Genomic DNA, 113,073 nt, shown 5'->3' on the forward strand with positions numbered 1-113,073 from the left:
AAAAGAGTGGCTGTTTTGTATGCCTATACACCGGGATTGGACGACAAATAAAGAGGCCTGACAGGGGTTAATAAAACATAACCAGAAATAATGCATTGATAAAAATTCATTAAATTGACAGAAAAGTCCTATTACCAGCCTGGCCGTGGTCGCTGTCTTCAGGACGTCCCCAATATCGAATGATCAGCATGTCCATCGCCCACCTGACCGTACAGTTGTGGGAGCGACATAGACTTTAATGGTAGTCACTGGCCCATTTCACCATGTTCTAGTTTTGTCAATGACCTTTATAGTTCAGTAAAAAATGCATGGTATAACATAGTAAAGGATTCGTATTTGGATTATAAAATCTAGTAATTTAAGTGGAAAACATATGTTACCATTGAAGAACCCAAGGGAGTGATCTAATATGACGATGCAACAACAGTTGTCATGAAAGCCATGGGAAAGCCAGACTTGACAAAGTCACCGGCTATCGACGAAAGAATAGGTTTTTCAATTTCATTTTCAAGAAAAATGTAGTCAATGCATAGTCTACCATCATAATAGCCACCAGTGAGATCTTCGCCGTTTTGTCCGACATCACCGGGGCGGAATCAGACCAATGGGAATGGGATTGTCATTGGTGAGCAAACGACCGGAGCGCTGCACATAATAGAAAAAGCAACGATTTCGTAATAACTTCCGCGTAATTTGTATTTTTGTATTCAGCGGTGTCACGGATGAATTCGATGGGACTGTCGATGTAGCCGCACCAGCGGATATTGTTACCCTCGCCTGAAGAGTAGTGTCATTACTACCAATATTCAAATCTGTTTGCCGAAATAAATACAGGAGCTGCGGTTGAGCCAGCCCGGGACATGCGTGAAGTTGCCGCCGTGTACCACCGGAACCGGGTAGTCGGTGCTGCACGGACATTTTACGAAGTCAAAATTCACGTGCTAACCTGAAGGCAAAAAAACTCTAGTACCATCGATAGTATGAAGGAAACACTACCATTGGAGCAGACGTTAATACCGTTGAAGACAACGCACTAACAATGGTGGGTGATGGATTCGCGGCCGAATAAAGCGACATTGAGAACCGTCCGAGTTGAATATGGTTCCCGCATTTTGGGCTCCGTTACCGTTCATAGTGGTGAGCTAAACTGACCAGATATGTTATTAGTAGTGCTCATCTGGGCGTTCCACCGCCGAAAGAACATCATACAATACCAGTGCGCAAGTGACACTGTGCACGAATGAAGAGACTGATAAGAAAACGCAACCTGTAAGCCCGGAAATGGTGGCAGAAAGGTTATGTCAATGTTCGGCCAGTTACAGAGATCGGCACTGGAATGATTAGGGTAACAGTCAAGCCACCTGGCCACGCTTGCTGAGACAGAAGCAACAGTGGAACACTGATCCAGGTGCCCTTGTCGTGACGGATGCCACACCGTAGTTAGTGCCGCAGTTGATGGTGGGACAGTGTTTACGGTAGTAAGAGAAGCTAAACACGCAGTGAAAAATGATATTGTTGTTTGTTTCAAATTAAATACAGCACGTCCAAAACCACTGTCTCGACGTATTGCTGAAAAATGACATTAATAAAATGACATATTGAAGAGGGACGAACGTGGTTTTGTAGTCACTGTAACAGTGGTAGATGAGACAGTAGTTATAGGGGCAGCAGTCAAGGTGCTGCAGTGTTCGAGTACAATTACAGGTAGTTTGATGGAGGTTTGATTTAGCAGATGATGGTTTTGGATGACGCGCCATTCAAAAGTACAAGTGTATATCAATAAATGAACTACGCAACAGTTATTATTGAACTATAAGGCATCCGAATGTTCCCTCGGTTTAAGGTTAGTTCAGAAGCTATTCTTGTTTGATGGACAGAAACGATTGGGCCTAAGTTCTACGATTTCTTTGTTTTCTCACCTGTGACCGAGCAAACGTTTACACCATTGAACAAAACGCTGGTTATTGCTGGGAATGCATTACTAGAAGGACACCATACGTTGAAACCGTTTGTAGTGAAAACGGTTCCCTGCGTTTGCCAGGCACCATTGAACCAACTCATGTTGTTCAAACGGAATGTTTTTTTATCGGTAGTGGTCGGAAACAGCATTCCACACCTACGGTATGTAACAAAACTGTGACCACGATATAATAGGAAAGGTACACTCTCGCGCTATCCCAGTCTCTTGGAAGAAACGGCGGGTGTTCGGTAAAGGAGTCCCAGATTCCACGCCAGGTTCGCTAGTGGTAGGAGGCCCCTCGCCTCTCGGGGGTATAGTAAATATTGGGGGTTTTCATTCGTTATCTATAAAATTACCAATCAATGTATCCAGAAATTGATTTCATTTAAGCTTAATTTAATTCCCTATCCTATAAATACCTAATTCATCTAGATTAAGCAATTATTTATATGTTAAATTTATGATTGAAATTCACAATTTTTAAATTTGCGCCTTTCGCAACATTGCCAATTTCATTATAATAAACACGTTTGTCTTCTCTCTAGTGCAGCAGCTTTTACACCTTTGTTACACCTTTGCTACAATGTCTATATTTAATAAATATTGACGAATTCTATTTATAATGAATTCTGCACTAGAAGACAAACGTGTTTAATAAATGAAATTGGCAATCTTGTACAACCAAGTGTGCCAATTTCAATCTTAAATTGAACATATAAATAGTTGCCTAATCTAGATGAGTAAGTATTGACAGATAGGAAAAATAGCTTAAATAATCAATTTCTGGACGCTTGATTGGTAATTATAGATAACGAAGAAAAAATTTTACTATGCCCCGAGAACTAATACCTGGCGAAATCTGGGACCTTACTGAACACCCGCTTGGGGTTAGCCGAGTGTACCTTTCTATATATCGTGCTGGATATAAAATAATCACGAAATAATGCATGCAATTATCTATCGTTTTCAACAACAAGAAAGATACAGTGAAAACTTCCAAGCAGATTCAAAATACTAGCTCATTTTTAAACTATTGTACCATGATGTTTTTCTCTTAAACATCAAAGATGCATATAGACCTACCTCTAATGTCGAAGATTGCTGCTGTGAATGTCACGTCGATTGACCAGCTGCTAACGGTGGTCGTAATTGGAATGATCAAAGTTGCTGTGTAACCGCCAGGCCAACTCTGTACCCGAAGTCAATAAATCTCTTACAAAGTTTTTATGAAAAAAGGCTTCCTTTACCACAAACTTTAATTGCGTTTTGTCGGAAAGTACGTATCGGACAATGCCCTTTGTAATCTAACCCTTGCTCTCGCTCTTGTCTTTAAATCCTCACCTTGCTATGAGCAGTACCTCATCATGACATCGCACTCCGACAATACACGGTACAAGCCTGTAGCTTGAATAGCAGAAATAAATAATTAAAATACCGTGGAAACCGACCGCATTGTCGCAGAGTCCTCCTGCCAATACCAAGCAAAAGAAGAGTTAAGGAAATGAATGAATCGCATAAAAGTATGGTGTGGATAATCGAACTATTTACTTCCTATCTGTTAACATGGTATGGATTTGGCACGTTTACCCGATATTTAGTACTACTAAAATGTATATTTAACTCAAAGAATTTCTGGAATTTACGACTCTTTTCTTGGTCCTTGGTTTAGAGCTTTCAAACGATTGATTTTATTAAATGTTTTGTAGACGCAACAGCATTTTCGGGTATGCTATTAGTAATATGTACACATAGTTACGTACAGTTACGTATTAAGGTCTACACAGACATGGTAAATACAGTTCATGTCACGGGCTATTCCAGTTACTTAATAGTTACTATAGCTTAGCAAAGCATTTCTTTTTGCAAACACCTGATGGGATGACAAGATGGTGATCAAAGCCTAAAATGAATAATTTCATCTCTGAGCGAAATAAACAAACTGTCTTGCTGGTCACGAAATTAACACAGCTAAAGGCTTACCGAGAATCCACTTATATACAGGTAATGCATACAATGTTTCCAACAACATCTGTGATTATGCGATTGAACAATTTCCAACTAAGGCTCTCATTGGTTTACACTGGGGTCATAACTGTCGTTGCACATATGTTTATGAGTCACAGAGAAGTTCCGGTTAGCTTATTTGTCAACGTAAGGCAACCGTATATAACCGGTTGCATATAGATAGTGGCCTGACAAATTCAGTGTTGCGTCAAATGTGAGGTTATTCACTTCACTCGCCCAAAGCTGCGCTTCAGGTGTCCAGCCACTCTATTGCACAGAACTGGTCCTACATGGTCTATTGACCTAATCCAATGACAAGCGCCCAGCTATTTAATCCAACTTGTGGATTGACGCATATATAGTTTCCAAATTTCTATCACCTGTTTTTCACTATATGATATTTTAATGTCAAAATATACGCCCTTCTGATGACCCCTTATGCTATAAATATACACATTAATAAAAAGCCTTTGATATTACTGGAATTAGCAATTGTGCCCAACAATTTCATTTGGATTTTACTCGGACAAATTTCTAGTCTATCGATGATACGCTGTAAAACTCACTGATTTTTAAACCATATCCAGTGGCAAAACATGTCATTCATGTCTCCCTGAAATTAAGTCATACTCTAAACAAAATGGACAAATAAAATGGAAATGCAAGCAATGAAAATAACTAAGCTTTGCAGTGATGTAATTTGGACAGCAGATTCAATACAAGAGCCATTACATGTTTTAATAAGCATCCATCCTATCCGACCAATTTAATGGTTTTAGAAACAGGATTTCATATAAAAGGCTATGCACTTAAAACTTCTTCAATTACAATTCATTGCTGGAATGATCACGATCAAATGCATTTTGAGAAACTCTTCGGCTTAGTCGGTATTCCATTTATCAATTGCTAATTCTTCTTGAACAACACCATCAGCATCTAGTAGTTTGATAATTGGATCAGCTCCACGAACATACTTGATAGTTAAATTAGGGAACCCACGCCTTGTCACCTTTTATGAATGCTACATTGTAAAACACCAAGGTTAGTAGCCTGTTTGGTTTTAAAAAATAATAATAATAATAATAATACCTGGACTTGTGGGTATGAGCCCAATATCACCCACAAACTTCTAAAATAGCTTTTGGATACAGTGTTGAAGAATCATTTCTGCCTTCCAATAAACAACATTCACGGCACTAGCTTCTACAATTTTAAAGTTGTTTAAATGAGGCAAAATCAAATCAATTGTAAGAAAATCATTTGACTTACACTAGGACTTCAAGTCATGTTCAGTAAGACAAAAACATGAAGAACTTACAGCAAATTTGCTTTGTTGAATCCAAGAGATCTACATTCACTGGCTGAATATTCACAGGACACAATAACAATCTACAGAACATAAATAAACATGATACATCAAAGAAATTACGAGTGGCATAAAAAATATGTATATTACCAGAGCCGATGGGACTGTCAACGCAAAACCACAGGTTCCGCCATGATCGGAATCGTGACCACTCGATTGTTTGTTACTAAAGTTTTGTCTGCCACATGGCCCACAAGCTTAATTCCGTCTATGAGGCTCTAGCGCAACGATGGATACTTTCTGGCTAACAGCTAGACGCATCTAGCGGTCATGTTTAAAATTAATTTTCCTAATTCTGGTCACTTTATCGCTAAAGCAATATTCAATATTTAAATATGAAGATTGACTCAGTTTCATAAGTTCTTAATAGTGTTATGGTGAGCATGCAACTACGCTTTAGATTCCAGCCTGGCCGCTTGTAAAGGAAAGTAGAAAAGGTCCATATTCATGCAGTGCGTTAAGCACGAGAGTACTTAAATAAATAAATAAATCTAAATAAAAAAACCTTACCAACACATTATCTTTGGCAACATTTTTACAAATTCCTGAAGCACTACATCCAAATTCAATAAGCGCATGCGCGATTATCCCTTGAACAGATACAACTTTTGCAACCTCTATACTACACGAGCAATGACTCCGACTTAATCGCTTGCCAATTTTCTTGGCATGTTTATCGAATCGAACATTTTCGGAGGAGCTTCATCTTCTTCCTTGAGCTTCGTAATCCCGTCTAGCCATAGGAGTGTTGCGCCACTCTGGATCGTCATCCGAATTGTATTCATCAATTTCCTCAACATCGTCGACATCCACAGGGACGGGACTCGGCTTGCGTTGGGTGGTTTTAGGCTTTTTGGGTTTTGAGGAAAAGTGGGGCCCTGCAGAACGATTTGTTGAATAACGACGAGAACAAATGAAATAGAAGGATCTGTGGCTACCTCATTTCCAGTAATGGAGGTTTTTGCTGCTTTAACGTTTCGATTTCATTCAATGCCGAATGCAGTTACTCTTGCAAAGTACTGCAACGCTCTAATTTCTCTTGCTGAATCCTCAAACGTTTCCATTATATCTTTTCACTTATCTATATTCAAATTGAATAAGATGAACGTTTCGGCTAGCTAAAATGCTATTAGCACCATTTAACCTTATGATCTGCAGATTTCTTCAGTCAACTGGTGGTAGTTGTTTGATGAGAGCCAACATCCTCTCCTCGTAGTCGCGGATTATTTTACTTATTTCGGATTGATGTTTTTGTTTCATTTGCATTCATTCTATAATAAAATATTAAAAAATTTACCAGATTTTATCGAATACGCGAAAAAAGTTTACCTCCAGATTAAAGTTAGAAATTTCATGCAATGCTTCGTCTTGTTGTCGTTGAAGATCATCAAGTTCGCTCCTTAAGTCTTCTACCTCTGAACTCAGCGTGAAGTTTTCCACGCGTGCAGCCACGGATTCTTCAGGCAAAATTTTCAAGGCAACCTTCAAAATTTATTTTTAAAATAGATCAAAGATTTTCTTTAAATTTGGAAAAAAGATTATACTTTAGCTTCAATCATAGTCTGCAAATAATCCAGCCGAGTTTTCGCCTTGTTTTCCAAATCCGCTGCTGCAATTTTCTGGTTTAGTTCGTTAATTTGTTGACTAAACGTAATTCTATATCTGCTGCAACATTCGTGATTTCACTCTTCAGAGCGTGGAGGAAAGCGTCATTCTGGTCAAAGCTGGCGAGTTTAGCTTCCTAGACGTGTAGCTAAAGTTCGCCTCGACTCCTTCAAGGAATCGAGTGCCAATTCAGCTTCTTTGGTTTTGATAAGCAAATTGAGTTCGCCCAGCAACCAAGCTAAAATGGAACAAATGATTAATAATTTGAAGGAAAAAGCTGTTGAATGACCAATACTTTTGATTTGCTGGTCGTTTTCAGATGTAGTCGATGCGCCCGAAGATTTAAAGATTTGTTTGGTTTTGTTGAATGCAAACTAAGGGCTTCTTTAGCCGCTTGGTGACAGCCATGGCATCTTCCCTTTTACGCCAAAGAACATTCTGTTGTTTGGCATGCCTTCCATTTTTGGAGTTGGCCTTGGCGTTTACGGTCCTGATCCTTTAGACGAGCCACCTCACGGTTCTTTTGCTGGCGCCACGTCCGGAATTTCTCATTCTCTTCACGCATTTGCCGTACAAGCTTTACTTTTGTACCCGCATCGCTTGAATATCGTTGTTGAATTTTTCAACTGCTCTTCAGTTCTCTCTGCGGTTACGAATCAATGGATTATAACGAAGGTGGTTTAAAGAAAGTTTTATTTTACGTTTAAGTTTGATGATGTTAGCTTGTTCCTAGATCTTCTTTTTCAACTAGGTGATTTGCGGTTCGAGTTCCTGGAGCCGCTTCCTTCGCTGTTCGGATATTTTACACGTGTTAACATTTCCACTAACTTGTGCTAAGAGGCTAGCTAGTTCTTCCTTTTCTTGCTGCAAAGCAGCGATTTGATTTTCAGTTCACTCACTGTTGCATCATAATGAGCTTTAACTGTACTGTACGGCCCCTCTTGATCTTGGAGTCATTTTATTGACCATATGAACTTTTAGAGCCAATTGAGCATTAAGTTCCTTCAAATCGTTACTCAAAGCAGCTTGCCTGAGTGCCATGTCAGCTCCCAACTTTGACAGACGCCTGTAATGTGCAGTAAGGAAATGATCATTCAGCAATCATGTGTTCAGTTCAGAAAATCATACTTGGGAGATCCTGTCAATTCGGAATCACTGTCTTTGTTTTCTTTGTCGGATGCGATACAACTCTGCATGTCGTGGTTGACTTGTTCAATTTCACCCTTCCTTTGGACATCTTGGATTTCATCAATCTTAGACTTCAAATTCAACATTTGCTCTATTGCTTTCGGAACACTAGAATCGCCATTATCATTAAAAGTTTGGTTCATGGCTCCGAGCGTTCGGTCCAAGTTTACAGCTTGTATCTAGAAATAAAAAACCTATTATCTAACCTTAGGACAGCTGGCAGATTTGTTAGCGAAATACCTGTAACTCTTCCAGCCTCTGTTTCATTTGCATGTTGGCAGCGTCTGCCAGAAGTGCTTTCTCGCACATGTTTGTGTTTTTCTCCAACGCTAACTGAAAGAGCACGGGTGAGATGTATCTTCTCTTCTTCTGCAAATTTAAGTTGCTGACAAGTTGTTCAACTTCAGCAAAGCTTGTACTTCCATTACTATTTGCTGCCAAAAGCTGCTGGACTTGAGCCCGTAGTGCCATAGCTTCTACAATTGTCGGGTCTTGATTAACAATTGGTTTGTGTTTAATTTTTCTGGTGCGGTCGGCCTATCGCAGCGTGCTCAGTGTTTCCTCGTAGTTCGAGTCGGCTGGACTCACGCAGGCAATCATCAAAGTATGAGAATTACCGCCTAGGACAATGGGAGTATCGTTAAATTATCGTCATATTACTATTACTTTCTGAAATTGCCATATATCAGCTTTAAAAAAATTATAAATAAATAAAAATTAAGAGGGTGGAAATACCAAGAGAATCTTGAAGAAGCCGCGTATGTTTAGAATCTCTGTAAGGAATATGCCTAGGATTGCTTTCACATAGCGCACTAATGACATTTCCTAAAGATAGCAGTCCTTTATTAATGTTGACTCCTTCTGCGAATCTCTCCCCCAACTGCATGCGTTTTACTGGCTCTCTCAGATCCCGCGAGATCAACCAATGAAATTTTGAGGTTTTAACGATTGACGAACTGTCCTTGTTGATCTAGAAAAGTAAAGGAAATTCTTTTTATGTACTGTCATTTCTTGAAAGAGCATATGAAACAGACTTGATTTATGGTAAGAGTAAAAATAGCGTGCGATCTGACTGCTCTGGTGATTCATAGCAGTTGCTCCAGTGCGCCTGTTCAACGAACCATTTTCTGGGCACTTTAATGTTTCTTCCCATGTGGAAACTGGGGTTTCAGTTAGACCATTGATTTTGATTCCATTTTTGGGATCTTCTCTGATATCTACTTCTTCATTCCTAGACTTAGACAAAGGTCACATACTTTTACCATCTATAGAGCTAGGGAAAAGTAAAGGTTAGTTCTAAGAGAATCATATCCTAAGAAGATATGTAGAGTGTTTCTTAAGGTTTATTTTATGCCAATTCAAGTATTGATAGTTTTACGCAATCAATGATGAAATGAAAAAAATACAGAATTATAAACTGAGCGACAGCAGAAGGGATTCAATTACGATTTGCAGTAGAAATAGAATGTTGTTCCTTACCAAGTAGTAGAGAAAAATGTGTTAGCAAATTAAGAGACAATTATTCGTTAAGAGAGATTTCAAGTTCTTCTTTTAAAAGGTTTTTAGCCACTCGTCACCAAGCAAAGAAATCAGACTTTCAGCGCTCATAGGCATTTCATCTCTGTGTTGAGTTGAGGATGTTTCTGTACGATCGTGTTTGACAGAAACTTTGGTAAGTGTATTTAGTTCTTTCGGGAAATTTGATAATAGTATCGGCTCGTAGTTTTCTTCTGCTAAACTACTCCTAGTACTAGAAACCGACGGCGCTGGAGTTAAAGACATTTCGGCCAACTGTTTCCATAACTGCTGTTCACGCACTTGAACTCGATTGACCAAGTCAATGACTGTTTCATGAATTTGTATTTGATTTCGATTTTTGACGGTGGCTGTGGATGTCGGTGGACGTAAGCTGCATTCGTTTAAAATATGTGACTTTAAATCGGTGTTGTTGATGGTAACTTTTCTACTCAGCTGAGTCCTGTAATTCTTTCCAAGCCATTTGAGATCCTCTTCACTCAATCCTTTGTTATTTTGCAATTCTTGACTTTGAAGGTCAGAAGTTGTGATACAAAATTGCTATTTTCAGAAACATAGGGGTCAAGTTCGATATACTTTTCTTTTCCCGAAAATGAGAGGTCTTTGTGGCAAGATGAGTGACTTTTGGTTTAAGTATGGTTGATTTGGCTTTCACTTTGTTTTCTTCTTGATCTTGAGAGAGATTTGGCAGGACAGATATCACATCTTTTACATAATTTTTTTGAACATATTGTGGTTCCTAAATGATCATTCGCATGTACTGATTTTCCAACATATGATGGAGATCATATTTAGCTTCATTTATTGCTTTCTGGAGCCTGCTTGGAGTAATAAACTGTCAAACAAGTAGATGTAAAATATATTGCAAATTAAATAGATATAAATAATAAAATTTTTTTAAATACCTTCCATGAGTTTGAATTGCTTACAGGAAAATTGGACAACACTTCACACTGTATTGCTTTTGTTCTGGTTGTAGATAATGACATCTTGTTAGAATTCTGCATTTCTAGTCCAAGAAGAGACTCTCAGGGCCTCAGGTCAGCAGGGGAAGTTGATTGAAGATGTGTTCTATAAATATTCATCTAGTCAGATGAGTTCAGCAAACAAAACTGGCAGAACATGTTTCTTAAACATCACAATTCACAAAATATATTTTTACTTGTCCATCTATGATTTTTGGTCTTTCTCGTTTTTTTTTTTTTAGTTTTAAATTTTTAAATGTGCCTCCGAAGCAGGTTCTATGATTAATTGACAAACGTTTAATGATTGCAAGAAAAATTCGAGAAGAAACTGTTTTGTCATAACAAGGGTTCTATGACTCTGGTCATAATAACAACCTTTAAACAAGCCATAGCCCACTCAACACAGTCTTCATCTGTCACGAAACAGATCCGTTTAGATTGTCGGTCAAAAACGGATCCTCCAAGTGGTGGGGAACGGAATTGTTTCCGATCACTATGCGTACAGCTTATTCGATTTGTTTCCGTTCAACATAGTCTCCGTGGCGGGCGTTCCAATTTTGTTTGATTGTTTAGCTATGTTGTCATTATTTACGTTTATTGTTTTGTTTTTCTTTTGATTTGGTTTTAAAGTTAGTTGTATTTGTGTTTGTATTTTTAAAATCTATATATATGTTTAAAAAGAATAAACTTTTTTAATGAAAAAAATTGCTGTATTTCATTTTTTGAACCACGAAACAAATTTTACATTAGAACAGAAGTAAGAATATATTATTATTTGATAGGTAATATTAATGAATTTCTTACCATTTAACAATTTTATTTAGGATTAGTGAAATGCATAAAATTTTTACAGTGTTACTCAGTAAAAGCTTTAAATTTGCATTCAGTGTGTTGGCTGCGTTTTCCATCCACGTTGGGAAGTACACTTTTTTATGAAGAAGGTAATCTATTGTGGCATTGTAAAAAAAAACACAATTATCAAACAGGTAACTTATCTCACACAATTTTAATGTTATAGCCCTGACATCACTCTTTTATTTTCCCTTTTCCAGGTATCGGAATCCCACTAGGTTGACCAGGGCAACAACCAACAATTGAATAGTCAATTAAAAAGCAACCTTCTAAGCCTAGAATCAATAACTAAGAATAAACCATTAAAGCTAATTAGGTATTTTTCAATGTAAAAATGTAATTAAATAATCAAATAATCAAACAATTTGTTCGTGTCACTCTTCACTCATTGAATGCTTTATATGTTGTTTATGAATAAAACACTGCTGCTTACTATTTAAAACACATTGAGTTTTTATTTAAAATGTACTTGTGTTTACATGCTCTTGGTAATTTAAAACATTGGAATAATAATAATGAGAAGTTAGAATTCAAATTTGAATTACGCGTCATCAAAATGGCCGCCGCAATGGATGCCGGGAAGGGGCCAAGGGGTACATTTATTGGAATTTGTGGTTCTTAAACTATAAAAATCGAAGTAAAATATAACATCAAAACATGCTAGAGATAATAAAGAATCTTAATAATATATTTTCTGTTTATTTTGGTGTATATTAATAACCAAACAACGTACCCAAAAATGTCTGTTTGGCCCTCCCCCCCCCCTAAAATGTCATAAAATAAAATAATTAATTACGTTCTAAGTTTTCAGCGAATTTTCGTAAATTTTACGGCAATCGATAGGTATTTAAAAGCGCTATCTACTTGGTGAATTTCATCAAAAAATATAGAAAAGGAAAAAAATTCTAAATGAATCAATTTTTTTTGCGTTTTGTCGCTTGGGTCCAATACTGCGCTTGATCGATTAAATGAAAAAATTTGATTCATTTAGAATTTTTTTCCTTTTCGATATTTTTTGATGAAATTTACCAAGTAGATAGCGCTTTTAAATACATATCGATTGCCGTAAAACTTACGAAAATTCGCTGAAAACTTAGAACGTAATTAATTATTTTATTTTTGACATTTTAGGGAGGGAGGCCAAAACGAACATTTTTGGGTACGTTGTTTGATTACTAATATACACCAAAAATGAAACAGAAAATATATTATTAAGATTCTTTATTATCTCTAGCATGTTTTGATGTTATATTTTACTTCGATTTTTAGTTTAAGAACCACAAATTCCAATAAAATGTACTTTGGCCTTCCCGGCATCCATTGCGGCGGCCATTTTGATGACGCGCGTAATTCAAATTTGAATTCTAACTTCTCATTATTATTCCAATGTTTTAAATTACCAAGAATGCATGTAAACACAAGTACATTTTAAATAAAAACTCAATGTGTTTTAAATAGTAAGCAGCAAGTGTTTTATTCATGAACAACATAAAGCAAATTCAATGTGAAGAGTGACACGAAACAAGTGTTTGATTATTTGATGATTTAATTACATTTTTACATTGAAAAATACCTAATTGCTTTAATGGTTTATTCTTAGTTATTGATTCTAGGCTTAGAAGGAGCTTTTTAATTGACTATTCAATTGTTGTGTGCCCCGGCAACCTAGTGGATTCCGATACCTGAAAAGGAAAATAAAAGAGTGATGTCGAGGCTATAACAATAAAATTGTGTGAGATAAGTTACCTGTTTGATAATTGTGTTAATTGTTACAATGCCAATAGAATACCTTCTTAATAAAAAGTGTACTTCCCAACGTGGATGGAAAACGCAGCCAACACACTGAATGCAAATTTAAAGCTTTGGCTGAGTAACACTGTAAAAATTTATGCATTTCACTAATCCTAAATAAAATTCGTTAAATGGTAAGAAATTCATTAATATTACCTATCAAATAATAATATATTCTTACTTCTATTCTAATGTAAAATTTGTTTCGTGGTTCAAAAAATGAAATACAGCAATTTTTTCATTAAAAGTTTATTCTTTTAAACATATATATAGATTTTAAAAATACAAACACAAATACAACTAACTTTAAAACCAAATCAAAAAAAAAAACAAAACAATAAACGATAATGACAACATAGCTAAACAATCAAACAAAATGAACGCCGCCACGGAGACTATGTTGACCGGAAACAAATCGGAATAAGCATAGTGATCGAAACAATTCCGTTCCCCCACCACTTGGAGGATCCGTTTTTGACCGACAAGATTTTCCGTGGACAGATGAAGATTGTGTTGGCCCACTGGATGTAATAGTTAAAGCCTGGAGCTTCCCTATCTTGCCCGTTCAATCGTTTTGACGCACTCCCTACCTCCTTTTTCCAACTTGGAATGGACTTTAGCGCGTTCTACTGGTGACGAAGAACAACATTTTTTCAAAATATAAACATGCCGTTTTTACAAATACTTCGCTAAATATATAACAATTGTGTTTTACGTTTATTTTCAAATTTTTTCTTTGTTGTATGAATACAAATGCAATGTAATTATTTTTGAAATTTTCGTTTATTTAATGTAAATATTGTATAAAATGGTGCTAACACTGAAAAAAAGGCAATAATCAGATAGGGTCTGAACCTAATACCAATTCTCATTTAATGCACTTGTTAGACGCGTTAACCACTCAGCTATGCTATACCTGAAATATATGATATAACTAATAAGATAACTCTACTACTAATAAGAATCATAATTAGTCTTTTGGATTGAAAATTTTTTTATTCTTGATAATACAGGGCCTTTTCGTAATTTGACGTTTAGCAATTAATACAAATAATAATAATAAATAATTAACACAAGATAAAATTGATGCTTAATAATTTTTGTTTACTTATATCCTTGTTATTCAATTAAACAGGAGAAGACTTGCAATGAAAAAATATTCCAAACCCGTAACTTTTGTCTTCAATTTCAACACTTTCAAAAACAAAAAAAAGAACTCTAACATCAAAACGCTAAAACGACAACTAACTGTTTTGTTTGTTTTTGTTTTGTTAACGATTGTTCAATGAAGTTCCAAGAATCTTTGGTGGTGGTGCTAGTGTCCATTCGAGAATAAGCTCCTCCCATCGCCGGAGGGTGAGTCACTTTTACAGTTCTAGACTTCCAGGCTTGAACTATTACATCCAGTGGGCTATGGTATTACATATGTAACAGAGAGTTAAGCTGAGGAATTGAGCAAGGGTAAATGTGAATTGCCTCTCAGTCTGGCATTGCTTCATTATGTTATAATATGTCATTTATAAACTGTATGTAATTGTTATTTCGACCGCTAGAATGCGCGGGCATGCACTCAGCGCCGACATTATTCCGATTAAGCCACGCCCCCATTGTATCCCTATAAATTGCGCCCTCACTCATTTTCGCGCCAGTTGCCGCTGAAGAGTCGTAAGAGTAAGAGCTACGGTCGGTAGGCTCTCGGGTTTTTGCGACCAAGTGTCAAATAAACGAATTTGTATTGCCGCACACAAATACAAACTATTTGTGTGCGGCAATACAAATTCGTTAATTTATCGAGTATTTTGTGTCGTGCTTCACATCAATTATATTAAATGAGTTTTTAATAACGATCTGGGATAACCAGATAAGCTTGTTGGCATCTTTCTCTTTATCAAAGAAGAACTCAAAGTGTTAGGCGAATATACTAGAATTTTGTTTATATCTTTCCTTTTTGTTACGGCAGAATTAAGTCGGAGACAACCACAATTGTCTTGTGGGCGTTGTCGGGCGTCATGAATAACTCTAAATAAGTTTATAAACATAATTGTTAAAATTAACTATAAATATAACGAAATATATGCGAAAAATAGTTTTAAATCTAATGGCGCATGGAGAATGTCTGAAATAATGATACTTTTCCAAATAGCTGGAATTATTGGTCCAAATTTAGTTCTATCAGTGGTCTTGTGTCTACAGGAATACTGAAGTAGAGCCGAATGCATTTGAATCAAATCATTCGGCATTTCAAAAAAAGAAATGTTTACTAAAATCTTCGATTACTTGACTTCTCTTTTTCGCGGCAACGGTGCAGAAAGTGTCCCGAACGTTACTGAAAAATCATTCCCCGTCGCTCGAAAACCAACCGAGTCGAACCAGAAAGGCGCATTAACCATAGATAAAAGGGGCCTTAAATGTAGTGGCTTTGACTGGGATTATCCAAAGACTGTCTGGCAAACAGTTCTATCAATCCCCATGACTGAGGAAACTAACATTCCCATGACTGAGATGGGCAGTGACGAACCAAAAATTCACAGCTTGTCCCAGATCCGGAAGAAGTCTTAGACGACTGTGGTTCGGGAATAGAAAGATTCACTAGGATGATCAATTTTACATTGGGCGTGCTTGTCTTCTTTCTCCAGGTAAAAATTTAAACACATAAAATGTTTTTACTGTTTGTGGTTTCTAATTTCTTGCATTACTTTTAATACTATAGTTGTGGGCCTTACTTATTTCAACAATGAATGTGGATATAGACCCTACTGGCTTCTTAGTTGGCATCTACCTCGTTATGCTCGCAGCACTGGCGATATTCGAAAAGTAATTTTCGTATTTATTTTCGATTGCGTCTTCTTAATAAAATGAGTTTTTCCCCCTTGATTTTTTAGGGTCAGGAGTATTGATATTGCTCGCTGTTTGACTTTATTCGCGATCTTGGGGTGGCTTTGATTATTTTAAATTCTTGGAGTATCTACCGTTGCCGGTATGACTACTGTTCTACGATTGGTACTTCTCCAGAAACCTTGGATATATCGACTGCCGCAAGTTGCCGATGTTTCACTCAACGGCTCATTATTGATTCATTTATGGTTGCATGTGGTGTTGGGATCTTCATTTTTAACGGAGTTCTCCTGTACGTTCTTTCCTTCAAAACTACAACGAAATAGTTTTGAAATAGAATTTAATGCATGAATCATTTAGCAAAAACTGGTGACGAAAAAACAGGAACAAGAAAAGGCAGCAACGTAACATTGATTAAATTAAAAGAGGGCGCAATTTATAGGGATACAATGGGGGCGTGGCTTAATCGGAATAATGTCGGCGCTGAGTGCATGCCCGCGCATTCTAGCGGTCGAAATAACAATTACATACAGTTTATAAATGACATATTATAACATAATGAAGCAATGCCAGACTGAGAGGCAATTCACATTTACCCTTGCTCAATTCCTCAGCTTAACTCTCTGTTCCATATGTAATACCATAGCCCACTGGATGTAATAGTTCAAGCCTGAAGTCTAGAACTGTAAAAGTGACTCACCCCTCCGGCGATGGGAGGAGCTTATTCTCGAATGGACACTAGCACCACCACCAAAGATTCTTGGAACTGCAGCAACTTTTACACCTTTGTTAAAAATGGATATATTTAATAAATATTGACGAATTCTATTTATAATGAATTCTGCACTAGAGAGAAGACAAACGTGTTTAATATAATGAAATAGGCAATGTTGCGAAAGGCGCAAATTTCAAAAAAATTGTGAATTTCAATCATAAATTTAACATATAAATAATTGCCTAATCTAGATGAATTAGGTATTTAAGGATAGGAATTAAATTAAGCTTAAATGAAATCAATTTCTGGACACATTGATTGGTAATTTTATAGATAACGAACGAAAAACCCCAATTTTTACTATACCCCCGAGAGGCGAGGGGCCTCCTATACTAGCGAACCTGGCGGGAAATCTTGGGACCCTTTACAATTACATAACTTACATCACCCGCCGGTCTTGGGGATAGCCGAGAGTGTACCTTTCCTATTATATCGTGGTTGAATATTGCGCTAAGCCACAAAATAGAAAAAGTAAAAAACTAAACTCTTTTTAAGATTTTTGTTTTGCATTTTGTTGTTTAAATTGAACTGTAATCGATAGATCTTGTCAAGAGCTATCCAATTCTATAAGATTTTCTAAGTCTTAACCAATAATTAGGTTGCTTGCAAATAATTGGTTTAAGTTTAGCCTAATTTTGGGGGAAGGGAAAAAGTCAAAGACAACGAAATTTTGACATGCTCGTTTGGGCATTTGTCCTTATTTTTCAACTAAAAATTATTATTTTGAAATCAGCGTGATCCACTGCATCTAATGATGCATTATATTTAATATAATTTGATGTATTTATAATTTACATCTTAAAACAATAAACGTCTACATAGTTACGACTTCGAGCGCTAGATGGCTACGAGTTAAAAAAAAAGACGGACTTTTTTATCGTGGCGTAACTGGTTGCCGTAGGAGAGTTTTCCCTACGAAACAAATATAACCAAGTCTTTTAAGGGTTTTCAGTAAGATGACTCTTTTTTAAACTTAATCACACAAGTTATAATGTTCCACTGATTATGTTAAGGGTTTGGAAAAATATTTGCAAAGGTGATAAATGCAAAATTGTATTGATAAGCAAAAGCTTTAATAACAACACTTTTTCATAAGCAGAGTTCAGACAGTTATGTGTTGGAGGTTCTGCAAATGCTGAAACAGTACACATAAGCAATGGCGCTATCAATCTGTCGTCAAATCAAGATGTCAACAGTTCTTGCATTAAACTTTACCATCAAACTACAAATGGCGCTTTATTGTTGGAGCATGGAAACTTCACTGAACACCAGCATAGATCTGCAGAATCCAATTCTTATTACCAAATTAATCATAAATGGAATTTGTCCAAATCAATATTTCTTGAAATATGTGGCTTGGTAAGACCAAAAATTTTAAACAGGGTAATTTGTACAATCAATTCTTAATTATAAAAACACTTGCATTCTTCTAGAGTTCAGCTGTTGCTTTGGGCTGGAATCTCAGCCAACTGAGGCAGAAACATAGTCACCTTTATGATTTTTCATCAAATTTGGCAAAAGTCCTTACAGATATAGCCTTACCCCAGCTTCTTGGTGGAATCAGACTAACTATAAATGATGTATGCTCCAGCTCCAGTAGGGCATTTTCTAATGTGCTTTGTAACAGTGCTAAAACCCAGGATTCAAGCACCTATGTAAATACCACAACTGCCCTTGCATTATCTCTTACAGAAGAAATCAATCAGGTACAGTAGTGTAAATGTCTTTTCCTCACTTGCAAAAAATCTACATTAGAAACTTTTATTTTCCTCATTAGACCCTGGAGGAAATGGTTAAAAGTCTAGAAACTAGCAGTGCTCTAGGATTAGCAGATTGGCAAAATTCTGTGGGAGTTCAGCTTATAAATTCAGCCCAGAAGAAAGAACTCTCCGAATATGACTACCTCATCGATCGTCTCGAAAGTGATCGTTTTTCAGCCTATCAAGAGAAGCACTCAATTGCTTTACGGAATCAAGCAAACTTGGTAGTATCAAAGGCGCTTATAATTTGGGGCTCTGCTACGAACAAGGCATAGGCACAATAATTGATAAAGATAAAGTATGACAAGATGCGTTTGATGTATCATGATATTGGAATTTTACCTATTTTCCTTTTCTTAGGCTGTGGCACATTATGAGGAAGCTGCTAGAAAAAATCATCCTGCTGCGCAGTATAACTACGGTTATTGCTGTATCGACGTTATTTAAACGATGGAAAGTTCAAAAGAAAATGATATCACTAGAGCGTATGACCTTCTGCGTCAAGCTGCTCAACAAGGCCTAGAAGAAGCATCTGCTGCTCTTATTGCCATTTCCAGTGAACAAGAAACACAGAATGCAACAAACTATTCTACCACAACAAGAACTATTGTTGGAAGGAATACGTTGTGCAACGGAATGACATCATTTCGCAAGGCTTTGAGCGAACCACACAGTTTCACATCTTGTCACAGACATTTAAAAGACTCAGTTCACACAACTGAATTTGAATTTAAAAGGGACTCAATTTCTTTCTACCTTGGAGATTAGTTTTAGATTATTCTCCTTATCGATCTTATTGGCTCTGATTTCTTAAAAGTCAATACTTCATTTTCTTATCGACTATATTCCGGAAATCACGTAGGATTATACAGTAAGTAGATTGGTGAGAATGTACGAAAGCAGTCCAACTTCTTTAAGTAGTTTTGTTTGTATTGTAATTATATTGAAAAGATTGATAAAAGTGCGCTTAGTCAACAATGGGATTAATGACTAGAATAAAGTGTACTTGGAAAATGAAATCGTTGATTCCTATTTTCGGAAATACAAAAGGTGAATCTGAGGGATCACTCGCATGCCAGTTTACCGTCGAAGCTGCTCAGTGCAACAGCAAAGGGCTTGAACGGCGCACATAGGATAGCGAAAATCCATCGTGAACACGTCTTCTGCAACGCGCCCAAATTGCATGATGATGTAGTCGGCTGCCAATACCATACGACGATTAATATTAGCTTCGCTGAGTTGAATATGAATGTTATTAAATGCCATCATCGTCGTGAACCAACTGAAAATTCTTCACTGACGCCTGAGTGACTCGTCCATGGAAGTTGAGCACATATGACTGAGTATCATCGTTCCATACAGGGGTTTTATTGTGAAGCTGCAGAAGGTCGTCGCTCATCTTCCGTTTCCATCGGTCTGTCACAGAAAAAAAATTACGGCATTAAAAACATGAACAAACTATGGCGTTTCGGGCTCTGTGCATTTTCCAATCTCATAGGTAATTCTAAAGTATTCGATAAAGAACTGGCTGTAAGGGAATTTACCAATTATGCCTTCATGCTCCACCGACGAGCAAACATCAACACGCTGTTGCTCGATGGACATGGCTGGAATAATAATGGTCATTTTTCTTGGACCCTTAAATCCAAGTACATTGGTGCCCTAACAAAAATAACTAATAAAAATGGAAAATTACAATTTCAATTAAATGTCCCTTACATAGATAATTGCGGCGAGTTCTTGCCGACTGCTTAATTTGTGGCCATCATCGTAAAGGGTGAAATGGGTGCCGAAAACATTAGAACGCAGTTTCGCCACGAACGCTTCCCCTCCTCGAGAAAGATCCGTAGGGTCCGTTGAAATAATGTAATTGCTCGTTGCACTTTTTTTTCGTTTGCGCCCGGCAAGAAGAAAGATCTTTTTGCCATCCTCCCGCTCAAGGTGTAGGAAATATGTTGGATACAAGCCGCGATCCATCCCCCTTTCGATCACGCGTAATGCGGCATTTCATCTGAGATTCTTTCGGTGCAGCCTGAAAAACAAACTGGTCCAAATTCTCCTGTATATCGTTTAGTTGCGAAGATCCAGTTATTATGGCGGAACCCTGTCGGTAATTCAGACGATCCTATTACAAAAAGCGTGTTCTAAATTAGAAACCATACACACTGCAAAGAGAATATAAAATACACCATACGTGGGATGGAGAATTATTGCTTTCTATGGGTGTAGAAAGCGGGCGTGGTCTTTTTTTCTTTATGCACCTCCTTACGAAGGTAGGGTCTCGATTCTTGGTCCTCTTCCGTTTCAGTTTCCGGCTCTGAAATGTCTGCTGAAACAGGCGATAAACTGAAACTTCGAAATTGGCTAGCTCAACTTGTTGGAATCGATGGGTGGTACTGAAACTGTAAGTTCATCATCATAGTCTGATGACTGACCAACAACTGGTAGCACTTGAACAGATGTTGGCAAGCTTGAGTTGTGATCATCCCCTGAAAACCAAATGAGAACATTTGTATATATATTTTTTTAAATTCTGTGTTGTCAAAGCCAGAACCTGCACCTGATTTCCCAGATAATGCAGATCTACTGGACAGAGGCCTAGTTGTGATGCATGGACTAGGGAAGGTTGCTGGCAGCTTGGCCTTCTGTTTTTGTTCCATCAACTGCCGCTGGAAAATACACAGAATAGTATTAAATAATGAATAAGTGAAAAATTGCTGAACAGTTTACCTGCTGGTCCAATTTCTTCTGCCTCCATGTAGCACTGTTGGATGAAGAGGCATCCATTGTGTCAGGTTTTTCCATTTCTTCATTAATACAAATTCAGAATTTGTAATAAAACTTCACTTAAGTTTCTTTAGGAGGACCTCTTATCTGACATCCCTGGTGTTAGATGAAGAACTAACCCTCAGATAACTAATGTGTTGCCTGATTTTGAAGCTCAACTGAGTTCTGTTTTCCTTGGTGTTCCCTAGGTAACCTGGATTCAAAGAGAAGAGAGTATGGATACATTACATATGGCTGTAATGGCTTAAACAGTAATCACATGACTGATGGGCAGGATGCCAATAATGATATACAAAAATAACAAGAACACATGGGAGAGAACTGAAACCTATAATTTCTTTGCCTTTGGCAAACGGAAACGAATCGAATGTTATGCTTAAACAAAAGTATGACAGTCCCTGAGGTTTAACGAAATCGACCACAAGAGCTCGTCCTGCTGTATCAAATCTACCTGATTCTTATGGTTGGGTAACCAAATATTGTGATTGTAACCAACAGAACTTCAAGAACCCAGCCGTAGGCCTACACATACCAATTTGCTGAAAAACGAATAACGATGCTATATTGTGCTTCTGAAACTTAGGACAGGGTACAACAGACTGCTTCTGGACACGAACTGTTGACAGCAGTGCCAATCCAGTTGCCATGACAATGGCTTATAGACTGTTAATAATCAAAATTTCATCCCGAAAATGGTAAAAACGTGATTAGAAAACCAGATTCAAGAAAATGCACAACTATTCGTCTTTATTATTTCTCTTACAGCGCATCTGATAAAAAAACATAGCATTTGCATTCCTCGTGATGCATTTTCGTCAATTTGCAATTTGTTTCGTTGTTCTGTATCCATATTTGAACGATTTAACTATTGCAACAATCATTTTTCAACCGCTTTCTTTTCTCCATACCGCCTATGGGGTTTTCAGTTTTCTTCAGAGCTGAAGAAAAGTAAATGATTATCCTTCCATGCATTGTGAAAAACATGATTTTAAACAGAATGTGCACTTACTAACAAGACCGTTACCAATTTCTTTTGACGAATCAATTTCGCGGCATTCTTGTGTTACAGACACATTAAAAGTTAAAGCCGCAATACGCTGGAAAAATGTATCAACGTTCAATCCGCATTTAGATGAAACGCACTGCAAATTAGATTCAGGTTCTAGACATTAAATTGCAACTTAACATTTGATTTCTAAGTTACCCAATATTCGGCTTGTAGAGCACGGGCCATGCGTGTCGCTTGATCTTCGACATGTTTGTAGGCAGCTTCTGACTGCGATGTGTGGGAAAATGAAGCGTGATGATGTAGTAATAAACTTCCGGAACGACGAAAAAATCGATAAAATAAGTCTTACCAATAAATCTCTTTTGGTACCAACCAAAAACACGAGAGGTCGAACAGTATTAGCCTTCAACGCATCTTCCAACCAAGCAGGACAAGAGGACAATGAATAGAGATTCGTCAAATCAAACGCAACAACAACCGCTACAGTATATCACGCAAACAAAAGATTAGAAAAAATAATCTTTTTTCAATAATTATTAACTTATTACAGTTTACCATGAGCGCCACGATAATAAGACGAGGCAATGCACTTAAATCTCTCCTGCCCAGCGGTATCCCATCTGAAAGAAAAATGATATTAAAAACCACTTTTTTGTTTCCAGAATTAACGACAATCATACATTTGCAAATTGAAAGGCACTTGGAGAATATCGAATCTTTCAACTTCAAAATCGACACCTATGGTTGCCTTGTAATTCTGATCAAAGACGCTATGGCAAAATCTGTCAATAAGGAGAAAATTATTATGATGTCCAAGCAAGCTAAAACAGTAATGAATTGATGATACCGATTAACAAGGCAAGACTTGCCCACCGCAACGTTTCCCAGAATAATGACTTTCGATATTTTCAAACCCGCTGATATCAATCGATTGGAAATGCACGCTGACTTGACCTCCGGACGGAAGTCCGAACCTGCGTAAGGTGTACTCGATTTCAAGTAGGGCGGAGGAAGCTTGTTGATTTGGCGGTCATTGGGGGCTCTGTCCACCATCATCTTTTTGTTTTAGTTCGGTAGAGTTAGATAAACAAATAAAACTTTAGTGAAAATTGAAAATCGTAACGTAACTCATGTTTAGTTTTCTGAATAAATTGGTTTCGTCTTACTTTTAGAGTCGCCGAGCGAGATTGACGCATTCAAACTTGAGCAGGGTTCCGTGCAAAATAGTTGAGAAGAAGGTCTTCAACTTTGTTTACGGATTCAAAGAAAACACGTAAAGGTAGCCAGAGAGTGCAGTTAGTTCCGTAATAAAAATCGACAACTGTTGCGGGTGTAACGTTTTTCAAAAGGGCAATGTTGTGATAACTCTAAGCTCGGCGTTGCCTAGCAACAAAATTTCCGGTTAGGAGGGTGTACTGCTTACTCCAGTAAGGATGCAATGATGAAATAAAGGGGAAAGTAGAGGTGATTATCCTTGGGCAAAAACAAGGTCCCCCACCACCATTTTTCATCTGTCATCTTTTATTCAAACGCCTTGATATAAGGCGTGTCGCATTGATCAACCACCTGTTGTTTAAACCTGGGCTAAGCTTAACTGCTTGGCCTAAAAATGAGAGCCTTGATAAACTTTCCCTCTCTAAACGCCTTTAATCTTCCTATTCTAATGTTCGTAATATTATTCATGAACCAGTACATCTGAATAAATTAAATTTCCATGTCATCCAGATCTTTATAGGGCACCAGTCCGCGTCTAATGTGCTGTGTAGACCCACCGGCCTATTCGGAGAAGAAAATGTTAAACTTTTATCGTGACACCATTTGTAACGATATTCTGATGGTCGGACTCAATGACCCTTGTTTCTTTATTATTGGCAACGTGGCTTGCTTACAAATGTATACATTCCGTTTATCTTATGTCTAAAGAACTGAAAGTTAGCCTACCTTGTAGGTGTGTACCTCCTCACCTCCGACAAACTCCGTAAAAAGAATGAGAAAGTTCTGAGACTTAAGAACAAAAATCCATTTATTTCATCGAAAGGCACTTGATCGTGTTTTTCTGCACACCATCGTTATAACGAGAAAAAAAAAGCTTATTGCGCGGCAACAATTAAAATGCAAGGTAGACATAAACACTGGCCAGTTCTCGTCCGGATCAAACTCAACGTCAGATTTTGTTCTGGGCGAACGCTCTTCAACCGAATTTGATTGCACAAATTTGTTTTTCCTCCGTTATCGAACAGAACTATGGGTGATCTTGAAAATGTTGAATCTCACAGAGAAGGCCGCTAGATACGTCAATGTATATTTTTTTGTCCCAATATTCTTGATAAGTTTCATCAGTCCAGGCAAATCGACCGTATCGAATGGTCCACTCCAAAGTGTCAATGTGCTACCTTCAATCTAAAAAAGGAAATTAACTAAAATGGAAATAATGCCACGAGGTGATCCTTAAATGAAAATGAAAATCTTAGACTGACAAGAAGTTCGTTCGAATATTTGTACAATCATTATAACATGCGCCAGCGAAACAAAACAGAATGTTGGTTAATAAGAAAGTGGGAAAAAGACATTTATGCAGATCTCATTCAAATTAGAAACAGAAGGGAAGGCCATATGCTATCCTTAGCGTATCAGCCCTTTCATCTTTTGCTCATTTACTTCAGAATCACGTTTAGAGAAAGTTGGATTTGGCAGACATCCCAAGACTATGCGTGTTTGTTCTTATACTTTAGGCACAACATGTATACCTCCGCCGTGACTTATACGGAGGGCAGACATCGGCTGATCTATACCGATCTTCATTTGAAAGTTTTGGCCACCAGTGCTATACACACAGTGTTGACTAACATTGCCTGTTAATGAACTATAGTGATGTGGCTAAGACTGTTCTTACCTGTTCGAGTAACCACAAAATGCTACGCTGAGATTCCGGTGTAGTGGATAAACCAGCCCGAATCGGAAACGTAACTGGCTGCCGAATCTGAGCCGCTTTGAGGGCATCACGCAGTTGAATCATATGGTCCATTGTGTACGAACCTTCATTGATGATCTGCAACGGCCAAGAACTAATATCTGGGCCATACCTTTTACGTGAGAGAAAGCTTAGCGCGATTGGAAAATTGGATTTTGTTAGTTGATTTATGCAGAAAAGAGAACCTCGTTGTCCATCCAACGGATAGAACAGCATCAGGGAAGTATCTTTTTGTCAGATTCAGGAACCGTCTAGCATCTTTTGAAAATTGTATCGTTATTCGACTTAAAGTGATTCTCACGCTAACTAAAAACTGTTTTCCTGCAAAATATTCTCACTTCATTCAGTGCGCTTACCAAGTGGTTTTGTCGTGGCATTGACTGGTCCTTGAATAATGTCTCCGTTTATCCAAAGAGGCACACGAATCTGCACAAACCAAATTCACGCGCCGACGGAGGCATGTTTTACTTACGGGAAACTCCACCGGCTATTTGTTTACATAATTCATTTCAGCGTACCTTGTTAGCACGGGATTTTATTATCATAAGAGACACTTCGACTGCCTCCATTTCTTTAAAATCAAGTTTTATTCCTTTAGGTGATCTGCTACTCAGCGCAATGTCAAGAAATTCTTCCAAGCTCAAGTCCGAAGTTTTGAACGGTGGATGAGCCATTATAGGCAAAAATTTTCCTTCGCGGCCGGTTATCGTTCCCATGGAAACGTCCGCTTCAATCATCATGTCATTTCCTAACAAATAAAACATACACAAAATCCGTTGCATAAAATGCTTCTCCTAACTGAGGGGAATAATTCTATAACAAATAATCGCCTGTACTTTTCTATTTGTATCTGATTTTTATGTTCGCATGTTTTCAGAACTTGTAATGTAGAGCCACGCCACGAATGCGATTTTCAAAAAGAAAAGAAAAGAGCTAACACCAAAATAGGAAAAGCAACTTTAGCCATAGCTTTGACAGTTAGAAATTTTCTACGATAAGTTACCAGCTAAAAGAAAGCGCTCTTACCTTGTAGTGACTGGAAGAGCTGACCCCTACTGTTGACACCATGTCCCCACTTGACACGTGAAAGGTCGGACTGTATTTGCGGGAAAAACTTGGCGACAGACGGTATCGATATCGCATCATTTCCGTAAATGTAAGCGCTTTTGACTTGCGCGGAGAAAAGAACCATTGTCCAACCTATTGTGTTCAGCAACACTATAGAAGGAAGAAACACAAAAGTCACACTCAGACATTGACAACGAGACATTTTTGGATCGCAGATAGAAAGTGCGTGCTTAATGAATAGATCACTGTTAGAAAATGACGTTCCAGAGCTGATGTTGTTGCAACAACTCGGAATCGACTGAACACTTTCTATCTATTACGGTAGGTATTCAACAAAAATGTAGAAAAATAAAAAAAAGAAAGAAAACACTTTCCTTACTCTGGCGATTGAGCATGAGTAGAATCGGGTTTGCAGCTAGCTGATTGGTCAAATGAGAAAGAGAGAGTGAAAGCGGCTTTTTTTATGGCCAGGGGGCCATCCTTCAGCCCACAGCGAAATCAAGTTCGTGGTCACTTTATCGGTAGACACTGGCTTCCATATTACTTCAATAAGAATTCCAAACCCTAGGGCTACCATGACGAAGAAAGTTAATGCCACAACCTACCTAGAAGTGTAGAAAACCGCTATACAAGTCATTCTGTGTCTTTTAGGGTACATATAGAGAAGTTACGCAATTACGGGCTTATAATGTTATACAATAACGCATTATGAAGAGGAGGACGAATAGGTACAGTTTTGAGATGCAGTGTATATTTAAATTGTTCTTAGCATCAGAAGAACAGCACAGATATGTTATAATAAACACCCGTCAAATGCGTTGTGATCTTTCAGCACAAAGTCGCACAAAGTTGAAAATTCTGAATGAAATTTCAATATTCAAATAAATAACTTGTTTTATGGTACGTAGCTACTCCGTTTTTGAATTCATTTGGTATTTGATGAACCACAATTTATTGTCTAGTGTACGAATCCGCGTTCCATGGCAAGAAGGAAGTCATGCACGTCACGTACGTGATCAGCGCTAAAAAACCTGTACCAGCGGAAAATTTTCCAGTTCGTGCGATCGCTAATGTGTTGAGCAACCAAGACGATGCCGACCTGAATGTTCTGTAGCGGGAGATCTGACAACGCAAGCCTCTTTGAACATCAATGTACTGAACAAACAAAACGGCGGAGACAGAAACAATTTGTTATTATCGGAAAGCTTAATAGAAAGATGAAAACAAATGTATATAGCTTTGTTGATCTACTTACGACAAACTCTTTGCCAATCGCGTCTATGAAATCCAGTAGCGCAGGTACATCTACTTTGTCGCCAAAAGAACTCCAAATTGTGATCGTGCTTCCTGGTATCTATAGTAATTAAATAACAAAGAAGAAACACAAAAATGATAAAAAATTATCTTGTACAGTAGGTAGCCTAACTATTCTGGTAGGCTAAACAAAAAAATCTGAAATCAAACCCCTCTAGCAAACTAAATTCCTTCGCTGGAAGTGGAAGCATGCTGTAGTAAGATAAGAAGTCTGGAACAAGCGTTGGCATGCGTATGGGCTTTTACATAGAAAGTGGGGAGGGGGAACAAAGGAGAGGGAGGCTATGGTAATCTTACAATTGTACCTTGACCTCCGTTCCCACCGTAAAAATATGTTCGATGCCAGTGCTATACTAGCAATCATTGTTAGGTTAAGAATCAACACAAATCGTGTTTCTTGCCATGATGAAAATTTTAACTCGCCCATAAAAACTGCAATGTTCTATAAGAGCATATGATAAATTCCATTCATTCATACTTTGCTCCCTGGCTAGTAATCGACAATTAAGATTTACAGAATTAAAAATAAACCAAGAGTCTTACAACGAAGATGCGAACCCAAGTGTTTTTCAATCATTTCACTAAGCGTAACCCGCATGCATTTTGACACGCATGCATATTTCTCGAACAACCATTATGAAAATTACTTGATTAAGGAGCCATAACATATTTTTCCGAGATTCCAAAGTTGTCACTAGGGCAGCACGAACAGGAAAGGTTACAGGAGCGGTTACTTGAGCGGCTGTTAAGACATCTCTCATTTTGAGAACATGGTCGAACGTGTATGAACCAGCCTCTTTCCCCAATCTAAGTGTTTCAATTAAAACACATACAATATGCCTCTAGATTTTTACTACGGGTAAAAAAAAAGGTTAAATGCAACATACTTCGTAGTCCATCCAACGCTAATGACTGCGGTGGGAAAGTAGAATTTAGTGAGGCTCAAAAACATATCCGTATTTAAAGGTTCTGTCGTAGCGCCCACTGGTCCCTGAATGATGTCTGCATTCAGCCAAAGTGGAACGCGAATCTAATGTCAATCGTTAAGTAAAATTTACGTTGATATACATGGCAAACTGAATGAGTAACCGCTTACCCTATTTTCTCTACTTTTGATTATTTGGAGAGCTTGTTCAAGTACTTCGTTACTTTTGAAATCCAATTTAATTCCTTTATATTGGGATTCGTCAAGAACCATATCTAGAATCAATAAGCAATGGAATATGCGTTACGTAGAATCTGTTTTGTTTTCTATTCTAAAGAAAGAATTGTACAGTATATGATTTACCTAAAAAAGTTTCCAGAGTCAAATCACTGGCAGTTACTGGCGGATGTGCCATAATTGGTCTGTTTGAGGAAAGAGGATCGCCCTTAAACTTTCCAAGAGAAACGTCTGCTTCTATCATCATCACGCTACCTTGGGTAGACGAGCAAAACATTTTGCCATCCGTAAAGTACAATTCGCATGCAAGTGTTAGATTGATTTTTTGATTCACCAATGTTATATTAAGGAATAATATCGCTATTAACCAATCCCTGAATTAATCTATTTTCTGAACGTAAAGTAAAACTTTGATTTGAAGAAAAGGATTAATGATTTTTGTTTGTTTTTAATTATGGGGCACATTTAACATATATGTGGGGCCAGTCAAGCCATGATTGAGTTGATTTAACTTGTATTGTGAGCAAACTTGCGAGGTTGCTCCCTACCTAATAGGTTGGCGTTCCAAAAGCGATTGCAAGAACTCAGAACTTGAACGTTAATGCAAATCAGAAGCAAGTGCATGACAGATAAAAGATTGCCGTTCGGGTCACATACCTAAAACCAGGAGTGTTAAAACATTCTCAGAAAAATGGGGCCAAACGGTGTCACCACACGATCTTTGCCCCTTGCGCCAAAACAAAAGGGTGCTGTGCGCATCTTTTTAAAGAATTTGTTTTTTTCTCTCATCCTAATACAGAATGCGAGTCAGTTGACCTTATGGGAATAGCTATTTTTAAACCATACACGACAATAATGGAAGAGTCAAATTCAAGTTTTGATTACAAGATAAGGGATGCTTTTGTCAGTTCGAATATTTTTAGAAAACACGTATGACTGGACTGACGGGTTTCTACAATTTGTTAGGCACGTCTTGTAATTGTTAATTAACGATTTTTTGATTTCTTTTGAACCTTGAGATAAACGCCGCTTTCAGTGCAATTACAAAAATGCTTACCCCTTAAGGCCCGTTCGAGCTTCTTTCTCGTGTCTACTCCATGGGCCCAGGTCACTTGGGTTAGATCAGTTCCAATTTCCGGGTAAATATCTGCCACCGATGGAAAAGCTCGGTTAGCCACATGCACAGCTGGTTCCATTCTATCAACTGCCAAGTCACTAGCGTTTTCTGAATAGTAAAAACAAAAACAAAACAAAAAATAACGGTTTACTTTTTGCACACCTCCAAATGTGGGTTTAGTCCAAGCTGCAAGATGAATACTTGACATAGATTTAGATTTTTCCATTTTAACCATTACATTTGGAAATATTCTAATTAGCATATTTACAAATATTTTTTGCAGTGTCGATGAATAAAAGATTAATCAAGAAGTATTTGGCAGGTATTATAGGGCGCGTACTGCAGCCTAGATTTCTTAAGATACCAACCGTGTTTTTGAACTGAAAAGGCACTGGTTCGGAGGACAATCCAACATGTGATAAGCACTGTCATAACCAAACGATGTGACATTCTGATAAAGGATGAACACAGCCAAGAGTATGACAGTTGGATTTCACCGTAAGAACCTGTCAGATCGTCCCATTTTTTCCATTCACCCAATTTTGTGGGAATTATGAAACTTTTAGCACGAAAAGAACCAGATGCAAAATTCCTGTCAGAAAGATCGTTGAAACGCGACTGACAGAGTGAACATCACTTGATCAAATGATGGCCCTCCACTCCTTGTGACTGTAAGTCTACGTTTTAGTACGGGCCCTTAAAACAGATGGGAGGGAACCGAAAGGCCCATCCCACTTTCCATATGTTTTAAAAAGAAGAGGACTGTAAGTTTAACACTCTCAAGGAGGCAGGTAACTAAAAATATTGAAGCCAACGGGAACTTGACCTAGAAAAAGAAAAAGATTTCAATTCCGTCTAAAGGCATACTAAAGATTTCGTTTCTTCTTTTACAGAGACAAGGATGCGCACGTAGGTGGGGAAGGAGAGTTTACCTCGTTTCTAACAGGTCTGTTATCTGACAACAAAGTTCCAGAAAAAAAAACGAGGGAACTAGTTGTTAAAAGTATTGTTTCTGTTTCTCGCTGTCAGCGGTCAACAACATATCCCAACCTCAGACCAACAGCTGATTTTTTTTAAATAAAAAACAAACGGTAAGCTCTTGAAGCGCGTGCGCGTACATGGTAGCGGAATTCTCGTGTGTACTGTTATACAGTAAATATGATATAGACGTGAGTTACTAATTCAATGACTAATAGACAACATTGCCCTGCTGTAGACTTCCAATGTTCATGTTGATGGTGAAGGCATTCCATCGGAAATTCGTATTAAAACAATACAGCACAATGTTAGACAAATTTTCAGCATCGAGCAATAATCGGTGCATGGGCCACAATAATTTTATGCAGTAAACATGCTAATAAAAACGTCCATCAATTTGGAGTGCGTGTAGATTACTATGCAAAAACTTTCGTCATTAAACATAAGTCGACCATGTAATAACTGTTTCATGCACAAATCGATATGTGACGGCAGTTTCTGGTAAATTTCTTGTTTCCAAATCAACGTCTTAAAAAATATGTACCAATTTTATTCGTGGCCAATTGTATTAGACACAAGTGGAATCATTATTATGAAAATGCAAAGACCTAGCTTTTTTCGGCTAATATGCCGGATTCGAGATTGTTCTCCGCAGGAATTGCATTGGGCCCACAATAATTACACCATAAAGTCATTCCCAGAATGAAAACAGTCAACTTCGATGTGTTATAGCTCATTACTAGAACCACATCCCAAATAGTAACAAAATTTTGGCGGGGAAAACAAAATCGCCCTTAGAAAGAAAAAAAAAGAAAAAAATATTATTCCGTAGTTTCGTGGAAACACGATGGATATTAAACCACGTGCCACAGTAGATACAATGTTTCCTGATAAAAAGGAAGCATTTATATAAGAGCTAACAGAGGGGAAAATGCACTATAGTGTTGCCAACGCTTTATCATTTGCGAATTTTTGCCCTCTTAGCAGAAGCCATTTTGCTCTTCCTTTCTGCTTCTTCTTCTTCACGTATTAGGCGTTCCTGTTCCAGGTCTTCCAATATACCTGTACGAATAATGAAAGATGCATGAATTTAGAGATAAACGAAACTGAAATGCGAATTGTTTTGTTCTAAATTATGTAAAGGAAGTAATCGAATAAACTTACCGATTTTAGTACTGATGCACTCTTCTTTCATTTGCTGAGCAAAACTAGATTCCATGCATTCATCTTCATCGTCGCTCTCGATACGATACCTAATAAAGAAAACCTTTAATTCTGGTAAACACAAAAAGGCCTATTCAACCAAAACTATACCTATTCCTGTTATAACCAAAAATATCCTGTATGTGCTTCGAATAATCTTCAGTGTCGTCAGGGCCGTCGTCGATGAAATCGTCTAATTCAGAATCTTCTTCTTCATCACTTTCCATAGATCCTTAAAAAAACAAATAAAGAAACGTGTTGGTAAAATTGTCCAGGAGACTAAATAAGATCCATTTATACTTTTATAGGCACGCTCAACTGGGCGAATGTCTCTATACGGTGGAAAGGGACGACTTGGTCCAATCGGAGGCTTCGCCAGAGATTTTCCTTTTCCTTGCGGGATTCTTGACATCTGAGGTGGCGGTAAGGACTTAGGAGGTTGGTTCTTCATTTGGGGTGGACCTGGTTTATTTTGAGCTACTTTTGATGCTCCTGGGCGCTGGACACTGTCTGGTTTAACAGGCAAGCTCTTTTGATCATTGGGTTTTGCAACTGGTTTGTTCATCAAACCCATATTCGGTGCCGGTTTAAGGTTTTTGCCATTTAATAAACTCGGGGCTTTCATGGGTTCTTTAGATGGAACCGGTTTGGTTGCAGGCTTCTCTTTGCTTTTAACGGGTACCGAAGGAGCAGAACTTGCAGGCACTATAGGGGGTAATTTCCCTTCTTTCCGTAGTTGACGTTCTCGTTCCTCCTCTTTCCTTCTCATGAGATCTTCTTTTTCTTTCTTGGTCATTAATCGGTTAGATTCGGGTTCCTTTTTTTCAGGGAGATCTATTTTTTTTTCAGTCTTTATTGGTTCATGCTGCTTTGCTGCAGCTAGTTTCAAAATCTGGTCAAAACTCAGAGTTGCCTCTGGAGGAAGACCCTTTGGTCGCACCTTCTTCTGTACATCTCTATCATTATTACGGGATTTATTATCAATTTTCACTATGTTATCCTTTTCTTTCAAAATTATGGGTTTATGAGTGCGTTTTTTCCGTTGAGTTGAACCTTCCTGCTCTTCAATTTTGTCAAGAGCATTTTTTACCCTATCCTGATGTTAAAACCACAATGAACTTTGATGCAAAAACATGGTACATTGTTGCAAGGAAAATCATATTTTTCTTACCTTAGCATTGCTCAACTCTTTATGACTCCGTACTTTCTGTGAACTACCAATGGAAGTGTCAGTGCTACTGTACTTATCAATAAGCTTTTTATAAGCTGCAGATGCTTCATGAGATACATAGCCGTAATCATCTTCATCTGGTTGGACATCAAGACCTTTTAAACAATGAAGCATTTGTGGTTAGATTGCCACAAATTGGAAGTTTAGTTTATTTATGCTACCAGCAGCTGTAACAGCTGTATTTAGCGAATTCTTGGCTTCATCCAATACTGCCTTATTCCCACTCTTGGTTCTTTTTAGCATTGCTTGGACCCTTGCATTTGACTTGCGATCCTGAGCCCGCAAAGACAATAACATCTACAAGTAAACAAAAATTGTGGTTTAGTAAATTGTCCCATCTGTAATGGTTCATTTTCCTTGCTACCTCTTTCTTTTTTTTTCTTCCAATCGTTTTTGCTTTTCTTCTTGATCTTTACGATCTAAAAAAGCACGAATGGCTTGTGATTGAACTCCAGAGCGAGGAATTTTTTTCGAGGCCGATACCTGAGTACTATACCTTTTGACTTGAACCTATGATTGGAAAAACGTACGTATTTTATTTTAGTTTTTTATTTTATGACTACGAAAATCTACGTACTGCTTCCTTTGCCTGTTCTTCATTTTGTTTTGCAAGATCTAGCAAGTAACTGAAGTCCATTCCACTAAAGGCACGACTGCTTGACCCGAAATCAGATGACGTCTGCCTCTGACTGCCACAAAAGACGTGAAATCTGTGAAAGAACACCGAGTAACGAGAAAGCGGCAGTCAAAAAATTAATTTATCCGTAACAAATCTAAAATAATTTTATTAACAGAGCTACAAAATCTAAAAATGTAAATTTAAGAAGAAATTTCCCAAATATTACGAAAAACGAATCCTATTTTGAAAATCAGATAATAACGGCAATATTGTTTATACTATGTTTTGTTGCAACGCCGCTTAAGATAATTGTTTTCTTCTCTTTCCAACAAATCAATTTTCTTTAATAACTATTCTTTGGTGAAATTTAAGGATAATTTGATTTTACCAACGCTCGTTCAACATTTTTTCTGTCGAGCTTGAGGAAGTTCAGATAATTTGCTTCAAAAGTCTCATATTATGTGTTGAGTTTGACAGGTACTCAATATAGTCCCTTAGGCCATGTCAAAAAGAGTTCAAGGCCTAATAGTGGAAAATAATTTCACATTTATTATTTAAAGCTTTTGGATAAGACGACACTATGTCATATTATAAGTTTTCATGCTAGACATTGTTTAATTGGAAGGTTCTATTCAAATATATCTATATTTTTTCAGAATGGTGATTCAGAGTCTAAATAGCCGAGCAGCTTTTCGCTCACAGGGATCAGGTATGACTCCTAAAGAGCTTTCAGAAAATGATGATTTGGCTACTGGGCTTGTTTTGGATCCCTATCTTGGCTTCTCTACCCACAAAATGAATCTTCGGTATGGGCTGTTTCCACTTTGTGCCATTATAGAAATGTTTCTTTGGTTTTAACAAATTTTGAATTTTATAATAAAGTTATAGGCCACCCAAAGCCAACAGAGAAGAATTAAAGCAAGCTGTCATAGATTTCATTGAGCATCAAGATTATGAGAAAGCATATAAACAACTGACATCTAGTGATTATGTTTGGAATTTTCTAGCTAACAAGAACAAACAGCAGCAAATGAATGTCAAAGAACATGTACATATAACATAAATTTATGTCAGTTATAATGTGTATCTATATAAATTCATTGCACTAAAATTTCAGATTGTTCGTTATTTGGGGATGTTCCATGAATCAGCAGGCTTCACCATTCAAGCCTGCTTTAGGTATTCCATGGAGGGACAAAAAGGAGCCAAACTTTGCACCACCAAAAGTGGTAAATCTTAGTCTTTACTGTAGTCTTTAGATACAGGCTTAAGGTCAAAATAACATGATGACCGGATAATTGGAGATAAACTTTCACCACTTATTCTATTTTTCTGTACTGCTAGGTACAAAAATGAGCAGATTTCTTTGTTAGTTGGATGCATAGCTGAACTGAGTCCTGATGAAGAAACTCAGTTGTTGCACCCTGGAAAGAATGACTTCTCTGTAATGTATAGTTGCCGTAAAAACTGTGCACAGCTTTGGCTTGGACCAGCAGCATTTATCAATCATGATTGCCGTTCTAATTGCAAGGTTTGAAGTGTGAATTCATTGGCCTTATTATTCAGGCGTTAGCATTATTATTCCTCGTCATAGTTTGTTGCCACTGGTCGCGGAACTGCCTGCGTTCGAATTTTAAGAGACATTGAAGCTGGTGAAGAAATAACATGCTTTTATGGTGAAGACTTCTTTGGCGACAACAATTGCTTTTGCGAGTGTGAAACTTGCGAAAGACGTGGCACAGGTGCATTTGCTAAAAATAAAAAAAGCAGTCCCGAAGCAACCGCAAAGGAAGAGCGATACCGACTCCGTGAAACACATTTGCGACTGAGTCGCGTGAAAAAGCAAACAGACAAGGAGCCGATTGTGTCGCTGACGGGACGCTCTTCTCGAAATCCACCCACCCCGGTGCCAATAGAGGATAGAGATACTGTCCCAAGAGCACTAGACGTCAAAGAGCTAAGACGTAAAGGGCTCACTAGGTACAATCTAGACCACTGTTAATTAGATCGTAAGCGTTCTTTATACGTTTCTTTACCTCAACTATTCTTTGGTCCGTTAGGTATGATGCTGAGTTGCTGGTGGCTCAAGGTTACGCTATATGTAATGAGAGTAAAACTAATAGTGAAGAAAACAGTGGTAATAGTGGTAGTGCAAATAACCACCAGGACGCGAAAGTAGTTCCTGCCACAACTCGTGTACGTGCCAAACGTCGCCGCCGATCACAAACTTCAAAGGAAATGAACGGAACAAATATGGCAACTACCCCACATAAAAATGTTGCCAGTCATAGCGTTGAGCATAAAAAACAAAGCACTGGAGCAGTAAGAAGCTTACGTTCTCGCACGGTCCGCGGTGTCGAGAGTGACGTGGTCCAAAATACCGCCTTGGAAGGTTCTCAACCTGTCAATAATGATGTAAAACAATCCGGAATGCGTTTACGAAACAAAAAAACCCTTGAAACAGCAGCACCGACGGAAACACCTGCTGTAGCCTACCCCGTTGCCACGACGGAGACCGAGTGCGTCAGTCACGAGAGTGATGTTTACGAGTTCACCGATTTCGAAAACGATAATGGACTTCAACGAGAAAGCCCGCCAGTGCCAGAGAAAGAATCTACCACGGAAGAGAGGAAAGCTCGATCAGCTACTCCTCCTCCGCCATCTTCGCGTGAGCTTGCAGCTCACCAACCAGCGTTGATGACGTCACCAGGTGGACGTCTTAAGCTGACACTTCGGATGAAACGCAGTCCTGTCCTGGACGAAGTCATTGAATCCGGTAGCAGTATGGGTGGTAACCACCAACATCAACAGAATATGATACCCGTTTACGAGGTCCTTCGAGTTGAAGGACTAGAAATGGATGGGGAAAACGAACAGGAACAAGCCCATAAAAGCCGGGTACGTCGAAACCAAAGACGTAGGTCGCCATCTTTAATCCCCAATTCATCGAGAACGGGAGTGTTACCAACCACCAAACGATTAAGACTGATATTTGGCAATGAATCGCACACTATCGACCTACCTCCCACGAACTTTTCCTCAGTTGAGTGACCTAGTTCTTGTTCATCCAGCAAGTGACCAAATTTGGCCTAGCGACATCAATCTGCTAAATTCGACAGTTTTATGAAATCGAGTGATAAATCAACCGATATATAAGGAAATGAATAAGTTCAATATCATTTATTTCACAGCCAGTACTCATACATTCACTTGATCTATTTAAATGTTTTTCTGTTCACCAACCATTTCATTTTCGGATTCCAACATGGCAAGCTGTATCCTTCGGAAACTTACTGATGTATTCCCCTCGCATTTGACCACCTTTTTAAAAATGTCGAGTCACACGATTTTAATATTTTCATATTTTTGTCTGCGCAGTATTTCTCAAGTTTTGTTTTTCTCTTCAAATTCAGACTAGCGCAGATAGGATTCGTTTACAATTTGGCCGCATCCTAGCTCCCTTCTCTTCCAATTCTATCTCGTTCCTAGTGACCTTTCTTCTTCGTCTATCATGCTTTAACTTTGAAACCAGGAATTCTGCCCCTGCATGTGTTCACTTATTGGAGCCCCAGTAACACTTTTGATGAGCGGATCACCACCAGCAATTCAGCTGTTATTACTTGAGATTGCTCCCGATTCTACCAAGGGCAAAGTTTCTGCAAACGTGCCGTTCTTTTCAATCTCATCGGGTTCCTTATTTTACCCCATTATTGATAGTAGTATCTATTGAAGAGTACCGTGACGTTGAATACAACTATGGACGCAAGAAATCACGCTTATTGAAATAGATCTGGCAGATCCTGTTTCAAACTGCGTAGTTGTGTAATAAGGATGGAACATCCTTATCAGTCAACCAATCGATTTCTGTCTTCGTCAGCTCCCAGCTGTTGCTGTTGTGCCCTTTACCATCATTTCTTGTGAATGTGTCGCCTGAGATATAAGCGTGTAATTTAAACCACTTTTCTCAGTTGCTCGTGAACTTAGTCCGACTCCGGATCACCGAGAAAGGAATTGCAAAGATGTCACTCGGTTTACTTCTAATCCGTCGCGGCTTACTTTTCGCCATCGTTCTAAGTAAAGTATAGTCCCAATTTTATTTACAGTGTTTTGTTTTCTTTTTTTCTTTTTTTTCGCTAAAGTTATGGGCGTTATCCCCTGATTTGCCAGGATTTAATACATTTTCATACAGGAACAAATCGTAAAAGGTAGGGAAAAAATTATTCACCGTCGATGAAAGTAGTTGGATAAACCTGAATTAAGAGAACACGAGAAAGTTCTTCAATAATATTTTTGATTTCTGGCATTCTATAGGACAAATAGTGTTAAATTCTGACCAATAATTTCTTTAGCGTGGGGGCAGTATCCTGCTGTGGAAGCTGATGACTACTTCAACGTTATTGAAAGGCTTCACGAAAATCTCCTAGCATCTTACAACAAACAAATTCGTCCTGTAATAGATCATACCAAGGCGATCAAACTTGAAGCCGGTCTGACGCTCACCAACTTTGATTTCGTAAATTTTCTATTCACATTTTAAAGTTTTAAGTATACGTTGCTTCCATTTCCATTTGGGATTGCAGGATGAATTAGAATCGAAGTTTTCAGCAAAAGGATTCTTTTATATGGTAATTCAGCAACCCAATCAAAGCATTTTTTTTAAGCCTAATTTTTTTAAAGTGTACCCTCAGCAATGGAAAGATCCCCGTTTTATGTGGTCTCCTGCAGATTACGAGGGTTTAAAAAGCATCCATTTGCCTAGCGAAAAAGTATGGAAACCGGATCTTGAGGTAAGTTTTCAATCGTAGTACATCAAGAGGGGGAAATATAACTTTTATTATTAAGGTTTACAATTCATACGGATCGCTATCAAATGATCGCAGTTTTGCTTCCAATGATGTGTTAATAACTTCCGATGGCAGTGTTTATTTCGTCCCCATAAGCACGTTAGATTCGATCTGCATTCCTGATGCGACTTTGTATCCATTCGATAGCGTAACATGTACGACAAGTATTGGCTCATGGACGCATAACGCACTTGAAATCGACATGAACACAAGAAATAATGCAACCACGGTATAATGAACATAAAAATAATATCCACGTTTGCCTGTCCTTTAGACTACATAGATTGCATTGTTATACAGGTGGATGTTAAAGATCTAATAAGCCGAAGGATGTCTCAGTGGAAATTGATGTCGACAAATGTATCCATAGAAGTCAAAGTATACGAGTGCTGTCCCGAACCCTATGCAAGTTTGAGGTTAAGCTTTACAATCCAGAGATCGTTGTCGGCGTCTTCGGCTGTTATTACGCCGACTGTCGGTATTTCTAGGCATCCCTTATGTTTCTATTACACAAAGTTGCTTTTCTTTTTTTTTCTTTAATCAATTTTTGCACATTAGTAATCGCGATCCTCACCCTGGCAACTTTCTTCATACCTCCCGCGGTTGGTGCTAAGCTTGTCGTTGGAGTATTAAATGTGGTTGTGCACTGCGTTTTCTTGTTATACTTGAAAACGATATTGCCTTCTGGAAGTATCAATACGCCCGTCATTGGTAAATTGTTTTCCAAGAATTAAGGTTTACAAGTATCATACTTACTAAAGTGGATTTTGGTTGGAATAGTCTCCTTTTATAGTGGATCATTGGTTACAGCTATGGTTTCCATTTTATTTACCATTTTGTCTCTACGCTGGACTCGATTTCCAAAATTAATTCCACCGCCGACTATGATTCAGAACTGCTTAACTGGCCGAATCGGCATTATGCTTGGCGTTGAACATAAGGTTATTTTTCTATATTACTAATTTCTGTGTTAAAAAAATTGACGCAGCTATCATTATACAGTATTCTGGCAACCGTTTTGCACAAAAGGAGCTTATCGAGAAAAATTCTCAGCAGTTTGTTTCAAGTGATTCGGAATCTCGGGATGGCGAGATTCAACTGGAATGGCTCAGCGTTTGTTTAGCGCTGGATCGCATCATGGTATTCGTCTATTGCACTTTTTTGGCTGTCTTGATTTCAAGTTTCCTGTGTTGAATTAACACATTTCTGGGGGCTTCTACATCCATGTCCTTACTGTCCCATAATATCTTCCATTGACGCTTTTACTTTACATTTAGGCTATAGCACCATTCAAAATCAACAATACCCTAACCAGCTTAAGTTTTGGGACAGATACTGTAGTTGGAAGGACAAAGTTATAATTATCAAATTATGTTAGCTCTTTATTTTGGCAATACACACAGATTGAATCTAAACTTCAAAGAAAAACATTTGTAATTGACACGATAGAACCGATAGGCTCGCTTCTAACAAACTTCCCGATAAGGATTCTATCAAAAGTAATTTCCTCATCATTTCATCTCAACCGATCCACGTTTTTGTGAGATTTCTTCCGATAGATGACGCCATTTTAAAATAAACGAAAATAAAGTATTGTTACCACATCAACTTTATTTTTTTCTTGTTTATGTTAAGTTTAAAAAAAGTAAAAAGGCCAATTGAAAAATAAACTTTATTGGCCAAAAATGGAAAAGTGGGAAGGGAATTGCCTTCCCACTTTTTTTCAAAATCTGCGAAATACGACATCTCATAGAATTCCACAAAAATCACACGGAATAATCTAAATTGAACGTTGATTTCGACCAAGTTGTTGGTTTTCTCGTTAAACCACCTGTTAAAATAAAAACAAAGTGACTGCCCTTTTTTAAACTTAGTTTAGGGGGTTTTCTGATTCCAAGTGTTTGCTACTCTGGATCCGTTTCATCCAAAAATCAATTAATTGAGTGGAAAACTAATATTTTATTCGGAATTAGCTTCTCATTTCGGTTGCAATAGGTTAAGTTTTATTAAATTCCAAGTCAAAATTCTAAGCCGAATTTTTATACAGATGTCTCGCACACGTTGTAAGTAACAAAATAACGTTGGTTTGAATATTTATATATTTAGCCAGATTTCATATGGCATTTTTGTACGTGAGCGAAGGCGCGAGCGCGAGCGAGAGCGCGCTCACTTTTTTGCGAGCGAGAGCTGAGCTACGCTCACGTTTCAGCACTGAGCAGAAAGCTCTGAGCGCGCTCTCAAATCAGTGAGCTACTCCCAACTCTGCAATGAACACAACCATTTATTAACCATTAAAAATTATTTTTAAAACTATAATTTATAATATTTTTAAAATATAAAAAAAAAACAATAACGCCACTGGGTGTCGGCCTTCAAGATTTATGTTAAAATATAAAAAAAAAAAAACAATAAAAATAGACTTAAATCTTGCTCCACAAATTAAGTCCCAAACTTAGCACAAACAAATTAAGTCCCAAAGTTAAAAAAAAAAAAAAAATTGGGAAAAGATCGATTGAAAACACTATAAACAAATCGATCTTTTGCTTTCAACGATAATTTGTGCAACAAGGTCTCTGAGAAGGCGTCTTAACCATGTCTTAACTCTTAACGTGCAGACGATAAATACGTCAATGCTAAAGGATAGGGCCTTCCAAAGAATCGATTCTTTTCCGGTCTTTTAACGATTCCATACTTCACCGTCTAGCCAACACATACTTAACATTTAATCCCTGAGAGATTTACTTTGGCAAAGATGGAAGGCTATGCCGTTCTTATTGAGCCCCAAAATGTTTATTGTTTCCCCAGGGGTTCCAGCCGGGTTTTGATTGGCTGAAAATTTTTGTGCGTGAACAGGGGAGTTGTTCGTTTTCATTTATTTTTTATCTGATTCGCCGTATTCAACTTCGTTCCAATGGGTTGTTTCTAAATATGTAGGTTTGTTTGTTAATTTTATACATTTTTTTAATCGAAATTCAAATTTCGGTCGTGAAAGTCGGGTTCTGATTGGTTGGTGGCAGGTTGGTGGATTTAGGGACCCTCCTGTGCCGCGGGTTTTCGTTTTTTGGGTGAAATTTTATTACAGTTGGATTCTCCATGTAAAACTCTATGGAATAGGGTTTTTTTTTTATGAAAGGTTGGTTTGTTAATTTTTAATTTGTGTTTGTTTAGAAACGACGAGGGCGGCTGTCGTTTGTCGTTGGTTTTTATGCTGTCATGGAGAGAAGCGGAAAATGTCAGGTTTTTCGACGGTTCAGCCCACGCACCCCACATAAATCTCGAAAGCCGACACCCAGTGGCGTTATCCGTAAACAGTTTACGTGTTACTACGTAATATTACTATAAAATATATAATAAGTATTATTCCTACATATTACTTCCTATATATTATATATATCCCTTTATATTTACATCCTATATATCCTGTATACTACGTATAATATGTATTAATAACTTAACGTTATCCGTAAAAATATAAATATGAAATAGACAAATTTTACAGAAATGGATAGTCCTCATCAGGACGTATCCATTTTTGTTAAATTATCGCTTTAAAAGGATCTACTTGAGTGGTAAACCGATTGGCTATTTTTTGTGTAGGTTGGTGTGTGTGTGTTTGACGGGTCTCAGGGAATTTCCTGCCCCAATAAAAATTATAATCAGGAAAACAATTGTTTAAAAATTTATAAAAATTGCCGAAATGGATGGCTCTTGATAATCTCTATCCATTTTTGTAAAATAATTCCTTAAAAAGTAATTACTCGAATGGTAAACCGATTAGCCATTTTTATGACAGGTCGGTGCCGTTTACTGGGTAACGGGTAATCCCCTCCTCCCAGTCATACATGAAATTAAAAAAATTATTATCGGGGAAACTACAAGCCCGAAATCAATAAATTTTACAGAAATAGATAGCTCTCCGTGAGGAAATATCCATTTCTGTAAAAGTTATGAAAAATGTTCACAAACAAAAAGTTTAAGACAAGAATTTTTTTGGAGTTTTTGCGCTCTATAGATATACTGGACCTAATAGATGTAAGTCAAAAATTTCATTCTTTTTCAAACTTTTTTGTTTGGATTTTTTGATTTGATGAAGTCATCATTAATGCAAATGAAGGCACAGCTGTATTAAATGTCCCCATTGGCCTTCAGCTTCATGTAACAAACTTATTGACTTGCTTCCATTATCGATGCATTGGCGGCCGAAGATACAAGCTATGACGAAGGAATAAGTGGATAACGTAACCACCTGTTTGAGTCGACGAAGAACAAAAGAATAAAAAAGAAATAGCTTCTTTTAAAGCTGTTGGCGTATTCATGAATACCTGAGTATAAACCAATGGAATCGAAACCCAGTCGTAACTCCATAAAATGCCGCATTTGGAACGAAATTCCAGCAATTCCTATTGGAATCCAAGAGGTAAAATCATCATTTTGAATTAACGGTAATATCATAACACCTTCATGATGAGCTGGGCTCCATACGAGTCGATAATGCGTCCACGAGCTTGGGCCTCTCGAAGTCGATGTGAGAACCAAAGTCCAGGTAGCCAATACAAGTTCACATCAGATTGCACTGCCTTATAGGTTTTCATTTCGGCATAGGTCATAAAACCTGCAGTGTTTTAACAAAATGCCAATTGTCGAACAGATTTTATTTTGCCAATTTTTGAAAATGAATTTGCTAACAGCACCTGCATTGACAACATCCTCAAGAGATTTAAGGCGAGACCGCACTGACTCTGAAATTGATCTGAAGACAAGGACAGCCATCAGGTTACAGTTCTGCATGAGCGTTTTCCGTAGAAGCTTCGACTCGTTGTCACATCCGGGAATATACATTGCGATTGTTAGCATTAATCTAAACACGAAACATGAAAGGGAGGTCGATCAACTGGTATACTCATATTAGAAGTAAAACCTGTCAGGCCATGGTAAAGCCATACATTGCTGCCACCATCTTGTTGCTTTTACAAGTTGACAATTTGAATTCAAAGAGGAAAAACACAGCAACATCATTTGATAAACAAAAATATTAATTAGAGCTCTTTGCTGCTAATGTTTGGACGAAAATACCTATAATAGTGACGTAAAAACCCAGAATAAATGAAAGGGGAATCATATTCAGGTATCTGTCACAATAGCGAACCACCTGTTCAAATAGACTACAACATGGGGTGGCCAGTGTAAAACCAAATTTCAGTCCAAGGTTACAATGCCTACATACGTTTATGAAGAAAAAGAATATCCTTTTTTGTTCGTCGTCGAGAGCCTGTAAAGAATCAAGCGTAACATTTTGGATATGAACATAAATAATCTAATATATTGAATTGCATATTACCTGACGATAGATGATGCTAACGATGCCAAAAGGGACGAGAAAACATATTAGTTCCTTGTAACAAGCTTGTATAAAGATCCACGCCATCTCCACAAAAGAGGAAATGAAGCTGCCCGACAAATCTAATCAGATGGCTTCTTTTTTAGATTCATATAGCAAAGTCGAAATGAGCAACTGGATTGTGTGAAACTCCACCGGAGAAACGGACAAACGAGTGGAAACCGAAGCACATCAATCGTCGCACTAGACTGGCCAGAATAGTACTATAACGAAACGGAATGTTTGGCGGCATGTGCAATGTCGTTGACAAGTTATATAACAACAAAACGATGCGAACGTTTTAGCAGATGGACAGAGAGTGCTACTGCAGCTGTTAGTCGACGACTATGTCACGAGATATATACCTCAGTCCGGGTGACCTATTTATACCAATATTTCTGTCATTGTCATCCTATACAGCCATTCAGTTTATTTGAAACAGAATTTTATGGCAGCTAGATTTATATTTTCACGGTAATAAAAAGTTAGCGTTATGGTATTTAATAACGATGTGTATTTTCAGGGAGGAGAGCGGATCTAAGAAACGTGACTTAGGCTACACTTCTTTCTGAGAAACTTTCGACCATAAAAAAAACATACACATTTCTAATTGTTTTTTAAGTAGCAGGAGCAGCGGCCGGAAGAGGATTGTACATTGAAATAACAGCTAAAACAAACAAAGCGTTTAGCGGGATACCAATCAGTCCGCACGTAAGTAGAATCGAATCAAATGTCATGTGGGCACTGTCTATCACTTATAGTGGCAGTTGGCAATATCTGGAAGATTTTCACACATGTAAACAATGTATTTATCCTTGCTGAATGCGTATTGAATTCAAAATCTATTTCAGTTAAAAATGACATTCAAGTTGAAAATTTTAGCATGCCCCACGTTCCGCCCCCTCTTTTTTTTAATCAGCGTGCAGAGTAGCATAGAAGTTAACGAAACAATTACTGCTAGAGTTATAGCTTTTATCCTCTTTAGGTGAAAGGCGTAACGAATACAAAAATTCCTTGGAAAGGCTGTTGATTGAAATCGTAGCATTAACATTCTGGCGTACGGTAGCCATCATTCGACAGATCATCCTTCGTTTGTGTTGGATCGCATATTTTTGATCGTGCAGAAAAACTCACTTGATCAAGAATATCTGCTTCAACATGCTCTTCATCGTCCACAGAAAAGTTCTCCACGTTTGACGATACTACTGTCACGGAGGAAGACGGTTGCAATATGTTCAAAAGATCGTGAGCGGTGGTGTAAGCCGAGATTTCATTAGAACTCTTTGACGGTGGACTACGTCGAAGGGCTTCTCGAGAAAATGATGAAGATAATGGCAGCCAACCTGATTCTTGGCTAGTTTGTGCCACTGCCAACACAGAAGATCCAGCAGCCGATAATCTGGCCGCAAAGAGGTCCTGGGATATCTCGACTGTGAAATGTGAAGCTTTCGGGGGGCTTACAGGTGCAAGCGTAGCAGGAGGGATATGGACAGAGGGATCAGCACGAGTAGAAAACTCAGAGATTTTCTGGGTTGCTACGACTTTACAACCATACTTCTCTAATTCGGTCTCTGTCAGTTTTTTAAGGACAACTGCACATCTTAAAGAAGGCGCTGGTTGCAACTTTTTCGGTGAAATCTGGCCTTTGGAGCGCGTCACAATTACAGTAGATGCAGTCGATGAAGCACCAGTAGTTTTCGTCGGTAACGTGGTTACGCTGGTTAAAACTTCCGGTGACTTCGACAACTGTTCAGCAGCTTTTGTCGTATCTGCTGGCGGCTCCAATCTTGCAGTATTCACTTTCGTCGAACCACTCTATTAATAAAATGTTAAATTTAAAGTTGGATTTTAAATTATAAACAATGTGTTGCGCAAAAATGAAAGGTTTCAACCATTGCGGGATTCTGTCAAAACTTCTATCTAGTTTGACGGTGAGCCAACAATAGTTATGCGTGTTTCCCCGTAACTGACCAAAGCAAAAATACTTTGGACTAATGTATCATAAGCAAACACATATTAGTTTTAGATGCGCCATTATACTTTTTCCTTGGGTAGAGAGTTGCCCGGCTGGGGAGAAAAAGTTACCGGTAGTGGGATGATAGGCTGTCGAAAGAGTTGTCGTTTGGGCTTCTTGGACTGCAAAAAATGTAAAAATATTCCATTCTACCCAAATAGAAAGCGCGACTAGGTCAATTACCGGAGTTGCCTTTTTTCCGGCCCTAAGGCTGGATGCTTAGGGAGTGTATCTTCGTCCGAATCTTTGGTTATCCTAGTGTTTTCTAAAAAGCGAAATGAAACGAAACTAAGAACCACTCCTCCAATGTAACAACTTATTCAACGATGTTACTACTTTTGGAGGAGATGTGTCTTGAACTTCTTCTATCGTTGGCTCCGCCTAAATGCCCTGAAAGACAAGCAACCGCGTTAAACACCCTCAGTAATTATTCTACTATAAGTACTCCAATTCACTTTCAGCAACAGCTCCACGTTTAAATTTGGAAATAATCTCTTTATCAAGATGGTACAGCGAAAGATTTTTAAACAAGGTTCGAAGAAAACGGTTCCTAGCCGATTCCCACGAACGGTTGTATTCTAATGAATTATAAACATTTTTAATAAATTGCTCCAAAAGTACATAATTAAAATACCTTACCATGTAAAACCTTATCCTGGATGTCCACCCAGAGAAGTTTTCCGCGTATTTCTTCAAATCTTTCATTTTTGACGATGTAGCTAATAATAAGCTTGTCTTCTTTGAGCGTGTACGGTCTTGGCCTGAAAACAGAACTAAATTATTAGTAATGCTTTTATTGCAGTTGAAGGACAAGTAGTCGTACGCAGATTTTCTGGTTTTCGTATAAGATGTAGGAGGCCAATCATTTTCGTCGGAACTGTTATCCAGTTCACTTGACGAGGACAAATTTCTCGCACGAAGTTTACGAATAACATTTTCGTCGAGGGAATACTCTTCAGATTCAAGGTTTTTAACAATAACATCATGAAACCTTATTTTAATAGCTTTCCAGTCTCGTTCTACGGATTAAAAACGATTAATAAACCAAAACCAATGAAAAATTACTATTTGGTATAACAACTTACGTTTGAAAATTTGTTTCTGCATATCCATCCACAGCTTCCTTCCCGACACTTCCGTAAATCGCTTGTGCATGATTATGTATTCAAGAATGCATTTGTCTATTTCCACAGTGAATTTCCTAAAAATTTAAGAGTTTCTATTAAAGAAAATAGCTATGGAATCAAGATAATCTGCTACTTTTTATTAGCTTACCCAACATCATTTTCTTTTGTTTTTCTCCCTTTAGTTGAAGACACAATTGATGTGACAGAATCGCAATTGTCCATGTCGTCGGAAGAAAGATCGCTTTCGTCTACTACGATCTTTGGGAGTGCCAAACCTGCAGGAGTCGATACCTAGATAATGACACCGGGAATTATGTTTTTAATGTAGAAAAGAGGGAAAAAGGTACGTAAAAAAGTTTTACAAGATCGTTCGCATCCTTTTCTGAACACGAAATATCACCAGCCGCCGAGACGTCATTTTGACTTTGTTTGTGTGAAGTAGCGTATGTTTCTGACTGATTTGTGGTAAAACTTTAAAATAATGATTAGCCAAAACAATACGCCAGATTGTCCTCATCACCTTCTGTGTTTTTCTCGGTAGAGAAGTACAAGAGTCATCACTGGATGAACAACGACTGAAAAGGTTGCGCTCATTATCCGTTAAACACTTGTAATTGTCGAGGTTGGGAAGAATATGTTGTTGAAATCGATTCCGTAAAGATCGAGACGAGTGCGTCGGAAACTCCTAAAAAGAAACAAAAAGTAAATACAACACTTTAACACACAAGGTATTTTTGCTCTTTCCATCATGCAAAACTTACACGATGAACTATTTTCCAAGTAGTGTTCCCTTCTACTTTATCGTGCAAATTTTTTGACAACAGAAATTTTAAAATGGATAAGTCTTCTTCTATCGAGTATTCGTTACTTTCCCTGAAAAAAAAATTATCAAACGAATAAATAGTCTCGGAGTTTATCATATAATAAATATTATTGCAACAAACTTGTTGTCTGAACAGGAGCCTTTAATTAATTCAGTAGAAGATTCCAAATCTGATAATTTTCTGTCTTTCCGACGATACTTTTTTGTTACAGAATCCCAGGAATCATTTCCTTTCATAATACTGTTGATGTTGATCGAGCCATCATAGGGTGATGTGCCCATTCTAGATAAAAATTTTGTAAAAAAAAAAAAAAAAAAACAAAAACTGGTTATTTCGGGGTACTCAGCAATTTTTGTGTGGTGAAATAACAAATTACCGGAAGTCTTCCAAATCAAGAAGATCTCCACATTTAAGACACGCTTCCACATATTCCGCTTTAAATACGTCTGATTCAATATCTGCGATGTCACCAACCACTTCAGGAAACACTAGTTCTATGGCATGGCAACTTGTAGGTGTTTCTCCAAGAAATCCTCCGCATTTCTATTAAAACACATCTTTACATAAAGAGGTATTCACTATGATAGAATAAGCTAAAATGAGATGCACATGAAAAGCTTTTCTAAATACCTCTATTTGTTCTTTTAACTTTTCGTACTTCTCTCCCAATTCAACACTGTTTTCAAAAAGACGAAATCGATTTCGTTGCATGTAAAATTCAATTACGTCACCGTTTGACTCCTTCCGAAATAGGTTACTAAGTAACATATTCATGGTATTGGGGGTTAGAGGCATGCTTTCTTCTATATCAACATTATCGACCCCCCCAAGGAGGAAGGTTTTTCTCAACTGAAAAGTGACGGGAAAATATGAAACAGTTTAGGTGGATGTAGTTACAGAAAACTCTCAGAGACATTTTTTTTTTTACCTTATTCAATGGCACTTCCTTTTTTAAGCCGCCATCTGCTTTATTTCTGATCGTTTCTTTCGGATTATTTTCAGAAATTTCTTCCATTGAACAAATAGGGTAAAGAACCGTTTCTTGATCAACTACTGCCATTACAGTTTCAGTTGTCGACGTCCTCTTACGTATGGGACTTCGATTACCTATCTGAAATTTCCGTACATAAAATTAATAGGAACGGAAAGCCATCATCTAGAGTATTACCTGAATGGTTTTTTTCGGCGAGCATGAAGAAGAACTGTCACTAGTGACGGTACGATTGAATAGGTTGCGTTCGCTATTAGTCAGACCCTTGTATTTGCTGAGGTTGGGGAAAATAAAACGTCGAAATCGGTTATGCAAAGAGTGATAGGAGTGATTTGGAAATTCCTGCAAAGGAAGTGAAAGAGCAAACAATTCATTTTGATACTATTATCAATACTCTCCATTAAGTTTCTGAACATACTCTGTGAACTATTTTCCATGTAGTGTTTCCTCCTACTTTTTCATACAAGTTGTTTGCCAGCAAGAATTTTAAAATTGCCAAATCTTCTTCAATAGAGTATTCTACACGGCGACTTCTATAACAAATAAATTCTTAGATTCTAGCACACTACTGAATTTCAAGAATATCTCAACAAACTTTTTTCCAGCAACATTGCTTCTCAGTGTTTCAGGAGATTTTTTTAGCTGGGGACCAAAATCCGGTAATTTTCTACCTTTCTCAGGACTTGGCAAAAAAAAAAACAATTCAAGAATAAATTATTTAAAACAAATTATATAATGAATAAATCTTACCTTGTTCTCAATACAGAATCCCAAGAATCATGACCTTTCATAATCATGTTTATGTTTATGGAACTGTAGGGAGACTTGCCAAGCCTATAACATATAGTGTTACCTTTAGATGAAATGTTCTAAAATATTGGATTTACCTAAAATCTTCCAGATCAAGAAGCTCGCCACACTTGATGCATTCATCTATATATTCAGTTTTGAATACATCCGAATCAACTTCATCAATGTTATCAATGTGTTCAGGAAAAACAAGTTCTATTGAGTGACAACCGATAGGTTCTTCCCCAAAATATCCACCACATTTCTATGTTATGAAAGCTAATCAAGTTAAAAAACTAAAAACAAGATCAGAATACAATTCCAAACCTCAATCTGGTGTTTTAACTTATTTAGCTTGTTTTCCAATTCTCCATTGTTTTGACTGTGACTTAACCTTCTCCTTCTAAAAAAGAATTCGATTGCATCACCATTAGATTCCTTCCGGAATAGGTTGCTAAGTATCATTGCGAGGAAATTTTCATCCCCCATTTCTATATCATTAGCCATTCAAAAATGAATCGTTTTTTCCCTGATGAAATGGTGCAGATTTAAACACAATACAAACACTAGTTTGGATCGTTTGTTGCACAGCGATATCAACGTGATTTCCTTCAAAAAAAATAAAACATGCACCTATGAAGCTAACGCAACGTTGCGAGCTCGATTAATCAAGTTTCCGGACGAGCGATCGGCCCATCACCCCGATTGGCTGTTATCGGGGTTACCGCCACGTCCCGAAAAAAGTCAATCGGGGACGATCGGGTGACTAATTTTGTAAACCGAGGCGGGGCGGGATAAAAATCATGGGATAGCCTCGGCAGACCCACCCCGAAACCTGAAAAACCTACCGCTTAGATCGTGGCCGAACCGTAACGGTGGGCAATGGCGTGGGGCATGGCTAGTACGTGCGCAGCCCATCAGCCAGCTACTTGGCTTATTGATGGGTAGAGCACACCCCGAGACAAATGAATAAATCGTGATAATTATTTGGCGCCATGAAAGCCGTCATTTAAAAAAGGGTGGTGGTGCTTACCCACAAAAAAACAACCAAACCCACTTAGCTTGAGAAGTAGTTTACTGGTTTGCACCAAAATGTTTTTTTTTTTTTTTTTTTTTTTTTTTTAGCGAACCGTAGGGTAAGGGTAACGCAAAATTAGCGAACCGTAGGGTAAGGGTAACAAAAATTAGCAAACCGAGGACGAACCCTGATGACCATTCCACTGCTGGATTCGGCCAATGATAAACGTTTTTTGCAAAACCTTATGGCATTTCTAGATAATGCCCACCAAAAACAAATCACTGCAGTACGTGGATCCTCGTAACTGGCGTTCTATGTGCATTCATGTAAAATATTTTCTTCACTCTAACGTGTGTCTTCGCGCACTTCCCACTGCTGTTAAAGACGAAAATCTGACTTGTGCTATTTATTAATCTTTTGTTAAATTTTATTTAAAGCAAGTAAATGCAAACCTATACGCAAAGCGTGACTCCGCATAGAAATATGTTTTCTCTGTGTTGCAGTATCTGTAGGGCCATCAGTTATCAGTTGCTCATAGATGTCTTAGGTTGTGGATCTGGGAAATCAACTTTGCTTCTTGGACCACTGGGCCCCGAACCAAGTTCACACTCACCTTTTTAGAACACCAGATACGGTCGCAATTATGAGGATAGAAAAAAAAAAAAAAAAAATGAATACTTGTTATTTAATGTTGTGGCGAATGATTTACACTTCATATTACCCGTAACAATTTCGTATTCACATCCTTCAGCGCTGTTACCCCAGTCCCCAAGAAAATTTAACCAGTTCAAATTTCCTTCGTAGCTTTGGAATGTGATTAGATTAAATACTGTATTTGGGATCAAAGCATAAAAACACATGATTTGTTGTGCTTACCTAATGTTGCTCGGCAACCACGGAATGAGAATAAGGTTATCCCATGTTGTCCAAGCGATTCCTATATATATCCATAAGACAATTCAATAAAGAGAAATAAAGTCGAACGTTATTTGAAATTCGATATGTTATAATTATTATCATGTATTCTTTCCTTCATCGGTGAAGTCCTGGAGAGGTAAACCCGGGACGTAGGTATGCACGTCTGGTGTTAAAGCGTAGAAGGTTAACAGGTAAACTTGGAAAGCAAAGCTGTTATTAACCGGTAAATTTCGACAAACCTGGTGATCCCCAAAGACCATGCGAGCCATTTGCACTGTACACCACCGGATGAGTTCCCATTAGCTCAACGGTAGGCGGATATTGCGGTTCATATCTCGCATCCTTTTCGTAAGGACTGTCGTCATAATCCGGGTCAACCTGCATTTAAAGTTGGTTTATTCTTTCCCGCTTTTGGGTATGGCGACATGAAAACTATTATGGGTTTAAGCAACATCTCGTACCGCAGACCGAACTTCTTCTCCAACAAAGAACTGAAAATTTTTTGTAGTCTCATTCCATTCATAATAAGCGCCAAAGCTGTGAACGTTAAGGTGAATCATATACGGCTGTCCGTTCTTTTTGGAAGATACAAAGATAGAAATTTTAAAGATTATTTAGTAACAAGACTAGAACTTATCAATAGACGTACTCTAAAACGCAAAGCATTGTGTTCCCAGTCTCCTACATGATTTCCAAGATTTTTTTCTGCTCCAGCACAGCTCCCATTAATTGGAACGCCTGAGATGCCGTCAATGAGTAGAAATAGCCACAAAGTTCAAAGATTTCGTAACAAGTTAAATCTTACTACACAATTTTTTTTCCCGCTAGGACACCGAATAAATAAATGCAAATACGCTACCGACACATGCATCCTTCCCACGATTATACGGGTAAAAGGCAAAATAAGAAACGTCAAGCGTTTTAAATGCATCGTCGTATTCACGGTATATTGTGTAGGTTGGTACTCCACCATTCTCAATCGCCTGACCGAAAAACATGCCCAGGTTGTAACAAGAGGGGCAATCTAGAACGACAAAGAAGGGTCATGTTCAGAAAAATTGCAGCAAAATTTTATTTTTTTAATGTCTTATTCAAACGTACCTAAAGGTTCACGCGTTTGCATGTGTAACGTTAAACTCGCTTCACCGCCTATAATATTTTCGGGGGTTACATAGTCCTGGATAATTACACTTTGGTTATCTTGGACGGTGACTTCCGGTAAAAAAATTCGACTGAACTCGGTAGAAATTTTTCTTCGCTGTGTAGCCAAACCAAAGGGGACCAGGATCGAATAAGTTCTTCGACTACACATATGGAGACATAGTTAAACGTACTTGTGATTATAACAGGGAATTAAATTATATATACGTATATATAAAAAAAAGGGTATTTAAATTCTTTACATGAATACCTTCGGGTGTAATTGCTGTGGCAGGGGTTGACATCAATCCACAAATGGCGACAAATACATAAAGTCTCCATTTCCGCACATGTTCCGTTTGTTGATGCATTATGTACTAACAAGGTGAATGTGTTCGGATTGAAAGCCCCAATTTCACTTACCAAACACTACCCAAAGTGGGAAGACCTAGTTAAAAACTTTCAAAAAAACAAAACAAGTATCAGATAACATCTATGTTGATTGTTTAAGAAAAGTACACACCTAATCTACTGTGCTGAACCTCTGTTTTGTCTGTTTCATTATATTGATATCAAACAAAATAAACAATACTGTCTCAATGCAAAAACAGATCATACAATACGTACATTCTGACGTCAAACCTACCTGAACGCTTGAAGTCGAAGTGACTATTTACCTATGTCAATATTTTACTATGGATTACACTATCTGCAGAGATCGAATTTAAGACGATATATGACGACGTTACAAATGTCTTCAAGTATTTGTATATTGCCTGATATCGCCTCTTCAACTATTCATACGTTTTTAAACATTACATTTAAACATTGATGCTAGTCCGAAAAACCTTTTAATTAAGTAAAATGCTTAGTCTTCAAATACCCGTAGCTGCTGTAAATCGACGTAGTAATAATCAACGAACTATCGAAAAAATTTCAAATAAAAATTTCGAACAAGAATAAAGAATCAATTAGAAAATAGAAAGAAAAAAAATCTATTTTCTAAAATAGAATTAGAAATTTCTAAATTCGTCGAATAAAACTTGGTATGGCTCTATCCGGTATTCTTATTTTTTCGAGCACTGATTCCACTGTTAGCCGAGTATCAAATTTTCGAATATGCAATGCAATATGCATATGCAAGTTCGAAGAATAATTTTTTTTTCCCTTTGCGTTTTTAAGCAAATAAGGCTTTATCCCTGTTTTCTATGGTTCACCGCCTAAAAATAGTCAATTTGGGGTGATCCAGCAGACTGTTTTGCAAGTTGAAGGTTGGGTTAACAAATTTTGCCGGATAGCCCAAAATTTACTAGTTATGGGGGTGAACTTTAGGGCACCCGGGCTTCAGCAAATCAGTGTCGAGCTCCGACTGCACAAACACAATTAAACATTCTAAATTTTTGTTAGAAATTTACTGGAAATTCGTGAATAAGTGAAAATCAGAGCTCAAAAAGAATCAGAACAACGAACAGAAAAACACTAGATTTATCCGACAAATAAAGAACAAATTTATGATTCTTTATTCTTAAATGAAATTTTTATTTCGAGTTAATTTTATTCGGTAGAACACTGATTTGATTCGACAATATTTGGCTATTACCGTCATTTTATTGTAGATCATTTCTGTAAACGTCAAAAGGACAACGCTTAACCATCAGGATTTTTCTTGACGGAAGATTTCTGTTAATATCGCCATCTGAGCAAGAAAACGCGGATTTAAAACTCAATCAGTAAAAGAATACACAAGTTATGGAAAATACTAAACTTACATTTTCAAAACTTTGTCTCGTCCACCAGAAACAACTCGCTGCGAGTCAGGGCTCCAATCAACTGCAAATACTTCATCTCCGTGTCCAGGCAAATCCAAATGTAATTTCTTTGTCTTTAGGTTCCAAACTGTTAAAACAAACAAGCTAATCAAATCTTCTATACAAAAATTGGGAGGAAAAATAATAATAATAACAATAACAATAATAATACTAATAATAATAATAAAATAAAATTCAGCCAGCAAAAACCTTTCAAAGTAGAATCAGCGCTTCCCGCTTACAAGTAGGCGGGAATCCGCGGACCAGGCAATTTGATAAACGGCTTGTACATGACCCCTAAGGGTAGTTATGAATGTACCAGTTCGCCCATCCCAGATTTTGATGGATTTGTCAAAGGATGCGGATGCAATAAGTCTAGAATCAGGAGAAAACTTAACGTCATTTACCAACTGCTGGTGACCGGTCATCCGTGCTAAAAAGTGAAGAGAAACAAACGAAACATAACAACAGGGTTTTTCCATCAAGCAATATCACAAAAACATACCTATATGCTTTTTATCTGATTCAGGATTCCACAAAAATAACGTAAAATCATCCGAGCCAGACACTAAACGTTCGGGTCCGATTTGTTGTACTTGCTTGTATCGGTCCAGAGCTTTATTCTGGGCTTCTTCAGGTGACAAGATTCTCTGTGGACGTCCTACTTCTGCTGGTTCGAAAGCTCCGGTACGCAGAACATAATCAGTACTCAAGGCTAAAGTGTTAACCCAATGGGCATGCCCTTGTAGCGTCCTGCATAATATTCCGTCTTCAGATCGCCACACTTTTACTGTTCGATCCTATATCATTACAAATGGGTTAAAGAAATTGGCATTTTCGGTTGATTTTGATACTGAAGTATTTAAACTACCTGTGACGCAGAATAGATGAGTCCTGTTCCTCCCCATCTTATACATGACACCCCTTGTTGGTGACCAGCAAGATTGATTAAACATGTGCCAATTACCACATCCCAAATCCTTATGTCTCCGTCTTTAGAAGAGCTCGCCAACTTCCTGCAATGTGGGTTCAGATGAAATGGTTCCCAAACAAGCCATGTCACCCACTGTTTATGGCCAACTAGTGGTTTGCCTTTCTGTGTTCCAGTTGCAGAATCCCACAATCGAATTTCACCAGTTTTGCATGCTGATGCTAAAGTTTGTCCATTGGGAGACCAAGCTGTACAGAGAACCCAATGTTTGTGCCCTAGAAAATGTTAGCTTTAGTCTGCTGCCTTGTTGTAACTACTGATTTAAATTTTCACAACATTTTATATGCTAACCTTTGCATGTGAATAATGGACTTTCAGTATTCAGGTCCCAAAATCTAACAGTTGTATCACCTGAGCCACTAGCCAATTGTTTTCCATCTGGACTGAAGCTTACCGAGATTACAGCTTCTGAATGACCTGGTAATGAGCTGAAACACAGATATATTTAGATGTAAATTCTAAATTATCTTAGAATGAATTCTGAAACACACCTGGTACATCTGGTTACTGCTCGTACTTGAAAAACAGCTTGTGGTTGGTATATAATTTCCAAAACCTTTTCACTGTCTAGCACTGCATTTTTTAATGCAGAAGCAAGATTGCTTGTAACTTCTACATCTTTGACAAAAAATGTATACGGCGTAGGTTCACTGTCGTTTTTCGCAATAAATGCATTGCAAATTAACTGCAAATTCTCGGCAGTTATATTCAAAGGCAAATCTATCGGAGACTCTAGTAGTTCACCACTCTCCGATTTGAACTGTGCAAGGACATGAGCAATCTCATCTTTCTCATCGGATTCTGACAACTTTCTTTTGGAAACCCTGGAAACCAGAATATTTAATTTTAATTGAAAATATTGCTTGCCAACTACGCGAAGTCAAAAAATAACATTGTTAGATTTACATTGTTAACTACTCACATTTTAGCCGATTCGGTAAGTGACACACGTGTTAACAGACGACAGGAGCACATAAAATGCGAAAGCAAAACGTGGAAGGTTTTCCGACTACAATGTGGAACTCAATACAGAGCCATTTTTTCAGTTCAAATTTATCATAATCTAATGCAACCTAATAAGTTTCTGTGATTCCATTCGATTAGTTGTGAAGATGGATTTGTTCAGTTTTATTAATGAATCTGAAGAAAAACGTTTACTTTGTTTTCTGTTGTTATTATAGATCGTTAGATCAGATGAAATTACGTAGCTATACACGGTACTCGGTACACGCGAATCAGAAGTACAGTTTCTTCCCCCCTTTTCACAATTAAAATTTACAGTAAAGATAGCTTAGCGTGAAAAGACAATTGCAAATAAGTATTATGGTATTAAAATTCCTTTCGTAAGATGATTTTAGTCAATAAGATGCAGATACAGCGGTTGAACAAAAAACAAATTAATAGTAATACCCATTATATTCGCCAAATTTCGGTAATTTATTTGTCAAGTGGTTCAACACAACAACTTACACAGGCCTTACATGGTCTTTAGGCTAGTGTTTTTCCTTTTTCTTGACAATAGATTTTTTAAATACTTTCTTTTTGGTTTTCTTCGGTTCGGGTTCAACCTTTTCTGGTTCTGTCTCCTCTTTATCCTGTTGTCCAAGTAATTCACCTTCAAGGGTATCTAGTTCATTCATATACTGCTCTTCCAGTGCATCGCCTTCGTCTTCACTGCTTTCATCGGCGAGTTTCTTTTCCTTCGAAGTTTTTAACAAGTTTTCTGGATTTTCTGATTCATCTTCTTCAACGTCTGATATTTCCGCTTTTCTAGAACTTTTTGAAGTTCTGGCAACCGTAATAAGTTTTTCTTCAATTTCGGTATCAGACATATCTTCATCTTCTTGTTCTTGGATATTTTCAGGTGTTTCGAAGTCTTCAATCGCAGCGTCTAAATCCGTGCGTTGGTACTTTTCGTCGGGAATCTTTTTAACTTCGCCACTAGGATACACAGCAACTTTCCAGCCCGGTGCAAGTGTGCTTAGATCGTCAATGAGTGGTTCAGTATGTTTCTTTGAAATTGGCAATGACACTGTATCTCGAGTGGCTAAAAAAATTAAAAAGAAGTAAACATTTGTTGACCGGCAGGTGAGCTACATTACCAACATACCAAAACTGACGTAGATAGGTACAGTCCACGGGTGGTTGCCGAAACGAATACATAAGCTACGGACATTTGCATATTTGCCGGGGAAATGTTTTTGCATACTCTGATAGACTGCCATGATATTCTCAACTATTTCCTTTTCCGTCTGATTCGACAGCCCAATCTGCATTTGTGTACTTGTACCATTATTAGACATAGGCATCATACTTGTAGACAAAGCTCGATTCATTTCCATTAAAAGATCCTCAGCTTCCAGGTCAACTGGCACTGGTAGCCTTGAAGGGAAAAAGAGTTAATTAATAATTGAACTGTCTATTTAATACCTGTATATAATAACAGATGAAATAGGTAGTATGTTACATACTTGCCAGCTTGATAAAAAGCTTTACCAAGATATCTTGGGACAAATTTTGCAATCCTTTTGTCAACCAACACAACATCAAATCGTTTGGCAAATTTACCTCTTGCCTCAAATGGTTTAAACTCAACTCTCAACTGCCGTAAAGGCATAACCTAGTAGATTTACAAATGTAATTAGTTCTTCAAAGTTACAGGGAGTAATTGATAATTATTTGTAGTATAAAAATACCTCGGTAATAAAGGAGACATTTTTACTGTCAAGAAGTTCTTGATAATTTTGGGTAGTAGGTTCATGATCTACCTTCCATCCTTTCTCCAAATCCTTCACAATCAAACAAATGTCACAATCTCCATCCAAAAATGGGTTTGGGAGCTTACTGAAATAAAAGTAAATATATTAATCTGCTGTATTAACATATTTTCTTAATGAATTTTCTTTACTAACACCCTCAGGGGTTGTGCATCAGAACTTGAAATCTTTATTGCGGAGACAAGAAGATTGATAGGATGTGGGTCATCTTCAAAAAGCTGCCCACTTTTTGTTTTTTGGAGTGTGCAAGACCATGCTTTGAATGCTGCAATCACAGCTGCCTCAACCTAGAAATGTTGATAATATTGAAACTACTAGGAAGTGGACTATATTTCCTTACCGAAGATGTCAGTAATTCGCATTTTGAATTTTTGATGGATCAAGGGTGATAACACTCTTTGGTGGGGCAGGGGATACATTTTTGTAGCTTTTTTCGGAGAACACTGATTGGTTTCTTTTTTTTGGCAGCAAGATGTACGCTAGTTCCTTTTTGAATGGTGGGCACCGGAGATTTCTTCACATTGGAATGCTTTTTTGTGTATTTGTCACGGGTTTCTGCGACTTTTTAACTTTGACACCCATGATAACCAGTGAATTATGCCCGAAAAAACGAAGTGGGAGATCCACGTGCTTCTATGAAAAACCAGCGGTCGATGGCGTCTGCGAAACAGTGCCGGTTGCCGCCTTAGTCTTTTTATACCCCTGTGGCCTGTCCCTGTCGTAACTCGTAATGTAACGTGTAAGTCTAATAAAAAGTATAAGGATGGGTGACTTCTAAAAAATTATATCAAATTGATATGAAACTGATTTCAATTTAAATTTTGTAAATTTTGTCATATAACAGAAAGGTTTTTCAATAAATGGCAACGATGCACGTCAAAAACTTTTGTTCATTTTTCGTCTGCGTTTGTTTAGTACAATCGGATCAAGAATTCATCTTATTGTTTTTTTACTCCGTATATTGTAAGAATTTTTGTTTTTATTTTCGCGTTTGTGGCACCCATAACGTATTCGTTTACTTTCAGGGAAATATATGTATGACTTTATGTTGTCTTCTAAATAATGGAATCAGATAGAAAGGACAGTTTCACGTTACAATGCCAAACCGAAGCGTTTTCTGCCAGACGGGAATCGATATTTGGAAATTTACCGGTTGTAGAGCTGGCCCAAAAAGAAGTATATTCGCTGCCTTCGTCGGCAGTTTGCAACAGTCTGACAGAAGAAGAGGCTTCAGTAAATGATGATGTAACATCATATAAGGGAGAAGAAAGTATGTTCAAAAGGCCCATGCCAAAACTTAAAAAATCATCACATGCACCAAGGAGATGTCAATATCTTAACAAAACAATTACTCCTGATCACAAAAGAAACCCACATAAATGGGTAAAGTACAGTTTGGCCACAACCTCTGATGTCACTGATAAGTCAAATACCGCAGCTGCTCTCTCATTTCTGAAAGACTTGGAAAAAAGAAAGCACAGCCTTGAAGATGAAATTCCAGAACCTGTGGATACTGGGAAGATTGTGTTCAAGAAGCCCAGAACTTGTGAAAAAAGGTCAGAAAAAAGTAAAACATACAGAGATGGGAAATTGTGTATGCCAGCCTTTGAATTTGGAACCAAGAGAGCAAAAGAAAACAAGAAAGAAACAAGAATGAAAGGTGAAAACTCATCACAGAAAGCAAAAGTTCAAAGCTGTCTCAGCCACTTAGAAGAAGAAGGTGATGACAATGGTAATGATGATGGTAACAGTGATGACAAAAAAGTGTAGATATTTGAGATTGTATTATCACTATAAAGAATAGTTGAGTGTGATTGTGGATATTGAGGATTGAGATCTGTGACATGTCCCACAGTTTTGTGAGCGCTGTTTCTTTGATGAAGATAAGCACCAGTAAATAATATTGCAGAGCGTATTCAGTAATTGCCAGGAAAAGAAACATTACTCCTCTAGAGAAAAAAAACAAACATAAAAACTCGTTTTTTAAATGTAACATTGGGAATAGTAAAATTCAAGAAGAAAACGACTACGTGTATTATTTTCAAGTCTCTTTATGTAGACATGAGATGTTATCATTTGAAATGGTTGTAACTGTTGCTTTCGGAAAACAAATAAAACCTTTTTTAAAATTGCATTGCTTATTGATTTTCAGTTTATCACTTATTCCACTTAGCTATCCACTATAACATTAAATATCGATAAAATTGGGAAATACGTATAGTTTTAGAGTTGGAAAGAATTCTTTAACAAAAGCAAGATAAAAACGCTCCACGTTACGGTGTCATGCGCCTGTCTACCGGTTTTCTCAGCAATTTTGTGTAACAGATAGTTCATCCAAGAGTCAATCATAGACACTTTAAACACACACACAGTTATACAATACAGCCTGTTACGTGATAAACACTTAATCAGATTATACACCGACCGAGATATTATATCTCTTCAAATTCTTTTCTCAAAGATGCTACATCACTTTACGGAACGTGAATGAAAAGATTCCGCCATGCATGATTCATCAAGCCGTTTTTGAAGCGTGACTAATTTTCTAGTGATATCCACCAAGTCAGAGCCGCTCACGTCCAAGTAGACGAATAGCATTCAGCTTCATTATATTTCGTGCCAGTTTGTTATATACATTGAAAAAATAAAATAAAATAAGCGTCGTTGGCTACTTGGCTTCGCTTTCCACCATATTGCTCGCTGTGCTCTACGCTGATGCGCAGTGTGTCGGCACATTTGCAATCGCGTTAGCCGGCGCCGTTTTAATGATGTGTCACTGCACGCCGTGAAGCTCTGTACATTTATCAGCAACGACGGCTACGTTGGGCGGTCATTTTACGGTTTCCGGATCCATAGTCCAACAAATGCACAAGAAGCAAACGCGGTCGGGCGGATCTATATGGCTGCTCTCTGGTACAGTACATCGTAGCGCGATTTTAACTGCGCCTCCTAAAACCCCTCTTCTTTTTGCACTGAGACGGAATCTAGCGGAACATAATGTATTGCATGCGTATAGCCCGCCTCCGCAAAACAAGTCTTCCCAGCGGCACCTTCGGTCCAAGTCAAAGACGACGAACGTGTAAAAGGAGTATAAAGGGCAGTCCGGTTTCCTATTTCCAGCTGTGGCTAGATAGTAATTTACTATTACAAAATATACATTTGCTTTTCATGTGTACACATTACACACCCATCCTCACCCCTGCTCCATTTTCTTTTCTCTTTTAAACCTTGGGCCAATGGCACATTATTATTGTTGAGCTTTGTGTTGAGCAGCAGGGGGATCTGTTGGACTACCCACAGTTACAATGAAAACGTCCGTATTACGGCTATAATTCGCGATTTAAACGCAATAACCTTGGAATAATAATGAACTGATAAAACATTTAAATTTTTGCAAATGATGGCGCCTACCAAAACGTTCTAAAGCCGTCCGACCTAGAGAGGCATTGCGTTAACGTGTAAAAGATACGCGAACGACGCAAAAACGTATAAGGTTGGTTAAATTGATAGGTGACGTGGATTCTTTAGAGGGCACATGCAATGTCATATATTAGTATAACAATCTGGACGGAACAAATTTTGAGTTGCTTTTTAGCCGGAGTGAGTTGGGCGTTGGAAAATGTACAGTAGCAAAAAAGGAGCAAAAGATTGCTTACACATATGTTTATAAGCATGGTGCATGACTAAATATATACGCATATAGGAAATGGATAGTTATGTTAAAAGCTGAGTGTCGAAATCATTAGACTTGTATATGTGCGCCGTTCTTCGTGTTTGTTTCTCGCGTGGGTTATCGCTATCAAATTTGTGTAGTCTTCTCTAGATATAGAAAAAGGAAATCGAGTCTAGTCATGTCTCTGTGTCTCGCGGCTATAGCTGTAAATCATTTAAGCATATATTTTTAAGTACCACCCTCCCCCCCACCCAAAAAAGAAAAAAAGAAATATCGAAACAACTTGATTGATGATCAATCCTAGAAATCCGACCTCTCTTTCGCGGTTTAGCGTTACACTTCGTGGGAGTAAGTTTTCTTTACGAGAACGAGAGGACATTACACTTTCTTAACCGAAAGGCTTGAATCGATTGTGCCAGTTGATTGGTAAATATGAGATGGTTGCGATAAGAATTTGACGACGAACCACAAGCGAAGGATATTGTGGAAAATCACCATGCTCAGCGACGCCGATCGCTCGTTTCGTGCAGATCTCGGCCGCCATCAAACGGCCGAAATCTTTTCAAACCCCGACTATCCATTCCGATCGTCCAATCTACAGTTCCAAACCTCTTACGCCTCATTCCTATACGTGTAGGCGGATAGCTACGTTAAGTGTCTGCTACGTAGAAATAGTTTCAGATTGTTTTTGTTGTTTGTTTGGGTTTTTTTGTTTTTTTCCTGCTGTAAACGAATGGAAAGAGGTGAGCTGCAGTGTCACCGCCGCGGCGGCAGGTTCGTACAAAAGAGCCGACGGCTCAGCGAGCGGCCACACGATCTCCCCACTTTGCGCTAAGGATATGATCCTATAAAAAAGAAGAAGAAAAAAAAAAATAAGATTGAAAAGAAAAAAAAAAAAAAACTATCCAAATAGCGATCGCTAATCTTATCTACAGCAATTCTACCCTTTCCCTTCTTTTTTTCCTTTTTTCTCGGCTTGCATCACTCGAGTAGAACACGCTCCGTGCAACGTTCGAATATTGAGCAAGGCCCGACTTTCCAACTTGGAAGTTCAATCAAATGCAAACTGGGCTGGCTTTTTAGACCGTTCCATGCTTGAATGCACACCAACATCTTGCATCAAAAATGCGATCGGCTGACGTCGACAGCCGCCCACTGAAACGTCTTACAACTTCCGTCACGTGACCCGTCCCTTTGGCGATCCCGGATCATATGGGTGTGGCTGCTTGACCGTTTGGAGACCTTATGTTTTGGAGGTCATTTTTTATTTTGCTTTATCCCCGTCAATTATTGCATAGTATAGTATACTCGGTATTCCGTACACATCCGTGGATTCCTACAAGCCATTCGAATAGCACCGCGCGCATACAATGAGATCGAAGTTTATCACAAGTCATTAGCCCATTAAGAAAAAAGAAAATCCCAAAACAAACCGTTTTAAAACGTATAGAGTTATACACTGACAAGCGAAAGGGGAGAACCGCTGTATCTGGTCCACAACAAAACAAAACCAAAAAAAAAAAAAAAATAGTTGGGATAACTTGAAAAAAGAAAACAAGTCTGGTGAGGGGGAGGCGCGGGGGGTTCGGGGGGTTCGGGATAGCTGACGGTGACGGCAGCGCAGCGGTGGCTCGAGCACGGCGGCGGCGCGTTTGAAAGTTGACTCCCTCCGAACGGAGCATTGAGGAGAGGCTGAAAGGGGGCAAGAACGAAGAAGGAGGGGCGAAACAGGGTGGGTTTGTTTTCTCAGTTCGTGTGTGCTGAACAGTGAAACTATAATATACATATAAATATATACATATACACGACCACGACCGAACCATGTCACCCGTCTTTTTCTCCGTGTCTCTTTACGTCAGCGACTTTTGATTTTCGCTCGCTATACCAATTAGAAATAAACGCGACGCTTTCACCCTTTTTTTGTTGTTGTTGTTGTTGTTTTATTTCTTGTTATGGTTGTTGTCGACTTTCTTTTCGTGTCTTTTGATTGTTTGGGCGAAAGCCGAAGACGCTATCGACGATAGGCTGTCTTAATCATGACGTTGCAGCCGTTCACTGAAATTGTTGATCTTCAATTCGGAATCGCTAACCACGGTTTATTGGTCAGACGATGAAAAATGTACCTCGTGCTTGTTTGAAGCAGCAGCGTGCATCGATTGAAATTTTGCTTTCCGCTGAATCTGATTTTCATTCGTTGTTTTTTTCTTTTTTCATTTTGTTTGTTTTGTTTTCCTTTTTCTTTTTCTTTTTTTTTTCTTTCTTTTTTATTGAATTTACTCTTTTTCTCTTCGGAGCTGCTCTTGTACATCGCTTGTATAGATGTTACCGCCGGCCGATGAAGGGTTTCCCGCAGCGAGGCGGAACATCGTGATGAGTAGGCCAGCGAGGGACAGAGAAAGAGAGAAACGATTCCATCAGTTAACGGGACTCGGCATGGGGGAATCGCCGCGCCAGATAACACGCGCAAGCAGATCAAACGTTTTTCGGCAATAGCAGGATAATCATTTCCCGATGCCTTGGACGAAAAAACAAAAAAACAAAATAAAAATAAATTAATAATAAATAAATAACTTTTCGATCGATCCCGTTCGTTTTAAATCTCTCCCCTGAATTGACGGCGTTCTTTGTCCCAATCGCATTTGTCACAGCTTGTCTATTTGACGCGCTTGCCGATGATCGGTCGTGTAGACGACGAGGCCGTTGGCTAATTAGACGGTGAAGTGTGTTGAACTTGGCGGAATGTGTTGAGGCGACGAGAACAACAGCCGTCGATGCACATGTCGATACCAATAAGCAGCGCAGCGTAAAGAAAGACAAAGGCAAATGGGTGGAGTTATGGTTCTCCTTCCCCTCGCGTCGTTTCTGCTGGTTGCTCGTGAAAGACGAGATGACTTTAAGGAGGCAACCAGTAGCTTTTTGTCCCCGTCGAGTTTTGCGGTGTATTTTCTTTACGTGCTGCGTGATAGGAATGTAAACAAACGTTGAGAGATTCGTTGCAGCAATGCTTGCATCGCCCCTTAAAATATGGATGTCAAATATAGCCGGTATTGCATAACGTCCTAAGAATCTGTTGGAACCCCATTTCTCAAAAGAACGTGGAATATTTTTGACCTAATGCACTCATATTTGTCTGATGTCAAGAGACAACAAAGAGATAAGACGGATAAGATTCTAATGGAATATAACCAAAGCCTAATTAATCTTAGAAATGTCATCCTTTATATGGCGTGTCATACATTATCTGATAGATGGTCAGCTGCTATAAGCTATATACATTGTGCCCCGTAAAATCACGGTGGCAGGTCATATACGCACGCAGTTGGCTTTCATCTTGTTGCAGTTGACATTGTACGCGTAGCTATCTAATATCATTCTAGGCCTGTTGAATTCAAAGTGGAAAACGATACAATCAACACAGATGAGCAGTTTCTTTGCTGCAAGGTCTGTCGTCAACAAAGTCTTTCCAATCATCGGGACTATTCCTCAGATCATTGAACGTATAACTGGCCTATGAGGTAACGTTGAAAAGGTTCGTGGACGTTTGGCTGTATAAAAACATTTACTTGTCATTGATATTGAACAGTGTCTATACAGCGATTATATTGTGGTAAAACAAAAAATTGGATGCGTGCCTTTCTTTTTCTTAATTTACAGTGTTTAGTTCAATGCCATTATACGGCACGTGTGATCAGTCGTACTCATAGGGTGCCGCGATACATTTGTACTGTGACCTGACGTTTGCACGAATGAAGTTCAATTGGCACATATCAGCGAAACAAGATGACCTTTTTTGTCGGAATACATAGCAAAAGAAGGCAGACAAACTGAAGAATTGTGTTCTTAACGTACAAGTTCCTGCGCCCCAGCCACAACCTCTGAATGATTCTGTTATTAATACCACTGGTCAACTTCAACTGCGATAATAAAAGAATTGAGACACTTATACCTGTTCTACCATCTCTCATTTATGCATTCTAAGATACACTGTTAGGTCCATTCTCTTTGTAAAATAAAAATATGGTTAAGCACAACTTAATTCATAGCCTAATCGAATGCTATAATAAGACAAAGATAAAAAGTTGCCTAATTTCAACTTAGGCCTAGCTGATGCGACGTTAGCATTCTCTACAAAGCAGATAATTTGTTAACGCCAAAAATGTTGGCGAAAAAAAAAGAAAAAGAAAAATTTGCCACAACACGAACAGACTGCAACCCCAATTAACACGAACAAATAAATTAGCGTCATATCATATAACTTTGATGGAAAAGTAAATCCATTTAAAGTATAACCTGTGCTAGTTCAAAGGTCTCTTGTTTTCGTATTGCTACTAACATTAGAAGTCAAACCCAATTCCAGTTTGAAAACTCAAAGCCAATCAGTTTTTGTGTACGGTACTCCCTCCTGTGATTGTGCACGCCGTTCGAATAGACACCATTAAATAAAGCAAAAGTGATACTAAACCATGGCTGACATGATTATAGAGAGATATAAGGATGGCAGTAAAATAGTATCCGAGTGCACGATGAAACCTATTGGTCGACCCGAGAGCCAATCGGAGTTCGTCTCCCGTTGATACAAACGCACACCGCGCACACGCTGCCGCTGCACTTTTTGGCCTTATAACTTTAGCCGCACAGACGCAGTGGGGGGACAGTCGAAAGAAACGAGAGTTCGAGGAAACAAGTGGATGCAGCTACCGCAAATTGAATGTCCATTTTGCGCATGTGTATATTCGTTGATTCTTCTTCGTGCCATCCGTTCCAAAACCGATATCTGTGTCATTTCCAATCAAATTAGCGCGTTCATCCAAACCTTTAAAACAAAGAAATCTTATTATTATTATTATAATTTTTTGTTTTCAAAAGTGGGAGAAAAGCAGTGTGGACTGTTAAAGGATAGATGCATGAGCCTATTCAGAATTCACGATAGGATTTTGAACTATTTTCTTGGTGATTGAAAGACTCGTCTTCGTTATTCAGCCAATTTGCACGGCCTATCGACATCATTAACAAACGGATGCGATAACACTGGTCATTGATTATTACTGTACACATCTTTGCTCGAATCGTGCGAGCTGGTGCTTGATCAACGAGAATGGAAATGTGTTCATATCAACATCCGTCAGATGCCGAGTTAGCGTCGGTCATCAAAATGAAGATGAGTTTACCGGTGGTGGTTTCGTCATCGGCAGGTAATTCGTCCCTACATCATCCTCACGGTGCGAATAGAGCCTCGTCTATCATGCAATTGGCCCAGCAACATCTACCCAAGTCGGATATCGGCAATGCCGTTGCTAAGGTTTTGCAAGGCTACGATTGGAACCTAGTACCGTTGGCAAGCAGGTAAGCGTAGAAAATAAGTCTGTGAGCCGTTAATTAAGTTTGATTAAACTCTGTGTAGCCTATAAGCGTGATGGCCATTGGAGTTTAGGCTAATGGCTAATCTACCACAGTCGGTGATAACAAATACAAAATTATATTTGCTAAAATGGTTGAATAATTGCTTCAGAATGATCAGTACACATGATATGTTCAATGATTTTACTCGGCTTCTGTTTTCGTATACTTCTGGTCACGTTTTTTTGCCTGGCTATAGTAGTCTATGTATAAAGTGTAATACAAAAGCAATTCATTGATTCAATCGATATTGACGCATTGTGCAACATTGTGAACGTGGGGTTGTGACGTGTCCCATACAATTCCTGGCATTTAAGCTGGACTTTAGTCCATATGCTTGATCAATCAGATTTTGTTGTTTTCTTTATTTGTGGGGTACCTTATGCACGTGAAACGTTATTATCAGAGGCTTACGTGCAAATGTACACGGCACCGGCGCATACACTATGTTTACGTTATTGGGGTAGGAAAGAAAAGGTCGTCTAATAAAAATGTCGTGACCCCTTAATATAGCCCTTGACGGTAGCGAAAAAAGCCAACAAACGCTGATTTACATCATGTCATATCAAGACAGAGGGAAGCCGAAAAAAGAAGATTAGTTTTGTAGATCGTTTGTTCGCTGCATCGCTATTAGAAAATAAGGCTTAGATCTAATCAATTCATGGACTATTTTATTTTTTCTCAAACATGCAAATGGCCAACTGCAGCAGGTCGAATCCAGAAAAGAGGGACACTCACGTCAAACGGCCGATGAACGCTTTCATGGTGTGGGCGCAGGAGGCCAGGCGGCAATTAGCCGACCAGTACCCGCAGTTGCACAATGCCGAGTTGAGCAAAACACTCGGCCGGTTATGGAGGTAAGAACACTCACTTTATATAGGCAGCTTTGTTTAGTGGTCAATGTGCAGTTTTCTCAAATCATTGTTTTCCGAATTGTGGTCAAGTGATGTGTGTGCTGCTCAAATTGGTACATCACGTAGGCAAAAATTAAAAAATAAAATAAAAAAACGAAATGCCTTTGGATGACAGAGCCCGCCTGCTTTCGTAATAACAATAGTCAATCAGGCTGATCGGCTATGGGCGGCTCTGTTTGAACTTGATAACAGTTCTGTTTAGCTGATTAACCGCTCTGTTGGTCTTACGGTTGACTGCTGGCTTTGGCGGGCCGTGTCTCTGTGGCCTACTGGCGCCGCTGGAATGTCAACAACAACCAGCCAGTCGTTGCAATCTTTTTTTTTTTTTTTGTGAGCTTTGTACGAATTGGAAGTGGAACCGGTGTTACCACATCTGAACTACTGTTTAAACGATTATTTGGAACTATAGGGTGTCCATCCTTCTAGTAGCTATAATCGAATGATAAGTCATGCCATTCTTGAAATAATAAAACGCCAAATATTTGAAATGCTCCTGCAATTCAAAAACTGACATTCATGCTGCTTTTGACGGATTCATGGTGCGTCACAGGTCAATCAAAGTTGAGTATCCAAAAGATGAGAAATGATCGACATGTTTGAATTTTTATTATACGTGGCTATGATTGCCAATTGGCGAAAATCATGAGGGTTATAGGCAGATTAGTTGTAAACGTGATCGAATATCAGACGCGTAATTTAAAAAAAAGTTTACCAAATTGTACTCGTGTATAAATTACGTTCACTGCAAAACTATCCAAGCAAGTGGCAAATTTGAAAGTAAAAAATTTAGTTGATTTAATTGGACCCTCCCCAAACAATTTTCCCTGGCATAGTTATATGCACGGCAAATGTCTTCGACGGATGGCAATTCGAAAAGGAAAATAAAAAGGGTGAACATAGCGATTCCTGTAATAACGCACACTTTGTATGGATGCGTGCACTCCCGCATGTAAAGTGATCGCCTTCATTCTACCTCTTTTCTCTCTCTCTCTCTCTCTCTCTCTCAGTATCCCGCCTATACCCGATTGCATTTCTCAACCGAATCTTAATGTCGCCCGAATAATAATCCATCACTCGTCTACTGTCATATGGCAATGAATTCCGATAGGGACGTCGCGATACGACCGCAGCATCACTGTCTAGATGCATACGGCTCCACATAGTATAAAAACACAACAGCAGCAGAAGCAACGGCAGCACGGATGTGTAATATAATACAGAAGCGACGTCCGAGCAGCAGGTAGGGAGACGAAAAACACGGCTATCCAATAAATGATGATGGTCAAAAGGGAATCCAGTCCGTTCGATTGATTGCCAGATGCCAAGCGACCATCGATGGTCATGTAGTAGTCAGGCCGAACATGGCTTTGGGTATGTGTCCGTGTGCGGCCGGACCGGGGCGGCGGCCACAATGGCGACGGCGGCAAGTTTCAGATGAGAATGCTTTCTGTAGCTCTTTTTCTTCTTCTTCTTCTTCTTCTTCTTCTTCTTCTTTTTGTTTTTTTATTTTCCCCTTTCTTTTCTTTTTGTGTGTGTACTCCCGAATAGCGAGCTGACATATCATCGCGCTACTGATGACCTCCATTAAAAGCATTATTTGGCAGAGGTCGTCTTGCTAGCTGCTATCCTTTCACGCTTCCCGATGTCTCATATGTTTTTTCAGATGCTGTCTCTCTCTCTCTCTCTCTCCCTCGTCTCTTCTTCAATAGATCCGGAGCTTTGACGTGTCTCGTCTATAAAATATACCAATCGGACAGGAAGAAAAAAGAAAGAAAAGAGAGAGAGAGAGAGAGACTTCGACGGGAGAAGTAGTTCTCTAGATAAAAAGAAATAAATAATAAATAATAATAAAAAAAAAAGGAAAAAGGGATAACAAAAAAAAAAAAAAGGCCTTTGACACGTACACGCGAGATTCTCTGACCACCGCCGCGGTTGAGGGGATATCCATCAACAATAAGTAGTTACTTCCATGGATGGTCTCTAAAGCAATATTATGTAGCTGCTGCTGTCGAGAGAGAGGGAGAGAACAAGAATAAAAACCAACAAAACAACAACAAGAAGAAAAATAACAAAAACCAAAACCAAAAAAAAAAAAAAAAACTTTGAACCAGAGAAAAGAAAGAAAAAGAAAACGAGATAAAAAAGGAGATGCATTTCCATCGTCCGAATGATAGCTCCCCGATTTCTACAACAAAATCTGCTTGCAATCTTACTTTCAAATCGAAACAATCATTTGTAACAGTCTCGCGCACTTCACCCAAAAGCCCATCCTTCAGGGACTGGAGTTTCCCAAAGACTCTGAATTCAATTCCAGTAGCCGGATCCTCTGTTGTTTCTTTTCCTTTAGCGCTTAACGACTTTAAGGAGAGAGAAGAAAAAAAAATAGCCCCTGTTCTCTGCCAAAGGAGACACGAAAAGAAAAAGAGAGAGAGAGAGAGAGACAGCATGAGCTCTAGGGCATATTTAGGCGGCTTTATAGACAGCCAGAATCGATGCAGCGTACAGTTTATATATATAAATATATTGACAAGAAAAAAGAAAAAAAGAGACAGGGGTCGCGGAGGTCTGGTGATGTCGGAGGACTACGATCTGTGTGTTGGGTTCCGTGTTTACCAATCCCTGTGTATGTGTGTGTGTGTGTGTGTATGCGCATCCGTCAGCGGCTTCTTTTCACGTCGGCTAATCTTTCCCCTCAATGGCCAATGCCGCCGCCCTTTTTTTTCCCGTACGGCCTCTATATCGACCATGAAGGCTACAACCCTCCTCAAGTTCTTATAGCCACCCTTCGTGTTGTAGGCCATAACTAAGAAAAGCCACCAGTCAGCCAAGTCGTTGCTTCTGTCACGAGCCAGTGTCACATGTTTCCGATCCACTGGGTGTTCAAAAAAATGGACAACACATTTAGTTACAGCACAATTGTTGCAGAAAAATAGCCGATATAGTTTGTATTGCCCTTTCGCCCTTGTCTGAGCTCGCTGAGTTTGCCAATAGACTCTGATAGGCATCGGTATAATAACGTAGTCTACATTCTCTCCTATGGTATCTTCAACACAGACTCGTCTAGCTGATAACCACCTTTTTTAAAAATATATTTTTGTTAGCCTAACATACTGAACAAGTGTGGATACACTGACAAGGAGTGTCGAACATGTCATAGTCATTTTTGCCGTTACTTGGCGTGCTTCTGTTCGAAAACAGTGCACGTCGCAATGCGATAAGTTCAATCAGTCGGCGATAATCACTTCACTATCCTTGTGGCTTTTTGGGGACACATGTGTTATGGTCTATTACGCGCACGTGTTTCACTAATGTTCTTAATCGATATTTGAAGTTGACAAGGCCTTACATCTTCGCTGGGGATATTGGTGGTTAGTCGAGAACAGTAAACAAACGTAAATGTTAATAGTGGTTGATGGACAAAGCATTCTGGTTTCACGCTAACGTTAAAACACATTTTTTATTAGGTTATTATTTTTTTATTCTGTCATTAAATGTAGTCTATCGTTGGGAAGGAGAATAAACTAGGAGACGGGGTTCCACTGATAAATCGTCATTTGCGGTAGTACCGTTAACATTAATAATTCCTCGTTCACATCCAACTATTTATATGAATACCGCACTCAAGAGAGAGTACATGTGATTTATAAGCAACGGACAGGATGTCAAACTGTTCAAATGCGAACCGATGCTCATTTCCATTTTCATACAAAAACGGTTATGGAATGCCAATTTCGAAGGTTATCGGACGCACTGCTGAACGAGTTTTCACGTTGAATAACGCGCCAGTCGATGCAATTTCTAGGTTCGATTTGTCTTTTATTACGTCGTTAGTTCTACCAAACTCTGGGGAAAAACACATAGCAGATAATATGCACAGTTGGACCCAAATGAACTTTGTTCGCAGTTGATTTGCTCTCGAAATATTCAGCAAACTACGAATTGCCACTAACAAGGTAGTTATCTTCACATTTTCCCACTGTTTTTTTTTTTTGGGACGATAGCCTCATCTCTGGTTCTCCAGTCGCTTTACTTTATGCCTTTGACGATCAGACCATTTTTTGTTTAGTTTTTTTTAAATTTCCCGTCAGCTGTTATCCGGGAAAATACGACGGCCGAAGCTTTAACCGAACCCTGTTGCTCGTCACGAAACTGTCGACATTCAAGAACTCAAACGCAATGACTTTTCGTGTGTATACACAATACACAAGGCTTGGGGAATCGGTAAAGTTGTGCTGTTTATATGCCAACGTGACATGTTTGTCCCAAACATCCAGCAGCAAAATGACCTCAAATGCTCTATTCCTGTCACGTTCATATTTCGTGTTTACCCTCCATGTCATTTTTTTTTCCCGTCCGAACTTTTTGTTCATCAAAAATTAAACACCAAAAAGAAGAAACCGCATATAGCCATGGAGAGTAAAGAAAAAAAGGGGAAACAAAAATGGGACATGAGCATACCAAAACAATGTACAAAACCATATGGAGCCACGTCATAACAGAGAGAATGTTCCGGGAGTTCAAACGCCTTTGGAGAATTCTGAACGGGGGATTTGTTGACAGAGTATCCGTGGAGAGTCGAGCTGAGTAGCAGAAAAGTGATGTAATAACATTCCAATAGGCGTATTTCACATACGTACTATTGTAATTCATTATTTGAGGGGGGGGAGGGGGATGAAGGCAGGACGATTGTCAAGTGCATTGTCAATAGCTTCGTTCAGCCTTTATTCCGCTCCTTCATCATCGATCTATGGCTGATTTTTCTTTCCGTCGCTTCGGCTTGCCTAGCATAGTTGACATTCTTTTTCATTGCGTCTTAGCTCTTCAACACACTCCTCACGCCGTCTTTCATTCAATGACTCATAAGCCCTTTGTGACATTAAGGTGCAGCAAGACGATCTCTTTCTTGTTGCACAGCCACTTGTAAGAGTAACAATATTTTCCCCATTTCAGTTGTGAGAAGTGAAAAAAAAAAATGTACATCCTTTGAATCGAAGAAAATAGTGGCTGAAAAAGGAACGGCACGCCTTAGTTGATATTCAACGTCTAGTCTAATTTCGTGCAGGCCTCTTGAGTTTGTCCAACATTTCTTTTCGACGAAGACCACAAGTGCATATTTTAAAATATTCAACATTTTAACACTTTATAGTCGGAGTATTTCAGATAATTAATTTTCAAAATAGATTTTAACGTGAAACTAAATGAAAATCGAATTTTTCTGTTGCCAAGAATTGCGTGGAAGAAAATGAAAATTATCCAATGACCAATCATTTAACAATTTGTGTTGGACGAAAGTGGTTTTATCGTGCAATGCGTCACCGCATGCTGGGTGTGGCAGAAAAACGGCCACTATAACATAGGTCATCTTCATGCACGTTTTTGTCGGCTAATGAAGGCTAATAATAGACCACGGCCTACGTGACTGTCCCCATCCAGCAACGGGTCATACTCCATTTATTGAAGGTTATAAACTGATTATCATGGTTTATCATTAGTGACGGCTTGAGAGACTGTCAGCTGCCTCTACAATTGAGCAATCTATATGTCTTACCAGGTGACACGTGTATCTACATTTTCGTCAAATATTACCTTTCTGTACAAACAAAACGGGAATAGACTCATTCGAAAAAATAATAATAAATACAAAATTTGAAAGTCATAAAATAGTTCCTCATAACAAAAGTCTGCACTGATTCATATCGTCCCGGCGGCAAGATAGTCGCCTTGCAGATTGAATCATTTGTCCGGTCATAAAAGACTCTCTCCTTTTCCCCAGCACGTTAAAATATACCAATTAAAAATAGTTAATCGATGAAATGTGTTAGGGTATTGAGCGACGACGACAAGAGGCCATTTGTGAAACAGGCCGAACGACTGAGAGAGCTGCACAAACAAGAGCATCCCGACTACAAGTATCAACCAAGGCGACGCAAGATTGCTGGCGCTAAATCGTCGCAAATGCCGTCGTCGAGCAGCGCCAATTCGGTCCCTGCCGCCGTGGCCAAAACGCGTCTAAAACATCATCACCATTCGTCAACAAGGTTGTACATTTAGCCTTCTTTCAATAGGCCTATCTTGTTATAAGGTATTAAGAAACAATGATTTTCATGGAGTCTTTATTTCCGTTGTCACTCTCTATTCAGCATCTTTTAGCACGGCCTGTTGGCCTAGTTGATTTACTTATTTTTGATTGAATCATTTACAGGATACAAAAAGATCGGGATTCGCCTCGTACCGGGACCAAATCAGTCGGCACCAAATTACGTAATCATTCCCGCTCAGCGACGAAAGTAGCGACGTCGTCGTCGAATCAGGCCTCCTCATTCGACCGTAACGATGGTAAGTTGACACCTCTCACATTACAACATCAATCCATCTGCAATATCAACGTAATTTGTTGTTATCCAACAATTGAGCATTTACTTCATTCGAATTTTCTTCCGTACTGTTGATTGGCTCTAGGAAACGAAGTAAACAGCCATAAAATTAACGCAACTGGTACTCATCTTAGCGCTTCCGTTCCTCCGCAGCCATTATCAGCTGGAACACCAGAACGTCGAATTCCATTGTCTGAAGGCCTCGTCGAGCCTATGCACACATTGAACAGCCATGGAGAGGCTCCAGGTCCGTACCCGACTAGTTACCACTAACCACAATCGATGTGGGCACAATATTACAATTTTGAAACGATCCGATTAATCCTAGACATCTCATAACACTTTGATTATCACATCGATATCCATGACTTCAAATATCATAAAAAATATTCTGTTTCAGATATTGGTTGTAAAAGCTATGCAAGTACAAATGCAACCAACGTCTTGTGCAACGAAGCTTCGGTCGCTGCAGATCAAGAAGAATACAACTCTTACTATCAGCACAGCGTCGCTATTGGAGGTGTAGCATCTGGAAGTGAAATCGGGGCATTCAACAACAACAACCCCATCTCATCGTACTCCCATTCCAACTATTCTTCTACGATTCCGGTTACTATTGCGTCCAATAATTGCATGTACGAGCAGCAAGCCTATCTGGATCATCAGAGCGCAGGAGTTGGCATTTACTTGCCATGGTCTCACACGTCTAACAACGTAGGCGCTCTCCTTCAGCGTAATTACCCCTACGGAAATTGCAACGGTTACGGGCCTTTGCAACAGCAGCAAGCGACTTCGTCGGAAGAAAGGAGCGATTCCGCCCAATCCTATGTCTCTTCTCCTCCGAGTTGCACGTCACTGAATTCGCCAGTTGCCTCACCGATTGCAGCTGCGATTGCAGCAACTACGAACTTTACGTACAGCAGCTGCAGTAGCAGTCGTAGTAACAGTAACTGTAACAGCCCCGCTGCTCAACAGGCTCAACACCAATCAAGCTATCAGGAACTTTATTCACCGGTATGGTGCAACCCCGTTTCCTTTTTACATCTATTGATTTAATTGATGATTTCGGATTTTCTATCAAGCGTTTGCAACCTGGTGGTGGAACTATGAATGCACATCAACATCAGCTAGAACCTCCTGGATCGAATCCTGCAAGAGGTCTCACGACTTCATCCGTCGAAGCCAATGCTGCTCAATATTTTTACGGACACACATCTTCTATAGCAGGGAATTCAGTGCCGGCTAATGTGGTAGATGGTTATCAGCAACATTCGTACTTGCCCTCTTCACCACCTACATCTTCTGCCACCAAACCTAGTGTAGCGACCGCAGCTGGAATTTTTTCAGGGGGTTTGGAGCCGTGGCTCAACTATATGTAAATCTACATAAAAAATGAAAAAATGAAAAAAACAAAACAAAGAAAGAGATTAAGAAAGTGTGTGCTAGCTAGAAGAAGACTTATTCAAAGGTATGCAACGTTCATTTTTTTACTGCCAACAAGAAAGCGTTCAAGACAAGCCTTTAAAAAACCAAAAAATGATGAAAGAACGTAGCGAAGAGGATCACAGGGCAATTGTGTCTATGCGACATGCATAAACATAATCACACTTACATTTGAAACCAGAAATCGTCTAATCGCAAGCGCTTTCTGCAACAAGCGTAATAGATTTAGCTTCAATCGAGTACCGTTAAAGAACACATTGGTCTTGCCGATGAAATTAAATAGCAACAACATCGTTCAATCGTTGTCCTTGCAATGTACAGAGAGACAGAAAAATTCGAAAATTTGATTTTTCATAACTTTCAAAGATATAGTATAAACGAATTTGCAATAAATAAATGAATAAATAATAATAGTAAAAACAAAAAAAACAAAACAAACAACAAACAAACAAAAAACAGGAAAAAAACAGAGATTAATTTCCTCTCTCCTTTTTAAACACAATTAAATTTTTTTATTAAGTCTATACAGTCTACAGTATTTAGACTGTTTCTGGTTTATCGTGTTTTTTAAATGTTCCCCTACCTCACCATTTTTGGGAAAAAGAAAAGGTTCATTAACTGAAAAAAGTATTGCAGTGCTGATAAAATAAGCCTCCTTCAAATCTTTTCGAGTCTTTCTGGCTTTCAAGCTTTTAAACAGACTTTCCTTAGGTTTATCGAAACGCAGCAGTGTGTCAAAATCTGTACATACGCGCATATGCATTTCTGTGTGGTGCTTTATATTTCCGATCTGCTTTGCGTCGGTCAGCATTCATGTAGTAGATGATAAACCCTATAACAGCTGTTATTATTTTACACTTCAAATCCTGCCTTTAACATAAAAAAAAAAAAAAACGATAATACGCCCCCCCACTCTTTGGCTAGGAAATAAATAGTTTACCATGAAATAATAAAAATTGCTTACTTAATAAACTGTTTGTAAAATCCATGAAACCCAGGGATTTATTTTGTTTTTACCTCCTTACACGTTATAAAGCGGTTGATCTTTAAAGCCCATTTTAACGGAAGCTATTTGAATCCTCTCGAGCCAAGTTAGGCCCATTGAAAATACTCCGACGAAATCGAAAAATGTTTGATCGTTTCCCCGTAACAATTGGAAAATTCTTTGCTATATCCCAGAACCAAGGTTTAGCATTTCAACTTGTATGTAAGATGTTTTAATAAATTTTCATTCAATATTTCGTGAGCGTCCATAAATGAGATTGGTGAAGGGTCACTTACCAATGGGTTTTACGTCATTGATGATCACTCATTCATGATGCTTTTGTCTATGTGTACCTCTTTCTGTAACTGATTTTTGTATAGTCCCGTTTGCGATCCCACGAGGAAGAGAACATTCATGTCAACTGAAACCTGTAGCTTTTCTCTAAACCAAAAATGGCCTGAGAATGATAGTTCCCCTGTATACTTCATGTGTCTGTTTGATGGCAACTATGTTGGTTTTTTCAATTAAAATTAAGAGTAAATTCTTGTTAAGCACTTTCGTTTTCAGTGAACAAAAAAATGAATATACGAAGAATTTTTCCTGATTTATTTGAGTCCACTGTTTGCTATCCTTTCATCATCTGGTTTACCAAATAGTTCGTCGAGCGTTGCACTGCGAAAGCAAGAGCTAGAAATAATTCTATTTGCTTGCTCATGAATACTCGTCATTGCTAGTAAGTATATATCAATTTCACTTTTTAAACAATTCTTAGCAGCGTAGCTTGCTGCGTTGTTTGCTATTTGGGTCTTAGGGTGTCTGTTTTTCGTTGATCCCGCTTCCGGTGTTGGGAGTTTTGGCCTAGGAGGAACCCGAAGTTGTTTCCCGTAAACTCGCCTTCTCAATGACATGTTTACGCGTGCCGTTACAGCAGCAACTACAGATATAAAAATAAAATAAAAAGTATCATGCATCAAGACGAGCACTGTGACTGTATTTAAAACCTTTTCATACGCCATCAAAATAGGTTTCAATATCTTTAAGGATGCGTTTTAAATTTTCATGTAAACTAGCGGTGCCATCAAGATATTGGATTTCATTGGCGAAAGATAACTTTTGCATCTCTTTTAAATGAAGAAGATACATAGGCCATGCTACATCCGAAAAATACGACGGTTGATCTGGGATGTTGTAGGAGGTCCTTTTGCGACGACGAGCAAGACACTCCTCGAAAGGGAGTGTCAAAAAGTATTTTAAATCACATAGTTCGGCAAGTGGCGGGTAGTTGAAGATTAGAAATCCATCAATAATCAGAAGGTTTTGTGTTGGCAGCTTTTCGTTTGAGACTTCGTCGATAATCTCTTGAACTTTACGCGTCATTGAAATCATATCGATGCTCTCAAGAGAATCCCAATTGGGATGACCGATACTATCCAGTTCTTGAGACTTTGAATCACCACAGGAAAAATAAAAATCATCTTGACATACAAATCTTGCTCTCGGAAACGTTGACTTTAACAAATTGGCGATCGATGATTTACCCCCACACGTTATGCCTAATGTTAAATCATACCTTTTATCATTACCTATATGTATTTATGCTAACAGGGAATAAAAAGATTACCTGATATGCCAACCGTCAACATTCTCCTCCCAACTCTGTTAAGGCATTGTAGTGAAATCATGAGGACAAAAATCACTGAAACTTCATAAGCCACAGTGCATACACAGATAAAACAGTCACCATTACACTTAGTATAGATAAGGGAACACCAATGGCATACAAGTTGTCAGGAAAGTATTGATGAGCAAGAAAATTAGGTTCCAACAGTGGGAGACCAATAGTCCAGAAAGTATAATAGATTGAAAAAATGATGCAGAGAAAGAGCAATATTTTTCCAGTCAAAATGTCATTCCCAACTGCCATCAGTTCATATTTCGGTTTTAAGCCTTCACAAAGTATTCTTGTTCAAACTTAAGAAAATCTTCTTCAGTAAAAACAGTGGAGTTGTCTTTCTTTTTGGGTGTCTTTTCAATGGCTTTATGTTGCTTTCTCAGTTGATAAGAAAATATCTAGAATAAAAGTAGTTTCATCAGTCAAAAGCTTCTCACAGTAATAGATCTATTTTTTCATATCCCAAACCTTGTTGGCTGACTCCTCAGTGATGGTCTTCTTATGTGATAGCTTTTCAAGTAAGGCCAGATTTTCAAGTGTTCTATCTTGCTTGGGATGTTTCTTGACAAATAGTTCAATTGCTGATTTAACTTTCCTGTCTTTTAGAGTAGCTTGCTTCTTAACAGCTGTAGACGACTTGCGGATAACACGTTCAGCTTTTCTTTGCGACGGTTTCTTTTTCACAGATTTCTCTCGCTTTTCGTCGTCCTCAAACAATCGTAAACTTTTCTTCAACAAGGAAGTCGACATAATAAGCGAAACTCAAATTCAAAAACTTTGTGTTAATGCTTTGGACATGTGGATCCAAGTGAATAGCTGTGGATATAGAGTCTGCAAACCGCCGGGAAACAATGCATGGTCATGTCTTGGTAATAAAAAATATTCTGTTAAAGGCAGGTAAAGGCCGCCATCTAGCGACAGCAATCTGTTATTCACATGGGGATGAGTTTACGTTCACGGCGTTCACGAAAAATATGACTTATAGTGGAAAATGGACACAAAAACAACAAAATTATGCCTTTGATACCATTCTATGCAAAATGGGTATACTAGAACCACAGACTACAAAGTAAAAAACTGGGATCCCTATAGTGGGCTCGGTGGACATGTTCGGTCCTGCCGGTGGTGGCGCGCGGAACGGTTTGGGAATTCTTTGGGTGCTTTCCCCATTTACCCTACTGAAGGAATGTTTCACACATTCCTTTGATCGCGATTCGAGTCAACGCATTCCATCATGCCAGCGATCAGTCATTTTTTAATCTTTCCTTTCACAGGATTTTATGATTGGACTTCCTGCAATTCCTGATACTCATCTGCCTCAAGAGGAACGTAAAAAGTGGTACATTTAAAAACTGATCTTGGTGTAAACCAGAGATAAGGAGATGGCTCACTCCACGTAAAGCCCAGCAGTCGACATTTTCCCTCCTCCCCCTCTCTAGCAGACGAATTCGACTGCGCTGCTCCTTTCGGCCAGCTCCGGAATCATGGCTGTACTTGGCGGTAAGGATTTCCCAGTGGCGCTCCCCCTTCACGTTTTAAACCATACCGTCCTTACCGCCAAGTACAGCCACGATTCCGGCCTTGAGCTATTGAGAATGTTTTAATGATGACCTACGCATATTGGCCAGCATCATTTTGGACTTAGAAATCTTGAAATTAGGAAAATATTGAAATTATGAATTTCCTATGATTTGGCTTACGAACACGAAACAAAGAAATCACAAAAGATATAACCAAATGAAATCAATAAGACAGGATTTGACAGTGCAGGGTATCCGGGATTCTTTCACGGTTGAAGTCTATGAAACACATGCTCGGTTAGCTCTAGAGGCAGCAGACCACGAAGAATTCAATCAGTGTCAAACGCAGTTGAAGGCTCTCCATCATGAACTAGGCGGGAAGAACCTCCAAGAGTTTATTGCCTACAGGATCCTGTATCACATTTTCACCAAGAGTACCATGGGTCGTAGTTCTTTTTCTCGTAAACAAAAGTGTTTTTTTTTTTTTTGGCTTAGTTTTTATTTCTTTTAATTCGTGGGGCTAATTAGTAATTACAAACTTGTTATTTATATGCAGATTTAAATACCACTATGGCTAGCCTGACTCCTAGTAATTTATTCTTAAGTTCTTAATGTAACTCTTAATTCGTAAGTCCAAAATGATACTGGCCAATATGCGTAGGTCATCATTAAAACATTCTCAATAGCTCAAGTGTCAGAGCGTTTCAATATTGTTCTAAGCACAGATGGTTCAAATCGACCTTTCTGTTAGGTTAGTGTGACTACAAAAACCAATAATCTAAAATTAAATGTCGGTGAATATGAAGGAACAAGTGGATAGCGAACACATGCATTAGAGATAGGAACCATCAGTTATCGTGAAAAAACAAAAGATGTTATTGGCCAATTTACAAATTGTGCATATATTCTGAATCAGCACAAAAAATCAAATAAAGTTCATTAAATGATTTTTGGGAAAATTAATTTAAAAAAAGTAAAAACGTATCATTGTGCGGGACTCCCGCAACTTCTTACAAACGCAGTTTTCGTGCAAAATATTCAAGTATATAAGACTTGCGTGTGTCACCCTCTATTGGAGCCGTGGTGATCATCTCGTGGTACAGGTGTGGGTCCGCCGTTCACATCTCACGAGACCGTCACGGTTCCCATGAGTGGAGTTTCCCTCTGGTGCGTCCTATGCTACGCTTTAGTGACGTTCCACTACCTCTGACTACGCTATTACGGAACCCTGCAACCGGCATTCGGCCTGTCGTAATGGCTAGCATTCACGTAGTGGGACATTGCACGTCACATGCATATCGGAAATACAAACTCATGTAGATAAGTAGTGTAAGTGAAGTGAAGTGAATAAGTGTTTTTTTTTTTTTTTTGATCAGATAACGATTATTTTTCATAATGAATCAGCATACAGTGTTAATTCGCGAATAATGCGTCCCTCCAACGCGTCTCACGACAACAAAAGCGCCAAGCCAAAAGGTGGGGGCGGGTACGAATATTGGCTGTTACGTCACTGCCTGCCAGGTGCGTGTCGTAACCACAGGGCTAATGAATCAAAACAAGGTGACTTTGGCGTCATATAAAATGAAAAGACACATGTGTTTCGATTCAGTGTATTAGTGAGTAACTTGGACAGGGCAACAGCAGAACAACATCTGTCATCAGTTGCATTTCACATCGTGTTTTCCAGCCTTTCAGTTATGGATAATTTGACGTTTTATTGAACTATTTAAAAAATCGAATCGTAAAAATTGAAGCTGGGATCAATCTTAATATCATCAATCAATTGTAATGCATTTGTGTGTACTTGCGTAGCATTCATCTTGCTAGCTATTATCTTGTTTCAGCTCACTACGGCGCGATGCTGCTGCTGGCTGTTGTTGCTCTTTCGCATTTTGTTCAATCTTTTTGCACTTGTTATGTAACTCCTCGTAATCTAATTCCTGGGAAGTTTTAGCAATTTACAAAAAATTGTGCATACATCAAATAAGGTAAATAATGCCAACACAGAAGCCACTTGAACTTCATTTCTGTGTTGATGCTTCCAGTTATTTTGACCATGTGAAAACGTAACTAAAAGTACCTCACAATTTATTGCAGAATCCCTATCGGATCTTTTTTAGATCTATTTCAAATTGAAATAGGATTACACCCAAACGCTCGCTTTACTGTAGGACTAATGAAAAACTGTGTATGTAGGGAGTAACACATGAAAAGTGTATTAAGCAAAACGAATTAGCCTAGACAACAAAGATGAAAATGAAATTTGGACACTCCCGAGTATCACATTTAAGGGCATGAACGATCGAATTTAAATAGATGCAAGCTATTCGTTTCGAATAGAATCATGAGGTGATCATATGTAAATATGTGACAGGAAAATCGTGAAAGCCTTCGGATGAAAGGATATTTGAAATTTATAGCCCAGACTTCCTGACAACATCATTTCAATTCCAAAGATGAAAATGAACTAGCTTTGAGACATTGAAAGTGTTAACGTCTCATTTGTATCCGAAAATGTCTTAATTGCTTCCGAGGATTTCGGCTGGTTATTAAGGAAGTAAATTGTAGCTTGCTTTCAACAAGGCTTGCTCAGATCAAAAGAGCTGACGTGAGTGGAAGCACTAAATAATCGTTTCATTTCACCAGGCAGTCAAATTAACAGTGCTAGCTTTGCAATCAATTTGAGCTTTGCTATCATCAGAATAGACGATAGGCAGCTCCTTTGAAAAGTCGTACCAAGCGTCCAGAGTCGGAAATCCAAGTTGCGTCGTCACCAACTCCACCGGAATATTTGGACGATAACTAACGGTATAAGTGTAAGAACTATTATTTCATTTCAGTACAAGAAAAAGTAATAGGACAAAACACGAGGATCAAAATCTTGGACTGATGCGATCGACTGGAAAATGCAAAAATTAAACTACAGAAACTTGTGAAGAGAAAAGAAATGCAGAAAAGACGTCTAGTTCTAATAATTTTTCTGGTAAACGAATGCATGTCCAAGAATTTTGACTGAAACGTGAGAGATACTTACATATGAAAAACGCTACAATAGAAAAATCGTTTGGTCTATTGTTAATCACGGATCGTGAATGGAACGTGTATCAGTCCCGCCGTAAGACCGGGAAAGTTATCTTCGGTTGGCACTAGGTGGCACGTGAGTAGCACGTTGAATTAAACCTTTTAATTCCTGCGGAATCTCACGTTGGCAATTTATTGAGAGTAAAAGTGATTAGCAGGTAGGTTGACGCATCAGCGAAACCCATACTGCCCTCTTCGCTTTATTGTTTTCGATGAGTGACAAAACAGAGAAAAAGTGCTGCGTGAATGGATTCTGTCACTGTCTATGGTATATGCTGTTGTATTCTCGTAATATAATTCAGGTGTTAATCGAACTGACCCCATGGGAATCTTTCAAGTTTCAACCCCTAATGGATTCTTAAAAGGTTCGTCGTTTTCTCGTAAGCCAGTTTGAATGGCAGGTGAAGGCCAGTGTCAAAAAAAAAATAATCGACTAACTTTTCGTTTTTATGGCATAGCAGTCTTGGTCCTGGTCTTGGTCTTGGTTGGTTTTTTTATCAGATAACGGAAATCCTCAGATTAATTATTTATTACCTCCATTGGCTGCTGCCATCGAGGATGCGTTCGTCAGATTGGCTGGTGATGGTGATATCAGCGTATTTGTTATCCTTGTTGTAGCTGGGAGTAGAGTAAGCTGGTGCAGGTTAGCTAGTAGTAGGGTACTTTGGTGCAGGGAAGTTTGGGGTAGTAGTGATATATCAAATCTATAAATATCTATAAATATCTCAACCCCTGTATATGCTGTACATGCAAAGTAACATGTGCAAATTCGAGCGCGTGTCCGTCCTGGTGTCGAAGACGTTTCATCATTTTTATGTATAGCTCGAGACAAAGATCGGCATTAACTCACGATTTCTTCATGTTGATTTATTCATATCAGCTCCTCGCGTATTTCATTTTTTTTCATATTTGAATTGGTTAAACATAGCGGTAATCTCCTCCTATAAACCACTTTAAACGTTTAGCATTTATTGATGTTTTAAAGTTGATTTTTTTGGGCGTTATTGGCTAACATCGTTTTCTTTTGTTGTTGTGGCTCTCCCGCATCTATTCGGCCGATCCAAACTAATACACAACGCCAGTTTTATTTCGAAAGTGACGAGACCGATGTGCCTTGTGCCACATTTCACTCAACTTTTCTTTCTGGTTTTTCCAGCTGCGATAACTATATAATAGAGTCTGTGATTACTTAATGCGTCCGCGTTCTATATACCACAGCCGTTGGGCCGGTATTCGTCCAGCTCAACATTACAGCCAAAATTACAGCCAACAGGTGTGCGCCATTATCGATTTTTCATTATACACTTCATTAACAGATTTATTTGTGTTTCTATACACGCTCCAAGTTGGGTTAACCTAAATAAAAAATGTCATCGTATTACCCTCTTTTATTGTGTGTTTCTTCTGCTCTCAGCAGACGTTTATTTATGCAATAGCTTTCAGGGTATTTTATATAACGCGACTTCAGAAAGACGTATGACATGTCCCCACTGTTGTATTCGTCTGACTGTGCGTAACACATGCGTCATCCCCGCAATAGAATATTATACACTCCCAGCACAAACTGTTTATATCTAACACGTGTGTGTACGTATTACTTGTCAGCTTTAGCACAGGGCCGAATATTGTTGTGGACTATACTCTCTATAGACACCATTGACGTAGTGGTTCGCTGATACGGCCTCATGTGTTGGAATAAAACCGATCAATACTCGTTCGGCCATTCTGTACAGTGGCGTGGACAACACAATAAAATTCACGATGGTCGTTCGGTTCATTTGTCGTGTTTAAACAAAACGTTATATTTAAAAGAGAACGACCAATCATTTCTTTCTTTAACACGGTTTCACTCCAATGAACAGGCAGTTGGCGGTCACGCGGTTGCATCGTTATTTCAAATTATGCATGACCAACTATAAAAAGAATGATTTAATGTGAATGTATACAAAATGCATATTTGCAGCTCTCGTTGTCCAGTTTTTTAGTTGATTGAGAAAAGCCTTTTTTTGTTTGTGATCTCTTATGGCTAACGTTAGCTAGATTGGATGCTGTCTTATGATGTCGTAAAGCCAAGTACCCAAAATCCTGGTTATTCTTTTAAGGCCCCCCCTTTTTTTTGGGTGAAAACAAAAGACTTCCGAGTACGGTAGTTATTCATACCAGACGACCACTGCTGCGCCGTACTACACCACTGCTGCGCCGTACTACACCACTGCTGCGCCGTACTACACCACGACGTATGCGGCCCCCACTTACTACACTACAAAGGCGCCCGAGTACTACCCCACAACATATGCGGCCCCCACTTACTACACCGAGGCTCCCATGTACTATGGGACAAAGGCTCCTGAATACTACACCACCACGTATGCAGCTCCCACTTACTATATGGAGGAACCAAAATACTACTCCGCACCGAGCTATTACACGGAAGCGCCAGTATATTATACCACTCCAAGCTACTACACCGAGGCTCCCACTTACTATACCACAAAGGCTCCGGATCAGGAGTATTACACCACAACTTACGCTTCACCAGTTTACTACACCGAGGCCCCGAAATATTACTCTGCTCCAAGCTACACTACAACCGTGTCGTACTACACAACTACAGAGGCGCCTAAGTATTACGTAGCACCAACCTACTACACTGAAGCCGCCCCATCTTATTACTCCGAGCCGACCTACTACACTGAAGCCCCGAAGTACTACGCTGCCCCAAGTTACTACACCACGACTGCTCCTTCGTACTACGTCGAACCTACTTACTACACCACAACTTATGCTGCTCCGTCTTACTATACTGAGGCTGCTGAATACTACACAACTAAAGCCCCAGAGTACTACACAAAGAAAGCTGAATACTACACCACCACTTACGCCGCTCCAGCTTATTACACTGAGGCTCCCAAATATTCGGCTCCACAATACACTACAACATATGCGGCTCCAAGCTATTATACAGAAGCCCCGAAGTACTACACTACAACATATGCCACTCCGGTTTACTACACCGAAGCTCCTCAATACTATACCACAAAGGCAACTGAATACTACACAACTGCCGCCCCGGAGTATTACACGAAGAAAGCTGAGTACTACACCACAACATACGCTGCTCCAGCTTACTACACTGAGTCTCCCAAGTATTACCAGACAGAGGCACCGCAATATTATACTACAAAGGCCCCCGAATACACCACAACGTACGGTGCCCCAAGCTACTACGCTGAGGCGCCCAAGTACTACACCACCACCTACGCTGCTCCGGCTTACTACACTGAGGCTGCTGAATACTACACCACAAAGGCTGCTGAATACTACACAACCACTTAGGCCTACGCTGCTCCAGCTTACTACACTGAGGCCCCTAAATATTACCAGACTGAGGCTCCAAGATATTATACTACAAAGGCCCCCGAGTATACCACAGCATATGCTACTCCTAGCTACTACACCGAGGCACCGAAGTACTACACAACAACCTATGCAACCCCATCCTACTACACTGAGGCTCCCAAGTACTATTATTCGTGAAAATTGCGTTGTCCATCAAGCTCGATGATGGAATATTCAGATTTGGTTTTATCATTTACAGTCCTCGTTCCAAGTATTTCCATTAATGCATTCAGTAGTCGTTCCATACAAATGTTTCCAAATGAATTGTTGAATACAGATATAATGCCGTTAACAAATCCCCTCGTTGTTTTTATTCTGTATCAAATAAAGCTAATGAAAACTATTTGTTTCTCTACAACATTGAAATTTCTGAACGCATTTATGCACTAGAACATTAGTGAGAATTACATCATTGGTATTCATCAGTCTGGTATAATTTATATAGCTATTTAGTTGCGTAGCATAGAACATTGCTTTAATTCATAGCATTGGCTAATTAACATAGAATTGGGCAAGGTTGAAATCCACTTATCTTTACAGTGTTTAATTGCGTAGCGTACAATTTTTTAGTTTGCATTTCCACCACTAATGTTAATTTCCTAATTTCAACCTGAAATTCCCTTAAAAGGAAATGCTCAAATATTCGGACTAGATGTTAGAAGTTTTGGTTTGCCGGTTTGAATTATAGTTGTTGAAAAAAAAAAAAAAGTGTTGCGCTAAGCTCTTGAATGACATGCTAGTATCCTTCAGACCTGTCACGATGGACCGAATCGTATAGTACAGCTTTTGATCCGATCTATCATGACATCAGCTGATAGCTCTTACCTCTCTATTCAGCCTTGCATTGGAATGGTATACATTCCCACCCATACCAACGCTTGACGTTTCGAGTTGAACTTACAGACTCTTGGTTACTAGCAATCCCAACATTGGGAGGGTACCATACCCAGTCATTTCATCAACCCGCGGGTTGATGTTCACATCCTCGTTGTGTTTGATTTAATTCCTTGTGTTCAGTTTCGCCAAGGAGGATATTCTCAAAAACCACTTGGGTAAAGGATAGTAGGGAATTCAACAGCTGTGCCGAGTGCAATTAAAAGTGTGTTTTACTTCATTATCTACTGAGTAATGTCGGAGAAAAAGAGTGAGATCGATGAAGCCGAGCCGATCGGTGGTCCTCTCATCCTTTTGTCGGCCAGGAGCTCCGTCTTCGCTGCCATGTTTCACGGCGGAATGCAAGAAACGAGCACGAGAAAAGTTTGCATCAAAGATATCAAACCGGATATTTTCAAACAATTGCTCCGTGACATTTACTCTGGTTGAACATCGACAAAGTTGTCAGAGGAAAACGCCCAGCCTTTGTATGTTGCGGCCGATATGTACGACGTTGACGAACTGAAAGACAAATGTGTTCAGTTCTTGTTAACTTGCTTAACATTGGAGAACGCTATTAATCTAATGGCGTGGGCGCACGTCCATGCAGTCGATTCCCTTAAAGAAGCAGCACTCGCTTTCGTGGCATCACATGGAAAAGAAATATGCAAACAAGATGATTGGGAGAGACTGATCAAGAATTATCCAGATCTTTGTTTGTTAGCCACTCGAAGCATGTGGAAATAACCCTCTCTGTCGGGCAGTTTATCTATATGTTGATAATTAAATCAATTTCTAAATTGGGATGTTATGTCATCAAGATGGAGAAAAAACTGAAATCTGTTTAATAAAAAATCTGATTTGGTGCTGCAACTTGTCGAGTTTCATTTGCCAGTTTGATAAATTACGTGAAGTTTTTCATGCTTGTTCCTTAATTTAAAGCAAATTGAATATTAAATGAGAAATTTTACCTGAGAAATCTGGGATGCATTACACTGCAAATGGATCGAACCAATTTTAGGAGCCCTTTAAAGCTCTTTCCAGGAAACAAAAACGTCAAAAAGGGTAAACATATTGGCTGTTACGTCATTACCTGTAAGGTGTACGTGTCGTCGTTTCAGTTTGCATTTTTAACAATTAAAATGTGGAATCAAATTGTCTTTAAGTAGAAAGATTGTCTTGCATGTTGGTTTTCAGATGATGTAGGAGCCTACTCTTATTTCCAGTTTGCTGATATCATACTTATTACAACAAATCTCAAAGGAAAGGTAAATAGACGACTTTAAACTAATGAAATTCCATTATCAATATCACCTATGTCTAATTGAAGCAGAAATTAAATGATTATTTGCAATTTACGTATCTTTAGGGTCGCAGCCGTGGTGTTGTCATAACTATTTCGCTGATAATTTGGAGTTGAGTTGTTATCGTACGTGTGAACTAGACTCAAGCGACCATGCAAAATTGGTAGTTACCAGAGGGATCGTTCAACGATCCCGAAAGGTAACTGTAATTGTATGAGAAATAAATGAAGAGACGACCCTAAGGGTGTAGACTACATATATTTAGCTTTTTAAAGAAAACAAAGGTGGGGTAAGCTACCCCTTTCCTCATGCCTGTACACGCCCCCAATACTTCAGACTTATTTGCTATCACAGAGCGTGTACCGGCCCAATTACAAATCAAATACGGTGCTCTTCGCACTTCACTGACATGGACAAAAAATGACTACAGGATCCCATAATGGGTAACTGAGAGGGAGCAGAGAAAAACCTGATAAAGCTTGAGTCAGGGAAAAAAACTCTGTCCCAATTATCAGTCCCGACAAAACACAAACAATAAACAAAGGCAGTTCAAACAAAACAAAAAATTTTAAGGCATGACCATGGCATAATTTTTAACGGGTATTGTCTTCTTCCATGGCCCGTCTCTCGTGCTGTGCTGTTCTTTGTCATTTTCGTCTCCAATCTACCGACCCGCTTGGCTTGAGTTAACGTTATTTCTGCCTCTAGAGTAACCTCTCGTCTTTCGACCACGGAATGGTCTGTAATGTTAGAAATTCAAATGAAACTATAAATAAATGAAAACTGGTTGGCCAAGGTTTGGTGACTGACCCTTAGGGTCGTCTCTTCATTTATTTCTCATACAATTACAGTTACCTTTCGGGATCGTTGAACGATCCCTCTGGTAACTACCAATTGTATCTCGAAATTACATTTCGATAGACCCTAAGGGTGACTTTAAAGCTTGTTGGTTTCGTTTAATTTTTAATTTTGACCATGGACAATCCGCACCGACGCGCGATTGTAAAATCGGTTGAATGTCGCCTTATTCGCCCAATTTCCGGTCCTTACTACCGAGTCGATCGGTACCCCCGCATTAACCGTTTCCGAAGCGGCCGCGCTTCTTGTGGAGTGTGCTCCAAAATTCGCCGTGTCGACGCCCGCTCTTCCCAAAACCGATTTGATCCATCGGCTCACCGTGTTAGCCGTAACCGGTTTGTGAGGCGCGACGAGCGCAATAAGCAAGCTGCCTTCGTTTGACTGAGACCGAAGCTGATTCGTACGCTCCAAAAAGTTTTCCAACGTCAAAACTGGGCATAATTCGGGGGTTGGGTTACTCGCTATAGTAAACGATTTAAGCGGTCCGCACCGCTGTGCCTTCCTTAACTTCCTCAGCGCGAATTTCACTCCACCTTCAACCCCGAACCTAATAGAGTGATAGTCGATCGCCGCCAATTCGGATACTCTCATTAGTGTGGCCAACGCCAAAAGTGTGACCAACTTACCTCCCAATGCTTTCAGCGCCAGATGTTTGTTTTCGCCTAGCGATGCAATGTAAGTAAATACCTGATTAGTATCCCAGATACTGCTGTATTTCGGACGCGGAGGGTTCAAATGGTAACATCCTTTTAACAGCCTAGTGACTAATGGATGCTCTCCTATCGCGAATCCTTCAATTGGACCTAATGTTTTTGATAGCGCTGATCTGTGAAGGTTTACCGTGCTATAGGACTTGCCCGAGGCGTGCAAGTCCGTGCAATATTGCAAAATGTCCGCTAAAGTTGCCGACAAGGGATCCGTACCCCTCCCCACACACCAATTTGTCCAATTTCGCCACGCGGAATCGTATGCGGCAAGCGTTCCTGGTTGGTTACCGGCCATGAGAAGGTTGACCACTGATGACGAAAAACCTCGGTCGCGCAACTGTCGCCTGACAATCTCCAGACGGCCAGGTGCAATGCATTCGTCGCTAACAAGGGGTGTGGCTCCTGGAGCGCTGATGTAAGCAGATCCAGCTCCTGACGAAGGAGCAAAGTCACGTCGCAAGCTAACTCCAGAAGGACGGGAAACCATGGTTGTCCTGACCATATAGGGCAAACAAAAACTGCGTCAGCTTTTTCTCTCCGAATCTTTTCTAAGCATTTAAATATAAGCGAAAAGGGGGGGAAAATATAACCAGAGAGACCCTTCCAATTAATGGAAAACGCGTTAGTTCCCATCGCTTGCGGTTGCGGCCTCCAAGACATGTACGACGATAGCTGTGCGTTCCAGTGAGACGCAAAAACGTCTACTTTAGACAACCATATTCCCTGCACTTTTTTGAAGACCGATGGCTTCAACATCCAGTCGCCCGCGTCTGGGCCCGCTCTAGACTCCTCATCGGCCACCACATTTAGCTTGCCTTGAAGATGAATTGCTTCAATGGCTATGTCCCGCTTCTCACACCATCCGATGAGTGCAGCCGATATCCTAGTCAACGCTTTCGATCTGGTGCCGCCCCCGTGGTTAATATACGCTATCGCTGTAATATTATCCAAGTAGATCCTTATGGAAATATTCCCTGATTCTGCCGCAAAAGCTTGAACTGCATACAATGCGCCCAGCAATTCCAGCTCGTTTATGTGTTTCTCTGTATCCGCCTTCGTCCAAGAGCCTCTTGTTCGTACTCCATTACAACATGCTCCCCAACCCGTCATCGAGGCGTCTGAAAAAATTTCCAAGTCCGGCACGTGCGGAAAAAACACCTTATCCCTGCCGCGACTTAAGTTGCTAGACCACCATTCCAGATCCGACCTTGCTTCCGCCGACAGCGGGCATCTAACTTGCAGATTAAACTTAGCGCGCCTGGCTTGTTCAATGTACAGCGCTTGCATTCTTCGAAAATGCGCCTGCGCAAACGGAATTGTCGGAATCGCCCACGTGAAATTGCCCATTATTGACGCCATTTCGCGCAACGTAATCGAACCTCTCGCCAGAGCCGCATCGCATCTGGTCTTAACCGCCGATGCTTTTTCCGTCGGTAGCGCAAACGATAATTTGATCGAATTGATCACCAGCCCCAGATACTCCAGTATCTGGGCTGGCTCCGTGATAGATTTCTCCCAGTTTATCAAAAAACCAAGGTTCTGCAACAAATCAATCACTTTCTTGACGTCATTCTTGGCGCCCTCCTTTGATGAATTTACAATCAAAATGTCGTCGAGGTAAATTATCATTCTCTGCCCTTGCCTCCTCAGATAGGCCGCCACTACTCTCAGAATCTTCGAAAAACACCTTGGTCCGGGCGCTAATCCGAAAGCCAGACAGTTGAACTGATAAATACGCCCCCTCCATGCGAAGCGTAAAAATCTATGATGGGATGGGTGAACAGGAACCGTTAGATACGCGTCCTTCAAATCCAACTTCGCCATCCAATCCCCTTTCCTTAGAATGAAACGCGCGGAGTCCAAATTCTCCATTTTGAAATGCTCATATCTAATGAACGCATTCAACGGCTTCAGATTTACGATCGGTCTGAAGCCACCTGTCTTTTTTGGAATCACGAATAATGAACACACGAAACCGTCGGAAGCGTCTTCCGAGATTTCAACTACGGCTTGCTTTCGAAGCAATTCGTGAACTTCTCTGTCGCATACGCTCAACATCTCAGCCGACATTACTACTGAACGGGGGGTTTTTACTTGCTTCGGCGTTCTCAAAAAATCCAATTTAATCCCCTTCGCCACACTTTCTAATACCCAAAAATCGTCAGTTACGCTCTCCCAAATTTTTGAAAAACTTAACAAACGCGAACCCACATGCTCTACGTGACCGGTTGCCACAGATTTAATGCTACAACTGACGTTTCTGTTGACATACCTGTCTCCTCCACTCAACCATGACTTGGTCGTCGCCGTCCGAACCCACTTGCCAGCACCATTCTGTCTTCCATCCGGGTACGTTTGTGGGGCGTCTACTCTCCTCGGCCGCAAAACCCGGGTCGACTGGCCTGGGTGACTCGCTGCTTTCCTTCTACCCGCCTGGGTCCTCTCCCTGGCTGCTGCCGAGTTAGCCAACGTGGCATCCTGAGTCGCTTCTTTCAGCATCGACTCGAGGAATTTCTCTGTAAAAAGGAGCTCTACAGCCTCCTTTCCAGGAGCATAAGCGCTAGGAGTTGACAGGAGGAAATCAAAAGCCGGGTCCACCAACGACACAACCGACCGTCTTCGCTTTTGCGTGATGTAGTGGTACGCACGACCCCACTGTTGCAAAACCGCTTGCACAGCCATCTTGGCCTGTGCTTCCTCTTCTCCTTCGTCCAGAGCGCAGACCTTGCAGTACAGGTCGATCAGAGGTGGAGCAATGTCCATGATTTTCAACTGTGTCGCAATGTGCGCTTCTTCCGCCGCACATACCGCTTTCACACAGTTCTTGTCTTTAGCGTGCCTCAACATAAAGCTATCTAACCTGGGGGGTTTGATAGAGAAGGATGGATCTTCAAATTCCAGCGTATACTTTTTTGATATGGCCTTCGATTCCTCCGTCGACAGCCCGCTGGTCTGCCAAACCCTAATCTCGTCGCTGATTTCCTTCGAAACCGTTGTTGACGACTCAACAAGAACGATCTCTGACTCCTCCTGCGTCCCCCTTGGACGCCATGGTCTATTCCTATCTCGATCGTCGTCTCCGCCGTCATCTTCTTCACTGTCACATGGATCGTCGGGTTGCTCTTTTTCTCTAGGCCTACGCTCCAATCTTCCCTTCAAGGCCTTAAGCTTTCTCCCACTACCACCTCCGGAATTCTCCTGCCGATCCTCCCTTCCGCGTTGCCCTGAGCTACCCGGCCTAGCTTCATTATCAAGATAATGCTGCTGGTTTTCAAAGCTTCGACCATACTGGCTCTCCAAATTATAATTATAACGGTGGTCAGGGTAGAATTCAGGTTGCTCATATGGTAGGGGGTAGAAATGCGGATCAAAATTACGATAGTCTCTACGCGGCGAACGCTCCCTGTCTGGATAAACGTACGCACCGTAATATCCTCTCTGCCGATTTTCCCACTGTTCACGTGCCCTAAACTCAAAATCTCGGGCTTCTTGTTCGCTAGTAAAGTACTTGCCGGTTCTTGCGTCGAAAAATTGTCTTCTACCGTAAAAATCCGACATCTTGACTGTTCAAAAGCTAAAATAAGTCTGAAGTATTGGGGGCGTGTACAGGCATGAGGAAAGGGGTAGCTTACCCCACCTTTGTTTTCTTTAAAAAGCTAAATATATGTAGTCTACACCCTTAGGGTCTATCGAAATGTAATTTCGAGATACAATATGTTTGTTGGAAGTTAAAGAGGGTTCAAGTTTTGTTCGCCCATTTCCTGGTTATCAAGTGAATTCTGTAATTGATGAACAATTGCGAATCTTGATTTCAAAAGCCTCGAATGATCTCTACTTTAAACAGAAGAATGAAAAATTGTTGAGTAAAGGACTTGCACCCATCCCTTACGAAGAATGTAAAAAATGGGCAAGTTTTGTAACAACTCTGATAGACAATGGAAAATTAGTAAGTGATGCAGAAGAAAAGATCTTTGCACATGGGGATATTCCAAAGAAATGGAAAAATGTTAGCAAAGCTAGTTTCAAGGTAATGATGCATTTAAGTCACCATAGCACAACTTTTATTGTAATGGATTTTTTTTTTTTTTTCAGAATTTTTTTAAAAACAAACTTAGTTATGAAGTGAACCTGAAATAGCCGATAATTTGTGGGATATTATTGCAAAACAGAAACTTGCCTTAAAAGAGAAAAGGACAAAAGCAACAGAAGAGAATAAGGTCATCCATAAAGAAAAACAAGAAAAGATGAATAGTGATATTGACAACGTGAAACCAATCGTAAGTGCCGGTAGTGCAAAAAGGTTAATAAAAAAAAGGGAAGGCTTATGCAATAAAAGATTTAATCGGGAAATAATATACTCTGAAATCGAATGTAGCGAGTTTTGTTATTGTTATCGTTTAGACTATGAAACCAATGTGACACAAACATATAAGGCAACAGGTTACAAACACTTTGGGCTTTCACGTGATTCGTACCCTTGGTCACGATATGAATGAGAGGGTGGGGAGTCTAATTTAATACACAGAGGAGGAAGAGTGGATAAATAGAATATGTGTTTATCGAGGACGTTGGTGCTGTCCAAGGTGGACATTGATTTGCCGTGGACTTTGTAACGCCTAATCTTCACCACTCAGTTTAAAGACATTCTGCTGTGAAAAGCCAGCTTGTCATTATTGACAGTCGCGGTTAAAAACAAACTTGCCGTTATAAAATGATGAGATTGCAGATGGTGATAACAAACGTGCAGCCGCTGATTACAACACATAACAGTCTGGTTGTATCGTATATACAGTTCCCATCTACGTATGCTTGTTAACGATCCGACTAGACGGCCAAGAAATGAAGAATTGCATCCTCCTTGTCTTCGGCTTGTTAGCCCTAGCAACGGCAGCTAAACTTAATTACACCGGGTAATATTCAACAATTATTTTGGTCGTGTAGTGGAAATCAAACAAGAAATTAGCAATGCTTGAATTTCCAGTAGTTACTAAAGTAACGTGTAGAACGTTGGCGGCCAAAGACACGAAAACAAAAATCGATTCTTTCGCAATCAATTTTGCCTTATTGTTTCCTCAAAAAGAGGAATCCCATTTTAGTCTAGTTTTTTTTGTGCTACATGCATCATTTCCATTTGGGACACTAAAAAAGAAGTTTTCTAAAGGCACAAGGTGATTCGTGTTATTCCCGAGACTAAGGAGCAGTTGGAGTTCTTGCGTGATTGGAAATCAAGCAGTGAAATCGATTTTTGGCTGCTACCGTCTAGCGCGGGACGCTTTGCAGACATTCGCGTTAGTCCCGAATCGTAAGTTTAATGCACCGTGCATCTCTTTTTTTCTTTTTTTTTTAACTATGGTTACGTATTATTCTCATAGAATTGGATCATCTTAACATCTCAACATCTCTCAGGTACGCTCATGTTGCTGCCAGATTGGCTGACATGAAAATGAGCCATATCGTCCATATTGCTGATGTCGGAGAACTTGAACGACAAGAACAACACAACATGGCACAACGCATTGCAATCTTTAACGTATTTCAACGTATGCTGCTCCGACCTACTACACTGAAGCCCCCATGTACTACTCGGCTCCAAGTTACTACACAGAGGCCCCAGTTTATTACACGACAACTTACTCTTCTCCAAGCTACTACACTGAGGCTACCAAATACTACGCAGCAAAGGCACCGGAGTATTACACAACGACTTACGCTGCCCCAAGTTACTACACCGCAACTGGTCCTTCGTACTACGTGGAACCTAGCTACTACACCACAACTTATGCTGCTCCGTCTTACTATGCTGAGGCTGCTGAATACTACACCACCAAGGCTCCCGAGTACACAACGTATGCTTCGCCAAGTTACTATACCCAAGCCCCAAAGTACTACACTACTACCTATGCTGCTCCAATTTACTACACTGAAGCTCCCCAATCCTACACCACTAAGGCCACTGAATACTACACTACTGCAGCCCCGGAGTATTACCCCAAGAAAACTGAGTACTACACCACACCTTACGCAGCTCCAGCCTACTACACTGAGCCCCCAAAGTATTACCAGACTGAGGCTCCGCAATACTACACCACGAAGGCCCCCGAGTACTACACCATAAAGTATTCTGCTCCCATCTACTACACCGAGGCACCCAAGTACTACTCAGCTCCAAGTTACTACCAAACTGAAGCCCCCAAATACTACACCACAAAAGCGCCAGAGTACTACACCACCACTTACGCTGCTCCCAGTTACTACACCGAGGCTCCAGCCTACTACACAACATATGCAACCCCATCCTACTACACTGAGCCACCAAAGTACTATTAATCGTTAAAATTGTGTTGTCTATCTAGTTCGATGAAGTGTCAATTAGATTTTGTTTTATCATTGGTAGTCCTCGTTCCAAATTAAGTATTTCCTTGATATATATTTATGCATTCACCAGTCGTTCCATAACATTGTGGTTTCTCAATGAAATGTTGAATACAAATGTATATCGTTACCTAATCCATTATTTTGTCTATTCTTTATCAAATAAGGTGGGTGAAGGCAATTTCAATTTTGCTTTGAACAGCTTTGTAATTCTGAACATTAATTTACAGTTTAAAATTTTAGAGTTATATCAAATATTTGTGAATCTGTTTATGATATTATATCTTCTGATACCTAGTACAGAATATTGACTTCATTCATTACGTTAGCCCATTGGCATAGAGAATTTATTGGGCATCTTTAAATCTTACTTCTGCTGTTTACCCTATTTCATTGAATAGCATAGTGTAGCGAAATTCTTTTCCGTATGCATTTCCACCATTAAAGCTAATTTCCTAGTTTCATCCTGTAATTTCTATTTTAGGGAAATGCTTAAATAGTTGTTGAAAACAAAAAGAAAAAAAAAAGGGTTGCGCTAAGCACTTGATTGACTTGCTATTTTAGTAACCTCCAGACCTGCCCGGACGGAGATCATATTGCTGTACTATATGATCCACATCGTGACATCAGCTGAGGGCTCTTACCTCTCTATTCAGTCTTGCATTGCAATGGGGGGCCAATCCCATTCCAACGCTTCACCTTTCGAGTTGTAATTGCTTACAGACTCTTGGTTACTATAGCAGTCCCAACAGTGGGAGAGCCCGTCACCCAGTCATTTCAAGTGCCGCTACACATAGAAATGCACTCAACTCTTATATACCGTGAATTTAGGCACCAAACTACGTTGATAACACAATCGGGCAATTTCCGGCACTCCTTTTTAATTGTGTCTTGAGTGTGGTCCTACATTGCACAACTTCTCCATTTTTAATAGTAAAAGTTCACAGTTTATTTTGCTATGGATATCACCAGTTCTGTTTCTGATCAAAGGCAGGTCCTTCTCTGGTGTTAAGTTCAAGTGAATCTGTAGAAATAATAATTCAGGAATGGCATGCTGTCCCACAACCAAATTTTTACCTCAAAGAACTCAAGACATGATTTTGGTTTTGTCTTCATAAGTTTCCCTGCATTATTTCAATAGCCACAGTTTCGAACAAAAAGTTATATTTTCCCCCTGAAATAGAAATTTGGCAATTTTTGGAAATGGAAACCAATACTTTCTGGAAATGAGTTAAATTTTAGGTGCGCACACTTATCCTGTCAGAACTGCATTGCACAACTCTTACCGATGCCGAAGAAATGGTGTACAATACCTTTGAGCAGCATAGTATTTAATGGCTTGAGTGTAGTATGTTGGAGCGGAGTAGACTATATGGTCGTGTAGTATTTGGGCGTTCTGGTCGTGTATTAAGTAGTTGGAAGACTCGGTGTAGTAGCTGGCAGCTGCATATGTGGTATAATATTCGAGAGCCTTGGTGCTGTAAGAGGGAGCAGCATACGAGGTGGTGTAGTAGGGCGTAGGGGTTGTGTAGTCTAGTGTCCAGATGAGGACAAACCCATCGGTACCCGCCGATGTAGCCATCAAAATGGCAAAAGCAAACAGCAGCATGACATCGTAGTCCCCTACAAATTCAAAAATTAAACAGTTTAGTAATCGATCCATACAATGAACTAGTGGGGGAAACATTGTAGTTAGTAGGGCTGCTGGAAAATGCAAAAATGAATAAACGACTTTGTCTTACGCATGATTGACAACCGAATATGCAATATGTTGCCGATGCAATATGTTGCCGACGATGGAGTCAGTTTGAAGGCACCAACGTAACTGGTTTACTTCCACTTCACACGTTCATTTTTATAATACCTACCGTCACCCTGATTCATCGCTTTAGCCCAAAGGCATCTTGAAGTTGAACATTTTCGAATTTCCAGTTTCTTTCCCCGCCTCTATTGCACTGTGTGGTGTAGCGAAGATCCTCTCATGCAGCATTTCCATCGCTATCGTGGGTTTTCCTAGTTTTCCATTGAAAATGTCAAGTAGAAAGTCAATGCTCAAAATTGGGTACTAGCAGCTAGATTTCATTGTTTGCGCAATTTCACTTGATTGTGAAAAAAAAAAAAAAAAGAAAAAAATGGTTGCGCTAAGCTCTTGAATGACATGCTAGTATCCTCCAGAACTGTCACGATGTTGGCCCGGATCATATTGCTGTACTATATGACCCACATCGTGACATCAGCTGATAGCTCTTACCTCTCTATTCAGCCTTGCATTGGAATGGTGGGCCAATCCCATACCAACGCTTGACGTTTCGAGTTGTATTTCCTTACAGACTCTTGGTTACTAGCATTCCCAACATTGGGAGGGTGCCATACCCAGTCATTTCAAGTGCCGCTTCACATAGAAATGAACTCAACTCTTATATACCGTGAATTTAGGCACCAAACTACGTTGATAACACAATCGGGCAATTTCCGACATAAATTAACTCCCATTTAAATTCTGAGAAACTATGACGTAATGTCTTAAATGAACATTATCGGGAAAACAGTGATGAATATCACTTGACTTGACTATAAAACAAATAACTTAATTAAATGTTTAAAATTTCGAATTATTATCTAGTACTCACGATTTAGGGTGTGGCATCACGCATCAACACCGTTAATGACATGCAAGAATCCTCCATATCACCTTGCGGCCGATGTCGACACTAATGGGTTTATGCATTGGCTAAGAGTTATACGAAACGAGAGCGCAAATATTAATCGCCGAGTTCAATTTACAATTAGATTTCAATATTTAGATTTGTATTTACCCGTATAAGCATTAAGCAATGTCCCTTGTCATTCTATCATCCAATCAGTTACCCGTTGAAAAAGCAACGACAATCTTATGTAGGATCCTTATTGTTTATTTATGACAATTATTGTCAATCCTACGATTCCAGTTAGAGTTTGACATTGCAATGGCATTAAAGGACACATCCTTCTTTTATTTTTACCATCATAACGTTTTGAATGAAAATTTAAGACAAGAAAATACGTGGCCTTAAATCGCAATTGCCAACCGCCAAAAAGAGAAGGAAATCGGGAAGAGGATGTCATAAGGTAGGCGAAAATAGCAATAAAGGAGGGGTAAGCATCACACAGCACTTGTAATTTTCAATGCCATAGGCTAGTGCGGAAAATATCAAATGCATAATATGCATAATATGGGATACGTACATGCAAATGTATCAACCCCCCCAAAACAACCCAAATAAAACCATAACCCCCCAAAGTGTTTTGGGGGTTATGGGCTTATTTTGAATACGGCCCTTAAGATTAGTTTACTTGATTGCCCTTTCGATCCCAATTATTACTTATCCCCCCCCCCATGTGTTTGGATCAATCAACAGCTAAATTTAATACCCTAACGGACATTAAATTATAGATGAACTCGCGGCAGCTCATTCCGACTTCTTAAAGCTGCATCACCACAACTTCGAGCAGTCCGAGGGTCACGACGGGATTATTTATATCATATATACTGTATATACACAAAATGTATATATGTATATCTGCTGTGCAGGAAATTTTCTTAAAGGTAATGAAGGAAGTTCAAGCTGTAAGTCTGCAACAAGAAACTCCTCACTATGGGGATATTAGCAAATTGGTTAGCTGGAACCAATTTTCACTTTGATTTGGAGCAAAGGTTTCCAGGTTTTTACTGAACATAGTCTAGTCAAATAAATTCGAGTTGTCTTACTTAATAGTGTTATGGGTCACAAAGTTATTAAGCTTCTCGTCCAATGCTATATTCAATTGTTGCTAGGTAATTAGATGTTTTCTGTATTCCTGGTCGTTTGAAATCTACGTTTTCATTGAATGTTTTCTGGCCCCTTACTTTTTCTATTCTTATCAATATGGTGGTGTTTGATGATCATCGGAGATCATCACCAATCATTGAACCTCGTAATGAAAATATTGTTCAGACAGGAAATCCAGGTTTCTGAATGGATTGTCCCTAATGCCGATTATCTCGCTTTTCGTAAAATAAAAAAAGGCATGGAACTTTCAGACGTTTGTTATATAATTAAAAAATAATAAATTGCCTTCGCCTGACCGAAAATACAGCAAAGAAAAAAAAATCACTGGGATAAAAAAAAAATCTTCGAAACGGAAATCTGCTATATCAGATGTAGTTCTACGATTGAACCGTTAAATGAAAAATCCCGCTTGCCATCCTGTAAAAGAAGATCATGGTAAACGAGATGACACCGTAAAGTAATCAAAGAAATAGAATACAAGCATAAACACGAATCTATTTATTATCTTTATTTTAAAATCTGGTACAAATGTGTTTGTTATTCGGTAATATTTGTGATGTATGTTTTTAACTGCATTCAATTAAAAAAATTACTTTACGTTACTGGGTTATGTCTATTCCTGCTGACGTTTATCTTAGTTTCTTTCGAAATCGTCTTTTTTGCAAAATTGTTGTTCTAGTGATGCAAATTTTCCTTGTCGGCACATCGAACGGATAAGTCAGAAATGACTGATCCCAAGACTATTAAATTTTCTAACATTTGTTTCGTCGGTTATTTGAATTTCGACTAATCACGTTTTCATAGATAGCTTTAATTCAGATCTTGTTCCAGAATAACTTATACATAATAATCGTTGTTTTGTACCAGTCGTAGATTAAGTGCTATAGCGCTTAACTTAACTTAACTTACTTCCTATAGGAATACCCCATTTGTGTCATGGATGAAGACATATTCGGTATTTGATGAAATAAATGAATGTATGAGCTTCATCACTGTACGCGATGTCAAAATTACTGAAAATATTGTAATCAATTATAATATTTCAAGGATAATGTTTGTTTTCTCATTTTTTGTAACTTTTTAAGAATTGAAATACAGGTTTTTGATAACTGCATGAGTGCATGTGATATGTTGGAAATATTCTAAAAATAGTTTCAAGGGGTACGACTCCGATCGCCCACACTTTCAGTTTTTACCCCCTCCCCCTTTTTTTAGGCTCGTGTTACTACCTGAAAAGCATAAATTTCTTGTGCACTAGAACTGAAACGAATTTCACCGTTGACTGGAATCTACAAAGATATTTTAGAATTTCATTGGAAAAAAAGATGTTGATCACTGTTCTAAAAATAGCTGTTCGAGAATTAGAACCTATTGACAATGTCCTATTCTGTAAAATTTCCTGATTTCACTGCATGCAAAGCAAGGAAAGTAAAAAAAATGTATGCTTTGGTCAACTTTGTTTTCTTTCTTCCTTTATTTTTTTTCCAGCAAAAACATTTAATTGCATTTGAATCTAATATATTTGCCCAAATATTCTCAGAGAAGGCTTTCCCTAATTTTTCCCGATTTTTCCGCTATATTCAATGATTGGCATTTCTAGTTGTGTGAGGATGCAGATATTTTCTGATTTTCTCGTTTAAAATTTTACTCTACTTTTGCTAAAATGCAACATGCTGTTAAATGGTAAGATTACATAGAAACAACATTATAAAACATGGAAAGCAGATTATAAAGCACGTTTAAGTCTGGTTCGAAGTGCCCAAAAAAGAAAGGAACTGAAACGATTACTGGACAGCAGATATGTTTTAAAAAATTACTTTCATAGTTAAGTAATAAACACTCATCCCTGTTGAGTTTGTAAAATAAACACCATAAAAAATCTTCAAAGTTGTTACTTTCTATACCGATCATTTACCTTATACGAATAAATCTAACAATACAAGTTTGTTTATTAAATTGTATTTAATCAGTTCCGAAGTATTTCTGTCCAAAGTGATTAGGTGCAACTGGATGAATCTCAGAAGTCAAGATTTTCATCTATACGAACAAAAATTCATTTTCGTTCAAATTCAGACGTATCTCAACACTTACCTGAGGAAAGGCTGTTACTATTGTTTGGGTTGCTGGAGGAGTACAGAAAAGGTTAGCAAGGACAATATTTTCCTCCAGCACCGAATGATCCTTTAGAACGCTAACTGCTTTAACGACAGTATTGCCCGTACCTGGTAAGATGAATATAGATTTACTCCTAAAATTTTAAAGCCGGTAATGCACGGCAGTATAGTGGATTATGCAAACACCAATTTCAAATACTAGTTCTTACTTGTTTTACTAGTATCTTACTAGTAAAACATGGTTTAAGTTCTCAAACGTATTTGTATGGCCGAACTAATGAAATGGTTGGAAATTATACAAAAATCTAGAAGAGACTCACGATTCTTTGGCCAGAGTTATACAAACACAAGCGTAAATAAATATTTATTGTCGATTTGAAAGCCTTTTAAATGCATATTTGACTAAAACTTTCCCCATACGGCAATATGTTCGTAAATACATAATAAAGCTTTGGCCACGGTATCTAAGTGCGGTAAAACTACAATCACGTCAGTCGATGCCATGATATTAGCCGGAATATGTACTACGGGCACGTTGGCGGAGTGGAAAAATTTAGGTCGAACTGCTCTGTAGGGATACCATTAATATTTATGTACTCACTCATGATTGGATACATAAGAAGAACTTTTCTTTGTGAAATGTCTTCAGGAAACTTACCATAAACAACTTTAGCTTCATGGGTATCATGATCTGAGTCAATCAAAATTTTCCCAATTCTCATTGATCTACAGCAATCCCTAAGTCCCTTTTAATGAAAGACAAACTATTAAAATAGAAAATAAACAAATAGGAAAGATGTCTTCATAAGCTTTTGAACATACATACCTGTTCCATAGCTTCTCCACTTCTGACAATGGACACCCCACAATTTCCCTTTTCAAATTGCAAACCATCATATGGAAATCCTATAGGAGTTACAACTGTGCAAGGTGAATAGGGAAGCTGGTTTAAGCTTTCCTCTATAACAAGACGAATCTAGATAAAAAAATCTTAAAAATGAGAATGCCCAGAAATCTAAATGAAAAGGCTATGCATACCAATCTGTCAGCATAAAATTTGAAATCATTTCGACTAGTATTCCTATAAAATTGTTGGAACAAAAACATGAATAAGTTGTTAGTTGGTTGAAAAAATTTCAGAATTGAAACACTTCTTAAATTAGTTGTCAGTATTGGCACACAAAAGTGGCCCAGTTGTTGATTCTGCAACAAGGTGTAAAACTATTTTTAGTTCACATAGAGTCAATCATATCATATGAAAACTAAACAGTTAGAGTAACTAAAAAATATATAAACAAAAACACCTTTCACGAATTATTGTCTGTAGTTCACATGTCTGGTCATTCCTCTTGAGAACGCGAACGCTAACTGCTTTAATGACAGTATTTCCCGTACCTGGTAAGATGAATATAGATTTACTCTTAAAATTTTGAAGCCGGTAATGCACCGGCGTCAGTTACAACCTCTCCTTGTAAATGTCACCAAACAGTTCTCTAGCAGCTGCCAATATTGTGCTAGTTTTACCAGTACCAGGAGGGCCATAGAACAGAAGATTAGGAAGATCAGCTCCTTGAAGAGATTTCTGAAGCACAGCAACTACTTCCTCTTGGTATGAAACTTCATTGATTGTTCTAGGACGGCTATGGCACAAATACACATTACATACAGCTGTTCGTTTCAAGCTTTGAAACCAAACTTGTTTTACTATTTTTCAACCCAAGGTATTAAGGAACCTCGTTTTCGTTGTAATGGCTCAGAAACCGAGGATGCTCCACTTTCCTTCGGTTGATTGGAGAGCTTTCCAGTTTTTAAAAACGCATCCATTCTGGTTATCAGAAACACGCTCCTTTGCTTAGATACGGTCAAGGGATTGCGTAATGTAGTTTCCTGTGTTAGCGTGGAAATAGTTGCGGGAATTTTGAAAACTTTTTTTTAAGCTAATAAATTGTGTTGCTGTGTTTAGTTCTAACCTTTCTGCCCAATTTACGTCTGTCAAACAATAAAACAGAATGAGCAAGTCTGCAAGGTTATGCACAGCTTGGTGGTAGTGTTGCTAATCGGAATTTTCTGGCGCGCGTTTTTATACATGTTACTGTGGCGGCCCGTCACGCCAAATATCTATTTTTCAACGTTGAAGTATTGTCGTACCGGCCACTATGTCGCTAGCGTACACTGCTGGCTATTTCAAATTAAAATTACCATCACTTTTTTTAAATGCTTGCAGACTGCTTTCCCTGGCTTCGACTTAATTTTCGTGAAATGTTTCCAAACCCAACATGACAGGGAGTCTTTTGCTGAAGGTTCAGTATTATTAGAATTGCTAAATAGTTCAGCATTTTCATCTTGGTCAATCGATTCGTTAATACTCTTGCATGGATGTTAATAATAATATTAATGTATTACTAATTTCAGTTTTGAAGGTTCCAAATAGAACGTTCAAAAATTCAAATTCAAAATTACATGACGTCACTAAAAAAAAGTTAGACGACTAAACGAAAAATTATTGAACAAAATGAAGGTACCAAATTTAAATGAAAGAAATGCTTTCTTCATATTTTCAAGCCAAACGCCACCTAGCAACACAAAATCAAGCCTTAAAAAAAGCAACGCCATCTAACGACGGGAAAAGGCTTAAATTGAATTTAATTTTATTTCCTGCGTAACTAATGACCCAAAAATCGCAAAAGACATGACCAACCAGTCAGCCTTTATTTCAGCTTTGCAAAAGCGTTAGTAAGGGAGCGGCAGCACGACAAACGAGAAAACGTATAACACGCATCTAAATAACCCTCAAACCTGTGTTAAAATCCGTATTGCAGCAAACGCCATCTATTGAAAAATATTGGATAAATCGGCATCGTAGTACACATGAGGTGATTTTGATAGAATCCCTATCGGGAAATTGATATTTTTTCAGATTATTTAAGGCAAATTTCAATAAAATCATATTGAACTTAATGTGACTATAGACATTATAAACTAAAAAACTAAAACTTTAGAGGTGACTTGCAGTTTTCGAAAAAAAATTCAAGAAAACCTCAAGATTTTACACTTGCGTGGTTCAAAAGTTGCATTTATTTATAAAGGGGCATAATCGAAAGAGGCAATAAACAATTTCTGATCAAACTTGAAAATGGTTAAGTTTACAACATGCTACTTGGCAGTGTCCACACTTATTGCAGTTGTCTGTAGTATTACAGTGTGTGTGGGCTTCATCGTTATGTTGAGTAACATGGAAGAAGCATGCCCACCTCTTAAGTGTCCTACAGAAAACAGCTATTCTGCAATTGTCCAGTCACCACCAGAACTGTCTACAGCTTCTCATCCTACCTTTCCTGGAAGCTCATCAGGTATTCTGCTAGAAGGAAAAATTGCTTCCCACCCTAAATCAGACATTTACGACCCTGACGATAAAAATACCGACAACATTTACGTTCGAAAACCACAAGAAAGGAAGATTTCTCTTACTAGTTTCTCGGAAAACGACGATGACAACAGTAACAACATAGAACCGGTATTTCTTTTACAAAAGACCATTCCAGGAAACGACCAAAATATGGTAGCCCTTCTGTCATCTATGGTTTCTCGTGGCACTTATCACAACACAGAAGCGAAAATAGAGTCTACGAAAAACTTCAACCTCGAAAAGAAAATGACAGGTGTCTTGTCGTCTTTTGTTTCTTCCGAGACAAATTCAGCAGAAGAAAGGGATTTCTTTAACAAGTTTTTGATACTCCTTTCGGAGCAAGGAATTGACCAGGATATCAAACCGAAAATGTTTCAGGTCCTAGAAAACATAATGGGTCGGCCCGAGCACGATAAGGCAATTAGACTGAAAATGGTGAAGCTCATGTCAAAGATCGTTTCGCAAAACATTGATGAGGCCGTCAAGTGGAAAATGCTAAAACTTCTCTTGAAAATAGCTTCACAAGAAACCGAAACAAAAATCAAATCGAAAATGATAGCAATCCTTCAAGACATTAACGAGGAGAAAAGCATCGGGTTAAAGCTGAAGGCCGCCAATTCTCTGTCTGCAGTCGTTGACTACCACGCCATAGATGAAACAAGATCACAAATGGAGAGTCTACTTTCTATGATAGTATCTCCAGCCAAGGAAACAAACGTGCTAAACATTTTCACGAATATTCTTTATGATCTTAAACCACTGGAATTGGACGTTGATCAAAAATCAAAAATGATTGCCGTACTTTTCAGTGTTTCTCCTGAAGAAAGCACACCTGATGTAGATCCTGCCAAGGAAACCGACACACTGAAAATTTTCTCGGAAATTCTCCATGATCTTAAAGGACTGGAATTGGACGTTGACCAAAATTCAGGAATGATTAACGTTCTGTTCAGTGTTGCACGTGGAGAAAACACACCTGATGCGGACCCTGCCAAGAAAATGAACATGCTGAGCGTTTTCTCGAATATTGTTTATGATCTTACAACCCTGGCATTGGACGTTGACCAAAAATCAGAAATGATTAACGTACTCTCCAGTGTTGTTCGTGAAGAAAACACACCTTATCCAGGTCAGGCCAAGAAAACAGACATGCTGAACATTTTCTCGAATATTCTTTATGATCTTACACTACTGGAATTGGACGTTGATCAAAAATCAAAAATGATTGCCGTTTTTTTCAGTGTTTCTCTTGAAGAAAACCCATCTGATGTAGATCCTGCCGAGAAAACCGACATGCTGAACATTTTCTCGAAAATTCTTCATGGTCTAAAAGGATTGGAATTGGGCGATGACCAGAAATCAGTAATGATTAACGTACTCTTCAGTCTTGCTCGTAAAGACTTCAGTCTTTCTCGTAAAAAAAATACACCTGATGCGGACACTGCCGAGAAAACATACATACTGAAAACGTTCTCGAAAATTCTTCATGATCTTAAAGCACTGGAATTGGACGCTGACAAACAATCAGAAATGATTAAAGTTCTGTCCAGTGTTGCACTTGGAGAAAACACACCTGATGCGGACCCTGCCAAGAAAATGAACATGCTGAGCGTTTTCTCGAATATTGTTTATGATCTTACAACCATGGCATTGGACGTTGACCAGAAATCAGAAATGATTAACGTACTCTCCAGTATTGCTCAAAACACACCTTATCCAGGTCAGGCCAAGAAAACAGACATGCTGAACATTTTCTCGGATATTCTTTATGATCTTACACTACTGGAATTGGACGTTGATCAAAAATCAAAAATGATTGCCGTATTTTTCAGTGTTTCTCTTGAAGAAAACCCGTCTGATGTAGATCCTGCCGAGAAAACCGACATGCTGAACATTTTCTCGAAAATTCTTCATGGTCTAAAAGGATTGGAATTGGGCGATGACCAGAAATCAGCAATGATTAACGCACTATTCAGTCTTGCTCGTGAAGAAAATACACCTGATGCGGACACTGCCGAGAAAACATACATACTGAAAATGTTCTCGGAAATTCTTCATGATCTTAAAGCACTGGAATTAGACGTTGACAAACAATCAGAAATGATTAACGTTCTGTCTAGTGTTGCACGTGGAGAAAACACACCTGGTGCGGACCCTGCCAATAAAATGAACATGCTGAGCGTTTTCTCGAATATTGTCAATGATCTTACAACCCTGGCATTGGACGTTGACCAAAAATCAGAAATGATTAACGTACTCTCCAGTGTTGCTCGTGAAGAAAACACACCTTATCCAGGTCAGGCCAAGAACACAGACATGCTGAACATTTTCTCGAATATTCTTTATGATCTTACACTACTGGAATTGGACGTTGATCAAAAATCAAAAATGATTGCCGTATTTTTCAGTGTTTTTCCTGAAGAAAACCCATCTGATGTAGATCCTGCCGAAAAAACCGATATGCTGAACATTTTTTCGAAAATTCTTCGTGGTCTAAAAGGATGGGAATTGGACGATGACCAAAAATCAGTAATGATTAACGCACTCTTCAGTCTTGCTCGTGAAGAAAATACACCTTAAATCACAACTTTGAAATCAAGCGTTCATTAACAATACACACAAGAATTTAAAATAAATGTATTCTGCAAACGTTTTTATATTTAAACCCTAGATTCAAGCGATTTAATAGGCCTACAATAATCATTACAAACTAGCTATAAAAAAGGCACACTGTAATGGATAAGTCGACTCTTATAGACTAGTCGATAAGAATCGACTTTCCTCAGCAGAAAAAGTGACGGTGCGATTCGTCGCTAAGGATCGACGAGATAGTCTGCGACCAGCCTGTTATTAGCTTTGGCGTGTTTATCGTCTGCACATTAAGACGCCGTCTCAGAGACCTTGTTGCTCGAGGAGACCAAGGTCGTATCAAGTAGCTGAGATTCTCAGCTTGGATCAGTAATTTCTCAACATGGTCGCGCACTACTAGACGATACGTCTTGAATTGCTGCGCCGTCACTTTTGCCCTATGAAGAACGTAACTTATCGTTTGGACGATAAGTCATGAAAGGCCGTCATCTTGTCTGGTAACCTAGCAACAGCTAGCGCTTGCAGACGCGACGAACTAATTTAAATATGGATTCAAATGTCATGAATGATCCAATCAAGAAAACCCCTATAAAAAATAGGGAAACCCCCGGGAAATGAAATGACCACTTTATTAACATGGCCCAGTAGGGTGGCCTTTTTTCCCTGCGAATCTTTTTTGACTTTCAGTAGCTCTCGGGGTCACCAGGAGCAGTCATAGAATCCCGGTTGTGCATTTATACGTAAATAGCTTTTTCTATTTGTCTGCTAGTGTATCCATATCCTGTCTGTTTTATGCTTTATTTACATCTGTCTCCTATCTTTCGACGGGATGTCGCTTAAAGAGTCATCTAGCGGATCAAACCCCCACTCTATCCAGAAGGTAGTAATGTCCTGGTAATAATACGGAAACTGGACACCATGCATGTGTCATGTTTGCCAAAACATTTTTAGTCTCACGTGGGGCTCGGCCCCGATTGACCGAGATTGGGCAAACCGATCTGATCTATCCGAAAAATGATCTATCTGTTGAGATCAGTTCGTGTTCTCCAGAAACAGATCGGTTCCGGTGCGGTTCTTCGGTGCGATCGGTTAGATCTGCCGCCATTTTTTAAGATGGCAGCTTAAAAGAAGTCGGGTAAACGGGTAAAAAAACCAGTGTAACCGGTTTTAAGAACCGGGTTTGGGAACTTTTTCTTAGAACCGGGTCGTAGAACCGGGTCCAGCAACTGGTTCTAGGATCTGGGTCCTTTTTTTGTTTGGAACCGGCTTGGATCTGTTTACCCATGGGTAAGAAAATGGACGATCTGCGATCTGTCAGATCCGCACCGAAAATCAAAATTACCTACCCGATCGCCAAAAAGCTACCCGATCGCCGCGTGGCCGAGCCGAAGTCTCACGTAAAAAAAAGTGAAGTCTTGCACATCGCAGCTCTATTGTGTTTTTGGGGAGAAAAGGTAGAAAAAGCAAAAAGCATTTGAATTGTCTGGTAATGAAAGTTATCAAATAGGTAAGAAAAACAAAAGCAAAAAAATAAAGTTGCTTCGTATTTGTACACATCTTGTCCGAAAAGATTTTTGCCTTCTGGCTGTTAAACCAAGTACCTTTTTCTAGCTTTTCCGGAAATTTTCATGGCAAAAAAAAATCGGTGCGTTGAGGGCATCCAGCACTGATGGTTTTTCTGTGGAATATTGAAGCAGAACAGGGAACTTTTTCGGGGGTTTTTCAAAATTGTTTTCTTTTTCTCGCGGAGGGGAAGTTGTGGATTATTTGGAACATGCTGTTTGGGAATATTTGTTGGGACAACAGAGGGTAGGTGTACGTATAGTAGGAATAGCAAATGAAAGGCACCATATCATCTTCTTAGTTTTTTGTAAAGAATTCAAGGAATCAAAGAGCGATGTCTTCGATGTTTTCTCGTTTAGAGCAATAAGATGGGAAAATATGAAAGCGCTTAGTTATCATGTTAAGTCAACAAAGCTTTGTTATTTATGCCATTTTTTTCATCAGCAGAAAATTTAAAAACATTTATTTTATTTACGAAACTTCTATTCTTATTTACAGGTCTCTAAGAACATGTTCAGGTTAGGGACGGTTATTTGTATTATATAAGGATAGAAACAAAGAAAAATGTTAACTTAAGATAAATAGTCTACGTTTCGTTCGATGCATCGCAATGTTTGACAAGAATATCGCCATAGTTTGTAACTTAAAATGTGTCGTATATTCCCTAACAGGAAACAATTAAATTAAGGAGGCAGGAAGCTTAAAAAAGGGAATTTAATGTCTGCTTAGCTTACAGATCCTTTTCAAAGATGTTCGTCTCCCAATTCAAATGCTGTTAACAGTAAAAAAATTATCCCTGAGTGTAAATATTGAAATACTTTAGTATTTTAATATTACCGAAGGTATTACCGGATTTATGCCGAAAAATAAGCATACATGAGGAAAAAAAAGAGGAGGAAAGATAAGGGGGAGGCAAGGGGGAGGGACAAGGGGGAGGGACGAGGAGGGAAAGGAGCTGCAGCCAGACCAAAACCGGGTTCCGGAGAAATTCGGCGGAAAAAAGGCGGCAAAATTCATAAGGACCGTTTAGAAAATTCGGGGAAACGGGCCTTTTTCCGCTGAAATTTTAGCGCACTGTCGCCATGTTTGACCGTGAATAACTTGTGTACGTCAACTCGGATCGCCCTACGAATGGGAAAATGACATATTAAGCCGGGCAGGAGCAGCTGGACCGTGAAATCCGCGTGAAAATCGGACATGCCGAAACCGGCCGAGTCAGCTACCAAAAGGAGCGGTCGCACGGCTTCTCATCGGATACCGCTGGATAGAGCGCAATCACGCGATCGCAGCTGTCGAAAAATTTTCGCGATCCGACGCACCGTTCAGCCGCTATGAATTTTTGAAAATTAATTCCGAACGCGGCTGCGCTTTTGACGTCGAATTCCTAGAATTGGCAGGTAGAGGCCCATCATCATTTTTCGAGCTTTAAAAATCGTTTGCGGCCGAACGGTGTGTCCGATCACGGCGGGACCTTCACCATCGGAACGAGCTCAACGAGCCGCATCCAATGACACCGGTTTCGTGATCATTCGTGACCGAAAAAATATTTTGATAGAAAAAATCCCATGGGGGTTGGACGCAATGGGATAGACGAGCCAGGCACTTGTGGGAGTCGGGGAATTGGTGTGAACGAGAAAAATAAATCATAACTCCCGAACGGTACCGTTGCTAGCGCTGACATTCATACTGACGGAATCAGCGTGAGCCAACGCATCGAACGGTGCCCAACCCGTCATGATTAAAAAATATAAAAAATACAAGAAGGAAAGAAGGTCAGCGGGATGTCAAGTAATTAACCAGTGCCTCACTGCTCCATTTTCCAAGAAAACCAAAGAAAAGTTTACAAACATACACGCCAATCTCGGCAGCGGATCGTCGCACGCACCTGCAATAGCCACCGATGAACGCGGCTCGTTTTCACCATCATTTTTTTTTACAAATCTAGATTAAATTTACACGAAGGTATAGTGCTATGCACGTCTTGTCCCTGAGTGTAAATATTGAAATACTTTAGTATTTTAATATTACCGAAGGTATTACCGGATTTATTCCCGATTAATTTACAATACGGGCAGAAAAAAAGAGGAGGAAAGATAAGGGGGAGGCAAGGGGGAGGGACAAGGGGGAGGGACGAGGAGGGAAAGGAGCTGCACCAAGACCAAAACCGGGTTCCGGAGAAATTCGGCGGAAAAAAGGCGGCAAAATTCATAAGAACCGTTTATAAAATTCGGGGAAACGGGCCTTTTTCCGCTGAAATTTTAGCGCACTGTCGCCATGTTTGACCGTGAATAACTTGTGTACGTCAA

General features: G+C 39.0%; 20 protein-coding genes, 4 long non-coding RNA genes and 4 pseudogenes across 32 annotated transcripts; 10 read left to right on the forward strand and 18 right to left on the reverse strand.

The window, feature by feature from the left end:
* Positions 1 to 5,974: 5,974 nt before the first annotated feature.
* On the reverse strand, positions 5,975 to 10,122 carry LOC123470426 (annotated as a pseudogene).
* A 322-nt stretch (positions 10,123 to 10,444) lies between these two features.
* LOC123470396 lies at positions 10,445 to 10,703 on the reverse strand. The gene is made up of 2 exons (XR_006644055.1): positions 10,565 to 10,703; positions 10,445 to 10,494 (listed from the first exon to the last, which is right to left on the reverse strand). It is a non-coding gene; the product is annotated as an uncharacterized LOC123470396 (long non-coding RNA).
* A 5,083-nt stretch (positions 10,704 to 15,786) lies between these two features.
* Positions 15,787 to 16,201, forward strand: LOC123470397. The gene is made up of 3 exons (XR_006644056.1): positions 15,787 to 15,903; positions 15,978 to 16,081; positions 16,150 to 16,201. It is a non-coding gene; the product is annotated as an uncharacterized LOC123470397 (long non-coding RNA).
* A 1,592-nt stretch (positions 16,202 to 17,793) lies between these two features.
* Positions 17,794 to 19,697, forward strand: LOC123470393. The gene is made up of 5 exons (XM_045170642.1): positions 17,794 to 17,913; positions 17,977 to 18,236; positions 18,311 to 18,583; positions 18,655 to 18,935; positions 18,998 to 19,697. Exons 1-4 carry the CDS (start codon positions 17,883 to 17,885, stop codon positions 18,910 to 18,912), a joined length of 822 nt encoding a protein of 273 aa, XP_045026577.1. The 5' UTR covers positions 17,794 to 17,882; the 3' UTR covers positions 18,913 to 18,935; positions 18,998 to 19,697.
* Positions 19,559 to 21,123, reverse strand: LOC123470427 (protein king tubby-like). Its single transcript, XM_045170689.1, is given in 8 exon segments — positions 19,559 to 19,749; positions 19,751 to 19,836; positions 19,901 to 20,053; positions 20,182 to 20,299; positions 20,357 to 20,617; positions 20,619 to 20,762; positions 20,832 to 21,039; positions 21,089 to 21,123. Coding segments are annotated over 8 exon segments (1,053 nt in total). The 3' UTR covers positions 19,559 to 19,701.
* A 1,031-nt stretch (positions 21,124 to 22,154) lies between these two features.
* LOC116919662 (ras-related protein Rab-34) lies at positions 22,155 to 23,752 on the reverse strand. 2 transcript variants are annotated; one of them, XM_032925679.2, is made up of 8 exons: positions 23,600 to 23,752; positions 23,281 to 23,489; positions 23,114 to 23,215; positions 22,989 to 23,053; positions 22,783 to 22,913; positions 22,629 to 22,700; positions 22,434 to 22,566; positions 22,155 to 22,362 (listed from the first exon to the last, which is right to left on the reverse strand). In XM_032925679.2, exons 1-8 carry the CDS (start codon positions 23,627 to 23,629, stop codon positions 22,286 to 22,288), a joined length of 819 nt encoding a protein of 272 aa, XP_032781570.1. In that variant the 5' UTR covers positions 23,630 to 23,752; the 3' UTR covers positions 22,155 to 22,285. The 2 variants fall into 2 exon arrangements, with proteins under 2 accessions (XP_032781570.1, XP_045026578.1); XM_045170643.1 differs by having other exon boundaries at positions 23,281 to 23,530.
* Positions 23,753 to 24,438: 686 nt separating this feature from the next.
* LOC123470392 lies at positions 24,439 to 26,695 on the reverse strand (annotated as a pseudogene).
* A 506-nt stretch (positions 26,696 to 27,201) lies between these two features.
* LOC123470391 (protein FAM151B-like) lies at positions 27,202 to 31,125 on the reverse strand. Of its 2 annotated transcripts, XM_045170637.1 has the most exons (9): positions 30,998 to 31,125; positions 30,434 to 30,891; positions 30,006 to 30,173; positions 29,075 to 29,203; positions 28,883 to 28,986; positions 28,674 to 28,816; positions 28,434 to 28,593; positions 27,728 to 27,826; positions 27,202 to 27,627 (listed from the first exon to the last, which is right to left on the reverse strand). In XM_045170637.1, exons 2-9 carry the CDS (start codon positions 30,513 to 30,515, stop codon positions 27,424 to 27,426), a joined length of 1,089 nt encoding a protein of 362 aa, XP_045026572.1. In that variant the 5' UTR covers positions 30,516 to 30,891; positions 30,998 to 31,125; the 3' UTR covers positions 27,202 to 27,423. The 2 variants fall into 2 exon arrangements, with proteins under 2 accessions (XP_045026572.1, XP_045026573.1); XM_045170638.1 differs by lacking the exon at positions 30,434 to 30,891.
* A 465-nt stretch (positions 31,126 to 31,590) lies between these two features.
* LOC116919655 (protein SPT2 homolog) lies at positions 31,591 to 34,203 on the reverse strand. Its single transcript, XM_032925668.2, has 8 exons — positions 34,055 to 34,203; positions 33,842 to 33,987; positions 33,639 to 33,774; positions 33,418 to 33,572; positions 32,547 to 33,342; positions 32,358 to 32,478; positions 32,208 to 32,296; positions 31,591 to 32,105 (listed from the first exon to the last, which is right to left on the reverse strand). Exons 3-8 carry the CDS (start codon positions 33,772 to 33,774, stop codon positions 32,002 to 32,004), a joined length of 1,401 nt encoding a protein of 466 aa, XP_032781559.2. The 5' UTR covers positions 33,842 to 33,987; positions 34,055 to 34,203; the 3' UTR covers positions 31,591 to 32,001.
* Positions 34,204 to 34,753: 550 nt separating this feature from the next.
* Positions 34,754 to 37,866, forward strand: LOC123470429 (histone-lysine N-methyltransferase Suv4-20-like). The gene is made up of 6 exons (XM_045170690.1): positions 34,754 to 34,902; positions 34,979 to 35,144; positions 35,214 to 35,325; positions 35,380 to 35,627; positions 35,691 to 36,076; positions 36,157 to 37,866. The coding sequence occupies exons 1-6, from the start codon at positions 34,754 to 34,756 to the stop codon at positions 37,145 to 37,147; spliced, it is 2,052 nt and encodes a 683-aa protein (XP_045026625.1). The 3' UTR covers positions 37,148 to 37,866.
* A 143-nt stretch (positions 37,867 to 38,009) lies between these two features.
* On the forward strand, positions 38,010 to 40,355 carry LOC123470390 (neuronal acetylcholine receptor subunit alpha-4-like). The gene is made up of 9 exons (XM_045170635.1): positions 38,010 to 38,170; positions 38,446 to 38,609; positions 38,677 to 38,721; positions 38,785 to 38,883; positions 38,939 to 39,169; positions 39,241 to 39,418; positions 39,499 to 39,651; positions 39,721 to 39,881; positions 39,943 to 40,355. Exons 1-9 carry the CDS (start codon positions 38,116 to 38,118, stop codon positions 40,132 to 40,134), a joined length of 1,278 nt encoding a protein of 425 aa, XP_045026570.1. The 5' UTR covers positions 38,010 to 38,115; the 3' UTR covers positions 40,135 to 40,355.
* Positions 40,356 to 43,012: 2,657 nt separating this feature from the next.
* Positions 43,013 to 44,365, reverse strand: LOC123470430 (bestrophin-2-like). Its single transcript, XM_045170691.1, has 7 exons — positions 44,279 to 44,365; positions 44,014 to 44,209; positions 43,859 to 43,904; positions 43,632 to 43,798; positions 43,398 to 43,552; positions 43,263 to 43,340; positions 43,013 to 43,186 (listed from the first exon to the last, which is right to left on the reverse strand). The coding sequence occupies exons 1-7, from the start codon at positions 44,363 to 44,365 to the stop codon at positions 43,040 to 43,042; spliced, it is 876 nt and encodes a 291-aa protein (XP_045026626.1). The 3' UTR covers positions 43,013 to 43,039.
* Positions 44,366 to 44,811: 446 nt separating this feature from the next.
* LOC116919652 lies at positions 44,812 to 50,717 on the reverse strand. 3 transcript variants are annotated; one of them, XM_045170630.1, is made up of 22 exons: positions 50,390 to 50,717; positions 50,161 to 50,327; positions 50,024 to 50,107; positions 49,869 to 49,955; positions 49,692 to 49,806; positions 49,451 to 49,615; positions 49,211 to 49,393; positions 48,913 to 49,131; positions 48,659 to 48,825; positions 48,403 to 48,564; positions 48,220 to 48,331; positions 47,979 to 48,143; positions 47,821 to 47,913; positions 47,607 to 47,749; positions 47,417 to 47,532; positions 47,155 to 47,350; positions 46,971 to 47,092; positions 46,787 to 46,909; positions 46,665 to 46,721; positions 46,515 to 46,596; positions 46,403 to 46,453; positions 44,812 to 46,132 (listed from the first exon to the last, which is right to left on the reverse strand). In XM_045170630.1, exons 1-22 carry the CDS (start codon positions 50,567 to 50,569, stop codon positions 46,114 to 46,116), a joined length of 2,808 nt encoding a protein of 935 aa, XP_045026565.1. In that variant the 5' UTR covers positions 50,570 to 50,717; the 3' UTR covers positions 44,812 to 46,113. The 3 variants fall into 3 exon arrangements, with proteins under 3 accessions (XP_045026565.1, XP_045026566.1, XP_045026567.1); XM_045170631.1 differs by having other exon boundaries at positions 46,668 to 46,721; positions 50,390 to 50,716; XM_045170632.1 differs by having other exon boundaries at positions 46,358 to 46,453; positions 50,390 to 50,716.
* A 754-nt stretch (positions 50,718 to 51,471) lies between these two features.
* On the reverse strand, positions 51,472 to 53,552 carry LOC116935543 (putative vacuolar protein sorting-associated protein TDA6). The gene is made up of 10 exons (XM_032942836.2): positions 53,410 to 53,552; positions 53,100 to 53,302; positions 52,858 to 53,022; positions 52,648 to 52,736; positions 52,460 to 52,573; positions 52,238 to 52,376; positions 52,111 to 52,161; positions 51,957 to 52,017; positions 51,802 to 51,884; positions 51,472 to 51,693 (listed from the first exon to the last, which is right to left on the reverse strand). The coding sequence occupies exons 1-10, from the start codon at positions 53,478 to 53,480 to the stop codon at positions 51,605 to 51,607; spliced, it is 1,065 nt and encodes a 354-aa protein (XP_032798727.2). The 5' UTR covers positions 53,481 to 53,552; the 3' UTR covers positions 51,472 to 51,604.
* Positions 53,553 to 54,653: 1,101 nt separating this feature from the next.
* LOC123470389 (notchless protein homolog 1-like) lies at positions 54,654 to 57,019 on the reverse strand. The gene is given in 9 exon segments (XM_045170634.1): positions 54,654 to 54,834; positions 54,908 to 55,034; positions 55,157 to 55,181; positions 55,183 to 55,379; positions 55,452 to 55,746; positions 55,818 to 56,152; positions 56,229 to 56,365; positions 56,429 to 56,761; positions 56,860 to 57,019. Coding segments are annotated over 9 exon segments (1,515 nt in total). The 5' UTR covers positions 56,913 to 57,019; the 3' UTR covers positions 54,654 to 54,821.
* A 336-nt stretch (positions 57,020 to 57,355) lies between these two features.
* LOC123470388 lies at positions 57,356 to 59,311 on the reverse strand (annotated as a pseudogene).
* A 243-nt stretch (positions 59,312 to 59,554) lies between these two features.
* LOC116919650 (protein TSSC4) lies at positions 59,555 to 60,846 on the forward strand. The gene is made up of 2 exons (XM_032925664.2): positions 59,555 to 59,677; positions 59,740 to 60,846. The coding sequence occupies exon 2, from the start codon at positions 59,777 to 59,779 to the stop codon at positions 60,482 to 60,484; it is 708 nt and encodes a 235-aa protein (XP_032781555.2). The 5' UTR covers positions 59,555 to 59,677; positions 59,740 to 59,776; the 3' UTR covers positions 60,485 to 60,846.
* Positions 60,847 to 65,691: 4,845 nt separating this feature from the next.
* LOC123470399 lies at positions 65,692 to 66,330 on the forward strand. 2 transcript variants are annotated; one of them, XR_006644059.1, is made up of 2 exons: positions 65,692 to 65,916; positions 66,042 to 66,330. It is a non-coding gene; the product is annotated as an uncharacterized LOC123470399 (long non-coding RNA). The 2 variants fall into 2 exon arrangements; XR_006644060.1 differs by having other exon boundaries at positions 65,692 to 65,902.
* Positions 66,331 to 67,042: 712 nt separating this feature from the next.
* Positions 67,043 to 78,104, forward strand: LOC116919646 (transcription factor SOX-9). Its single transcript, XM_032925658.2, has 7 exons — positions 67,043 to 67,730; positions 68,492 to 68,641; positions 74,521 to 74,736; positions 74,901 to 75,034; positions 75,158 to 75,319; positions 75,473 to 76,086; positions 76,155 to 78,104. The coding sequence occupies exons 1-7, from the start codon at positions 67,483 to 67,485 to the stop codon at positions 76,449 to 76,451; spliced, it is 1,821 nt and encodes a 606-aa protein (XP_032781549.2). The 5' UTR covers positions 67,043 to 67,482; the 3' UTR covers positions 76,452 to 78,104.
* On the reverse strand, positions 78,086 to 80,034 carry LOC116919647 (nicotinamide riboside kinase 1). Of its 2 annotated transcripts, XM_032925661.2 has the most exons (4): positions 79,641 to 80,034; positions 79,122 to 79,570; positions 78,502 to 79,053; positions 78,086 to 78,434 (listed from the first exon to the last, which is right to left on the reverse strand). In XM_032925661.2, exons 2-3 carry the CDS (start codon positions 79,180 to 79,182, stop codon positions 78,506 to 78,508), a joined length of 609 nt encoding a protein of 202 aa, XP_032781552.1. In that variant the 5' UTR covers positions 79,183 to 79,570; positions 79,641 to 80,034; the 3' UTR covers positions 78,086 to 78,434; positions 78,502 to 78,505. The 2 variants fall into 2 exon arrangements, with proteins under 2 accessions (XP_032781552.1, XP_032781550.1); XM_032925659.2 differs by lacking the exon at positions 78,086 to 78,434 and having other exon boundaries at positions 78,471 to 79,053.
* On the reverse strand, positions 79,442 to 79,922 carry LOC116918550 (active regulator of SIRT1-like). The gene is made up of 2 exons (XM_032924266.1): positions 79,641 to 79,922; positions 79,442 to 79,570 (listed from the first exon to the last, which is right to left on the reverse strand). Exons 1-2 carry the CDS (start codon positions 79,920 to 79,922, stop codon positions 79,442 to 79,444), a joined length of 411 nt encoding a protein of 136 aa, XP_032780157.1.
* Positions 80,035 to 85,900: 5,866 nt separating the features above from the next.
* LOC123470431 lies at positions 85,901 to 87,515 on the forward strand (annotated as a pseudogene).
* A 629-nt stretch (positions 87,516 to 88,144) lies between these two features.
* Positions 88,145 to 89,524, reverse strand: LOC116929100. The gene is made up of 3 exons (XR_004397609.2): positions 89,139 to 89,524; positions 89,017 to 89,081; positions 88,145 to 88,567 (listed from the first exon to the last, which is right to left on the reverse strand). It is a non-coding gene; the product is annotated as an uncharacterized LOC116929100 (long non-coding RNA).
* A 64-nt stretch (positions 89,525 to 89,588) lies between these two features.
* Positions 89,589 to 94,622, reverse strand: LOC116929067. The gene has a single exon (XM_045170828.1). It carries the CDS (start codon positions 94,470 to 94,472, stop codon positions 91,104 to 91,106), a length of 3,369 nt encoding a protein of 1,122 aa, XP_045026763.1. The 5' UTR covers positions 94,473 to 94,622; the 3' UTR covers positions 89,589 to 91,103.
* Positions 94,623 to 95,673: 1,051 nt separating this feature from the next.
* LOC123466472 (extensin-2-like) lies at positions 95,674 to 97,421 on the forward strand. The gene is made up of 3 exons (XM_045170841.1): positions 95,674 to 95,824; positions 96,076 to 96,216; positions 96,321 to 97,421. Exon 3 carries the CDS (start codon positions 96,489 to 96,491, stop codon positions 97,239 to 97,241), a length of 753 nt encoding a protein of 250 aa, XP_045026776.1. The 5' UTR covers positions 95,674 to 95,824; positions 96,076 to 96,216; positions 96,321 to 96,488; the 3' UTR covers positions 97,242 to 97,421.
* On the reverse strand, positions 97,251 to 100,495 carry LOC123470517. 2 transcript variants are annotated; one of them, XR_006644199.1, is made up of 5 exons: positions 99,917 to 100,495; positions 99,029 to 99,299; positions 98,600 to 98,909; positions 98,364 to 98,460; positions 97,251 to 98,310 (listed from the first exon to the last, which is right to left on the reverse strand). XR_006644199.1 is itself a non-coding variant. In XM_045170845.1 (2 exons), exons 1-2 carry the CDS (start codon positions 98,971 to 98,973, stop codon positions 98,448 to 98,450), a joined length of 387 nt encoding a protein of 128 aa, XP_045026780.1. In that variant the 5' UTR covers positions 98,974 to 98,995; the 3' UTR covers positions 98,329 to 98,447. The 2 variants fall into 2 exon arrangements, 1 of the variants encoding a protein (XP_045026780.1); XM_045170845.1 differs by lacking the exons at positions 97,251 to 98,310; positions 99,029 to 99,299; positions 99,917 to 100,495 and having other exon boundaries at positions 98,329 to 98,460; positions 98,600 to 98,995.
* A 2,543-nt stretch (positions 100,496 to 103,038) lies between these two features.
* Positions 103,039 to 105,519, reverse strand: LOC116935098 (uracil phosphoribosyltransferase homolog). Of its 2 annotated transcripts, none has more exons than XM_045170842.1 (9): positions 105,180 to 105,519; positions 104,915 to 105,096; positions 104,673 to 104,849; positions 104,514 to 104,604; positions 104,248 to 104,290; positions 104,036 to 104,185; positions 103,811 to 103,955; positions 103,187 to 103,317; positions 103,039 to 103,132 (listed from the first exon to the last, which is right to left on the reverse strand). In XM_045170842.1, exons 3-9 carry the CDS (start codon positions 104,749 to 104,751, stop codon positions 103,058 to 103,060), a joined length of 714 nt encoding a protein of 237 aa, XP_045026777.1. In that variant the 5' UTR covers positions 104,752 to 104,849; positions 104,915 to 105,096; positions 105,180 to 105,519; the 3' UTR covers positions 103,039 to 103,057. The 2 variants fall into 2 exon arrangements, with proteins under 2 accessions (XP_045026777.1, XP_045026778.1); XM_045170843.1 differs by having other exon boundaries at positions 103,868 to 103,955; positions 105,180 to 105,507.
* A 421-nt stretch (positions 105,520 to 105,940) lies between these two features.
* On the forward strand, positions 105,941 to 109,202 carry LOC116935381. Its single transcript, XM_045170829.1, has 2 exons — positions 105,941 to 108,911; positions 109,024 to 109,202. Exons 1-2 carry the CDS (start codon positions 106,343 to 106,345, stop codon positions 109,053 to 109,055), a joined length of 2,601 nt encoding a protein of 866 aa, XP_045026764.1. The 5' UTR covers positions 105,941 to 106,342; the 3' UTR covers positions 109,056 to 109,202.
* Positions 109,203 to 113,073: the final 3,871 nt, after the last annotated feature.

Source organism: Daphnia magna, linkage group LG3 (assembly GCF_020631705.1).
Source record: "Daphnia magna isolate NIES linkage group LG3, ASM2063170v1.1, whole genome shotgun sequence".
NCBI classification, from domain to species: domain Eukaryota; kingdom Metazoa; phylum Arthropoda; class Branchiopoda; order Diplostraca; family Daphniidae; genus Daphnia; species Daphnia magna.

Excerpts from the sequence above, each read along its gene's own strand:
- LOC123470393 (XM_045170642.1), top strand. The coding sequence starts at position 17,883 with ATGTTAAGGGTTTGGAAAAATATTTGCAAAG. Across the intron at positions 18,237-18,310 it reads TTCTTGAAATATGTGGCTTG|AGTTCAGCTGTTGCTTTGGG; the intron begins GTAAGACCAAAA and ends GCATTCTTCTAG. Across the intron at positions 18,584-18,654 it reads TTACAGAAGAAATCAATCAG|ACCCTGGAGGAAATGGTTAA; the intron begins GTACAGTAGTGT and ends TTTCCTCATTAG.
- LOC123470429 (XM_045170690.1), top strand. The coding sequence starts at position 34,754 with ATGGTGATTCAGAGTCTAAATAGCCGAGCAGCTTTTCGCTCACAGGGA. Across the intron at positions 35,628-35,690 it reads ATTGCCGTTCTAATTGCAAG|TTTGTTGCCACTGGTCGCGG; the intron begins GTTTGAAGTGTG and ends TCCTCGTCATAG. Across the intron at positions 36,077-36,156 it reads AGACGTAAAGGGCTCACTAG|GTATGATGCTGAGTTGCTGG; the intron begins GTACAATCTAGA and ends TTGGTCCGTTAG.
- LOC123470391 (XM_045170637.1), bottom strand. The coding sequence starts at position 30,515 with ATGTCACATCGTTTGGTTATGACAGTGCTTATCACATGTTGGATTGTC. Across the intron at positions 30,174-30,433 it reads CTTTTCAGTTCAAAAACACG|AAAACGCTAGTGACTTGGCA; the intron begins GTTGGTATCTTA and ends TTTACTATTCAG. Across the intron at positions 28,817-28,882 it reads TCAAAAGTAGAGAAAATAGG|ATTCGCGTTCCACTTTGGCT; the intron begins GTAAGCGGTTAC and ends GATTGACATTAG.
- LOC116919662 (XM_032925679.2), bottom strand. The coding sequence starts at position 23,629 with ATGCGTCAATCTCGCTCGGCGACTCTAAAA. Across the intron at positions 22,914-22,988 it reads TTATTATCGTGGCGCTCATG|CGGTTGTTGTTGCGTTTGAT; the intron begins GTAAACTGTAAT and ends GATATACTGTAG. Across the intron at positions 22,567-22,628 it reads CTCTACAAGCCGAATATTGG|TGCGTTTCATCTAAATGCGG; the intron begins GTAACTTAGAAA and ends TCTAATTTGCAG.
- LOC123470390 (XM_045170635.1), top strand. The coding sequence starts at position 38,116 with ATGTCACTCGGTTTACTTCTAATCCGTCGCGGCTTACTTTTCGCCATC. Across the intron at positions 38,884-38,938 it reads TATGGAAACCGGATCTTGAG|GTTTACAATTCATACGGATC; the intron begins GTAAGTTTTCAA and ends TTTATTATTAAG. Across the intron at positions 39,419-39,498 it reads TGTTATTACGCCGACTGTCG|TAATCGCGATCCTCACCCTG; the intron begins GTATTTCTAGGC and ends TTTGCACATTAG.
- LOC123470430 (XM_045170691.1), bottom strand. The coding sequence starts at position 44,365 with ATGGCGTGGATCTTTATACAAGCTTGTTACAAGGAACTAATATGTTTT. Across the intron at positions 43,553-43,631 it reads TGAGGATGTTGTCAATGCAG|GTTTTATGACCTATGCCGAA; the intron begins GTGCTGTTAGCA and ends AAAACACTGCAG. Across the intron at positions 43,341-43,397 it reads GAGCCCAGCTCATCATGAAG|GAATTGCTGGAATTTCGTTC; the intron begins GTGTTATGATAT and ends GGATTCCAATAG.
- LOC123470517 (XM_045170845.1), bottom strand. The coding sequence starts at position 98,973 with ATGTTTCCCCCACTAGTTCATTGTATGGATCGATTACTAAACTGTTTA.
- LOC116935098 (XM_045170842.1), bottom strand. The coding sequence starts at position 104,751 with ATGGCCCTCCTGGTACTGGTAAAACTAGCACAATATTGGCAGCTGCTA. Across the intron at positions 104,291-104,513 it reads CAGACAATAATTCGTGAAAG|GAATACTAGTCGAAATGATT; the intron begins GTGTTTTTGTTT and ends ACAATTTTATAG. Across the intron at positions 103,956-104,035 it reads GTGGAGAAGCTATGGAACAG|GGACTTAGGGATTGCTGTAG; the intron begins GTATGTATGTTC and ends TTTCATTAAAAG.
- LOC116929067 (XM_045170828.1), bottom strand. The coding sequence starts at position 94,472 with ATGTCGGATTTTTACGGTAGAAGACAATTTTTCGACGCAAGAACCGGC.
- LOC116919646 (XM_032925658.2), top strand. The coding sequence starts at position 67,483 with ATGGAAATGTGTTCATATCAACATCCGTCAGATGCCGAGTTAGCGTCG. Across the intron at positions 67,731-68,491 it reads CTAGTACCGTTGGCAAGCAG|CAGGTCGAATCCAGAAAAGA; the intron begins GTAAGCGTAGAA and ends GGCCAACTGCAG. Across the intron at positions 75,320-75,472 it reads CAGCCATGGAGAGGCTCCAG|ATATTGGTTGTAAAAGCTAT; the intron begins GTCCGTACCCGA and ends ATTCTGTTTCAG.
- LOC116918550 (XM_032924266.1), bottom strand. The coding sequence starts at position 79,922 with ATGTCGACTTCCTTGTTGAAGAAAAGTTTACGATTGTTTGAGGACGAC. Across the intron at positions 79,571-79,640 it reads CTGAGGAGTCAGCCAACAAG|ATATTTTCTTATCAACTGAG; the intron begins GTTTGGGATATG and ends CTTTTATTCTAG.
- LOC116919647 (XM_032925661.2), bottom strand. The coding sequence starts at position 79,182 with ATGATTTCACTACAATGCCTTAACAGAGTTGGGAGGAGAATGTTGACG. Across the intron at positions 79,054-79,121 it reads GTTGACGGTTGGCATATCAG|GCATAACGTGTGGGGGTAAA; the intron begins GTAATCTTTTTA and ends ATTTAACATTAG.
- LOC116919652 (XM_045170630.1), bottom strand. The coding sequence starts at position 50,569 with ATGGCTAATGATATAGAAATGGGGGATGAAAATTTCCTCGCAATGATA. Across the intron at positions 47,914-47,978 it reads TACCGAGAAAAACACAGAAG|TCAGAAACATACGCTACTTC; the intron begins GTGATGAGGACA and ends ACCACAAATCAG. Across the intron at positions 47,351-47,416 it reads GCAGAAACAAATTTTCAAAC|AACGAGACTGGAAAGCTATT; the intron begins GTAAGTTGTTAT and ends TTTAATCCGTAG.
- LOC123466472 (XM_045170841.1), top strand. The coding sequence starts at position 96,489 with ATGTACTACTCGGCTCCAAGTTACTACACAGAGGCCCCAGTTTATTAC.
- LOC116919650 (XM_032925664.2), top strand. The coding sequence starts at position 59,777 with ATGGAATCAGATAGAAAGGACAGTTTCACGTTACAATGCCAAACCGAA.
- LOC116919655 (XM_032925668.2), bottom strand. The coding sequence starts at position 33,774 with ATGTTATTGTCTTTGCGGGCTCAGGATCGCAAGTCAAATGCAAGGGTC. Across the intron at positions 32,479-32,546 it reads AGTTGAGCGTGCCTATAAAA|GATCTATGGAAAGTGATGAA; the intron begins GTATAAATGGAT and ends TGTTTTTTTAAG. Across the intron at positions 32,106-32,207 it reads GTGCATCAGTACTAAAATCG|GTATATTGGAAGACCTGGAA; the intron begins GTAAGTTTATTC and ends TTATTCGTACAG.
- LOC116935543 (XM_032942836.2), bottom strand. The coding sequence starts at position 53,480 with ATGGAGACTTTATGTATTTGTCGCCATTTGTGGATTGATGTCAACCCC. Across the intron at positions 52,574-52,647 it reads ACAATGCTTTGCGTTTTAGA|AACGGACAGCCGTATATGAT; the intron begins GTACGTCTATTG and ends TCTTCCAAAAAG. Across the intron at positions 52,377-52,459 it reads GAGAAGAAGTTCGGTCTGCG|GTTGACCCGGATTATGACGA; the intron begins GTACGAGATGTT and ends CTTTAAATGCAG.
- LOC116935381 (XM_045170829.1), top strand. The coding sequence starts at position 106,343 with ATGGTTAAGTTTACAACATGCTACTTGGCAGTGTCCACACTTATTGCA. Across the intron at positions 108,912-109,023 it reads AGAAAACACACCTTATCCAG|TGTTTTTCCTGAAGAAAACC; the intron begins GTCAGGCCAAGA and ends CGTATTTTTCAG.